This window comes from Salmo trutta, chromosome 13 (genome assembly GCF_901001165.1).
Source record: "Salmo trutta chromosome 13, fSalTru1.1, whole genome shotgun sequence".
NCBI classification, from domain to species: domain Eukaryota; kingdom Metazoa; phylum Chordata; class Actinopteri; order Salmoniformes; family Salmonidae; genus Salmo; species Salmo trutta.
Window position 1 is genome coordinate 65,709,684 of NC_042969.1, and position 142,825 is coordinate 65,852,508.

General features: G+C 43.7%; 8 protein-coding genes and 1 pseudogene across 12 annotated transcripts in view; 4 read left to right on the forward strand and 5 right to left on the reverse strand.

The window, feature by feature from the left end:
* Positions 1–5,931, forward strand: part of pitpnm3 (PITPNM family member 3) — a gene marked incomplete in the record, with an annotated part of 144,179 nt that extends 138,248 nt beyond the window's left edge. Inside the window, 1 exon segment of the mRNA XM_029773191.1 lies at positions 2,609–5,931.
* Positions 1–12,747, forward strand: part of LOC115206823 (transmembrane and immunoglobulin domain-containing protein 1-like) — a 13,803-nt gene extending 1,056 nt beyond the window's left edge. The window contains exons 2-4 of the mRNA XM_029774008.1: positions 11,057–11,064; positions 11,261–11,402; positions 12,595–12,747. Of these exons, the coding sequence (XP_029629868.1) occupies positions 11,057–11,064; positions 11,261–11,402; positions 12,595–12,710 (266 nt within the window). The 3' untranslated portion in view covers positions 12,711–12,747. The remainder of the gene's footprint in view (positions 1–11,056; positions 11,065–11,260; positions 11,403–12,594) is intronic.
* Positions 12,748–23,740: 10,993 nt separating this feature from the next.
* slc47a4 (solute carrier family 47 member 4) lies at positions 23,741–33,661 on the forward strand. The gene is made up of 17 exons (XM_029773195.1): positions 23,741–24,019; positions 24,624–24,725; positions 25,006–25,074; positions 25,316–25,464; positions 28,814–28,856; positions 29,044–29,088; positions 29,636–29,733; positions 29,899–29,996; positions 30,099–30,212; positions 30,345–30,412; positions 30,654–30,762; positions 30,922–30,997; positions 31,098–31,167; positions 31,406–31,538; positions 31,810–31,904; positions 32,175–32,258; positions 32,344–33,661. Exons 1-17 carry the CDS (start codon positions 23,852–23,854, stop codon positions 32,632–32,634), a joined length of 1,812 nt encoding a protein of 603 aa, XP_029629055.1. The 5' UTR covers positions 23,741–23,851; the 3' UTR covers positions 32,635–33,661.
* A 305-nt stretch (positions 33,662–33,966) lies between these two features.
* On the reverse strand, positions 33,967–34,608 carry LOC115206824 (multidrug and toxin extrusion protein 1-like). The gene is made up of 3 exons (XM_029774009.1): positions 34,486–34,608; positions 34,355–34,397; positions 33,967–34,214 (listed from the first exon to the last, which is right to left on the reverse strand). The coding sequence occupies exons 1-3, from the start codon at positions 34,597–34,599 to the stop codon at positions 33,967–33,969; spliced, it is 405 nt and encodes a 134-aa protein (XP_029629869.1). The 5' UTR covers positions 34,600–34,608.
* Positions 34,609–39,250: 4,642 nt separating this feature from the next.
* Positions 39,251–42,481, reverse strand: LOC115206825 (multidrug and toxin extrusion protein 1-like; annotated as a pseudogene).
* Positions 42,482–53,628: 11,147 nt separating this feature from the next.
* Positions 53,629–64,374, reverse strand: slc13a5b (solute carrier family 13 member 5b). Its single transcript, XM_029773199.1, has 12 exons — positions 64,208–64,374; positions 62,534–62,662; positions 61,379–61,515; positions 60,619–60,836; positions 60,245–60,419; positions 60,002–60,124; positions 59,658–59,870; positions 58,126–58,232; positions 57,859–57,980; positions 56,517–56,678; positions 54,179–54,316; positions 53,629–53,924 (listed from the first exon to the last, which is right to left on the reverse strand). Exons 1-12 carry the CDS (start codon positions 64,307–64,309, stop codon positions 53,799–53,801), a joined length of 1,752 nt encoding a protein of 583 aa, XP_029629059.1. The 5' UTR covers positions 64,310–64,374; the 3' UTR covers positions 53,629–53,798.
* A 1,328-nt stretch (positions 64,375–65,702) lies between these two features.
* On the reverse strand, positions 65,703–70,533 carry serpinf2b (serpin peptidase inhibitor, clade F (alpha-2 antiplasmin, pigment epithelium derived factor), member 2b). Of its 4 annotated transcripts, none has more exons than XM_029773203.1 (9): positions 70,427–70,533; positions 69,497–69,570; positions 69,331–69,408; positions 68,932–69,238; positions 68,373–68,516; positions 67,433–67,621; positions 67,167–67,309; positions 66,721–66,925; positions 65,703–66,471 (listed from the first exon to the last, which is right to left on the reverse strand). In XM_029773203.1, exons 2-9 carry the CDS (start codon positions 69,557–69,559, stop codon positions 66,089–66,091), a joined length of 1,512 nt encoding a protein of 503 aa, XP_029629063.1. In that variant the 5' UTR covers positions 69,560–69,570; positions 70,427–70,533; the 3' UTR covers positions 65,703–66,088. The 4 variants fall into 4 exon arrangements, with proteins under 4 accessions (XP_029629063.1, XP_029629061.1, XP_029629060.1 ...); XM_029773201.1 differs by having other exon boundaries at positions 69,331–69,405; positions 69,497–69,593; positions 70,427–70,518; XM_029773200.1 differs by having other exon boundaries at positions 69,497–69,593; positions 70,427–70,518.
* Positions 70,534–71,121: 588 nt separating this feature from the next.
* Positions 71,122–87,685, reverse strand: wdr81 (WD repeat domain 81). Of its 2 annotated transcripts, none has more exons than XM_029773196.1 (12): positions 87,578–87,685; positions 85,113–85,632; positions 81,321–84,901; positions 78,565–78,672; positions 78,081–78,283; positions 77,678–77,859; positions 76,371–76,536; positions 76,004–76,169; positions 75,046–75,879; positions 74,699–74,844; positions 74,189–74,371; positions 71,122–73,175 (listed from the first exon to the last, which is right to left on the reverse strand). In XM_029773196.1, exons 2-12 carry the CDS (start codon positions 85,463–85,465, stop codon positions 72,849–72,851), a joined length of 6,249 nt encoding a protein of 2,082 aa, XP_029629056.1. In that variant the 5' UTR covers positions 85,466–85,632; positions 87,578–87,685; the 3' UTR covers positions 71,122–72,848. The 2 variants fall into 2 exon arrangements, with proteins under 2 accessions (XP_029629056.1, XP_029629058.1); XM_029773198.1 differs by lacking the exon at positions 87,578–87,685 and adding an exon at positions 87,487–87,561.
* A 6,743-nt stretch (positions 87,686–94,428) lies between these two features.
* rpa1 (replication protein A1) overlaps positions 94,429–142,825 on the forward strand; it is a 61,102-nt gene continuing 12,705 nt past the window's right edge. Inside the window, exons 1-16 of the mRNA XM_029773205.1 lie at positions 94,429–94,587; positions 94,778–94,828; positions 95,079–95,157; positions 96,614–96,722; positions 96,908–96,996; positions 97,150–97,221; positions 100,311–100,440; positions 100,788–100,890; positions 100,983–101,051; positions 101,372–101,564; positions 111,596–111,732; positions 113,509–113,657; positions 124,267–124,402; positions 136,649–136,825; positions 137,993–138,100; positions 138,334–138,420. Coding sequence (XP_029629065.1) covers positions 94,555–94,587; positions 94,778–94,828; positions 95,079–95,157; positions 96,614–96,722; positions 96,908–96,996; positions 97,150–97,221; positions 100,311–100,440; positions 100,788–100,890; positions 100,983–101,051; positions 101,372–101,564; positions 111,596–111,732; positions 113,509–113,657; positions 124,267–124,402; positions 136,649–136,825; positions 137,993–138,100; positions 138,334–138,420 — 1,722 coding nt within the window. The 5' untranslated portion in view covers positions 94,429–94,554. The remainder of the gene's footprint in view (positions 94,588–94,777; positions 94,829–95,078; positions 95,158–96,613; positions 96,723–96,907; positions 96,997–97,149; positions 97,222–100,310; positions 100,441–100,787; positions 100,891–100,982; positions 101,052–101,371; positions 101,565–111,595; positions 111,733–113,508; positions 113,658–124,266; positions 124,403–136,648; positions 136,826–137,992; positions 138,101–138,333; positions 138,421–142,825) is intronic.

A 142,825-nucleotide genomic window follows, 5' to 3' on the forward strand; every position in this document is an offset into this window, starting at 1 on the left:
TCTTGGCCAGGTCGCAGTTGTAAATGAGAACTTGTTCTCAACTAGCCTACCTGGTTAAATAAAGGTGAAATAAAAAATAAAAAAGTGTAATTTCTGTAGCCTTTACTGCAGCATAGTAGCAATTATGTAATGTGAATAAATGAGTAATTTTGAATAATTTAGACATTCACCTTTGGTTCTTCAGCATTGTGTCCTAAGCCTTTGAGAACATAAGGCTTTGTAAAGCTTTCACTCCAACACAGATTGATTTGCTTTGCTCATATTGTACTCTGGTGCAGTCAATAAATGTTCACCTTGATTTTGTTATGTTTTGTGGTGCGAGGGTCATCACAGCTGAAGTAGGTGCTGCAGGTATTATGATTTATACAGCTAAACAGAATAAGAACAGCTTTACAGTCCGAGAGGAGGAGAGAGAGGGCAGAGAGGGAGAGGAAGAGAAGAAAGATCGAGAGAGAGATTAGACTGACAAATTGAAACATGGAGAGAGAGACTTCAGTCAGAAAGATGGAGAGAGATGAAAGAGAGAGAGGGAACAGGGAGAAATAGAGGGGGAGAGCAGATAGAGAGAGCAGAGATCAGTCTGTATACTCTTTCATAAATATTCATTCAGGAACCTGAGGTAGCTGTGCTATTATTAGGAACAGCTTGTTTATTTTCAAAGCCCACTGCCTCCTATTTTCCCATTTTACAGAGCCGCATAGAGGGCCTGATGAGCTACAACTGGAGTGACCAATCAAGCACGAAATCCACTTATTTCTAGATTTGGGAATAGTGTTTCTGCAATTACGGAGATTGGAGTATGGGTGCTGTATCACTTCAGTGGGCCTGTAGTAACTAATCTAGTTGGCTTTTGCTGGTAATGATAATACACAGGTGTATAGGATAATTCACTGTTCACTTATACAGCTGAAGTCGGAAGTTTTAATACACTTAGGTTGGAGTCAATAAAACTCGTTTTTCAACCACTCCACAAATGTCTTGTTAACAAACTATAGTTTTGGCAAGTCGGTTAGGACATCTACTTTGTGCATGACACAAATCATTTTTCCAACAATTGTTTACAGACAGATTATTTCACTTATAATTCACTGTATCACAATTCCAGTGGGTCAGAAGTTTACATACACTAAGTACACATACTATATTTTCCAAACAGCTTGGAAAATTCCAGAAAAGTATGTCATGTCTTTAGAAGCTTCTGATAGGCTAATTGACATAATTTGAGTCAATTGGAGGTGTACTTGTGGATGTATTTCAAGGTCTACCTTCAAACTCAGTGCCTCTTTGCTTGACATCATGGGAAAATCAAAAGAAATCAGCCATGACTACAGAAATAAAATTGTAGACCTCCACAAGTCTGGTTCATCCTTGGAAGAAATTTCCAAACGCCTGAAGGTACCACGTTCATATGTACAAACAATAGTACGCAAGCATAAACACTATGGGACCACGCAGCCGTCATACCGCTCAGGGAGGAGACGCCTTCTGTCTCCTAGAGATGAACGTACTTTGGTGCGAAAAGTGCAAATCAATCCCAGAACAACAGCAAAGGACCTTCTGAAGATGCTGGAAGAAACAGGTACAAAGTATCTATATCCACAGTAAAACAAGTCCTATATCGACATAACCTGAAAGGCCGCTCAGCATGGAAGAAGCCAATGCTCCAAAACCGCCATAAAAAAGACAGACTACGGTTTGCAACTGCACATGGGGACAAAGATCGTTGAAGAAATGTCCTCTGGTCTGATGAAACAAAAATAGAACTGTTTGGCCATAATGACCATCGTCATGTTTGGAGGAAAAAAGGGGATGCTTGCAAGCCGAAGAACACCATCCCAACTGTGAAGCACGGGGGTGGCAGCATCATGTTGTGGGGGTGCTTTGCTGCAGGAGGGACTGGTGCACTTCACAAAATAGATGGCATCATGAGGTAGGAAAATGATGTGGATATATTGAAGCAACATCTCAAGACATCAGTCAGGAAGTTAAAGCTTGGTCGCAAATAGGTCTTCCAAATGGACAATGACCCCAAGCATACTTCCAAAGTTGTGGCAAAATGGCTTAAGGACAACAAAGTCAAGGTATTTAAGTGGCCATCACAACGCTCTGACCTCAATCCCATAGAAAATTTGTGGGCAGAACTGAAAAAGCGTGTGCGAGCAAGGAGGCCTACAAACCAGACTCAGTTACACCAGCTCTGTCAGGAAGAATGGGACAAAATTCACCCAACTTATTGTGGGAAGCTTGTGGAAGGCTACCTGAAACGTTTGACCCAAGGTAAACAATTTCAAGGAAATGCTACCAAATACTAATTGAGTGTATGTAAACTTCTGACCCATTGGGAATGTGATGAAAGAAATATAAGCTGAAATAAATCATTCTCTCTACTATTATTCTGACATTTCACATTCTTAAAATAAAGTGGTGATCCTAACTGACCTAAGACAGGGAATTTTTACTTGGATTTAATGTCATGAATTGTGAAAAACTAAGTTTAAATGTATTTGGTTAAGGTGTATGTAAACTTCCGACTTCAACTGTATATGGCTTTGGGCTTTAATTGGAATAGGAACCCCTAAACTAAAGGAATCTTTCTTTCTTTTCACAGTGTTGTCACCTATATTGGATCTTCTGCTGGTAGCAGTTGTGTTAACCTACTGCTTGGCCCTCTACACATCTTCAACAGCTTCTCCACTCCCCGGACTCAATAGATCATGTCTAATATTCCTCAAGCTTTCACCTAATGCTTGAAACAGCCATGCATTCATCCTAATGCGGCCTCTCAAGCTCAAACTACGTCCACGTTTTTTCAGTGGCAGTGCTATTGAAACAGTATGTTATATTTTGTCAAGCAAAGAAAGAGACACTTTGGTCATTTGTATCATGGTGCAGAAACACTTGCTGCAGAACAGGAGATCAACACACAGACGCCACCACAGTCAAATGCTAGAAGACTCCCTCTCGTCCCCCACTGGGAATAGTAACAGAGGAGATCCTGTTGAAACCTATGGAGCAATGTTCTAGCCCAAGCAATATACCATCAGGAGATGTTCCAGACGGTGTGTTCATTGACCTGTTGTGTTGACAGGTGGCAGAGCTGCACTGACAGACTCCTGCAATTATCCTTTATATAAATAGGACAGACATCTTGTCCCTCTCTATGGTCTGTGTCCCCAGGAGCGCTGTGGGCCTCTGGCTGCTTCACACTGGGGACATTAACCTTATGTTCCTCAGCCCGGCTGACCTGACCTAACCCCACTCCTGCCTCAGCCCTATAGCCATCCATCCATCCATCTCTCCCTCTCTCATTCAGTCAGTCAGTGAGGCAGAACACGGCTTCAGACAGCAGCCTGGTAGGGGGTCCATGGCCACTGACCCGACGACAGAGTGGACAGCCAAAAGTTGCTCTGTCTTGCACTATCCAAGTACTACAGTATACCGCGGTGCTTGGTGTTCTGTAGTTCTGAATCCTAAAGGATGTGTTGTATCTCAGCACATTAGCTGCAGACTGTGACAATGCCTGTGGAATGCTGTTACTCCTGGTGGCTCAGATACAATAGCAGGATTTGCTTGCTGTTGTGCTCTTATATCTGACCGCAGATGTTGAACTTCATGTTTTACTCCTTCTCTGTCAGGATCCCGGGCCTGTATGGATGGACTGAGTATGATGTGCTTTGTAAAGCTGTTTGAGGGAATGGTTGTACTGAATTGACCGAAATTCTTTACAGGGTTGTGATGAGATAGACTCAGACGTCAGAGTAGTCATGACGACCTCACATGAGGAATGATGAAACAATTGATTGAATATTGTTATTGTCAGAAGTGTAAAACATGGAACTGACACTTAGAAGAGAATATGTTCTATTAACGTTATATCTTGCAATAGATCCTAACTTTCTTGTCAGGTGAAATAACATCATTCGGAATGTTCTAGCTACCATTCATTTTAGGAAAGCTACATCTTGAAGTGTAAGGGTCGTGGTTGGGACTAATGAAGGGGTGTGTCTATTGATATGAGATACCATGTCATCATATCTACTGTACTATGGTGGGTTAGGAAAAGGTCTGACCACTCTGTGCAACTCACATATTTTTCTATCATGAAATACTGTGTACAGAAATATTTTAAAAGTGTGTTTTTTTTTAACATGGTTGTTTAACGTGACTGATAGTTACTTTTGCCTTAAATTGTATTTTGTTGTTGTGTAGAATTATGAAAATTACATTATTATCCTAATTGCTTGACCAAAGTAGGAGTTTGACATTAATGAGAAAGTGCGTTGTATCTACTTGATATTTTGTCTTGTATACATTTGAAGTATATTCTGAAAGGGAGTCATGCGTCATGCATGCACTATGAGTGTGTGTTATTGTGTGTGTGTGTACGTTTCTGTATATTCAAGTATTAAGTATTTATGGTGTAAATACCTGTAGCTCCAATATGCTCCTGAGCACGACAAGTAAAGACCATGTATTCTGGAGGGAGAAGTCAAAGGTTGTTCAGTGTTGCCTGTTTTTAAAGGCAGGAGGAGTAGTGTGCTCTAAAAGGCAGGAGTAGTAGTGTGTTTTTAAAGGAAGGAGTAGTAGTGTGCTCTTAAAGGCAGGAGTAGTAGTGTGCTCTTAAAGGCAGGAGTAGTAGTGTGCTCTTAAAGGCAGGAGTAGTAGTGTGCTCTTAAAGGCAGGAGTAGTAGTGTGTTTTTAAAGGCAGGAGTAGTAGTGTGCTCTTAAAGACAGGAGTAGTAGTGTGTTTTTAAAGACAGGAGTAGTAGTGTGTTTTTAAAGACAGGAGTAGTAGTGTGTTTTTAAAGACAGGAGTAGTAGTGTGTTTTTAAAGGCAGGAGTAGTAGTGTGTTTTTAAAGACAGGAGTAGTAGTGTGTTTTTAAAGGCAGGAGTAGTTGTGTGTTTTTAAAGGCAGGAGTAGTAGTGTGCTCTTAAAGACAGGAGTAGTAGTGTGCTCTAAAAGGCAGGAGTAGTAGTGTGCTCTTAAAGGCAGGAGTAGTTGTGTGTTTTTAAAAGCAGGAGTAGTAGTGTGCTCTTAAAGGCAGGAGCAGTAGTGTGCTCTCATATGGGTCAGATTTAACACGAGTGTCTCACCAAGAATTGCACTGGCAAGGTTTTTATAACTTTTGAGAAAGAGCAAGAGCTTTAGAGTTGTCTCAGGGTTAAGCTTCAAACCCCATTGACTGGAGAAGAATCCTCTCTGTTGGCAGGAGATCAGAAGCATAGAGAGAGTGAGAGAGAGAGTTAGTTATTTGCTTTCCTCTTTTATTGAACCAAATAGAGTAACACACCTTCAGGCCGGTACCTAAGCTCACTAAACTAATGATAGAACAGTAGCTATATTTAAAACATGTGAATGTAAAAAAGTCTCTGTATCCCCATCCCTATAATAATGTCAATAAAATACCAGCAACAATGTCCTGGTCTGGGTGAATACTGTTGAAAGGATGATATACAGTTGGATTTGTGATTTGTATCTTGATCATGACAATGTCATCTGATCGTGGCGATGTCTTAACTTATCATTCCCATCAATATAATGTGTTGTACACTGTATGGTACTCACTGTATTTTCAACGACACTACCATTGGGTGTTGTACAGTACGTCATTTACAGTAATTCTGATTTCAGCTGGCCTGTTTCCTAAAAAATGTGGTGGGAAGGGCAAAAAAATTGCCATTCAATATTTTACATAATTTATGTGAATTAAGTGATATTTGTTTATTTATTGTCATGCTATTCTATCTTGAGGAAAACTGTATGGTCAGAGTAACACTGCTGCAGAAATCAAATTGAACATTTTGTACAGTTGTAATGTAGTGGAAACATTTGTTTATATGATATGGTTTCTTGTAATTGTGTTATTGGACTTCAAACATCTCTCACTTTCTTGTCGGTAATAAAGAAAAGAGCACAGACAAACACTCAATTTGGTCCAATGCTCCTTGATAAACTGTCTCCTCCAGCTCTAAGAATCAGTCCTGAGAACTTCCTCCCATCGTTGGAATGACTCCATCAAGCCCATAATCACACCTCTTCTTAATATTTATGCTAATCCACAGCTAGTTGGAAAGCTTTACCAGATAGCCCACACTGTCAAACTTAACCCTGAAATTGAACCCCTCGCAGTCTTATTTTGACTTCCTGTGTCCTTATCCTTGTTGTTATGAATCTCATTTGTCTTTGATATATTCATGGATATATTAATGGGGAGAAAAGTTAGTTCACAGGAAGTCTGTAGAAAGTATTGCCTACTTTTTGACGCCATTTATCATACTGCCAAGCTTATCTGGCCCGATCAATATCTGGAATGAAGGCAGTTTCCCTTTAACATTTATTTTATTGTCACTGGTAATTTCAAAGTCAAACAAACATTTACCTCTCCATCAAATACACTCTGAGGCAAAACAAAAGCTTTCTAGACTTGATAGTATAGGGATTATGATCACTGCAACTCTATTTATCTTCCTTCACAGTTACCAGGCCTACAGTATGTAACTATTGTTCTTCTGAATCGTTTATTAGAGTTCCACCATTACCTCTCTTCTAGCCACATAAAGAATTCCCTTAATTGTAAAGGCTTTTTGAAACCTGGCAGGGTTGTTCCTTTGGGCTATGATAGGAGTCGTGACTTCCATCTCATTCAGTTTGATTAATTGCACTTGATTTCTTTGGCTGCAAAGCTATTCCCTTAAATGGTCGACAGCACAGCAGAGGGCCATCCTGCCATGCAATCACTTTGAAATATGGCTCACACAGCGGGAGAGAGGGGACTGGAAAGACAACAACATACTCGACACACACACTCGTCTCAGCACATACAGTACCAGTAGTACCACGTACTCATTCCAGGGTTTTTCTTTATTTTTATTATTTTCTACATTGTAGAATAATAGTGAAGATATCAAGAATATGAAATAACACTTTTGGAATCATGTAGTAACCAAGAAAGTGTTAAACCAATCAAAATATATTTGAGATTTGAGATTCTTCAAACTAGCCTCCACCCAAAAATAGAAATACCTTATTTACATTGGTATTCAGACTCGAAATTGAGCTCAGGTGCAACATGTTCCATTGATCATCCTTGAGATGTTTCTACAACTTGATTGGAGTCCACCTGCGGTAAATTCAATTGATTGGACATGATTTGGAAAGGCATACACCTATCTATATAAGGTCCCACAGTTGACAGTGCATGTCAGAGCAAAAACCAAGCCATGAGGTCGAAGGAATGGTCTGTAGAGCTCCGAGACAGGAGTGTGTTGAGGCACAGATCTGCAGAAGGGTACCAAAACATTTCTGCAGCATTGAAGGTTCCCAAGAACCCAGTGGCCTCCATCATTCTTAAATGGAAGAAGTTTGGAACCACCAAGACTCTTCCTAGAGCTGGCCGCCCGGCCAAACTGAGCAATCGGGGTAGAAGGGCCTTGGTCCGGGAGGTGACCAAGAACACGATGGTCACTCTGACAGAGCTCTAGAGTTCCTCTGTGGAGATGGGAGAACCTTCCAGAAGGACAACCATCTCTGCAGAACTCCACCAATCAGGCCTTTATGGTAGAGTGGCCAGACAGAAGCCACTCCTCAGTAAAAGGCACATGACAGCGCACTTGGAGTTTGCCAAAAATAACTTAAAGGACTCTCATACCATGAGAAACAAGATGCTCTAGTCTGATGAAACCAAGATTAAACTCTTTGGCCTGAATATCAAGCATCACTTCAGGAGGAAACCTGGCACCATCCCTACGGTGAAGCATGGTGGTGGCAGCATCATGCTGTGGGGATGTTTTTCAGCGGCAGGGACTGGGAGACTAGTCAGGATTGAGGGAAAGATAAACGGAGCAAAGTACAGAGAGATCCATGATGAAAACCTGCTCCAGAGCGCTCAGGACCACAGACTGGGTCAAAGGTTCACCTTCTAACAGGACAACGACCCTAAACACACAGCCAAGACAATCTCCGAATGTCCTTGAGTGGCACAGTCAGAGCCTGAACTTGAACCTGATCTAACATCTCTGGAGAGACCTGAAAATAGCTGTGAAGCGACGCTCCCCATCCAACCTGACACAGCTTAAGAGGATCTGCAGAGAAGAATGGGAGAAACTCTCCGAATACAGGTGTGCCAAGCTTGTAGCGTCATACCCCAGAAGATTCAAGGCTGTAATTGCTGCCAAAGGTGCTTCAACAAAGTACTGAGTAGTAAAGGGTCTGAATACATATGTAAATGTGATATTTCAGAAGTTTTTTAATTATAAATTTGTTTAAAATAATTCAAACCTGTTGTTGCTTTGTCATTATGGGGAAATGTGTGTAGATTGATGAGGGAAAAACTATTGAATCAATTTCAGAATAATGCTGTAACCTAACAAAATTTGGAAAAAGTCAAGGCATCTAAATACTTTCTGAAGGCACTGTATAGGTGACCTTTGTAACATGTTAGGTAATCCATGTACTTGATAGAAAGTGGTCTCAAGACCACTATGGAGTCCCACTGAAAGTGGTTGTTATGATTTGTAGAATGTGACCTGAAATAGCCCCTAGCAGCGCAGCACTTCAGTGCTCATAAAGACTGAGGAAATATGCGTCTGCACGTCTTGGTTGTGAAACAGAAGTATAAAGTCACCAAGCAGGGGAGTAGAGAACTGCGAAGGCGTACAGCAGCAGATCATGTTTTGTTCGTTGTGAGTCACACAAATATAATTGACTAGTACATCAAAATTCTTATTCACAGGACACTTACTGTACGTCTACTTGCACAGCATTAACGTTCCAGCTTATACTTTTCCAGAATGATCTAGCGCCAAAATAACTCTCTACTAAACCTCTCTATGGCAGGTAGTTACAGATCGTGCAACCACGTGCCAGTGCTGAATCACTGGGATTGTTATTCCTGGACACAAATCCAAAGCTTCATTTGTCCTGTGATCTTGCTGGTGACTTCTGGATGCCACAGCAGGGAGGAAATGCTTTAAACTCTGCCTAGATAAACAGCCCAGTGCATCCCAGAGAGAGAGAGAGAGAGTTAGTGAGAGAGAGAGAGAGTTAGTGAGAGAGAGATTCCTCTGAGGGCCAGCCAGACTCTCTCTCACACACACTCCGCTGAAGCACATTCCCCCAATGATGAAGGTCAACCCAGCAAGGCCATGCAGATAAAGTTTCCCCTGACAATCCAGCGTGGGACACACATACTGCTGTGCTTTCTTTACAGAGGGTACTATTAGTTTCCAAAAATGTAGAAGGGAATTACTTTGGAAATAAATTATTTAGATGACTTCATGTATTCATGAAGTCCATCACAATACTTAAAAAATATATGTTCTATTTTGAAAATATGATTAATTCTGTCTCTGTTTTCTATTTAAACTCAAATGACAAAAAATAAATTGCCTTAAAATGGATTTAAATAAATGCCCTTTAGAAAAAAGGTCATGCACCCGAGCTACAAAATGCACCCGAGCCACGAAAGGTCACGAACCCGAGCCACAAAATGCACCCGAGCCACAAAAGGTCAAGCACCCGAACTACAAAATGCACCCGAGCCACAAAAGGTCATGCACCCGAACCACAAAATGCACCCAAGCCACAAAAAGTCATGCACCCGAACCACAAAATGCACCCAAGCCACAAAAGGTCATGCACCCGAACCACAAAATGCACCCGAGCCACAAAAGGTCATGCACCTGAACCACAAAATGCACCCAAGCCACAAAAGGTCACGCACCTGAGCCTATCATTTATCAGACGATTCCCACACTGGCTACGTCTTTGGATTTGACTGCCAGCTTGCATGGTCTCATCTGATCTGATTTCGTGAATATTTAACTGGCTTTAATGGTTTTATTCCCCTGGATCTCAAAAGAAGAGCTGCAGGACAAGCCCTTGTTTCTGCACTTCGCATGCTGGCCATCAATATGTAACTTTATGGAATCACATTCATGAGAATGTAGCTGAATCATTATCTTCGTCTGCCAGGATCCAGGCATGGTAAGACCTGGCAAGGTGACAAGCTTTCAATAAGCAAAGAATATAATAGTTCCTTCAGTCACTTACTCATTTTATAATTGACTAGAAATAAAATAATTGTTATACTTTGGTTCTTTATTACTTAGGTCAAATATATGATGTTTCTTATCGGCAGGATGTTAAACAAAAGAAAACAATTAGATTAGTTGCAACTTTTCTGTAACTGTGTAGGTACCGTTGAAGAACATATCTCTTACTTCCAGCACTGTGAAAGACATAAACTTATATTTTTTTACCTGTTAAGTTGACTGAGAACACGTTCTCATTTACAGCAACAACCTGGAGAATAATTACAGGGGGGATGAATGAGCCAATTGGAAGCTGGTGATGATTAGGTGGCCAAATTGGAAATTTAGCCAGGACACCGGGGTTAACACCTTTACTCTTATGATAAGTGCCATGGGATCTTTAGTGACCACAGAGAGTCAAAACACCTGTTTAATGTCCCATCCAAAAGGCAGCACCCTACACAGGGCAATGTTCCTAATCACTGCTCAGGGGCGTTGGGAAAAATGTTTTAGACCAGATGCAAAGCAGGGTTGATCCCTGGATGGGAGACCAGATGCTGCTGGAAGTGCTGTAGAAGGGCCAATAGGAGGCACAATTTGTCGACAAACTAGAATACATATGGAGAACTGGTTCAGAATATAGGTATCAATTAAAGAAAGCCATGTAAATATATGCATATTCCTCTCAGCACCAATTGGTAGATTTAAAAACTCTCTGATCCTGTAGATTATTTAGGTACATTTCTGGGTTGGGAAAGTATGTATGAATCATAAAAAAAACTGTCACAAAATATATTGCTGAATCAAAAACAGTGGTTTCATTCATCCTGAAAGTTGTCATATTCAAGTTCAATCCATTAAATATTGGAAGGTGGAAAAAAGTGTACAATAAGGGTTAAACAATAGTCCTATAAATCTACCCTAATCCTAGTAATCCACTAGTAATGGAACTAAATGACAACGGTCCAGTTGTTATAAACCATGTGCCAGGCTCCAGGTTTAACGTTCTATGTGTGGTCTAAGAGCTGCAGGTTAGTCTCAGTAAAGGAAGGGAACATGCTCAACTCTAAATCTTCTTCTGTAAACAAGTAGTAAGGGTGCTTGGAACAAGAAATCTAACACAAGAAAAAAAAGAAGCAATTTCAACTTTGTGTTTATTTTCTTTAACTCATAGTAGCGATGTGTTATTAAACCATATGCATACGTTTGGGCTTGTGCCTTCTTCAGGTTAACCTAGGCGAGGGGAACAGGGTGAATGTCAGCAGTCTGTGTGTACAGGACGTGTCCCAGGCCGACCACCAGGTCACCTTCACCTGCCAGCTAAAGAGAGACCCCAGCCTCAAAGCCTCTGTGATGCTGATTGTCCACTGTGAGTACTGATGGACAGACATCTATCATACTCTGAGTCCTCATTCTCAGTCCTTATTCTCAGGAAGCATGGATCAGAATATGAGGGAATTAAGCATGAGTGCTTTCTCAATTGTACTCACTCGTATGTTCTAAAACACCAGTCTCAACGTCAACGGTGAAGATGTGACTCCAGGATGCTGGCTTTCTAGGCGGAGTTGCAAAGAAAAAGCCATATCTCAGACTGGTCAATAATAAGAAAATATTAAGATGGGCAAAAGAACACAGGCACTGGACAGAGGAACTCTGCCTAGAAGGTCAGCATCCCAGAGTCGCCTCTTCACTGTTGACGTTGAGACTTGTGTTTTGCGAGTACTATTTAATGAAGCTGCCAGTTGAGCACTTGTGTGGCGTCTGTTTCTCAAACTAGACACTCTAATGTACTTGTCCTCTTGCTCAGTTGTGCACCGTGGCCTCCCACTCCTCTTTCTATTCTGGTTAGTTTGCATTGTCCTGTGAAGGGAGTAGTACACAGCGTTGTACGAGATCTTCAGTTTCTTGGCAATTTCTCACATGGAATAGCCTTAATTTCTCAGAACAAGAATAGACTGACGAGTTTCAGAAGTTTCTGGCCATTTTGAGCCTGTAATCGAACCCACACATGCTAATGCTCCAGATACTCAACTAGTCTAAAGAAGGCCAGTTTTATAGCTTCTTTAATCAGAACAACAGTTTTCAGCTGTGCTAACATAATAGCAAAAGGGTTTTCTGGTGATCAACTAGCCTTTTAAAATGATCAACTTGGATTAGTTAACACAACGTGCCATTGGAACACAGGAGTGATGGTTGCTGATAATGGGCCTCTGTACGCCTATGTAGATATTCCATTAAAAATCTAATTTCCAGCTACAATAGCCACTTACAACATTAACAATGTCTACACTGTATTTCTGATCAATTTGATGTTATTTTAAAGGACAAAAATGTGCTTTTATTTAAAAAACAAGGACATTTCTAAGTGACCCCAAACTTTTGAATGGTAGTGTACATTTACAATAGAATTCATAGCATGATAAATCTGTTTATGCCTTAGCACACACTCAATTAAGTTGGAGAGCCCTATTGATCCCTATCATAATAGAATATTCCTTTCCTCCTCCTGATCCCTCTGTTCCTCTCCTCTTCCTGTTCCTCTCCTTCTGCTGTCCTCACAGATCTTTCAGGCACAGACAATGTGACAGTGGAGGAGTTCAGTGACATGGTGCTGTCCTGTCCCATCTACGCCAACCCCCCTGTGACGGTGTCGTGGCTGCTGGACGGGAGGCCCTAGAGCTGGTCGGCGGTGGTTACACCTTGTACCAGGATGGCAGAGGCCAAGGTCACCATCACCAAGGCCCTAAGGGACCTCCACCCAGGACTCTTCAACTGCATGGCAACAACCAAAGAGTATGGAGACACCACCAAGTTCTTCCAGCTCATTATGGAAGGTTATAGCTGTTATGGAGAGATCAGAGAGAACTGAATGGTGCTATTATACTGGGGCAAACATACAGTTCAAGTCTGGGTTAAACTCAGATTATTGTCATTTCTATCACCTGAACAATAGGTCATTTTCTGAGAGAGCTAGCTTGTGAAATTATAGTCTGTCTGGTTGTTGTAGATTCAAGAAATGACAGTCTATAAGTTTTACAGTTCGAAAGAAGATCATGTTAATACATTCATAAACATAGTTCAAGTCTGGGATACTATGGCATTAGTACCATAATTTCTATCAGAACAAACAGACAGGACAACATGTGCTTTTCTGAGAGAGCTAGTTTGTGAAATGACTATGTCTGCTTGTTTTATTGTAAGGCGTCAACTGATGGAATCAGAGCCATATATAAGTAAGGAATTAACGCCAACGTTCTACACATTGTCTTGGAAATAATGGACGACGCAGCGGGAAGCGCCGGACTCAAAGTTAAAAGTTAATCTAGTGTTTTCATGTGCAGAACACATTCAAATACCATACCTATTCAGCCTGCAGCATACCGCCCTGTATCCCACTGCTGGCTAACTCTCTCTCCTCTGCTCTCATCCTTCTAGACCTATCTGCTGCCTTTGATACCGTGAACCATCAGATCCTCCTCTCCACCCTCTCCGAGCTGGGCATCTCCGGCGCGGCCCACGCTTGGATTGCGTCCTACCTGACAGGTCGCTCCTACCAGGTGGCGTGGCGAGAATCTGTCTCCGCACCACGTGCTCTCACCACTGGTGTCCCCCAGGGCTCTGTTCTAGGCCCTCTCCTATTCTCACTATACACCAAGTCACTTGGCTCGGTCATATCCTCACATGGTCTCTCCTATCATTGCTACGCAGACGACACACAATTAATCTTCTCCTTTCCCCCTTCTGATAACCAGGTGGCGAATCGCATCTCTGCATGTCTGGCAGACATATCAGTGTGGATGACGGCTCACCACCTCAAGCTGAACCTCGGCAAGACGGAGCTGCTCCTCCTCCCAGTGAAGGACTGCCCGTTCCATGATCTCGCCATCACGGTTGACAACTCCCTTGTGTCCTCCTCCCAGAGTGCTAAGAACCTTGGCGTGACCCTGGACAACACCCTGTCGTTCTCCACTAACATCAAGGCGGTGACCCGATCCTGTAGGTTCATGCTCTACAACATTCGCAGAGTACGACCCTGCCTCACACAGGAAGCGGCGCAGGTCCTAGTCCAGGCACTTGTCATCTCCCGTCTGGATTACTGCAACTCGCTGTTGGCTGGGCTCCCTGCCTGTGCCATTAAACCCCTACAACTCATCCAGAACGCCGCAGCCCGTCTGGTGTTCAACCTTCCCAAGTTCTCTCACGTCACCCCGCTCCTCCGCTCTCTCCACTGGCTTCCAGTTGAAGCTCGCATCCGCTACAAGTCCATGGTGCTTGCCTACGGAGCTGTGAGGGGAACGGCACCTCCGTACCTTCAGGCTCTGATCAGGCCCTACACCCAAACAAGGGCACTGCGTTCATCCACCTCTGGCCTGCTCGCCTCCCTACCTCTGAGGAAGCACAGCTCCCGCTCAGCCCAGTCAAAACTGTTCGCTGCTCTGGCACCCCAATGGTGGAACAAGCTCCCTCACGACGCCAGGACAGCGGAGTCAATCACCACCTTCCGGAGACACCTGAAACCCCACCTCTTTAAGGAATACCTGGGATAGGATAAAGTAATCCTTCTACCCCCCCAAAAGATTTAGATGCACTATTGTAAAGTGGTTGTTCCACTGGATATCTTAAGGTGAATGCACCAATTTGTAAGTCGCTCTGGATAAGAGCGTCTGCTAAATGACTTAAATGTTTGTTTCTGATGCAAAGCATTTTACTCTGGTCTAAAACTCTGGTCTAAAACTGTACACTTAGAGATGTCCTTGTTTTTGAAAGAAAATAATATTTTTGTCCAATAAAATAACATCAAATTGATCAGAAATACAGTGTAGATATTGTTAATGTTGTAAGTGGCTATTGTAGCTGGAAATTAGATTTTTTGAAATAGATTTTTTATGGAATATCTCCTTAGGCGTACAGAGGCCCATTATCAGCAACCTTCACTCCTGTGTTCCGTTGACACGTTGTGTTAACTAATCCAAGTTGATCATTTTAAAAGGCTACTTGATCATTAGAAAACCCTTTTGCTATTATGTTAGCACAGCTGAAAACTGTTGTTCTGATTAAAGAAGCAATAAAACTGGCCTTCTTTAGACTAGTTGAGTATCTGGAGCATTAGCATGTGTGGGTTCGATTACAGGCTCAAAATGGCCAGAAACAAAGAACTTTCTTCTGAAACTCGTCAGTCTATTCTTGTTCTGAGAAATTAAGGCTATTCCATGTGAGAAATTGCCAAGAAACTGAAGATCTCGTACAACGCTGTGTACTACTCCCTTCACAGAACAATGCAAACTGTCTCTAACCAGAATAGAAAGAGGAGTGGGAGGCCACGGTTGTCACGTCCTGACCAGTATAAGGGTTATTTGTTATTGTAATTTGGTCAGGACGTGGCAGAGGGTATTTGTTTTATGTGGTTCAGGGTGGTGGTTTATTTAGTAGGGCGTTTGATTTATTATTTCCGGGTTTTTGGGTAATGTTCTATGTTTGTATTTCTATGTGGTCTCTGGTCGTTTGTATGTCTATGTTTAGGTTGATGGGGGGTTGGACTCTCAATTGGAGGCAGGTGCTTTCTTGTTGCCTCTGATTGAGAGTCCTATATATGGGTAATTGTTTGGTTTGGTGTTGTGGGAGATTGTTTCTTGCTTTGCCTGTGTGAGCGTGACAAGACTGTTTTGTTGTTCGTGAGTTCTTCGGTTGTTATTTTGGTGTTCACTTTGTATTTAAAATAAATAACAAGATGAGCATCCACATTCCTGCTGCGTTTTGGTCCTCCATTCCCGACGACAACCGTTACAGAATCTCCCACCACAAGTGGACCAAGCAGCGGAGTAAGGAGCAAGGGGAATTCAATATGGACTGGCGAGAGAAATGGACGTGGGAGCAGATTCTGGCCGGAGAGGGCCCATGGAGGAAGTCTAGTGAGGACCGGGAACGCTACCGGGGAACATGACTGCCGTTTAAGCCTGAGAGGCAGCCCCAATAATTTTTTTTGGGGGGGCACATGGGTAGTTTGGCTGGGCGAGGAGTGAGCCCCAGGCCAAATCCCCGTACCTTTTCTGGGCAACCAGTGAATGGACAGGTCCCGTGCTTCGGGGTAATGGGTACTGTGGTGAGGCCAAGTATTTTTAGGCCGGTATGCGCAATACCAGTGCCCCGCATTTGCCAGGGGGAAGTGGGCATCCAGCCTGTAAGAGCGATGCCAGTTCTTCGCTCGAGACCGCCAGTACGCCTCTACGGTCCAGTGCGTCAACCCAGTCCAACTCGGCCTGTTCCCGCTCCCCGCACTAGCCCTGAGGTGTGTGTTCCCAGGCTGATACCTCCAGTACCAGCACCACGCATCAGGCTTCCAGTGCGTCAACCCAGTCTGACTCGGCCTGTTCCCGCTCCCCGCACTAGCCCTGAGGTGCGTGTCCCCAGACTGGCACATCCAGTACCAGTACCACGCATCAGGCTTCCAGTGCGTCAGCCCAGCCTCGAGAGTTCGGCAATAGTGTGCAGTCCAGAGTGTTCTGCAATAGTGTGCAGTCCAGAGTGTTCGGCAACAGTGTGCAGTCCAGAGTATCCGGCAACGGTGTGCAGTCCAGAGTATCCGGCAACGGTGTGCAGTCCAGAGTATCCGGCAACGGTGTGCAGTCCAGAGTATCCGGCAACGGTGTGCAGTCCAGAGTATCTGGCAACGGTGTGCAGTCCAGAGTATCCAGCAACGGTGTGCAGTCCAGAGTATCCGGCAACGGGTGTGCAGTCCAGAGTATCCGGCAACGGGTGTGCAGTCCAGAGTATCCGGCAATGGGTGTGCAGTCCAGAGTATCCGGCAACGGGTGTGCAGTCCAGAGTATCCGGCAACGGGTGTGCAGTCCAGAATATCCGGCAACGGGTGTGCAGTCCAGAGTATCCGGCAACGGGTGTGCAGTCCAGAGTATCCGGCAACGGTGTGCAGTCCAGAGTATCCGGCAACGGTGTGCAGTCCAGAGTATCTGGCAACGGTGTGCAGTCCAGAGTATCCGGCAACGGTGTGCAGTCCAGAGTATCCGGCAACGGTGTCTAGTCCGGAACCGAGGGAGTCTGCCTGCGACCCGGAACCGAGGGGGTCTGTCTGCCTGCGACCCGGAACCGAAGGGGTCGGTCTGCCTGCCTGCGACCCGGAACCGAAGGGGTCGGTCTGCCTGCCTGCGACCCGGAACCGAAGGGGTCGGTCTGCCTGCGACCCGGAACCGAAGGGGTTGGTGTGCCTGCCTATGACCCGGAACCGGGTGAGTCCGCCTGCCTATGACCCGGAACCGGGGGAGTCCGCCTGCCTATGACCCGGAACCGGGGGAGTCCACCTGCCTATGACCCGGAACTAAGTAAGTCAGTTGACAATCCGGAACAAAAAATGATTAACTATGTATTTAATGAGTCTGCCTACAGTGTGGAAAGAAAGAGGTCTGCCTACGATCCGGAACAGGGGGAGTCTGCCTGCAGCCCGAAACTAATCAAGTCTGTCTGCATTCTGGAGGACAGTAGGCCGGAGCCAGAACCACCTCCTGTATAGGTGGGTTGGGGAGGGGGGGTGTAGCACAAGTGCCGTCGGTGACGGCAGCCACCCTCCCTTCCCTCCCTTTAGTTTAGGGGGATTTATTGTTCTTTTGTTTTTGTTTTTTATTTTTATTTTTATTTTTTTATTTCACCTTTATTTAACCAGGTAGGCAAGTTGAGAACAAGTTCTCATTTACAATTGCGACCTGGCCAAGATAAAGCAAAGCAGTTCGACAACATACAACAACACAGAGTTACACATGGAGTAAACAACATACAGTCAATAATACAGTAGAAAAAAATAAGACTATATACAATGTGACCAAATGATGTGAGATAACGGAGGTAAAGGCAAAAAAATGCCATGGTGGCAAAGTAAATAAAGTATAGCAAGAAAAACACTGGAATGGTAGATTTGTAGTTTGAAGAAAGTTCAAAGTTCAAATCTAAATAATATGGTGCAAAGGAGCAAAATATAGAAAATAAATAAATACAGTAGGGGAAGAGGTAGTAGTTTGGGCTAAATTATAGATGGGCTATGTACAGGTGCAGTGATCTGTGAGCTGCTCTGACAGCTGGTGCTTAAAGCTAGTGAGGGAGATAAGTGTTTCCAGTTTCAGAGATTTTTGTAGTTCGTTCCAGTCATTGGCAGCAGAGAACTGGAAGGAGAGACGACCAAAGGAGGAGTTGGCTTTAGGGGTGACCAGAGAGATATACCTGCTGGAGCGCGTGCTACAGGTGGGTGCTGCTATGGTGACCAGTGAGCGGAGATAAGGGGGGACTTTACCTAGCAGGGTCTTGTAGATGACCTGGAGCCAATGTGTTTGGCGACGATTATGAAGTGAAGGCCAGCCAACGAGAGCATACAGGTCGCAGTGGTGGGTTGTATATGGGGCTTTGGTGACAAAACGGATGGCACTGTGATAGACTGCATCCAGCTTGTTGAGTAGGGTATTGGAGGCTATTTTGTAAATGACATCGCCGAAGTCGAGGATTGGTAGGATGGTCAGTTTTACGAGGGTATGTTTGGCAGCATGAGTGAAGGATGCTTTGTTGCGAAATAGGAAGCCAATTCTAGATTTCACTTTGGATTGGAGATGATTGATGTGAGTCTGGAAGGAGAGTTTACAGTCTAACCAGACACCTAGGTATTTGTAGTTGTCCACAAATTCTAAGTTAGAACCGTCCAGAGAAGTTATGCTGGATGGGCGGGCAGGTGCAGGCAGCGATCGGTTGAAGAGCATGCATTTAGTTTTACTTGTGTTTAGGAGCAGTTGGAGACCACGGAAGGAGAGTTGAATGGCATTGAAGCTCGTCTGGAGGGTTGTTAACACAGTGTCCAAAGAAGGGCCAGAAGTATACAGAATGGTGTCGTCTGCGTAGAGGTGGATCAGAGATTCACCAGCAGCAAGAGCGACATCATTTATGTATACAGAGAAAAGAGTTGGCCCAAGAATTGAACCCTGTGGTACCCCCATAGAGACTGCCAGAGGTCCAGACAGTAGGCCCTTCGATTTGACACACTGAACTCTGTCAGAGAAGTAGTTGGTGAACCAGGCGACGCAATCGTTTGAGAAACCAAGGCTACTAAGTCTGCCGATGAGGATGTGGTGATTAACAGAGTCAAAAGCTTTGGCCAGGTCAATGAATACGGCAGCACAGTATTGTTTCTTATCGATGGCGGTTACGATGTCGTTTAGGACCTTGAGCGTGGCTGAGGTGCACCCATGACCAGCTCTGAAACCAGATTGCATAGCGGAGAGGGTGCGGTGGGATTCGAAATAGTCGGTAATCTGTTTGTTGACTTGGCTTTCGAAGACCTTAGAAAGGCAGGGTAGGATGGATATAGGTCTGTAGCAATTTGGGTCAAGAGTGTCACCTCCTTTGAAGAGGGGGATGACAGCAGCTGCTTTCCAATCTATGGGAATCTCAGACGACACGAAAGAGAGGTTGAACAGGCTAGTAATAGGGGTTGCAATAATTTTGGCAGATAATTTTAGAAAGAAAGGGTCCAGATTGTCAAGCCCAGCTGATTTGTAGGGGTCCAGATTTTGCAGCTCTTTCAGAACATCAGCTGAATGGATTTGGGAGAAGGAGAAATGGGGGAGGCTTGGGCGAGTAGCTGTGGGGGGTGCAGTGCTGTTGAATGCAGTAGGGGTAGTTAGGTGGAAAGCATGGCCAGCCGTAGAAAAATGCTTATTGAAATTCTCAATTATAGTGGGCTTATCGGTGGTGACAGAGTTTCCTATCCTCAGTGCAGTGGGCAGTTGGGAGGAGGTGTTCTTATTCTCCATGGACTTTACAATGTCCCAGAACTTTTTAGAGTTGGAGTTGCACGAAGCAAATTTCTGTTTGAAAAAGCTAGCCTTGGCGTTTCTAACTGCCTGTGTGTATTGGTTTCTAAATTCCCTAAAAAGTTGCATATCACGGGGGCAGTTCGATGCTAATGCAGAACGCCACAGGATATTTTTGTGTTGGTTAAGGGCAGTCAGGTCTGGGGAGAACCAAGGGCTATATCTGTTCCTAGTTCTAAATTTCTTGAAAGGGGCATGCTTATTTAAGATGGAGAGGAAGGCATTTTAAAAAAATAACCAGGCATCCTCTACTGACGGGATGAGGTCAAAATCCTTCCAGGATACCAGGGCCAGGTCGATTAGAAAGGCTTGCTCGTTGAAATGTTTCAGGGAGCGTTTGACAGTGATGAGTGGAGGTCGTTTGACTGCTGACCCATTACGGGTGCAGGCAATGAGGCAGTGAGGTGCATCCGGGGTCTGCACCTTTAGGGGGGGGGGGGGGGGTACTGTCACGTCCTGACCAGTATAAGGGTTATTTGTTATTGTAGTTTGGTCAGGAAGTGGCAGAGGGTATTTGTTTTGTGGTTCAGGGTGGTGGTTTATTTAGTAGGGCGTTTGATTTATTATTTCCGGGTTTTTGGGTAATATTCTATGTGGTCTCTGGTCGTTTGTATGTCTATGTTTAGGTTGATGGGGGGTTGGACTCTCAATTGGAGGCAGGTGCTTTCTCGTTGCCTCTGATTGAGAGTCCTATATATGGGTAATTGTTTGGTTTGGTGTTGTGGGAGATTGTTTCTTGTTTTGCCTGTGTGAGCCTGACAAGACTGTTTTGTTGTTCGTGAGTTCTTCGTTTGTTATTTTGGTGTTCGCTTTGTATTTAAAATAAATAATAAGATGAGCATCCACATTCCTGCTGCGTTTTGGTCCTCCATTCCCGACGACAACCGTTACAACGGTGCACAACTGAGCAAGAGGACAAGTACATTAGAGTGTCTAGTTAATGGATTGAACTTGAATATGACAACTTTCAGGATGAATGAAAACACTGTTTTTGATTCAGCAATATATTTTGTGACAGTTTTTTTTATGATTCATACATACTTTCCCAACCCAGAAATGTACCTAAATAATCTACAGGATCAGAGTTTTTAAATCTACCAATTGGTGCTGAAACTGAGAGGAATATGCATATATTTACATGGCTTTCTTTAATTGATACCTATATTCTGAACCAGTTCTCCATATGTATTCTAGTTTGTCAACAAATTTCAAATTATAGGTACACCATATTTAAAGGGATGGCTAAGATAAATGAACTGAAAACCCAAATGAATGACTCCACAAGAAAATCTGTTGCATAACAAGTGATAGGATTTTCAGCGGTTGAATTAAATGTATTCAGCGTGTGCAAGGGAACCACGCCTGCAAAGGCCATTTCCATAGCCATGGGAAAATCTAAATTAAACACATATATTAATAAAAATAATATTTGAAAATATTTTTTTTCTCACAAAAGTAGTGCACAGGGCCTTTACTAGTCCTATATTAGTGGACCGATGTAGCATGTGCAAACAATAATAATTCTGCACCACCCTGTGAGAAGATATCGCAGCACCCCCACCCCAAAAAATCTTCCTGTGGCTATGCCTGTTATTTATCTGTATAAGTTAAGTCTGAATACCAACTACATTTCCTAAGTCAGAATCGGCCATTACAGTACATCCAAGACAAGAGAACAATATCATTTGTTATGGTACCATTATAAAAACACCAGACATGATTACAGTACATGGGTGTTTTTAATGTACTGTACTTACAGTAGCTTTTTATTTCTGTTTGTAATTTATATCATCTGAATATGACATGCTGTGTGAAAGACAATATCATTTATGGAAAATACTATAATTTGGTTGGGTGACTCGTGTTGGCTTTCCTCCAAGGCTTTTATTCTTCTGATCTATTTCCATTTATTAATTTTACACCAAGCACTGGTACTCACTGTGCTGGAAAAACATTGTCTTAGTGCTGAAAGGGGATCGTTTCCTTGGTGGAGAGGGAGATATCAGTAGTGTATTTTGGAATGAAGGAGGGTTGTTTTTTATTGACCTGCTGCTAGTTGATACAAACAGCCCAGGAAGAGAAGCGGGGGAAGGGCTCTTATCAGGGGGTTTATTTTCATCCTGAAGGCTGAGACCTAGAGGAGGAAGCCAGGGGACAATAATATGTCATAGCTGACAGAAATAGCTTCCCTCTGCAGTGCCTGTGGTCAAGTGGTAACACTGCCAGCTCTGTGCACATCAGCTGTATAATGACCACGGAGACCTGAGGGTTTGATTCCCACGCTGCATCCAATCTTCCCACTGTGTCTCCTCTTCACAAATCCCTGTTCCTGTGTTTCTAAGCTGTCCAAACAAGAGAGAGAGAGAGAGAGAGAGGCGAGGAGAGCAGGGATATGAAGTGCCATCATCAGTCCAGCAGATTGTGAACAACACGATAACAGATGGGCATCAGAGGGGAAACAATAAGATGACAAGTGACACAGCACATTTTGTCTGATGTGGCCTGATTGATTTAGTCAGGCTTGATCCTGGGATGGTCCAGAGACTGATGCAGTACACTCTCCCTATAGGAGAACCCTTTGAAGAACCCCTTTTGGTTGCAGGTAGAACCATTTTGGCTTCCACGTAGAAGGGTTTTACATGGTACCCAAAATGGTTTTACCTGGAACCAAAAAGGGTTATCCTATTGGGGACAGCTGAAGAACCCTTTTGGAACCTTTTGATAACTTGAGATTTTAGACAGCTTTCATCCCTCCATGTATTTACAGCCCTGTTGCCCCCTCCAGTGCTGAGATAGTGGGAGTGCAGTTAGATACTACATCTCCCTGTCACTGTCATCAGTTCTCTCTACCTGAAAGGTGTCTTCATAGTTTGTGGGTGTGTCTACTGGTTTTGGTTTGTAATTCTCCTCCATAAACGAACTTCAGACAACAGTCACATTTCCATATAGTGTTTATGAGAATATAAGGATATATTCCATCCATAAGATATATTTTTCCCATTTGCATTACAGTCTGCTGTCGCAGTGTTACAGATGGCCAGGTAAATTGCTTTATGCCAGTGTACTGACTGGGTGATCTTTGCTGCTCTGACAAGGGAGATTGTCAGACACTTTAACATTTGATGCTACATCCTTCACAATGATAAACACACATCTAGTTGAATAGTTTGAACTTGACTTTGCAGTTGAGGTGGATTGCTTGGTCAGAAGCTAAGATTCTTGTCATAAAAATATTATCAACAACCACTGTATGCTCTTAATCACCTATCTCATTTCTTTTCACATTGAGGAAAGAGGATGACGATAAGGTTAATTGCATGTATGTAAATCATTATGTTTCTCTCCGTTGGCACTCTGTTGGCACTCCCCATCCATTCGATACAAACAAAGCATAAATACCCAACAAGTATTAGTCATTCAGTTAAAAGACCTACAATAGAAATACTGGTATTTATTGGTCTGTATCTCTTCCAGCTTGGTCCTTGTTGAATGCCAAGAGTGTGCGAAGCTGTCATCAAGGCAAAGGGTGGCTACTTGAAAGAATCTAAAATATAGTAACAACTTTTTTGGTTACTACATGATTCCATATTTGTTATTTCATAGTTGTTATGTCTTCACTATTATTCTACAATGTAGAAAATAGTAAAAATAAAGAAAAACCCTTGAATGAGTCGATGTGTCCAAACTTTTGACTGGTACTGTATTTTGGGTTGAATTTGTTGTTCTGTTTATCTGAGTCCTTCTATTATGCAATGACAAGGCACTTGAGATGCTTCACACTTGTATTTAATATGTAAGCCTTTTGGGATGTTGAAACTTTGCATTGGTGACCTGCTGACCAGAGCAGTGCTTACACAGCTGCAGAGGAGCTGTCTGTCTGACAGTGACAGTGGAGTTACAGCACACTCCCAGCAGTAACACTATTGAGGACTGAGAGGGGACAGACACAGAGGCTGGGATGGAAGACTCTGGGCCTACACTGGCATCTGGGCCCACTTCTAATTCTAATCCACCTATAATGGAGGAGTCTAGTGCCAAACTGTTCTTCTGCCGCTGGGTAAGACACAGAATCCCCCTGGCACACAGAGAGGAGTTCTACCACATTCTCCGGATGACTGGACCCTTGGTAAGGACTGGCACTGCCCACCTAGCCTGTTGTGTGTTTCCGAAATGGCACCATATACTCCCTATATAGAACACTACTTTTGACCAGGTAGTGCATTATAAAGGGAATATAGGGTGCTATTTGGGACACAACTATTGTGTGGCCCTGTTTGGAGTGGATAGCTCTGTTGTCAGGGTTATAGGTAGATTACTCTGTGAGAGTGAAATACTAGGCTATAGGATGTACTGTGCAGTGCATACTAATGGCACTATGATTTATTCAAAGTACACTCCGAGGGCCACTAAAGCCCATCAGAACTAGTGTTTCAAGTATATTTCTCTTGATTGACTTAGAAGTAATGTCTGTCCCACTGGGCACAGACGTCAGTTCAGCGTCTAGTTTTGATTTTGGTTGAGTTGTCAACTATTGTGAATTCAACATGAAATCAACAAAACATTTCACCATGTCATTGGATTTAGGTTCAAAGTGAGGTGAAATGTCTTTACGTTGATGACTTTAGTAAATCCAATGAGTTTTCCACATTGATTCAACATCATCACATAGATTTGGGTTTTTTTGTCCAGTGGGGTGTTTGTTATTGTTTATGAGTGTTTTCTTCCCCTAGCTGCTATCTCGAATCCTAAACTACCTGCTTCCATTTGTCATCACTATGTTCTGTGGTCGCCTGGGGAATGAGGTGTTAGCTGGCTATGGCCTGGCCTGCGCAGTGAGTCAATCCTCTGGCTATGTTGTGTACTCTGCTGGCATCTATCAGCTTAGATAAGAAAATGTCTCCTCTGTATGTGGTTGGAGAGGAAAGGAGGGAGAATGGAAAGAAATATTACAACATCACCTCAGGTCCCTACAGATTCTGGTATTCCTTTGAAAAACCACAAGAAAGGGCATAGTAATAATCAATAATCATAAAAAACCATCAACATACTGTAAGAATGTAAATCTTTATGTAATCGTGTGCTGTAAATGTGTTTGATGGTCATCTTCTTCAGACTATTAATGTTACGACTGCAGCAACAGGAGGTGGACTTGCCTTAGCATGTGACACTTTGGTATCTCAGGTATGTACATGTATATGAAACTTGCAGTAGTTGAAGTATACGTTCCTGTTGAAATATATGCAACTGTCAGAGTCTGTGACCCTAACGATAATGTCTTATGTAATTCACGCTGTGTGTGTGTGTGTGTGTATGTGTGTGTGTGTGTGTGTGTGTGTGTGTGTGTGTGTGTGTGTGTGTGTGTGTGTGTGTGTGTGTGTGTGTGTGTGTGTGTGTGTGTGTGTGTGTGTGTGTGAGAGAGCAGACATTTGGTGGTAAGAACCTGCAGCGTGTGGGGGTGATTCTCCAGAGGAGTGTGTTGATCCTACTGCTCTTCTGTCTGCCCTGCTGGGCCATGCTCCTCAACACCCAGTCTATCCTGCTGGCTCTGGGCCAGGAGCCTGAAGTGGCCAGGTAACACCTACAGTGTCAAAATCAAATCAAGTCAATGCTATTTTTCATTTCACCTTTATTTAACAAGGTAGGCCAGTTGAGAACAAGTTTTCATTTCCAACTGCGACCTGGCCAAGATAAATCAAAGCAGTGCGACACAAACAACAACACAGAGTTACACATGGGATAAACAAACGTACAGTCATTGACACAGTAAAAAAATCTATATACAGTGTGCAAATGTAGTAAGATTAGGGAGGTAGGGCAATAAATAGGCCATAGTGGCTAAATAATTACAATTTAGCAATTAAACACTGGCGTGATAGATGTACAGAAGATGAATGTGCAAGTAGAGATACTGGGGTGCAAAGGAGAAATAAATAACAATATGGGAATGAGGTAGTTGGGTGGGCTATTTACAGATGGGCTATGTACAGGTGCAATGATCTGTAAGCTGCTCTGACAGCTGATGCTTAAAGTTAGTGAGAGATATATAATACTGCAGCTTCAGTGATTTTTGCAATTCGTTCCAGTCATTGGCAGCAGAGAACTGGAAGGAAAGGAGGCCAAACGAGGAGTTTGCTTTGGGGATGACCAGTGAAATATACCTGCTGGAGCGCGTGCTACGGGTGTGTGTTGTGAGCTGAGATAAGGCGGGGCTTTACCTAGCAAAGACTTATAGATGACCTGGAGCCAGTGGGTCTGGCGACGAATATGTAGCGAGGGCCAGCCAACGAGAGCATACAGGTCGCAGTGGTGGGTAGTATATGGGGCTTGGTGACAAAACGGATGGCACTGTGATAGACTACATCCAATTTGCTGAGTAAAGTGTTGGAGGCTATTTTGTAAATTACATCGCCGAAGTCAAGGATCGGTAGGATAGTCAGTTTTACGAGGGTATGTTTGGCAGCATGAGTGACGGATGCTTTGTCGCGAAATAGGAAGCCGATTCTAGATTTAACTTTGTATTGGAGATGTTTGATGTGAGTCTGGAAGGAGAGCTTACAGTCTAAGCAGACACCTAGGTATTTGTAGTTGTCCACATATTCTAAGTCAGAACCGTCCAGAGTAGTGATGCTGGACGGGCGGGCAGGTGCGGGCAGCGATCGGTTGAAGAGCATGCATTTAGTTTTACTTGCATAAGAGCAGTTGAAGGCAACGGAAGGAGAGTTGTATGGCATTGAAGCTCGTCTGGAGGTTTGTTAACACAGTGTCCAAAGAAGGGCCACAGGTATACAGAATGGTGTCGTCTGCGTAGAGATGGATCAGAGAATCACCAGCAGCAAGAGCGACATCATTGATGTATACAGAGAAAAGAGTCCGCCCGAGAATTGATCGCGTACATATTGGTCGCGTACACATATTTTGCAGATGTTATTGCAGGTGCAGCGTAATGCTTATGGATCTAGCTCCAACAGTGCAGTAATACCTAACAATATAAAGCAATACACACAAATTCCACAAAATTAAAAGAAAGGAATTAAGAAATATCAGAACAAGCAATGTCCAGAATATAAATATCTATGTATATGATGGTGTGTATAGATAGTATTGATAGTATATGAATAGAAAAGGTGTGCACAGCAGTATTTATATAGGATGAGCATTGACTAGAATACACTATATACATATGAAGTGGGTAAAGCAGTAATGTACAGTACCAGTCAAAAGTTTATACATTTGAAGGTCAGTAATGGTCAGTCATGAAGGTCAGTCAATGTGGAACATTTCAAGAACTTTGAAAGTTTCTTCAATTGCAGTCGCAAAACCATCAAACGCTATGATGAAACTGTCTCTCATGAGGACCGCCACAGGAAAGGAAGACCCAGAATTACCTCTGCTGCAGAGAATAAGTTCATTAGAGTTACCAGCCTCAGAAATTGCAGCCCAAATAAATGTTTCACAGAATTCAAGTAACAGACACATCTCATCATCGACTGTTCAGAGCAGACTGCATGAATCAGGCCTTCATGGTCGATTTACTGCAAAGAAACCATTTCTAAGGGACACCAATAATAAGAAGAGACTTGCTTGGGCCAAAAAACACGAGCAATGGAGATTAGACCAGTGGAAATCTGAGTCCAAATTTGAGATTTTTGGTTCCAATCGCTGTATCTTTGGGAGACGCAGAGTAGGTGAATGGATGATCTCTGTATGCGTTGTTCCCACCGTGAAGCATGGAGGAGGTGTGATGGTGTGGGGGTGCATTGCTCGTGACACTGTCAGTGATTTATTTAGAATTCAAGGCACACTTAACCAGCATGGCTACCACAGCATTCTGCAGCGATATACCATCCCATCTTGTTTGTGCTTATTGGGACTAACATTTGTTTTTCAATAGTAAAATGTCCCAAAACACACCTCTAGGCTATGTAAGGGCTATTTGACCAAGAAGGAGAGTGATGGAGTACTGCATCAGATGACCTGGCCTCCACAATCACCTGACCTCAACCCAATTGAGATGGTTTGGGATGAATTGGACCGCAGAGTGAAGGAAAAGCAGTGCTCAGCATATGTGGGAACTCATTCAAGACTGTTGGAAAAGCATTCCTCATGAAGCTGGTTGAGAGAATGCAAAGCTGTCTTTTTTTAACCTTTATTTAACTAGGCAAGTCAGTTAAGAACAAATTGTTATTTACAATGACGGCTTACCCCGGCCAAACCCTAACGACACTGGGCCAATTGTGCGCCACCCTATGGGACTCCCAATCACTGCCATTTGTGATACACCCTGGAATTGAACCAGGATCTGTAGTGACACCTCTAGCACTGAGATGCAGTGCCTTAGACCGCTGCGCCACTCAGGAGCCCCAGTCATCAAGGCAAAGGGTGGCGACTTTGAAGAATCTCAAATATAAAATATATTTTGATATGTTTGACACTTGTTGTTCCTGATCAGGTCACATGGTCAGGAAAAATATGAGGCCCTACTCACACTGTATGACCAGAGCAAAGCACAAATACAGCCGATGCACAGTGCCGTGCCTCTGATGCTGGGTAAAGATATGTGCTTGTTTGTATGCTAGTTGGGGAGAACATAACTCTTCATTCTCTTAGCTGCAATAACACCATTTCTGGCTGCTCTCAGCATCAAATGTGGCAACCTGCAATTCCACAAACACTCCATTCAGTGGAAACGCCAGCAATGTTTTCACAGCCAATTGACTTACTCAATGAGATATAGAGATTGCTGTTCGTTTGTAGACGCAATAAACATTTTGACACTGCTGCCTGAATAGGGGATTTTTATGGACAACATAATGGTAAATGGATAGACCGTAGCAGTATGTGGTGTGTATAGGGTCAATACATGGAAACACGTGTAGTAATTTAGTGTGATTTAACAGTGAACATATGCTCTGTATTTTAGGATAGCACAGCTGTATGTCATCGCCTACCTACCTGCAGTGCCAGTGAGTCATCTGTTTTATCAAACACCCACTTGTTTAGAGTGGCTTCAATTAAGTCTGTTTTCAACTCGTTGGCTCCGTTAACCTATTCTTATTAGATGAAGAGTACATTTAGTGTTTTCTCATTAAATTGCATTAAACATCCTCTTCTCCCTGTCTTTATAATTTACTCTCTATCTCTTTATTTTAGGCTATTTTCCTGCATCAACTTCAGGCGTCTTATCTCCAAAACCAGGTACACTGACCGTGCTGCTGGGCTACAAATGACTTGTTTTGTTTCTCACACCTCATCGCATCCATAGAAATAAGAATGAATAGAATGGCCTTGGAAGCTCTTACCCTGGCAATTGACTGGTAAACTCATAGTACAATCGCAATGGCTGCCCGGTACTGTAATGCAATAATTGTCATGTTATTTTGGAATGTTCTATCAAGTGATGCTGAATTACCATGGTCATGTAGCATGTTCATTCAAATGATGCTAACTGATGTGGCTCATTTTTTTTTGTAAAGTTAGTTTAGTTGACTCAACAAATCACAGCACAGATTGAAGGGTACACTTCCTGATTTTCCTTCCTGGCATGGGTACACTCAAAATGGCTGCCAGTCCACCCATTATGCCGTCAATGACTTATATGGAGATGCCCTTTCTATTTATTCTTATTTCTATGACGGCATCCTCATTCCAGTCTCTTGTATATCATCTGTGTTAAGGAGTAAGACAATCATAGGTGTGAATCTGATGTTTATAATCATATCAACGAGTGTGTTTCTGTGCTCAGGGGATAATACTGCCTCAGATGTACACAGCAGCAGCGGCCAACATCACCAACGTGGTGACAAACTATATCCTGCTCTACTGGATGGACCTGGGAGTTATGTAGGTGTGCTCACACAAGAAACATTGATAACAGTGCCATATTCTTAACAGTCAGTAACATAGTCAGAGTATCAAGTATGTACCAGCCAGTGTAAGTATGCAATGCTCATTATCATTTCATGGAGTGTGTTTTTGTTTGTTTGTTTGTGTGTGTTTGTTTTCTAGAGGGTCGGCAGCAGCTAATACGCTTTCCCAACTCTACATATGTTCTTTCTTGTTTGCTTACATTTTTTGGAAGAAGCTATATGTGAAAACATGGGGAGGTAATAGAACATTCACATCTCTGTGATTGTGCCTGATGAATGTGACCCACTGAAATCGACTGGTTTGTGTTGGGATGAACAGGCCAGTGTCTCTCCCTACAGGCTGGACTACAGAAGCGCTGCAGGAGTGGGGCTCTTATATGAAACTAGCCATCCCCAGTACACTGATGCTGTGTTTCGAATGGTGGATCTATGAGCTTGGGGGGTTCCTTGCAGGTACATTTCAGCTCTTAAGGTTAACACCAATGAACCAATGAACAGTCACATTCAAAAGGCCAAAACAACCATATTTATGTAACATCCACCTCTGCATTCTTCCCCCTCTCTCTTTCCTTCTCTCTTTCTCAGGCATGCTGAGTGAAGTGGACCTGGCTGCTCAACACGTGGTCATAATGCTGGCTTTCATCAACTACATGGTACTGTGTACTGAACTCCTTACACACCCACCCTAACAGTCCTATCATGGAAACCAAACAAAACCCAATGCCCTGGCTATCCAGTCCAAATAAGTTGAAGAATAACCCAAAATTGTAGGCTACAGGTCAAAGTAAAATTTGAGGCGAAAACACACATTAACTTTGTTTGAGGCATGGTTAGACTAAGACAGCAAGCTGTTTATGAGGCATCCAGTTAATGTGTTGTGTTGTGTGGGTAAAGTTCCCCCTGGGGATCCAAGCTGCAGCATGTGTTCGTGTGGGGAACGCCCTGGGGGCCGGAGACACAGCCGGGGCCATCCTCACCAGCAAGGTGTCCCTCGCCCTCTCAGGTCAGTCACACACTTCCCCCAGCTCATATGGCCTTTATTTAAACCATCTATGATGATCTATGGTGATCCGTGGTTAACTAAACTGACAATAATTACTTTGACAAACTAGTAGTTATTTTGCAGTAGAGCTTGGTCTTTTTCCTCTGTCCCATGCTCTAGGTTCAATGGCAGTAATTCAGGGAATCATGCTGATCTCTACTAAAACAGTAATCGGCTTCATGTTTACTTCTGATGAGTAAGTAGAGTGTACATATATTCAACATAATGATTCAAGTCAAGACAGTCCCAAATTGGAACCTGACCATCTTAATAACCATGCTCTCTTTCCTTTTCAGGCAGATCATAGATCTGGTCTCTCAACTTCTCAGTGTGTACTGTGTTCTTCAGTTCTTTGATGGGCTAGTGGTAAGTGCACTCAAGTGGTTTGTAACCATTGAAAAATGAATAACATTTTATACAATAAGACTGCTACAATAAGAACTCAATATACAGTGGAATAAGAGAGATGGTCTGTGTAATTTTCCAGGACCCAGGAACATTGGTTGAATGAGTGATAAGACGTGAAACCTGGTGACAGCCAGCCAACAGTGTTTGTCTCTCTCTGTTAACACCCACTAATCTGAGATTTGTCTGTCCGTCCCAGTGTGTGTGTATGGGAATCATCCTGGGCACGGGCCAACAGAAGATAGCAGCGATGGCTAATCTCATCACCTACTACTGCGTGGGCCTTCCACTGGGCATCTCTTTGATGTTTGCAGCTGGCCTCAGGGTTGTAGGTATATACTCAGTTCTGAATTTTATGAAAACCAAACACAATTTTAGACATCTTTTTCATGACCAGAGGTCTTTTCTCATTCTTACTGCCTTGCCATATACTTGCAACAGAAGTATGGTTATGATCAAATTCAGAAATGTGGTACAAAAACATTCAGAAAAACGATTTGCTCTCACTAGCAATTAAGAATCATGAATAGCAGGGCTATTCTGTATTGAAGATGACAATGTTCTCTGTCCTTGGTCAAAGATGGTCTCCTCTCCTCTCCACAGGGTTCTGGTTAGGCCTGTTAATCTGTGTAATTATACAGTCCAGCTTCTTCATCACTGTCATATTCAGGCTCGACTGGAAGAAAATGACAGAGAAGGTATGTCACCAGTGGCTTTTCACTTCCCTATCTGGAACATACAGGGACTCAGGTGATTGAGAGGCTGACAGCCCATACCTCTATCTTTATGGTTTCTGTGAAGCATAATAGTGGCCTGGGGCAGCCTCTATAGTTCTGGTTTCTGTGAAGCATAGTAGTGGCCTGGGGCAGCCTCTATAGTTCTGGTTTCTGTGAAGCATAGTAGTGGCCTGGGGTGGGTGAAGGAAAATATTTGCTGTCAGCATCATGGAGTTCAACTGTTTGGGACAGGCTGTGAAACGAGCTGGAAAGGCTGGACATATGGTGTCAATGAGGAGTATAGTTGCACCTGACCACACAGAGAACAATGGGAGGGTGAGTATGAGTAGAACATTTTGCTCAGTCCTATTTTTTATGTTATTTATACTATACTCTCACAAATAACATTGTTCTAACCCAGATTGTGAATGGATACATGTCAGTGAGTGCTGAGGGCCAGGGGGACCTCAGGGGAAGCAATTGGACCCCAGAGGTGCAGAAGGAGGATGGGAGCCCCAGAGCCCTGCTCTCCACCACCCAGCTGGTCCTGAGGAGAGGTCTGACCGTACTGACTGCCATTGTAATCCTAGCTGTGGGGACCAGTGTCCATCTTCTACTGCCTCTACCAATCAGCACATGGAGCAATCTGAGTGTAGACTGGAGCAACGCGACCTACCCCCCTGAACTCACCCCGTCAACAGTTCTCATCTAGGAGTAATACCTGGGCGACCCAGAACAGACCCTGTAGCAAGACAATTAAGTCATAGTGTGCTGTGTCACTGAATCTGTTATTACACCAATTATTAAATGTGAATCAGCTTTTTCCTGCAATCTAGAGCTATAATCATTGTATATTTTTCTGAATAGGTTATCTACGCATACCTCTTTACTTGTTCAATTGTCATTTTAATTAATGATGCAAATTGATTCTTTAAGAAATGTTATGCCTTCAGTACATTTAGTAATTGCTTGTTTTTCTAAAGTGTAGCAACCTTGGCAGCAAGCAAGCCCAGCTAAGATAAGACAAGCTACTCTAACTTGATTGATAGCCTGACATGGTGTTAGCTACACTCTTCGGCTGTCCCCATAGGAGAACCCTTTTGGTTCCAGATGGAACCCAAGAGGGTTCTACATGTAATCAAAAGGAGTTCTGCCCCACAAAAAGTGTTATCCTATGGGGACAACCTCAGAACCCTTTTGTAATCCTTTTTTCTAAACGTGTAGGTATGAAGTTGGGAACCTATCTAGCTGGTTAGCTAAAGCCCATTTCAAAAACTTGCTAGGTGGCTAGTATTACAGAGAAACAAAGCATTTTAATTTGATATATTCATCAAGAAGGAATCAATAGGCTACACAGCTTGATCAAATTAATTTACATATATACCCTTCTGCACATCACCGGCAGCTAAAATAAAATGCTGTGTGTCACTCTACTCTCCCTCTCTTCCACTGCATGCAGTAGAGTTTCTAGCTTCCTGCCTAGGCATCTCTTTGCACCTTGGAGGGAACCACTTACTAGGAAGAATAAAGGGGGGTGTACTCTTTGCCTGGTCCAGTCAGTGTGCTCCTCCATAAAATACCACTGCCAGATCTTATAAATGATGGTAAAATGTGGGCTTAAAAATGAAGTTCAGAAGTAAAAATCAGACAAATCTGAGGGGGCACGTGCCCCCTATGGACATGACGCCACTGGTTTTGGAATGAATTAATAGAATGCAATACAAAAATTTGGGATGGTACAGTGTGAGTCTGTCTTTATTTTTTGGTTTACAATATATCATATTACCATGAGAAAACATTAGGTTTGATTGGTTTGTGTAATCAGCTCAGACAGTGCGATACAGTTTCATTCAGATGGTTAATGAAAAGCCCCAGAATAAGTAATCCCTTGGCTCCTCACAGACCAACAGTACTGGAATTTTGGCACCATACTGTAGTTTCCTCTCCACTCTTATCTTCTCTGCTTAGGTGGTCCTCTGACCACTCTCGCTGAGTGGAGCTATCTCTGGAACCCATTCATTTTTAAACCTATTTTCTCTGGAACTCACTCTGTGTTCATCAAGTGAGGTTGGTGAGCAGTAGGTTGATGATTCCCAGAGCCGGGATGAAGAGCATGACACAGAGCCAGGCCCCTCCGCATTATCAGGGCCCTGTGGGCCAGCAGTGCCTCCACCTTGATGAGGGCCACCCTGTCCCCAGCCTCACCATCAGCCCCATCTTCAGCCAGGGCACGTCTGTCTTTGTGGCCCTCACATGGAGCTGAATCATTTGAATGGGCCTCTGGGGCCAAGTCTGTCACACAGAAACACACCTATTAGACTGAGCATTATTTTTTACATAACCAAGAATAAAAGGATACCTTTGTAAAGCCATGGAGAGAGCTATGATGAACAGTAAAGTGAAGGGTCAATGATTAATGGAGACTTTCTTACCCATGTCTGTAGAGTTCACCTGTACCCCAGCTCTGATCTGGGCCTGCAAACAACCCAACACATCATTAAGATCCTCTTCAAGGCATTTACATTAAATTAAATAAAGACTTGAGGGTTTTGCCTGTGTTCACCTCTACAGTGGCTTTCTTCCAGTTCATTCTGGATAGATAGACAATGAGGAAGGAGGACTGTAGGAACACAGGTAAACAGACTGGTCCACAGGCCTGGGGGAGGAGAGGAAACATAAGTCAAAGAGAAGACATCTGAAAGAGGCAGTAGGGAGATTGGCGCCAGTTTGTCTTCGCTTTAGCCAACTTGTCACCTTGCTACACAAACCAACAATGTGATGTTAAATTACAAAACAGTCAGGCGCCCAGGTGCAATATTGGAGCAATCAAAACACTGAAAAAGAAACAAGTGTATTACCCCATAAATTCATAAGACAAAATTCAGAAAACATTTATAGGTGTTCTTACCCATGATTCTTAGCATTGGCAGCAAACATCAGGGACACTCCAATAGAAAAGCCAACCCCATAGTAACCCAGGATGTTGCATATCGCCCCAACCTTCTGCTTCCCTGCCCCCCTTATAATCCTACCTGAGGCAGCCTGGGGAAACAGGAGAACCAGACACGGTTACTGTTGCACTACAAACATGTGTGCAGTGCCTTCAGAAAGTATTCACAGCCCTTTACTTTTCCAAATGTTTGTTGTGTTACAGGCTGAATTTAAAATGTATTAAATTGAGTTGTTTTGTCACTGGCCTGCACACAAGACGCCATAATGTCAAAGTGGAATTATGTTTTATTTTTTTATTAATAAATAAAAAATGAAAAGCTGAAATGTCTTGAGTCGAGAAGTATTCAACCTCTTTGTTATGGCAAGTCTAAATAAGTTCAGGAGTAAAAATGTGCTTAACAACTCGCATAAGTTTCATGGACTCTGTGTGCAATAATGTTTAACATGATTTTTGAATGACTACCTCATCTCTGTACGCTACACATAATTATCTGTAAGGTCCCTCAGTCGATCAGTAAATTGCAAACAGATTCAACCACAAAGACAAGGGAGGTTTTCCAATGACTCGCAAAGGGCACTGATTGATAGATGTGTAAAAATAAAAAAAGAATGGTGAAGTTATTACACTTTGGATGGTGTATCAATACACCCAGTCGTTACAAGAATACAGGCGTCATTCCTAAGATTGGAAAAGAAATGCTCAGGGATTTCACCATGAGGCCAATGGTGACTAAAAGTAAGAGTTTAATGGCTATGATAGGAGAAAACTGAGGTATGATCAACATTGTGGTTACTCCACAACACTAACCTAATTGACAGAGTGAAAAACTGGAAGCCTGTACAGAATACAAATACTCATGCATCCTGTTTGCAACAAGGCACTAAAGTAATACTACAAAAGAGTGTGGCAAAGCAATTCACTTTTTGTCCTGAATACAAACTGTTATGTGCTGTATTGGATTTGCCCTAAACATTACTGAGTAACACTGTTCATATTTTCAAGGATAGTGGTGGCTGCATCATGCTATGGGTATGCTTGGAATTGTTAAGGACTGGGAGTTTTCAGGATTTAAAAAAAAAACCGAGTTTAGCACAGGCAAATTCCCAGAGAAAAACCTGGTTCAGTCTGCCTTCCACCAGACACTGGGAGATGAATTCACCATTTCATCAGGACAATAACTTAAAACACAAGGCCACATCTACACTGGAGCTGCTTACCAAGAAGACAGTGAATGTTCCTGTGGTAAGGACCAATGCTGGATATGAGAAGCAGGTACGGAGAGTTGACATTTAATTTAGCACAGACATGGAACAGCATCAGAACCAGGTAAGACAAAGACATACGACAATTAATGCTGATGCGGGGGACAACCTCGGGAACAGACAGATATAAGGGAGGAAATAAACAGGTGAGTGAGTCCAGGTGAGTGTAATGAATCGCTGATGCGAGTGACGAGGGGAGCAGGTGTGCGTAATGATGGCAGGAGTGCGTAATGCAGGGAGCAGGCGTGACAGTGTCGGCTTAAATTTATTTGAAAATCTAAGACCTGAAAATGTTTGTCCAGCAATGATCAACAACCTGTCACGTCCTGACCAGTAAAAGAGGTTGTTTGTTATTGTAGTTTGGTCAGGGCGTGGCAGGGGCTGTTTGTTTAGAGTGTTTCGGGGTTTGTTGGGCTATTTTCGTTGTTAGTCTATTTCTATGTTAGTTCTAGTATGTCTATTTCTATGTGGTATTTATTGGGTTGACCTTCAATTGGAAGCAGCTGCTCCTCGTTGCTTCTAGTTGAAGGTCTTATTTAAGAGGGGTGTTTTTTCTATGGGATTTGTGGGTAGTTGTTTCCTGTTTTGTGTTCGTGCACCTGACGGGACTGTTAAGTGTCGTTTGTTGTTTTTTGTATACGTGTTTCTTTTGTTTCCTTTTTTAATAAAATAAGAAGATGAGTTTACACGTTCCCGCTGCGTTTTGGTCCACCCGTGACAGAACTACCCACCATCAACGGACCAAGCAGCGGAGGAAGGAGAAGCAGCAGAGTTATAAGGAGTTTTGGACTTGGGAGCAGATACTAGTGGGAGAAGGACCATGGAGGAAGGCTGGAGAGGACAGAGAACGCTATGCTGGGACACGGCTGGCAAGGAAGCCTGAGAGGCACCCCCAATACATTTTTGGGGGGGGTGCACACGGGTAGTTTGGCTGGGCCAAGGGTGAGCCCTAAGCCAACTCCCCGTGTTTATTATGGGGAGCGTGTGGAGTGGAGAGCGCCAGTGTATGCGGAAGTGCGCACAATCTCGCCCATGCCCACGCACAGTCCGGTGCGAGCGATCCCAGCCCCTCGCAAGTGCCGTGCTAGAGTGGGCATCCAGCCTGGAAGGAGGATGCCTGCGCAGCACATCTGGCCACCGGTGCGCTTCCTAGGCCCAGGCTACCCTATGCCTGCTCTACGCACGGCAGCCATCAGGCCTCTGCACAGCCCAGTTCGCCCTGTGCCAGCACTCCGCTCATGCAGGGCTACTATTACCATCCAGCCAGGACGGGTTGTGCAGGAGGTGCGCTCCAGGCCTCCAGTGCCTACTCATGGCCCGGTGTATCCAGCTCCTGCTCCTCGCACTAGCCCTGAGGTGCATGTCTCTAGTCTGGCGCCTCCAAAGCCAGAACCACGCACCAGGCCTCCAGTGCGTCAGCCCAGTGTAGTACGTCCTGTTCCCGCTCCTCGCACTTGCCTTGGGGTGCGTGTCTCCAGTCTGGTACCTCCAGTACCAGCCCCACGCACCAGGCCTCCAGTGCGTCAGCCCAGTCCAGCTCCTCGCACTAGCCCTGTGGTGCGTGTCCCTAGTCTGGCGCCTCCTAAGCCAGCCCCACGCATCAGGCCTTCAGTGCGCAGTCCCCGTCCAGAGTGTCCGGCAACAGTGCCCCGTCCAGAGTGTCCGGCAACAATGCCCCGTCTGGAGGAGGCCCACAGTCCGGAGCCAGCAGAGACGGCCCAGAGTCGCCCTCCAGTCTGGCGCTCCCAGAGTCGCCCTCCAGTCCGGCGCTCCCAGAGTCGGAGGGCGACTCCAGTCCGGCGCTCCCGGAGTCGGAGGGCGACTCCAGTCCGGAGCTCCCAGAGTCGGAGGGCGACTCCAGTCCGGAGCTCCCAGAGTCGGAGGGCGACTCCAGTCCGGAGCTCCCAGAGTCGGAGGGCGACTCCAGTCCGGCGCTCCCAGAGTCGGAGGGCGACTCCAGTCCGGCGCTCCCAGAGTCAAAGGGCGACTCCAGTCCGGCGCTCCCAGAGTCGGAGGGCGACTCCAGTCCGGCGCTCCCAGAGTCGCCCTCCAGTCCGGCGCTCCCAGAGTTGCCCTCCAGTCCGGAGCTCCCAGAGTCGGAGGGCGACTCCAGTCCGGAGCTCCAAGAGTCGGAGGGCGACTCCAGTCCGGAGCTCCAAGAGTCGGAGGGCGACTCCAGTCCGGCGCTCCCAGAGTCGCCCTCCAGTCCGGAGCTCCCAGAGTCGGAGGGCGACTCCAGTCCGGCGCTCCCAGAGTCGCCCTCCAGTCCGGCGAGGGCGACTCCAGTCCGGAGCTCCCAGAGTCGCCCTCCAGTCCGGAGCTCCCAGAGTCGCCCTCCAGTCCGGAGCTTTCTGAAGGCACTGTATATACAGATAACGTCCAAAATAAAGGAAACACTTGAGTAAATGAAGGATGCAAAGTATATTGGGAGTTTAAGGTAAAGGTTAAAAAAAAATATTGAAAGCAGGTGCTTCCACACAGCCCATTATTTTGGCTACCATGGCTAGAAGAGATCTGTGACTCCCTCCACTTGTAGAAATTATGCCAAGGTGCATTGAAACTGTTCTGGCTCGTTGTGGCCCAACACCCTATTAAGACACTTTATGTTGGTGTTTCCTTTATTTTGGCAGTTACAATACTACCTTTGATATTATAGAAAGTGGATCCATATTGTGATGAATAAAGGAGCTATAAGTTGTGATACAGTAGAAGCATTGACTCCTTACCAATATTGCATATAACAGAAGAAAAGGGGCATAGAAAGCCATAACTTGAGCAACCCTCTCCCTGATCTGCCTGTTGGTAGAAATTCAGGGGGAAGAAATACATTCAGTTATGTAGAATCAATGACAGAGACACCTCACCCTAGTTAAAGTGTAAAGGAATATGTAAGCAAAGTTAATGACAGTGTACTACAGTGAGTGACTTAGTTATGTCATAGAGAAACGTTATTAATGTTCTCTCATACACAGATCTGGTGATAACGATACAATAAAACACACCAGTAATGTAGTTAAACACAACAAACTGCTTAGCCATGGTGAGGATCAACAAATCCCAAAGCCACAGGAACAAATCTGCAGTGGTAAATTACCATAGACTACATTACTCACTCACTTATCATATGTAAAGACGTAGGAGATTTTGTCCTTCAGTGTCCCAACAAGAACCGACAAGCACACAGAAACTGACCCTGGACAGAGATAACAGGTCATGCACAGACAGAACACACATCTCCAGTAAAACTTTTAATCATTTAATTATAGTATGAATGCTTTATTTGCTGTTGTCAAGCTTTTAAATATAATTTGAGGTGTTTGGCAGGCACATGTACCAGCACAGAACATGGCCAGCTTGGCAGACAGCTTGGCAGACAGCTTGGCCTGCTCTGTATCTCCAGCCCCCAGAGCACTGCCCACTCTCACACTGCCTGCCACACTGAACCCTAGAGGGAACTGACAACACACCATGATCAATCTCTGGGACTGCAACCAGATGATTCACTTTCTATGTGACTGGTGTGAATACATAGTATGATGGATGAACATTTGCCGAAAAGTTCAAGTAAATAGATATTTACCATGTAGCAAATGCTTGCCAGTTCGAAGACGACTGATTGTGCTCCAAGCTCCACCTCACTTATCAGACCTGCCATTGAGAGGTAGTGAGATAGGATATCAAACCAAAGCAGAAACACTGTAGCATCTAAACAGTTTGTAATGTGTAGAAGTATCCACAAGAAAAGTAAAATAGAGCAACATTTCACCCAAAAACATAGATCAATTGCATTCACAGACATCAAAACAACCCAAATATCTATCTGTTGTCCTACCTGCTAGAAAGCCTCCAAGCTCATAGGTCCACCACTTCACACAGCATGATCATGCTAGGAATAGCCAGGTGGATGTAGGTGCCCCAGTCTTCCTTGCACTCCTAAGACCAGCCTACAGGGGAACACAAGGCTCAGAGACTGGGATCGTCCCTGAAAGGTTCATGCTAATGTTCTCACAGAAGGTGTTTGGGTCTAAACCAAAACCATGCTGTGTTAATACATTAGGAAGCCAAAAACAGAGCACTTGGTTTGACATGGCGCTGCTGTTCCCCTCAATACATGCATACTAATAAATGTGTATTATGCATCCCTTTGTATGTGATCCATTCAAGTCAGACTGGGAGTTCAGAGAGTTCAAAGAGTTTGTGGATTTGGCGGTATAAGCTCTACTTTAGTGTAATCATGTCTCACCTGCCCAGGTGGCCTTGTGTAGTTCCTTCCACAGGATGTAGGCATAAAGTATAGCAGCCAGAGAGAGCTGGTGTTGGCCCACGCAGACCCACTGTCAACCAAAAACAATCCCCAAAATACATTACATCCTATAGCCCTCAGTGCTAACAGTTACCATCCCATAGCCCTCAATGGTAATGGTGGTGACAGAGGATTCCCTCTCTGGGGATGACACTCACGCTATGCCCAGGTCCAGAACATAGAGGAAGATGTTGATGAGGGCATTGAGTACGTTGGCCACCACATCTGTGATGACCTGCAGCCATATGATTCCCTGAAGGACAATAGTCTTATTCAGATCAAATGGTCAGGTTATAATTCTCTTTGCAGGGCGACTGACTGAGGTCTAGCTTAGCTCTAACCTGATTCTGTAGATATCTGGCCTCCAGCTGAAAAATAAATGTGGCCTGTTAAATAAAGGATAAACATATTTTAGTAAGTTATTGACATGGGAAATGTATTATTTTTTTAACTGACTGTGTGCACGTGTGTCTGGGTAGATAGATGCATTCACTGGGAGTGCTGGCATAAAATCACATACACCTGAGACAGCCTAAAGTGAAATACGAGAGCTCTGTCAGAATGAGCCAAAAACAATAATCACATTCTACAAACCAATCTCTACATGTCACTTTGTGAATGACAGAAAACAACCAAAATCAGAGATATAGGATTCCATTTGGGATGCAGACTATTCCCTACGGGCCCTGGTCAAAAGTAGTGCACTATATTGGGAATAGGGTGCAATTATAGACATCTATTAGATCTGGGGTAACTGTTTGCAGTGACTGGAGGGGTCTGAGCTACCTGGCAACCTCTGGGCTCTGTTTGACAGCCAGGAGGATTGGTTCTGTGTTGATGAGAACAGCACAGCATGGGAAACAGGCCAGATGTTGAATGAGGATGGCTCTCTGTACAATGACCCCAACTTTCAGGAGGTTATGGCTCCCAAAAGTCTGCAAGGAACAATAATCAAGTTCATCTTTGAGTGGCACGGCAGGATCATGTAGCTCTGGTCCAGGGCGTTAAATGCTCCTTGCTGAAGCTGAGCGCCAGTAAGCCGCGTGTGACCCCCTGGACCAGAGGTATGGTGAAGGCACTCTTGATAACATTTTGGGGACAGTGCTCTTTGTTAGGAGGAATCAGACCAGGTTTCATTCCTACTTGAGATGTGTGTGTCACACACTGATGATAAACCATACCCAATGGAGACACCTGTAACATTAATCACCTGGAAGACCAGAATAGAGATTGAGAATTTGTTGAAAATGTCTGTCACGGTTGTCGTATGAACGAGACCAAGGCGCGGCATGTGTATCATTCCACATATTATGAAACTATGCAAGACATACAATAAACAAAGCAATAACAAACCGTGACGAAGCGGCACAACATACACTAACTCAAAATAATCTCCCACAAACACTAGTGGGGGAAGAAAAAAACAACTTAAATATGATCCCCAATTAGAGACAACGATGACCAGCTGCCTCTAATTGGGAATCATACGAAAACCCCAACCTAGAAAAAAGAACCTAGAACACAACATAGAAAATGTAAACTAGACAAAAAAAAACATAGAAAAAAGAAACTAGAACCAAACATAGTAATAAATAAACTAGACAAAACCCCCAGTCACGCCCTGACCTACAAGCTTGTAGGTCAGGACGTGACAATATCATAGTATACTGTAATTTCAATATTACCACAGCCAGACAGAACTGGCAGGGGTGACTCTCGCCATAGCTGTAAGTATTGATTGATTTATGAGTTTATATCACTTTTTTATTACAACAATTCTGGATAATATTATCAGAGTACTTGTCTGTTTGTGCCATCATGTTTGGCATGACAAGGAGTGGCAAAAGTCACGATGGCACAAACAGACAAGTACTCTGATAATATTATCCAGAATTTTTGTAATAAAAAAGTGATATAAACTCATAAATCAATCAATACTTACAGCTATGGCGAGAGTCACCCCTGCCAGTTCTGTCTTCCCCAAATGGCCGCAGAAAATTGTACTGACGAAACTCACTAAAAAGACCATGAGCTGAGCCATAACCTGGTAAGAATAGAATACATCCACAACATTTGATAAATCAGTTGATGTAGTTGTACATACTATCAGGCATATGTGGAGGGAATAGGCCTAACACTCTGAAGTGTTAAACAATCTACGGTTTGAGGTCATTCCAAGTGATTCAGGTTAAACAGACCAGGTGATAGATGAATCGATGATTCAGGTTAAACAGACCAGGTGATAGATGATTTGATGATTCACAGACCAGGTGATAGATGAATCGATGATTCAGGTTAAACAGACCAGGTGACAGATGAAGCAATGATTCAGGTTAAACAGACCAGGTGATAGATGAATCAATGATTCCGGTTAAACAGACCAGGTGATAGATGATTCGATGTTTCACAGACCAGGTGATAGATGAATCGATGATTCAGGTTAAACAGACCAGGTGATAGATGAATCGATGATTCAGGTTAAACAGACCAGGCGGTAGATGAATCGATGATTCAGGTTAAACAGACCAGGTGATAGATGAATCGATGATTCAGGTTAAACAGACCAGGTGATAGATGAATCGATGATTCAGGTTAAACAGACCAGGTGATAGATGAATCGATGATTCAGGTTAAACAGACCAGGTGATAGATGAATCGAGCATTCAGGTTAAACAGACCTATATAGAATGCCAGATACCAGTAACCTATAATTATCCAGTGGCCTTTAAGTGAATTCAATAATATGCAAGCATCACTGCCAAATAGCAATAATAATGTAATATAAAAATGCAAGGTTTTATATAACTTTGACCTAATTGTGGACAAAATGTAATAAAGATGTTTTTTACCACAGGCCCAGCCATTGTTCATAATTCAATAATTTCTTTTTTGAATTCAAACAGGAATCAACCTGCGAATACATCTCAAACAGCTCCCACATATTGTCAATTCATTCCCATTCGTCCTGCTTTCCAGAATTCCATTCGAATCCATTTCTAAAGACTGTCGCTCAGAAAAGTCTGCATGGTCAAGTGAGAACAAGGTAGTATTCTAGCTGCCAGCTGCCAGAGTGAGACTTTCTATCTGATGACATCCTTTGTCACTCCCTAGCTCTGACTTAGCTGTACACTGGCAATCTCAACTAGCATTGTTAAACATGATTTCCAATCGACTGCTGGACAAAGTTCACAGTCTTTTGTCACTTCTGCAACTGCACCAGATGATGGAGCTCTTTCCTTCCTCTGCAAACATCAACATGGTTTGAAAATAAAGTATTTTTTCTCTAAAGTCGTGTTCTAGATCAGTGGTTCCCAAACTTTTTATAGTCCCGTACCCCTTCAAACATTCAACCTCCAGCTGCGTACCCCCTCTAGCGCCAGGGTCAGCGCACTCTCAAATGTTGTTTTTTGCCATCATTGTAAGCCTGCCACACACACTATATGATATATTTATTAAACATAAGAATGAGTGTGAGTTTTTGTCACAACCCGTCTCGTGGGAAGTGACAAAGAGCTCTTATAGGACCAGGGCAAAATAATAATATAATAATAACAATCAATAATTTAGCTATATTTAGCCATCTATCATATAAAACCTTATTTGTTCAGACAAGTGAAAATTATGGTCAGTAAAGAAAACTTTAAGCTCGTCTCTCAATTTAAAAAAAAGTGTCAATTCTTTGCCTCTTGATAAAAGCGTTACATGGTCGCTGCCCATATCATTGCATAGTGCAGAAAATACACGAGAGTTCAGGGACCTTGCTTTAGCAAAGTTAACCATTTTCACTGTAGTGTACAAAACGTATTTCAAGCTGTCAGGCATTCCCTTGGAAGCAAGAGCCTCTCGGTGGATGATGCCGTGTACCCAAGTTGCGTCGGGAGCAAATGCTTGCACGCATGTTACCACTCCTCTATGTCTCCCTGTCATGGCTTTTGCGCCATCAGTACAAATACCAACACATCTTGACCACCAAAGTCCATTTGATGTCACAAAGCTGTCCAGACCTTTCAAAATATCCTCTCCTGTTGTCCTGGTTTCCAGTGGTTTGCAGAAGAGGATGTATTCCTTAATTGACCCCCCATAAACATAACGGACATATACCAGGAGCTGTGCCAGGCCAGCCATGTCTGTTGACTCATCCAGCTGTAACGCATAGAATTCACTGGCTTGTATGCGAAGCAGTAATCTCCTGCCATGTCACTGATGCGTCGTGAAACAGTGTTGTTTGATGAAGACATTGTCTGTATAGTTTTCTTGGTCTTTTCCCCCAGCATTGTCCCAGCCATCTCCACGGCAGCAGGAAGAACTAAGTCCTCCACAATAGTCTGGGGCTTGCCTGTCCTAGCCACTAGGTAGCTCACCATATAAAATGCTTCTAGCCCCTTCTTATTAATGGTATCTGTTGCTTTTATACATGTATTACTATTTGAAAGTTGTCGTAATTCTTGCTCAAAAAACTGTGGCTTATTTTTCAAATTGGCATGTTTCGTTTTTAAATGTCTGCTCAAGAGTGAAGGTTTCATTGAGTTGTGAGAGTATTTTTGCACCTATAACACACTGTGGCTGAGGAAAGGCACTACTCCCAATATAAGTGAACCCCAAATCAATGTAGTTCTCATCATATTTGCTCCTCTTCGATGGTACAACGTCCCTGTCTGTTGTTCGGTGCTTTCCCGGGTAAGGGGGCAGTAGCTCTTCGGCTGCGTCAGATTCACAACTGTCAGTGTCCATGCTAGCTGGGCTAACAACAAATGTAGAATTACTGATGCTAGCATTGGATGTGCTCGTGGAAGCAGAACAACTTGTGTCATCGACAGGTGCATGTGTAGTACTGCTGGTAGTAGCAGTACTTCCTGTAGAGCTGGTATGTGTCTTACTTTTTGAACCATTCATCAATTTTGGAGCAAACGGAATGAGCAGCAGCTACGTTTGGCTACATACGGACCGTTAAGGGGATTCCCGCGAGAGAGTAACGGTTAATGTGATTGGATGTTAATTATTTGACTGGACTACCTGTATTTGACATTGTGTTGTTTTTTCGCTGAAAACTAGATGGTTTCATTTTATTTTTGGCAGTGACACAAGGCTACTCAGGTGAGAAAAAAAACTCACCCAAATGTATAGCCCCGTTGGAAAATATAAATGGACTGTGAAAATGTGAATCACATTTTTATTTGGCGTACCCCAGTTTGGGAATACATGTTCTGGAGCATAAATTTTGCTCAGTAGCTGATCACCGACTGAGCAGACAAATAATGAGTAGTCATTTGAGATGATTTGGAAATCAGTCAGTCTTTTGTGGGCGACTGCAATATAGTCGATTTCAAACACGACCAGGCAATTTTAACAATGACATTTACAAAGGTCTAAAGCTGCAAAAGCCTCTGAAAGAAAGTCGATGGTAGGTGTCAGTCCCATCAGTTGAAAGATCAAACATATGAGGCACTAGACACCTGAGGGGTGACACTTCCTGTGGTTACCTTACTGTAGACTCAGAGTATGGCCCAGTGAACACAGTAGTGTAGATAATAGTGTCTGTCTAAAAGTAACAGAGACCTTGCATCCTAATGGGCCTTTAAGACAATTTCAAGTATGTTTAAAACACACTTAAACCATGAGCCATAGGTATCATACAATCTTGTGCTATCTAGAACCAAAAAGGGTTCCATGGCTGTCCTTTGGTTCCAGGTAGAATCCTTTTGGTTCCAGGTAGAACCTTTTGAGTTCCACGTAGAGGGTTCTACATGGAACCACAAAGAGTTCTGCCCCACAAATAGGATCTACCTGGAACCAAAAAGGGTTCTCCTATGGGGACAGCCTCAGAACCCTTTTGGAAATATCTTTCTAAGAGTGTGTACTGTGTAAGCCTACATTTTACACTGTTTGACACTGTACGAACAGTGTTTTGCTTTGTTTTGTTTCATATTCATGCTTACAATAGCTCTTATAATGGGATGGATACTTAAATTCATGGAGACATTACATTTGGTTATTCCAATTTAGTTGTGTTGAAAACCAATTGATTGTCAGAGAATTGATTGTCAGGGTACTTCTCTCGGGTCAGCATCAACTCAATTTGGGTACCAAGGACACAAAGAAATACTTTTTGTCCCACTGTCTTGGCTCTGTCCTTTTTAGCTTGGATGAGAGAAAATGAAGAATGTCTGGTTCATTTAATTAGAGAGTGATTTGGCCTGTGGGAAAGCATCAAACACTATCTTCTGAGTGTGAGGAGAGGTTGCTTCTATCAGACAGGCCACATATTGTCTGCTTTAGTAACTGATACAGTGGCTAAGTAGGGGGGCAAGAGAAGCTTAGGCATCCTGTAAGGCTGATCTATGAAACTCTCTCCATGTCTGAATCAGCATGACTCAGTGGATACAACTTAGGTGTATCAGGTACACAGATACCACACAAAGCTCCCATTTTCCCTGTCCTCACAGACCTTAGTGGTGTCACTGACTTTTGCTGTGTCTGAGCTGAGGTAATAGATATTACTTTGGAGGTCCCAAGTGACCCTAACATGCACCATTGAACAACTATGTATGAAATAGTGTTCAATAGCACACACATGGTTAACAACACAAGTTCTGCTGTGCCCGTAAATTTACCAAAGGGCTTTACTTGTCTATAGAATATTTTTTTATGCAACCTCAGCAAAGGATATAGCTACCATTCTCCCTTTCTTTCTGAACACTTAAATGTATATATAGGTAATAATAGAGGCTATGATACATGAGGACTTGTTTCAATTGGATAATGAGTGGGTGTTGCAGAGGCAGCAAAGAGAGAGAAAGGCACTGTAATTACATAAGCTTCTACCCCCTTAGGACGTGAGATCATAGTTAGATCACAGTGATCGGCGCTGTACTATACAGCCAGCTACTCCTTAAGCGTCTAACATTTTAAATTCCCAAGACTGTGGTCAAGGTCAGGGCTTAGCTAAGACATTATATTTTCTTTCTTTCTTTCTTCCTTCCTTCCTTCCCTTTCTCAGTCTCCTCTCTGCCCCTTGAGGTTTCAATCCTCCTCCATAGCCCACAATAAAGTGCAGTTTTGGGATGTTTTTAGCTGTCAATGGCCATATCGTCTTGTAGGATTCAACCATTAAAAACCTGTAGGGTGTCTGTGAAATGTCTGCTGTCTTGTCTAGACTGTGAAACATGCCCTCTCTATACAATTCTTTCATGTTAGTGAGATGTTTCACCAGGTCTCCACTGTGTATTGTATTGAAGTGGAGCTATAGCCCTGGATACTATCAATAGGAGGTTGTGAAATTGACTATTTTGTCTGCACAACAATACGGGGTTTCTAGTGAATCTCCTGACCTTGCCAGGTTCATGCAATCTCTCAGTGGTGGGACAATGACACATTATTTTCTCTCTCCCCAGGTAGAGCCATTCAGCCAAAGCCTGTGTTGGTGTACTGTGCACTAAGTTTATTGGATCATGTGGGCCTATGCACCAAACCACAAATCACTGAGAAAAGGAGCAGACGAAAACAATAGTATGGTCAGAGTCAGCTGTGAAACTCTGCATGTTTTAGTCATGAAGTTGAGAAATAGCTAAGGAGTAACCGAGGAGGACTGCTACTGAAACTTTGTCATCTCCTGCTTGCTGTTCAAACACGTTCTCTAGAGCCACGTTTATACCTGGTTCTAACATGCGTCCTTTATCTTGATGTTGTCCACATTCTGATTGTATCCACATTTTTAGACAGGTGTAGACGATTCATTGTGATCTGACTATAATCAGATCTTCCTGACCACCTCCGCAGGTAGTCAGGGACTCATTGTATTTGGATCAATCATGTGTAAACAGATATTTTTTTATTTAACCGTTATTTAACCAGGTAGGGTAGTTGAGAACAAGTTCTCATTTGCAACTGCGACCTGGCCAAGATAAAGCATAGCAATTCGACACATACAAAAACACAGAGTTACACATGGAATAAACAAAACATGCAGTCAATAATACAGTAGAAAAAAAGAAAACAAAAAGTCTATATACAGTGAGTGCAAATGAGGTAAGATATGGATGGTCAAACCATTTAAATCATCATTATACCAGTCTCTAAAATCATTGACAGGTAGCACCATTGACTTATGGCATCAATAATTGTCTTAAAATAAAAACATGCATGTTATTTTGAAATGTAAATAGCTGTAAAATAATCTGCATTCAGGGAGGCACCAGGAAATCAGGAAACCTGGAATCTCCCCCACATTTAGTCAGGAATATGAATAACTGTACAGTATTTCTTACAAAGGGCTTACTTTGATCATAACTTACAACATTTATTCCTATGATAGTTGTTTATAGGTCTCAAATAAACTCAGCAAAAAAAGAAACGTCCTCTCACTGTCAACTGCATTTATTTTCAGCAAACTAAACATCTGTAAATATTTGTATGAACAGAACAAGATTCAACAACTGAGACATAAACTGATCAAGTTCCACAGACGTGTGACTAACAGAAACATTTCTGGGGGGAATGGCCCTAGCCCTCACCCTCCGATCCAACAGATCCCAGACGTGCTCAATGGGATTGAGATCCGGGCTCCTCGCTAGCCATGGCAGAACACTGACATTCCTGTCTTGCAGGAAATCACTCACAGAACGAGCAGTATAGCTGGTGGCATTGTCATGCAGGAGGGTCATGTCAGGATGAGCCTGCAGGAAGGGTACCACATGAGGGAGGAGGATGTCTTCTCTGTAACGTACGTTGAGGATCACCATCGCAGACTGTGGAGAGCTTAAGTAGCCTTGGAAAGGCCAAATGTCACCTTATTCCCTATGTAGTGCACACCTTTGGACCAGAACCTAAATAGTGCACTATAGAGGGAACTGGTATGGAGTAGGTGTGATGGTTTCTAAACCCCTGCTACTGTGATTTCAATGTGAAATGATCTACTTGCACACCTTTGGACCAAAGGTGTGCAAGATTGCCTGCAATAACAACATGCTCAGTTCGATGATGCTGTGACACACCGCCCCACACCATGACGGACCCTCCACCTCCAAATCAATCCGGCTCCAGAGTACAGGCCTCAGTGTAACGCTCATTCCTTTGACAATAAACGTGAATACGACCAGACAAAACCACAACTCGTGAGTGAAGAACACTTTTTGCCAGTCCTGTCTGGTCCAGCGACGGTGGGTTTGTTGCCGGTGATGCCAGCGACGGCGATGTTGTTGCCGGTGATGTCTGGTGAAGGCCTGCCTTACAACAGGTCTACAAGCCCTCAGTCCAGCCTCTCTCAGCCTATTGCGGACAATCTGAGCACTGATGGAGGGATTGTGTGTTCCTGGTGTAACTCGGGCAGTTGTTGTTGCCATCCTGTACCTGTCCCCCAGGTGGGATGTTCGGATGTACCAATCCTGTGCAGGTGTTGTTACACGTGGTCGGCCACTGTGAGGATGATCAACTGTCCGTCCTGTCTCCCTGTAGCGCTGTCTTAGGCGTCACACAGTACGGACATTGTAATTTATTGCCCTGGCCACATCTGCACACGCAGGGACCCTGGGCATCTGTCTTTTAGTGTTTTTCAGAGTCAGTAGAAAGGCCTCTTTAGTGTCCTAAGTTTTCATAACTGTGACCTTAATTGCCTACCGTCTCTAAGCTGTTAGTGTCTTAATGACCGTTCCACAGGTGCATGTTCATTAATTGTTTATGGTTCATTGAACAAGCATGGGAAACAGTGTTTAAACCCTTTACAACGAAGATCTGTGAAGTTATTTGGATTTTTACGAATTATCTTTGAAAGACAGGGTCCTGAAAAAGGGACGTTTCTTTTTTTGCTGAGTTTATAACTCATTATTCTATAGGGGTCATAATGAATGTAAGGTTACAATGGGTTTCTTTACATTCCAGGATGTGCTGGGAAGAACATAACTCAAGCATACAAAATAATACATTCAAAAAACTCTTGACATTCCTGCTGGCACAGCTCCCCTCCGTCTATGTATTTAAAACTGCACTCTAAGTCACGCTCTGTAGAGCTAAGCAATGTCTTTAATCTATTTGAGAATAGGTCATTTCTTTATATATAAAGAAAGGTACACAGTGATCTTGGCTGTATTTAACAATGCTTCTGCCCAGACTGAAAGGTGGACATGGTACAGTGTTTTCACAATGTTCCTAGGAGGACAGCATTTCATGTTCGATTCTCCTTGAAAGAATTTGTCCTGGGTTAGTGGTCCATTTTTCAAGACAACCAACAATTTCCCATTTCATTATGTAACTAATGGCACATGGCTGAATTAAGTTATTAGGAGCAACTTAGGTTAGGTAACATTATGCTTCCCAGGCAACACTAACAAAATGTACTGTTTTTTTGTGTGAAAGGGATTGTTTAATATACACATAACAATTATGGGAAAAAAATACATATTTGGTCCGTTAAGATGAATACATATTTTATTTTCCTATAAGACACTGTACAGAGATGTATTTTGTCATTTGTATTACACTGGGCTGAACTACACTCCAGTGTATTTTGTAACAAGATACTTTCAAGAGCTGTACAGTAATTAGTATTTTCATTTTGTATAGCGGTTCACCATTTTGTGGCTCCCTTTCACCTTGCATTGGTATCAGAAGTCTAACAGTACTATAGTGTGGTTTGCTAAATGAACTAAATATAAATGTGTATGTAAAAATGGACAATTTGCAAAGCAAGCAGAGTATTATTCTAATGAGCTTCGCCCCGAAACAAGGTTTTGTGTAAAAGGGACACAGCTTTGTCAAAATGGACTTCTCATAGCAGGTTTAGGAGGACTTACGCAGTAGGTTAGGAGAATTAACGTAGCAGGTTTAGGAGGACTTACGCAGTAGGTTAGGAGAATTATCGTAGCAGGTTTAGGAGGACTTACGCAGTAGGTTAGGAGAGTTAACGTAGCAGGTTTAGGAGGACTTACGCAGTAGGTTAGGAGAATTAACGTAGCAGGTTTAGGAGGACTTACGCAGTAGGTTAGGAGAATTATCGTAGCAGGTTTAGGAGGACTTACGCAGTAGGTTAGGAGAATTAACGTAGCAGGTTTAGGAGGACTTACGCAGTAAGTTAGGAGAATTAACGTAGCAGGTTTAGGAGGACTTACGCAGTAGGTTAGGAGAATTAACGTATCAGGTTTAAGAGGACTTACGCAGTAGGTTAGGATAATTATCGTAGCAGGTTTAGGAGGACTTACGCAGTAGGTTAGGAGAATTAACGTAGCAGGTTTAGGAGGACTTACGCAGTAGGTTAGGACAATTAACGTAGCAGGTTTAGGAGGACTTACGCAGTAGGTTAGGATAATTATCGTAGCAGGTTTAGGAGGACTTACGCAGTAGGTTAGGAGAATTAACGTAGCAGGTTTAGGAGGACTTGCGCAGTAGGTTAGGAGAATTAACGTAGCAGGTTTAGGAGGACTTACGCAGTAGGTTAGGAGAATTAACGTAGCAGGTTTAGGAGGACTTACGCAGTAGGTTAGGAGAATTAACGTAGCAGGTTTAGGAGGACTTACGCAGTAGGTTAGGAGAATTAACGTAGCAGGTTTAGGAGGACTTACGCAGTAGGTTAGGAGAATTAACGTAGCAGGTTTAGGAGGACTTACGCAGTAGGTTAGGAGAATTAACGTAGCAGGTTTAGGAGGACTTACGCAGTAGGTTAGGAGAATTAACGTAGCAGGTTTAGGAGGACTTACGCAGTAGGTTAGGAGAATTATCGTAGCAGGTTTAGGAGGACTTACGCAGTAGGTTAGGAGAATTAACGTAGCAGGTTTAGGAGGACTTACGCAGTAGGTTAGGAGAATTAACGTAGCAGGTTTAGGAGGACTTACGCAGTAGGTTAGGAGAATTAACGTAGCAGGTTTAGGAGGACTTACGCAGTAGGTTAGGAGAATTATCGTAGCAGGTTTAGGAGGACTTACGCAGTAGGTTAGGAGAATTAACGTAGCAGGTCAGAAAATGAGGTTAAGCTGTATCCCATCTAGACATGACCCCGAAACAAGGCCAATAATAATACACAGTGTACTTTGCAGTTCAGTTTGGTATGTTCATTTTCACATATGCAGTCAGTGCATTCACCTAAGGTAGATAAACAACAACATATCACAGTCATAGCAAGTAAAACGTTTCTGTAACCGTTACTGAGAATGTTGTTGCAGTTCGGGCCATCAACTTGCAAATCTATTTCTGTATTTTAAAATACAAAATACATGAAATTTAATTAAATACATTTCAAAATACAAGTATTTTGTAGTTTATTTTGATACATTGATCTTTATGTTATTTTGTAATTGTATTCTGTAATTGTATTCTGTAATTGTATTTTGTAATTGTATCTTGTAATTTTTGCCCATCTCTGACTGTACATGCAAGCAGCCCAGACATTACCTTTGACATTTTGTCAATTTCAGAGGGTGCAATAGCAAGCACCATATACAATACACTATAAACTATATTACATCTCATAAATATACAACTTTTGATCAAGATAATATTACAATAATTCAATAAAAAGGACTAAATTACATATTATATTACTGTTATAACAAAGGAGAAACATCAAAGTGTCAGCACACAGTAACCATTGTACAGTATATTCACATATCTGAGTTTTCAATATGTTTGCATTTTCCAGCCCCAATGATTCAAGTTTAGAAAAGTGTGTACAGAGGGATCTCAAGTTATACAGTCATACAGTATTCAAAGTTCAAATGGGGTCGGAAGTACAATGCATGTTTCACCATTGACTACGAGCAAAATGAAAACAAGTTAATATAAGACTATAGATTAGCAAAAAGAAAAGATGGCATACATTATTTGGTCATGGAAACATAGTTCAGAAGCTATTTTGTGCTAATTAACAGTTTATCAAAAATCTTAAACCCCAAATGGATTTCAACTATGGGTCTTGAGATATAAACAGACCAACAAATATGAGTCAGAACCTTCTTCTGAGAGTGAGAAGTTGAGAACATGATAATTTGATGGAGATAATACTTGGGCATTTTAATGGAACTGGACATACTCTGTATAACACATTACAGCATTAAAAGTACAGTGGTGCTACTTTTAACCTCATTCTTCTCTCCAGTTAAACTCATCCTCCAATCCACCCACCCACCCACCCACCCATCCACCCACTCATCCACCCACTCATCCACCCACTCATCCATCCATCTATCCATCCATCCATCCATCCTCTCTTTCCACATGGTGATTCAAGTGTTCTTTGTAATGGAAGCTATGTGGCTTTTCTCCCAACAACCTAACACAACCAGTCACGTTGGTGCCTTTCTCGCCAGAGGTCCATGGCACATTAAGGGCCCTCTATGTGCATTCCTCATGGCGTGGACCGGGGCCCCTCGGGGCCCTCACACCCCAGTAGTGTTGGCCCAAGTAGGGAAGGTGTCTAGGTGGAACATGGCCCTGCCCCAGCTGTTGATGGCCAGAGTGATGCACAGGATGCCGATGATGTTCATCACTATACCTGTCCTAGCCTGGGAGAGAGCGGGGAAGTAAAATGAGGTGCAATGAATTTAAAGTTCTGTTAGAAATCATTCAAACTGGAGAAGGCAATCAAGTGATCTGTGGCCCAGGACAATTGTCCTGAAATTATTTGTAAATGGCATGTTAAGAAGTTGCCTAAATTGATTTAGGATTTGTTTGCTATTATTTATTTTTGTTAATGAATAATAAGATAGACAATTCACTAGATGATATTATCTTTATAAAATGATGTACTGTAACTCACCATGTCAGAAACCTTGAGGTAGCCGTATGAGAAGACGATAGCATTGGGCGGTGTGGCCACAGGTAGCATGAAGGCAAAGGAAGCGCTGAGAGTACAAGGCACCATGACGTACAGAGGATTCATTCCAATGGACTGGGACTGAAATAAACACACAGACAGACACACATCTTTAGCTGTCTGAGCCTGGGCTGAGGAGGACACTCTTACTATGAGTTCCAAATGGCACACGTTTTCCCTACATAGTGAACTACTTTTGACCAGAGGCCATGCACCCTAGTCAAAAGTAGGCAACTATATAGGGAATAGGGTGCCATTTGGGACGCATCCCCAATGACAACACTCAAGTCTGCTTTGCTGCTTTTCTGCACCGTAATCACTGGCTCATAACACTATCTCTGATTTTAGTGTTTGTAATTCTAGGGTTCAAAATCGTCCATTAGGCGTGTGTAATTAAGATGTAATTCTTATGCATGCTATGTTGTTTGGGGTCTGAGTCATGGCAGGCAAAATGGAAACGCACCACAGAAACGCGTCCAGAACGGTGTAAAACCACATTGCAAAACATAGATTAGAATGTAAGCCTCAGTAGAGTTGAATATTATCCCCCAAAAATTCACACGACAGTAATTCGTTTGAAAATCAATACTGGCTGAGATTATTTTTCATGTCATAATTCTCATCCCTCTGTCAGGACCTTCCTCAACAGATATAATGGATGTTATATCATTTAGTTGGATTCATTTTTGTAGCAGTCTGGAAAGACAATACAGACATGAAACAAGCGGCTAGACACAAAAGCACACGTCCTAGCAGCCTCTCTTTCCCAGACTTCACTGTAACTAGTAGTTGGTTCACTAACCCCATTTTTCTTCCTCACCTTCCCCTCTTTCACTCACCCTTTTCTATACTTATGTCATCTCCATGCACTCCTGTTGGCTTTGACCTCAATAAATCCTTCTCTCTATACCCAAGCTTGGCACATTCCAGCATGGCCCAGCTTGGGTCCTCTCTGAGTGCTTGGGCACTGGGCACAGTGATACCATTCATCAGTGTAGATGGGGGTGGGCACCAGGACAAGCCACAGAGCTCAATTGGTGTGTTTGGCAGGGTGGCTATAGAAGGAGGGGCCCAGGGAAGGGGACCAAATATATTCATCCCAAATGACTAACAACTACAGGCCAGGGCAACCAAACAAGGACATGTAGGCCGGCTTCCACTGGGAGTAGTTTCAATGCTGCACTCCTATAGGGGAGATTTCTGAATGGGCTTACACTGGTAAGCACTGTACTTCACATCAAGGAGCTACAGTGTTCAGGCCATTGAAAGTACTGCTGCTGCATGTACTGTATGTGTCCGCGTGTCAGAGCAGTTTACCAGACTGGATAGCTATTGTATTCCTGCTTCCAGTTGTGTAATACTGTTATATTGTGTAGTAGTGTAGCATTGTGTAGTATTGTAGTATTGTGCAGTATTATGGAGTATTGTAATATTGTGTAGTATTGCATAGGATTGTGTTGTAGTGTAGTATTGTGTACGATTGTATAGTAGTATAGAATTTTGTAGTATTGTAATGTAGTATTGTGTAGGATTGTAGTAGGGTGTAGTATTGTGCAGTAGTGTAGTATTGTGAAGTATTGTGTAGTATTGTGTAGTGGTGTAGTATTGTGTAGTAGGGCTGTAACATCTGCTTCTGCCACGCCCTCTACTGCTCATCCTGTGTCTCCTTGACCTGCCGCCACTCCCCCAGTGCTCTCTCCCTCTCTCTCTCTGTGTGAGATTGTGTGGGCGGAGACAGGTGTGCTGGAGTCAGAGCCGATCGCCACCAGCTGCAACCTGTTCCATAATCAAGACTTCTACGAATACTCAGTCCTGCCACTTCCACGCTGCCAAATCATAATCTCTGCTCAGTCAGTCTACGCTTCCAGCTGTTTGTTACTATTTAGATCCTGTTATCTTGTTGTGCCTGTTTTCCTTGCCTGACGCTGTTTTCCTCTCCGCTACAATTCAGCCCGCTCTGACCCTGGTCTCTGTCTCCAGTCCCACGTCTCGTCATCCTGCTACTCTGTCCTGGATTCCCCACTCTACTACTCCCTTGGATTCCCCTCTGGACCTGCTTACCCTGTCCCAACCCCTCTCGCTCCAGCCTCAGCTGGTTTCCTGCAACCCGGCCGAGCTTCCCCTGACATGCACTCCATCTTCCCCCTGTGTTTCAATTAATAACTTGGTTACTTCATCCCAGTCTCCTCGTCTGAGTCTGCTCTTGGGTTCCCCTGTTCCACTCCACGTAACAAGGGCCTAGTATTGTGTTATTAATACAGAGCTGTGTGTTGAGTCTTACCATTGAGGCGAGGACAGGTAGGAAGAGAGTGGCAGTGGCCACATTACTGGTGCACTCTGTGAAAATGGCGATCAGCAGACACAGGATGATAGCGATGGCCCAGGGTGGGATGGTGTGGAGGGGAGTCATCTGGTCCCCCATCCACATAGAGAGACCTGACTCCTGCAGGGGCATATACAAAACCATGCAATCAGTCTCAAACAACCATGGTACTCTTCTTATGGTGTTGGATACATAACCAAACTCACATACAGCTACACATGTACAGGTACTGTAACTACCAAAATAAAGGAAACACTTGAGTAAATGATGCAGGTGCTTCAACACAGTTTTGGTTCCTGAATTAAATAAGCAATTAACATCCCATCATGCTTAGGATCATGTTTAAAAATGCCCAGTTGTCCATTATTTTGGCTACCATGCCTAGAAGAAGAGATCTCAGTAACTTTGAAAGAGAGGTTTCAAAGGGACATAGGGGGTTTAAAGTGTGTGTGTGTGTGTGTGTGTGTGTGTGTGTGTGTGTGTGTGTGTGTGTGTGTGTGTGTGTGTGTGTGTGTGTGTGTGTGTGTATTTGTGTTGTATGTGTCTCAGTCACCAGAACTTAACCCAATTGAACACTTATGGGAGATTCTGGAGTGGCGCCAGAGACAGTGTTTTCCACCACCATCAACAAAACACCAAATTATGAAATTTCTTGTGGAAGAATGGTGTCGCATCCCTCCAATAGAGTTCCAGACAATAGTAGAAACTATGCCAAGGCGCATTGTGCTCGTGGTGGCCTAACGCCCTATTAAGACACTTTATGATGGTGTTTCGTTTCCTTTATTTTGGCAGTTACCTGTACATACTGTGTACAGTATGCAAAGACAGAAATGTTGATTTTAGTGTACTTTAGTGGCTAAGTTAGCAGCTAATATGTCACCTGTGTCATCCCACATTATATGCCCTATGTTTCATCGTACTTGGGAAGCGAACAGGGTGGAGCTGTGTTGACTAATCAAAAATGTCCCTTTGTCACAATGATCCTGATGAAATATGGGATGATTCAGTTCTCAGTGAGGATCTGACTTTTTTGGTTAAAAAGTTTCTGTGGAAAGCGAACAAGGATTATACCATAGAAATATAGAATTTTAATGTGAGCCAGTTTGCTACAGCAGGAAAATAATCCTGCAGCAACAGGAAATTAATTGTTATGCGGATTATAATTAATGTACATTTTTGTAGGGCTTAATACATTTTTCGTATAAACTTCAGAAGCCTTTTTAAACCTCAAATACACTACAAGTTTTACATTGCCAGGTTGTCAGGAAAGTTCCCCTGCAACAGTTCCCCTGTCTCTCACCTCGCTGCCCTTGGCCAGGGCGAACCCTCCCCCCAAGAGGAGAACAATGCTCCAGGGTAACTTCTTCTGGGCCACCTTCCAGGTCAGCAGAGCTGGTGTGGGGTCAGCTGGGTGTTGGTGCTCTGTAGAGGGGTTAACAAATCACTGTTACAGACATGCTATTGTAATGGTCTTCAAGTCTTCATATCCTTAGATACTAAAGTAGCATACTCAAGATCAGGTACCGTGCTTGTTACATTTTATGTGTTGTTTAAAAACATGGTTTACCAGCGTCAAAGCTTTGGGACCTCCTGCAACAGAAGCGTGGGGGCTTGGAAGGCAGGACAAAGAGAAGGACAGCAATGAACACTGCCACTGTGGCATCAGTTACATACCTGGAGGGAAGAATGGATAAAGATAGGGTGGTTATCTGTCAGCATTCAGACACACAATTCATGTTTTCTTGCTTATTTTTTCTTGTGAAGTATTGAAGTATATGGGAAGTGAGATACACCACATGACCAAAAGTATGTGGACACCTGCTTGTCAAACATCTCATTCCACAATCATGGGCATTAATATGAAGTTGGTCCCCCTTTGCTGCTATAACAGCCTCCACTCTTCTGGGAAGGATTTCCACTAGATGTTGAAACATTGCTGCAGGGACTTGCTTCCATCCAGCCACAAGAGCATTAGTGAGGTTGGGCAATGATGTTGTGCGATTACGCCTGGCTCACAGTCGGCATTCCAATTCATCCCAAAGGTGTTCGATAGAGTTGAGGTCAGGGCTCTGTGCAGGCCAGTCAAGTTCTTCCACACCAATCTCGACAAACCATTTCTGTATGGACCTCGCTTTGTGCACGGTGACATTGTTATGCTGAAACAGGAAAGGGCCTTCCCCAAACTGTTGCCACCAAGTTGGAAGAATGTCATTATATGCTGTTGTGTTTAGATTTCCCTTCACTGGAACTAAGGGGCCTAGCCCGAACCATGAAAAACAGCTCCAGACCATTATTCCTCCTCCACCAAACTTTACAGTTGGCACTATGCATTGGGGCAGGTAGCGTTCTCCTGGCATCTGCTAAACATAGATTCGTCCACCGGACTGCCAGGTGTGGAAGCGTGATTCATCACTCCAGAGAACGCATTTCCACTGCTCCAGAGTCCAAAGGCAATGAGCTTTGCACCACTCCAGTCGACGCTTGGCATTGCACACGGCGATCTTAGGCTTGTGTGCGTTTGCGCGGCCATGGAAACCAATTTCATGAACCTCCCGATGGACAGTTCTTGTGCTGGCGTTGCTTCCAGAGGCAGTTTGAAACTCGGTTGTGAAGTGACCTGTTCTGTGAGCTTGTGTGGCCTACCACTTTGCAGCTGAGCCGTTGTTGCTCCTTGACATTTCCACTTCACAATAACAGCACTTACAAATAGCAACACTTACAGTTGACCAAGGCAGCTCAAGCAAGGCAGAAATTTGACGAACTGACTTGCTGGAAAGGTGGCATATGACAGTGTCACGTTGATAGTCACTGAGCTCTTCAGTAAGGCCATTCTACTGCCAATGTTTGTCTATGGAGATTGCATGGATGTGTGTTCAATTTTATACACCTGTCGGCAATGGGTCTGGCTGAAATAGCCGAATCCACTAATTTGAACGGGTGTCCACATAGTTTTGTATATATAGTGTATAATTGGTCAATGTAACTGGTCAAAAGTAGTGAACTATAATAGTAATAGAATGCCATTTGAAAAGCATATTAGGCCTGTGAAATATGCTTGGTATGTACAGTGTAGTATGTATGAACAGTAAAGGGCCGTACTCTGCGTCAGCATTGAAGATGTATGTGGCCCAGCCTGCCACGAAGCCAGGATCTCTGGTGAACCACAGAACCACCAGACAACTGAACAGACCCAGCACACTCAGCTCTCCAAAAGACATGGAGCCCAGCTGACGATGCTGCTCCTTGATCACATTGTACACAGCTATCTCTTTCTCTGTCTTCACTGCCCCACAGCCCCACGTCTTCTTAAAACTGGGAATGGAGGGAGAGAAAGGGGTTAAGACTTAAAGGGTGACTTCAGTAGTACATTTAATTCAGTAGAGTGATTCAAATGAGGATGATCTCTGACTGAAAGATAAAATATATTTTGATCTGAAACTCACTTGAATCCCATAAAGACAAACTGCAGCCAGAGCCAAGCCAGGGTCAGCATCAGGATCATGTTGGGGAAAGCAAAGCCGAACCAGGACGCAAAATTTATTACATCGCCATTGTTAGGAAACAGCCTGAGGGAAACATAAAATATTATTAACATTAACACATAAAGAAAAAGATGATTTGAAAGATACATGATTTGAAAGTACTGAAATACACTGAGGACACATTCCATAGCTGAAGGTACCCACTGGTTCATCTGTCCCTTGAGCACCAGGTTGGGGCCAGTCCCTGTGAGGGTGGCAGTGCCCCCGATGCTGGCAGCGTAGCATACACACAGCGTCATGCCCTTACACATCTTCTTCTTGTCTGCAGCCTCCTTACGCCGGATAGCCTCCACAAACGGGTCTAAACAGGTCACCACAACTGGACAAACATAGTCCAAATAGGAACGTTAACATAGCATAAATAGTCTCAAAGCAAACATTTGCAATGCACACTCCTCATATATATGCTCCATTATAAGCTTACATGGTCCCCGAGCTCATTCAACGGATAATAAACTCTTTCATTAAACTCACAAATGAACTGTTCATTAATTTGTCCTTCTCTGCTCAGTGCTCACCATGTCCCTCTGCCTGTTTCTCCATCTGTTTGCTGTCAGTGGGTTCCTGAGGCTGGGTGTCCTCCTCAGTACTGAGGATCACAGGCATCTCAGTCTCTGTGTAGTTGTTGAGTTGCTCCAGAACAGCCTGGACGATGGGCACCATCATGGCTGTGGTGGCTGTGTTACTGATCCACATGGACAGGAAGGCTGTCACCCCCATGAAGCCCAGCATCAGACTGGAGAGACAGGAAACCATAGAATGTGGAATAAGAATATTCTGTAACACTTTATTAAGGCATAGCATACAGGTTAAATGCTTTATAACTTGTTATAAGCATGTATGAACTTTTAGAAGGTCTTAAGACAAGGCTTGTAAAATGTTATATTCATCTATGCATAACATTGTCAAAGTGTCTGAACAGGTTTTACAAAATACACTCTGACACAGAGAGAGTGAAATGTTAGGTAATATGTCCTCATCATGTATAATGACAAGGTCAATACAATATTATATACCTGTAGATAGTCATACAGATGAACTGATTTCCCTTCTCTAGAGATAGATATAGTCCCAAGAATAGCAAGGGATTCGTACTGATGGGTTAGTTAGTTAGCTAGTTCAGTCAGTCAGTCAGTCAGTCAGTCAGTCAGTCAGTCAGTCAGTCAGTCAGTCAGTCAGTCAGTCAGTCAGTCAGTCAGTCAGTCAGTCAGTCAGTCAGTCAGTCAGTCAGTCAGTCAGTCAGTCAGTTAGTTAGTTAGTTAGTTGAGGGTCACTCACAGAGCAGGGCGCACACCTACAAAGAGCAGCACTCGGAGGGCAATGCGCTTGTGCAGGTTCCAGTGCTCTACTGCCACCGCCACCATCAGTCCTCCCACAAACAACATGTTGGTGTCCTTCAGGTACTGCATACACACCTGGAAGACACACAAAGACAAGTGACTCATGGGTCCACAGTGTATTTGTGTAAGCATATGCAAACATCTACCAATACTGTAAACAATGTGCAGACACCATTGTGAAGTATACTGAACACAAATATAAACACAACAATTTCAACCATTTACTGAGCTACAGTTCATATAAGGAAATCAGTCAATTGAAATAAATTCATTAGGTCCTAATTTATGGATTTCACATGACTGGGCAGGGGCGCAGCTATGGGTGGGCCTGGGAGGGCATAAGCCCACCCACTTGGGAGCCAGGTCCACCCACTGGGGAGCCAGGCCCAGCCAATCAGAATGAGTTTTTCCCCACAAAAGGGCTTTATTACAGACAGAAATACTCCTCAGTTTCATCAGCTATCCAGGTGGCTGGTCTCAGACAATCCCGCAGGGGAAGAAGCCGGATGTGGAGGTCCTGGGCTGGCATGGTTACACGTGGTCTGCGGTTCTGAGGGAGGTTGGACTTATTGCCAAATTCTCTAAAACAATGTTGGAGGTGGCTTATGGTAGAGAAATTAACAAAAAAATGGCATGCTGACATTCCTGCAGTCAGCATGCCAATTGCGCGCTCCTTCAAAACTTGAGACATCTGTGAGATTGTGTTGTATGACAAAACTGCACATTTTAGAGTGGCCTTTTATTGTCCCCGGCACAAGGTGCACCTATGTAATTAATGCGGTTTATTCAGATTCTTGATATGCCACACCTGTCAGGTGTATGGATTATCTTGGAAAAGGAGAAAAGCTCACTAACAGGGAGGTAAACAAATTTGTGCCCAAAATGTGAGAAAAATACGGTTTTGTGCATATGGAACATTTCTGGGACCTTTTATTTCAGCTCGTGAAACATGAGACCAATACTTTACATGTTGCGTTTATATTGTTGTTCAGTATATATTTAATATTAGTAGGCTACAGTTTCATTAGACAGTTTAATAGTAGTTTCATTCATCATGTTATTGAAAGATGGCTTGAAATAGAGGCTGTCTTACATCTTTGGACTGCATGATGCCAAACATGGGGAAGAGGACAGCAGGGAGAAGGGCAGTGACAGCCAGCGGTAAGGCCTCTGTACACCAGTAGACTGCCATCAGGATGATCACATAGGCACATGCTGCCTCCTGCACAACAAATACATAGGATTCAACAGGTCACCAACAGGTCAGAACATCCAACACACCACAACACCAGGGAATGAATACTGCTGGCTCATACAGATGCAATATCTTAATTTGACCCTGCTTCTCACAGCAGGAAAATAATCCTGCAAACACAGGAAATGTTAATTATTATCTGAATTATAATTCATAATTCATATAATATTTTTACCATTTTTTGTTAGGGCAAGTCTGAAATTTTAAAGTGGAAATTACAAACTTTAGAAGTCTTTTCAAGTCTTGAATGTACTACAATTCGCATTTCCTTCTGCGCAGGAATATTCTCTGCGACAACATTGTGATCAAATTTAGATAGCAGATCTGTAGTGCTGTTAGTGACAGGAAAATTATATGACACAAAAGTCACATTATATAAATTGGAGAGATTATAGTTGATTGGTACTGAGGTATGTTGATTGGGGTTAAAGATCACTCTTTGTTGTAGTCCATGGCAGCACATGTTAGTCTCTACTGTACACTGATCAGTCCACACGTATTACTCAGCAGTCCTCTATGATGCATGTGTGTGTGTGTGTGTGTGTGTGTGTGTGTGTGTGTGTGTGTGTGTGTGTGTGTGTGTGCATGACAGATTAGGTATGATGATGTAGTTAGTATTGATTCTGATACACTGAAACTACACACCAAGAATAAGACAAAGATAACATGCTTATAGCCCCATGCGTGAGAACACATGATGCAGTGGTGGCAACACTAGGACCGAGTCTCCGCTTCAGTGGCATGTAAAGTCTATGTTCCAAATGGCACCCTATTCCCTATGTAGTGCACTACTTTAGACTAGGGGCTATGGTCAAAGTAGTGCACTATAGTGAATAGGGTGGCATTTGAAGAACCTATGACAGGAGGATTCAGTGTAACCAGTGTTCCCACGCTGGAGATGACCTGCCACATAGGGTTAAAACAACTGTCTTTGACACAGTCTCAGGGCACAGGGATGATGGGCGGCAAGTAACCTAGAGTTTAGGAGCGTTGGACCAGTAACCGAAAGGTCACTTCTTCAAATCCCTGACTAGGTGAATAACATTTTCCCTGACTAGGTGACAAATCGGTCTGTGCCCTTGAGTACTGCACTTAACCCTAATTGCTCCTGTAAGTCGCTCTGGATAAGAGTGTCTGCTAAACAAATATAAAAATGTTTCTACATAGCTTCTGCCATGCTGCAACTCACTGTTAATGCTGCATCAACAGGTGCAAGGCTGAACAAAACTTATGCAATGACTAAATGTCTCTCAACCACAGAATGCAGTTAGACTTGCTTCAGTACATTTTCCAAAAAGTGTCTAATTGAAGGTTTAGGATCAATTTAATTATACAAACATCTTTGTAATAAAGTAAAGTATTCATAAATTACCAACCACTTTTGCATTTTACAAATCAAACAATATAATTAAACAACAATATAAAACCGCTTTCAAGATACATAAAATATATTTGAAACATAAAAACGTGTGTGTATGAATCTGTGCATAACAAATGTGACAATTTACATACCTTTGTTCCAATGACTAAAGGCAGCGGGAGAAGAAGTAACGGGGTAGAAAATAGAACGATCTCATTCTTCAGATTCCGAAGGGATTTCAGAAATGCTGCCATCCTTTGACTTTAGGAGATACAGAGGCAAAGAAAGTTGGAGCGCTTGGGACGGTGGTTTTACTTCGAGCAGGTCGGGGGAGGGGAGGAAGTGAAAGGGGGAGTCCCGCAGCTGATAATAGGAGAGGGAAGAGAGCTCACGAACATATAATGATGGGAGACAGACGGAGAGAGAAAGCTAAACCTAGATTTAACGGTGGTGGGATCCTGAACACCTTCACCACAACGTTTTCAATAAACATCAATTAAAATGTTCTTTCAGAGAGATTAAACAATCAACAACAATTATGTAAACTATGACCAGTAATCTCAATATTTATTATCTAATTTTATTGTACCTTCGATTATAGCTTTTTCAAATGGAACTGATAACTCAAATTCTGACAGAGAAGTGAAACCCTATAAAAGCAGTACACCTAAAATATACATATATAAAAGTAGGAGTGACCTTTCCCTGTATAGTCCTCTGGGTCTGCACAGACAGTAGTAATGATAATGTTCCCTTTGGTCGCCAAAGCTCTGTGGGTTATGACCCAGTATATGGGCTTTCCACTATCATGCCCAGTCATATTTCCGCTTCTTTTGAAGCCAAGTCTTACATGTTATTACAGAAAATGCCATAACTATTTGGACAAGATTCCATTTTTTTTGTGCTTAGTCATTGCCCTTATAACATTAAAACATATTGAGTGTACCATAGGTGTCATTCTCAAGATTAAACTTTATCTTAGTAGTAGCTCATTGAGATTGCGAAAGAGGCACAACAGAGCATGCAGAAAATAGCCTACTGTTTTAGAGCGAACTAGCTCTATAGACAAACTATATGACATATATGGGGTAATTGTATCTGTCCGGTGCAATACTTTATTCCAATCAGTGTTTTATTTTTTCCCACCACATAAGACCCATAGGATCCAGGATCACTGACTAACCCTGAGCTGACTGATCTCTAAGGATCTTGTATTGCCACCTTGTGGGTTTTCTGATTAGCTGCAGTTCAGTGATCCTTAGGTCATTTGTTTGCGTACCTGGATTTGTGTGGCATGATTTGAATTCTGAAAATACCAGACTTTAACAGTAAATATAATGGAATAAGCACTTTGTAATGTTTGTGAGGAGTATTGTGTATGTTTAAGTGCGGTAAGTATCAGTAATGATATCTTTGTATCTCTAGTCTACAACCACTGGCTGAGTGCTTGACCTAAGTAACAGAAGCCCATTAGGACAGAAGAAGCTTGACATGAAATGATCATTTGTTCAGATCCATTTGTTGGTTTCTTCTAATTTAGACGTACAAAATCACTACAGAGTTGACCTAAATCATTGATAGGACATGTTTATCATTCATAAATTATGAAAAATGTATGAATCAGGGCAAAAATGTCCAAAACTCACATAGGATTTTGACATGTTTAATGTCTTATCATGTAGCCTAATACACAACATTGCATTTTCATGATACATTTAATCCAAAACATCAGATAGAAATACTAGTATTTTTAATCAGCAGTAAACTTCATTAGAGAATGTGGGGCACCTCAGTGTGTTGTGTATTTGAAATAAAAATAAAGAAAAAATAAAAAAGTATTTGTTTTATAAAAAAAAAGTTTCACATTTAGAAAAATGGTTACATCTGAATCCAGCTGACCATTTGAATACCTTGGGCTGTTGTCATGCATCTGAGTTGCTCATCTGGATTTGCTTCCTCTCTGACAGACAGCAGTACAGTTCAAGGTCAATAGATAATGGTCTTAATCTCCCCTCATTGAATGAGGTTTCGGCTTACTTGGGTGGCCCACCAAAAGAGTGACTATAACGCTTGTCATTCTTGTCATTCTTGTCATTCTTGTCATCAATGGGGTAGTGTACTTTATCTAGGTTGGCAGACCCTCCACTATTCTGCATAGCAGGAGCTCCAGGGTTAGGGTTGGTGATGACGCCCAGGAAGACTGGTGCTTGTGTCTTATCGTCCATGAGGGCAAAGAAGAATGGCTGGTTGAGAGTGAAAGAGGGGTTGGACCGTGAGATGACAAGGCTGGTAGCTGCAGCAGCCTCTGCTCCCTCCTCAGAGATCTCCATACTGGACTTGTGCTGTACACTAGATACCAGCAGAGGGCCCTCAGCTATGGCAGCCAGGTTGGGACTAGCAAACAATTCCCCCATACCTGAGAATAGAACAGATCACACACTTAAGTATATGAGAAAGAGTGGCAGTTCTAAAGTTTTCAACAGACTTACAGCTTCTGCCAGTAATTAAAATTTTTGTTGAAGAAAAAGATGGACAATTGTTTTTTTAAATCTTTATCTCACATTTCCTTGTGCTTCAAGCCTTATTATCTACAGTATGAATGTTTTCACTAGTATACCTACCTCACATATTCATCTCGTCTGCTTATGGATCCTCTACTACTTACCAATGTTGGTCAGAGCCTCCTGCAGGTCCTGGCTGTAGTCCAGTTTAAATTTGGGCAGCTTGACCTGCATGGATCTCTCTCTGGGCAGGCGGTTGTACAGGTCAGAGATGTTGAGCTTTGCTGTGAGGGCTGACACGTTCACCTGGCCATTCATGGGCATCACTATCAGCAGGCTCATCTGATTCTTGAAGGGGAAACGAGCCACCTGCACAGGAAGACATATAATACAGTGTGCAACAATTTTGTGACTTATGAAAATAGGAGGGTGAATAGAGAAATTCCAGGATAGAAAGGACAAAAGGAAGACAATATGTCATAAAAAAGGAGGCAAATACCATTTGGGAGTCATATCTTAAAGATAATATAGCATACAGGTATGTACTACATGTAGAGAGTGATGGATGGTGAAAGTGGGAGTGAGAGTCAAGAGGGAGTGAGAGTCTTACCTGAGCCTCCAGATCATTATCAATGAGCAGACTCAAGGGGTATTTGGGCCCCATCATCATGTCAACATTGACCATGTGCTTGTCGTCAACATAGAAGACATCTTTGGAGGTAAATCGTGGGTCGAAGCGAGCCTTCCATTCTCCTGTTTAGGACAAATGGGTGATTACGGAGATAATATTAGAAAAAAGCATTTAAGGACAGATAGACTGATAATGCCAGACATGAAATATAATTGTGAATTGAGTATATAGATACTATCACAAACCTTTGAAGTGAACAGCATTGATGAGCATGAGAAGCAGATTGGGTGGCAGACTGGTCAGGAAGTCGGTCACTTTTCCATTAGTGGCCTTCTCTACCCACTCGTTGACCTCAGCCAGTCCTTCCAAGGTCACTGGCTCTGAGTCATATGCATCCTGAGACTGAAGAACAAACTCTGGTTTGGGCTCAAACCCTGAAACAGACATCAAAAGACTCTTTCAGTAATGTTATCGTGAAGTCATAAAGTCAGTAACACATCAGTACTTTCTTATATCTGGCCATTTGAAGTATTGTTTCATTCAATGTCACTTGTTTGAACTTCTGTACACTCAAGCCTAATATTGTCTTTATCTTCCTTCCATTTCCAGGTCCATTTCCTTTATGTTCCATTAACTTCCTAACCCTCTTACTCAAGTAAGCAGTGAAGTGTTGGGGTCAATTCCATTTCAACCCCTTACCTGCAGTCAAATGACCAAATCTCCCTCTGGTGGCCTCATGGGTGGATTGTTACTCATATTTTTTATAATTTCATAATCAATGCCCATTATTTTGTCGAAAACGTTGAAAATCCGGTGTTTCCATGTGAAATGATTTTGTTATACTTCACTCTTCTATAATGTATATGAAGTATAATATTGGGACGCAAACTCAAAATGACATTTCAACTCCATATCTGACGTGGTAGAGGTGTCATCTTCTTTAAGTCCATAACCATGTGTGTGAGGTGGATACTTTTGTTTCAAAGTAGATTTGTTTAAGAATACCAAGAAACACTCTATGTGATCCTGATACAGCCCACTGCAGTAATTAAGAAATAAACAAAATTCTAATTCCAAATGTTCCTCTATGAAAAGCATTGAAAAGAATTGCAATTTCAGTGTACTTGCTGAATTGACTGGAATTGAAATGGAATTGACCCCAACCCTGAAGCAGTGAACACTGACCTGGTTGCAGGTAGAGGCGTGTAGCCACTTGCAGGTCGCTCTTGCGGAGGCGTTCCAGGAAGTTGTGTAGAGACATGTGGTAGCAGGGCAGAGTGTCACCATGAAGATGGTGCATCAACAGCTCCTCTGTCTCATTCATGGCTCCTGAGATGCATACAGAGAGACATGATGATGATGCAACATGCTGCAGCTTATTGATTGTGTTATTGATTATTTTACTGCAACGTTCAGTGAGCTAGCATACAAGCATTTAGCTGCACCTTTTACTCCTGCTCTAAACTGTACACGTGACAAATCCAATTTGATTTGAGCTCTCAACATTTACAGCAAGCAAGTACGTAACAGGTTATGTTGAGTCTAAATGTCCTCTGGTCTGAAGTAGTATACTATATAGGGAATAGAGTACCATTTGGGACAGAGCAAAAGAGGTTGTGATGCTGGTACTATAAACCATGCCAAGTACAGTTGATACTGAAAGAGCATAGATGCACAACACCTACATTTCTAAAACGTTTTAATCACTCCTAAAAAAAACACCAAAAAACAGAACATGATATACCCAGAGCCAGCTGGGAGAGTGCCAGGGATATGCTGAGGGGGGATATGATGACATTGGGCTGCTCAGGTCCTGTCTTCATCTGGCCCAAGAGCTTCATGCCCAGCCTCTGGATGGCACCAGCTAAGGCCTGCCTGGATTTTGGCCTGCGGGCCTGGGCCCTACAACCGCCATCCTGTCCCTGATTATCCTCCTCAGACGAGCTCCCGCCCGGGGCACTGGTCGTCACGAGGGGAGGAGGGGTGCACGTATATGAGGTGGGACTTGTGTTTGGAGGCTCCTGTGTACTAGGGGTTGAAGTCCCTGATTCCTGAAAGAGTGGATTGTGTTGGGTTAAGAGAATGTAGAGTAAAAAGGCACGTGGAGGGTATGAGAGCTGTGTATTCTGCTTTGGCAACAGACCTCTTTAGGGTGGCTGGGCATCAATGGGATGAGAGGAACCAGAGGGATTGGAGCATCATTTGACACCTCTCCATTCTGCTTGAAGGGAAAAACAGTGATATGAGAATGCACATCATTCAGAAAAAGCAGTCATGATTGATGTGGATGATTCATTTCAGTGCTTTACAGTTAGTCCTGGTCTGCAGACACAGAACAACAGGAGTGATAGTAGATGAAGGTCCATGTCCATGAACAGCCAGCCTGAAACAACAGAGGGTAACAAGCTATTACCCAATAAGGCTGGCCTATTCAATTCCTGTCAATGGAATGAATCACAGTTGAAGGACGGCAGCAAACTGACATTTAGGCTAGATAATCCAGTCTTTCGCAATGACAAACAAAAAACTGGTGTATCAACTTCTTTAGTATGGTACAGCAGTGAATCTCCTTTTAAAATAGAAAACATTACAAAACAGACTATTCCCTTGAAGAAAACATGTATTTACTGAGGCGTATCATACAAAACATTCACACCTGTAGTTTAAAATAAATTTAAAAAAAGTTTACTTAATTTGTGATGCACATTTCATTTAGAAGTACATAATCCCATCTCTCCCTCTCTATATGGCACCTGGATTATTCATTTAAAGAGACCACCTGAAAGATGGTGACTCAGTACAAACAGTAACATTTTGGGCTCTCTTGCTCTGGTAAAGCTGGTTAGTTGAGAACACCAGCTAGCTATACTTTGTGTATCTACATAATGGCAAGCCTTGCCACAAGTTCACATTGAGGGGAATTAATTTAATACTTTATGACCAAGTACATGAACTACATGCTATTTCTTCATAACAGACCAAAAACAGGAAAACAACATTTTAACAACTGTTGGCAATTGAATGGAAAATTAGGTGATATTTGGTTTAAATGAACACAAAATCAAGGGGCAACCTCAAGTGTTACACTATTACTATAATTATAACTATCGCTTACTATTAGGCCTACTACTGTTACACTGAGGCAAAGGTTTAGCTGAAACATTATGACTTGAATAAATGAAAGTGTAAGTCAGTTAAATCATAAGCCATAACATAAATTCCCAAATGTTCGATCTTACCTTGACAAAATGAAGATGGGAGACCTGCTATCCTGTCTAAAAAGAGAGAGCGACATACACACTAAACGTGCAATGGCAGAATTCTCATTTGCAAAATACTGGCAGTTGCTCAGCAGGCTGTTAAATTTCAACTTTCATTGATCTGTGCTTCATATATGTCACTACTTGTTTGTAAATGTAAATATTGAGACCGATTCAGGGGTCAAACAGTGAGCCTGACAGAGCAGGTCACTTTATTGAGAATCAAAGCATACTGGCAAATCTGCAGAGTGAAACACCAGGACTATGTGTGAAGCAACACGCCATGGCTTTATTACATTAGTGAGTTGTAACAGTGTTTGTGTGGGACAATAAATAAAAGCAGATAAAAAGTAATGTGGATTTACAATTGTACATACAAGAAGTAGCCATCTGGGTATGGAGCAACTCCAAACCTGACAAAATCTGAATGTCGCTACACTGCATAAGACAAATCTTTTTACCACTCAACATAAACAGGTGTTATCAGATCACATGACTGCAGCTGAGCTGACAGGCATTTTTCTACAAAAATCAAGAGGGGACTTTGTCCAATAAAAACCACGAATATTGTTCACTCGGAGTCACTTGCAACAGAGAGGAGAATGAGAGAATAAGATTGTGAAGACTGACATTGGACAGACATTTTTGATTTATGTAAAAACCTGAAACAAGCACATTGTGTAGGTAATATTTTATTAAACCTGTTAAATAAAATAAGCACTTTATTGGTGTACTTCTCATCAAAATGTTGTAATGGATATCAGTTTGACCTTTTTCTGAATATCAAGGTGTTACTTGCTTCCTTTTGAAAACAAAGTACATTTTTTATTATTAGAATACAAAAGTCACAGGAAACATAAAAAAAAAAAATCTGAGTGAGTAAGCCTCGTGGGAACACGGTGACACTTGTGGCCTGTTAAACAAATGGATGAGCCAAGGTTGACGTTCCTCTCCTAAAATCAAATATAGGATTGTGTTAAGGTCAAGGATGGTAATGCACGTCATAAACGTGAAGAAGAGCACAGACACCCTTGTGAGCAGAGTAGGCTGTCTTGAAGGTTGACCAAGAACAAGAGTGAAAACATTGGCAACAGGATAACAAGGTACATACAAAATTGGGTCAGATAACAAATGCCTCCACCTAAGTACTTAAAATACATTAGGAGTTAGTTTCAATCACAAATTAATATATATTTTTTTTTAAATGGCTTTTTCTTGACATTCTTTCTTACACTGCCAATTTGTGATTACATACAAGGCATACTTATTACATTATAAAAGTAAATTGTGTCTTGGCTATGCTGACTAGTCTATGTTATGGACAAGAGTCCAAACACATTGCTTGCTTAATGTCTGAGTTGGTTTCATTATGATACATTACATCAAATCAACATTTTCTTTAATTAGGCCTATATCACACACTGATTATTCCTATCAACATTTTCATCTTTCGGCAACCATGGTTTAGGGTTTTTCAAAAGAAATAACACTAATATTAAACCACTGATTCATTGTAAAATAATGATCTTAAAATGTGATCTATGAGAATAGCTTGATAATGGAGCTCCTTATTGTGCAGTAGGGTTTGACCATGTGACCTTGGCATACAGCAATAACAGGTTGAAGAATCACATTGTGACCGCCGTCCCTCTCGTCAAGCCTTAAACTGGAGAAGATGCACGAACACTGTCAAATGAAAAGGTCTTGTGTAGGTTTACATTTTTTTCTCTAAATGAAATAAAGGTGAGAGAAAGCATTACTTCTTTAGAAAGACATGGCAAACAGACTTACATTTTTATTTATTTTATCTACGAATACTGCATAGTTATTCAGTGCATCTGGTGCAATCTAATGTCAGGGAGAGAATGATGGCATGTTTAGGTGTGTGAAATGTCAGTCTTTTTGGTTGGTAGGTATGCATCTATTTGGAAAGGGCAAACACTACATCAGAGCCATTTTAGGCTCCACCTTCCTGAGCAGTTCCTCAGATCCATTCTTTTGAACAGAATATTGACCTAGTCACAGATAAGAATCTTCTTTATAATATAAGATCTATAGATAGTCATAATCAAGTGTTTTGTTGCCCCATACGGTAGATCTATCCTCGACAGTGACAACACTTAATCTTTATTTTGGTCGTTGACTACAGCAGAGAAGACAAGCAAAGTGCTCTCAGTTAGAGGCTCATAACTACTGTCTTGGTGCTCCTCTCTCCCTCACCATTGTAAAAGGACGTTTTGAGGACCCCACCACTTGCCTCAGTGGGTCTAGTCTCGATCCCACACAGGGAGGAGCTGAGAGGCTCAGGATACAGGCAAAAGGCTTTAGGACTAGGACACCTTCAGCAAAAGTCAACAGCAGAATCAATAGCTAGCTGAGCCAGTGCGTTATGCGTTAGCCCCTAAGCTAGCAGCCTGATGGCCCCGTTCTCTGAACCCAGCAGCAGGAGCCTCTTGGTGGGCAGCACAGCCAGGCTGGTGAGGGTCCCACGGAAGTTCTCTGAGCTAAGCTTGGTGCTGCTGGCCGGGCTGGCAGAGATGTTCATCATGGAGTACACCCCTATCTTGTTGGCCAAGGTGCCCGCCACGATCTCTGCCCCGTACAGGTCGAAGGCATGGACCGGGTCGGAGGGACACTTGTACTGGTGGAGGGGCTTGTGCTCCAGGTCCTTCCACACGGTCAGAGTGTGGTCAGTGGACGAACTGATGATAAGATTTCCCCCAGCAGCCTGCAAAATACACAGGAGCACAATCAGATACCACAGCAACAGGGCATCTTGTGTGTTTACAGAAACACCCACACCAAGCCACACTCACACCCACATAACTGGATGACAAATAGAACTTGTGTCCTAATATTCTTTGCCAAGACATTTCTATCATCAGTGGTATTGAGGTGTGTTAGATTGAGGAGTTTTCCGCCAAAGGCGCACCTCAAATATGAGAGTACTGAGAGTAATACTTAAATATTACAGCAATGAGGAGTCTGGGTCATTTCTGGATGGACCAGTGAGACTCAGTATAGCATTTCTAATGAGTAACTCCTGTCCATATTTACCTGAACTTGAGCCTCTAAAGCCAGAGACAATCCTTGACCCCACCAATCAGGGCTAAATCAAGTTTGCTCAGCTCTAGTGCTTTGTTGACTGCTTCTGAACAAACCCTCTGGGTACAACTGTCACTTGACTCACGTTAAAATTTCACCACCCCCACCAATATGGAACAGCAGAATAAAACAGTAAGCTGCAACTCTGCCTCTTGTTTGTATCAGCTGACTGACCGCTGAACATTTCATAGCCCTACATACTCCCTGAGGAGCATGTGAAGGACTGACTGGCCAGAGATAGTGGCAGCGTCTGAAATGGCATCCTATTCCCTGTATAGTGCACTACTGTTGACCAGGGCCCAAAGGGAGAGAAAAGTGCCATTTGGGACATAGCCAGCATGTCTAGCAGCAGAAACATGTTGATGGGAAAAGACCCATTATTCACCAAAGCTCCGCAGGCCAAATAACTGACTGTGTGAGAGAGTGGGAGCAGTCAGTGCTAGGAGACAAGGTCCACTTCATATCTCTCAATATCCTGTGTTTATGCTGCTGGTGAAATCCAATAGCTAACCACAGTAAAAAATAATCACTATCCAATGGGAACATGAATGTGTATTTATTTGGAACCATTTCTCTAGCAATAGTCACTGTGAAATTACCAATATACACAGACTGAACACATACACCTACACCCACCTTAATCTGCAGGATGTCTCCCTCGTGAGCAGGCCAACCTCTCAGCACCAGACCTGTGCGTGCGTCAAGCAGCACAATGAAGCCAGAGGAGAAGCCTGCAGCCACGGTGCGCCCTCCGGGGCTCACGGCCAGGTAGCGGATCAGACCGGCACTCACGTTGTTGTACGCCAGCCGGAATTCATGCTGTCCAGAGGGAGGACACAGGGAAAGCCATAGACAATATAAGCATAAGTGTATAAATAAGAGTGTTCTATATTTATGGGAAGAGCATCGTCTCTGGCAGGCCAAGAATAGGCAGAGAAGCAGCAATAGGGAAAAGCTATTATTTTCCATTACACTGATCAATAACATGGGATAGAAAGAAAATCATGGTTCCATCCCAAATGGCACTCTATCCCCTACATAGTGCACTACTTTTGACCAGACCACAAGATTAACATAAAAAGGATAGAGACTAAACAGGGAAAAAGTGAGCAGGGTAGTTCTTCTCCAGCTGGGTTTGGTAGGTACCTGCAGGCCCGGTTTGCGTGGGTCGATGAAGCGGAGGACAGAGTCTGCACTGCCAAACACCACACTACAGTGAGGAGCAGGCATGGTGGTCACTGCTGTGATGGGGTTCTTTCCATCCAGGGCCTCATAGGAGCGGATCTGTTTACCTGGACACACAGAGAGAAGAGCTTTATTTCCCAATACTGTATGTTCAGAAGCTTTCACATTTTATTTATCTAATTTCTTATTAATTCTAATTAAATATGTAGTGGTAGTAAAATAAATATCACTCGGTTAAATGGAAAACATTGTGTACTCCAACAGAACAGAATCAGAGATTCAACTGAACAGGTCTCCTCCCCACTGACCTGTGAACTGGTCCCAGAGGTGCACGGTGCCGTCACAGCTGACCACCTCCTGGAGCGCCTCCAGTTGGCCAACATAGAACACAGACTTCTTATGATCCGTGTAGGTCAGCCGTGGCTCCACCTCCCGCGTCCCGTCACCGTGGTTATAGAGGGGCCACAGCTTCACCGTCTTGTCCTTGCTGCCAGACAGAAAGTAGTCCTCTCCAGCCAGTGGTGCCAAACACTTAGCCGCGCCCGAATGGCCCAGGAAGCTCTGCAGGCGGATCTGGTGGAAGTGGAAGTGGGGATCCTGCTGATTGAGACCGATCTCATACTGCCAGTAGGCCAGCCAGTTGCCCTGCAGGGAGCGGCCACTGCGAGGGAGCTCCTGCTTCAGAGCGCTGTCCTCAGGGGTAGGACCCACCATCCAGGAGTAAGAGGAGAAGGAGGGGCCCAGGGATGGAGTGGTGAAAGTGGAGGCAGATGTGATGACAGGCTGAGTATGACTTGGCCGGGGGTGACCCCAGTTGTCTAACGAGCCCAGGTTGGGGCTCCCACACCCTGGCTCAGAGTCCCGGGCCACCTGGATGCGGTTGCCCACCAGATGGCTGCCGAAGGTGCCTGACTCTGGGAGGGTGTCTGAGCCCAGGGGTGTGGAGGAGCTGTAGGGGGCAGGAAATGGGCTGCGGCCCACATGGCGTCCCAGACCTGGGGAGTGGGGCATCTCTACCCTGTCCTTGGACCCTGCTGGGGGGTTGGCATTAGGACTGCCAGGGCTCACCCTGGAGTGGTAGGACTGGGCTAAACTCCAGACCAGCTCGTGGTTGGAAACCAGCTTACGGATCGCTACATCACCTTGAAGGGCCAAAGGACACAATGCTTTGAGTACCATTAAGGACATATAAGGAACATGACGAATTCAGATTTTAAGATGGATTGTATGTATTTATAAACTGGTTTGTGTGTGTGTGTGTGTCACCTATGAGGCAGTAGAAGGGGATGTAGGAGGCGTATGCCATCTCAGGGTTAAACACGGCCTGCAGTTCCTCCAGAACCCCCAGCTCACACGTCACCTCTGACCCGTCCGGCGTACGCACGTCCAACAAGATGTATTCTCCCACCTCCCTGCGGGGGGCGCTCTCCATCTACACCACAGAGGAGAGGACAGAACAAGGGAATGAAATAAAAGTCTCACCATTTAACATATGCTAAAAGACTGAGCTCACATATCAAAACTAATACATTTGAATTTCCTGGCTTTTGACCAGCCTAACTTCACTTAAACATTTTTGTTTTTAATATATACAGTGTCAGACTGCCTGTTCTCCAGCAAGGCCAGTGTTTACCTGTCCCTGTAGGCACTGCAGCAGGGAGAAGACAGTGAAGAAGCGTTTCAGGGTTTCTACCATGTGTTGCTGCACCATCTCCCTGCCGATGCGCAGACAGATGAGTGCCATCAGGCTGAGGGTCTTCAGACACACAGCCGAACGTGTCTGCACTCCACTGGGGAACCTAAGGACAGAACAGAGTGGCAGATTCAATAGAACTGTTTCACATTGTCGATTTCAACTCAATGTAACACCATGTGAATTTATGTGGGAAAAAACATTTCCGTCTACAAGGTCCAATGTAACACTGACCAAAAATATAAAACACAACATGTAAAGTGTTGGTCCCATGTTTCATGAGCTGAAATAAAAGATACCAGAATTTTCCATACTCACAATAAGCTTATTTCCCTAAAATGTTTTTTTTTGATTACATCCCTGTTAGTGAGAATTTCTCTTTTGTCAAGATAATCCATCTACCTGGTGTGGCATATCAAGAAGTTGAGACATCTGTGGCATTGTTGTGACAAGTTGAGGGAGCGTGCAATAGGCATGCTGATTGTAGGAATGTCCACTAGAGCTTTTGCCAGATAGAGAAATTAACATTTAATTACCATAAGCCACCTCCAACGGCCTCTAAAATGTCCGAGTTATACCATGGCTTGCATACTCAGACATGTTACCCATTGAGCATGTTTGGGATGCTCTGGATTGACGTGTACGACAGTGTGTTCCAGTTCCCGCCAATATCCAGCAACGTCGCACAGCCATTGAAGAAGAGTGGGAAAACATTCCACAGGCCACAATCAGCAGCCTGATCAAATCTATGTGAAGGTGATGTGTCGCGCTGCATGAGGCAAATGGTGGTTACACCAGATACTGACTTTTTTTGATCCACAGCCCTACCTTTCTTTTAAGGCATCTGTGACCAACAGATGCGCATCTGTATTCCCAGTCATGTGAAATCCATAGATTAGGGCCTAATGAATTTATATCGATTGAATGATTTCATTATATGAACTGTAACTCAGTAAAATCAGACATTTTTGCATTTATATTTTCGTTAAGTGTACATTAAACTTCTGGTATATAAATGGAAACTACAGTAAAAAGTGCCTTTAGAGTGTTGTGAGGTGCATTAAGGTGCATGAGGTTAAGCCTTCCCCAAACCAGTCATAACCACTCAGAATGAATACCTAAACTTAACCCTGTGACCACATGGAATTAATGCATAAAAAATAGAGATGTTCATTCAGAATATGTTGAATTCCCAAGGGAAACTATGAGATCTTGTTGAGTTGTTAGTGTGCGTGCGGTTTACCCACCCCATCCTGGGTGAGGTGAGCAGGTCCAGCAGGGGCAGCAGAACGTCCTGGTTGATCTTCATCAGCATGTCCATGAGGGTGGAGTCCGACAGAAACACAATGATCTTCTGGGTCAGAACCACGGCGCCCAGCAGACCTGCCTCCTTACGGGTGTTCAGACGACACGACACAGGGGGAGACACCTGGGGGGAAAACATGCCATACAGGGTTACAACTCTCAGAGCCAAAATAGAGGCATGACCTCCAGTAGTGAGACTGTGTAGAGCTCTCAGGAAATACTAATATATATATAGCGTCTCAAATGGCCCCAGCCACTGGTCAAAAATAGTCAACTAAATAGGAAATAGGGAGCCATTTAGGATGCACCCATAGCAAGGGCAATGAAATAAAAAGACAGTATTACCAGGTATCCAATGTAGGGCAGGTACTGGTAGGTGAGTACAGGCTCTCCATAGAGGTGTGCGATGTAGATGAGGCAGTCCAGAACTGGTCCTGCTGTCTGGTCTCCTACCAGAGGCTTCTTCTCATACACACTGCCCATCCCAACACTCTCCAGGCTGCTCTCCTCCGACGCCACTGGAGCCACAAACTGGTGCTTCTCCGGGCCTGATTGGTTACAGGGAGACGAGAGAGAGTACGTACACTTGAGGGAAAAAAGACTGCCATTTCCATCAGTAGGTACTATAGAATGACAATCTCTGATTTAATAGGATCTCTGTAGTATGCACAACCATGAAGTGGCTGATTGTGTCATAACTCAACCAGGACAAAAGATAGTACTGTGACTTGGTGTTTTCTGTAATATAGTATGTACGACCCGTTACAGCAAACTCCTCAGTATTTTAAAATCCTGTCGTTTCAGTGACGAGTATTGATCAGTTACTCACCAATGTAGCAGGTGGTGAGCAGCCGGAGCAGATTCCTGGCCACATATCGAGACGTCACTGTTGGTCCAAGCTTTGCAGACAGCCATCTAACTGTCTTGCAGACCGTGTCTGTAGAGAGAAATCAGTTATATACCGTCAACACAACATTGACAATTGATATTCTCAGCACCCAAAACCAAATCTCTTGCTAATCGATTTGGGTTCTGGAGGAAAAAGCTTTCCAATCTCTCCTTACAAAATCCCCATCGCCTCTGCCAAAGCCCATTCCCAGTGGGGGGTGAGATATCAAAACACACTGAGCAACTAAAACTTAATCTGCTACCATGCCTGTTCATGTGGGGGTAAAGTTCAGTACTCATTTTTCCTAGCCTAGGTTTAAGTGTTTGTGAAAATATTCCACTCCAAACATTGTTTGGCTTAAAAGAATAGAAGGAGCATAATGTTACCAAAACAATAGGTCTGGATTTCAGGCTACATTTGTCCAGGGCAAAGTCCAGCACTGTAGCATTCAACATGGTCTTTTCTGAATGTGTATAAAGCATTTCACGCAGTAAACTACTGTAGAGATTTCATGACAAGGCATTGTTTAAGAATGAAGGGTGCTGCTGGTGTTGCTGGTCTGTGTCTGGGGCATGGGCTCAGGGGGATAGTGGAGGGAGGGTCAAAGGGAGCAAAAGTACCAGCCTGACATCTGGACGGAGCTGAGAAACATGGTGGTGGAACAGACAGTGGAGCTAAGAAACATGGAGGCCAAATTGAGGGACAGTGAGAAACAGGTGGAGGAGCTGAAGAGAGAACACAGGTAATCTGTCACCATAGGATTTACACTGAAGGGAGCACTACTGCAAACCAACTCAAACCAAAGGTGCTTATCATCCGCAGTGCGCATGTGTATGATACATCTACTGTAGTCAAGGAGTGACGTGAGAGAACATATGACTTTTAAAACAGTTGAAGATGTTAAGATAATCTATAGTAGGATGGCCAGAATTAGTGACTAAATCAATAGCGGTCAAATTTATTTATTTTTGCGTCGCATCAGCTAGGTTGGATTCTGTGCAATAACTTCAGCTAGTGGCTACCTGACAGGCTCACTTTCCCGTTGAACTCATCTTTCTTCTCCAATCAGTAGGGCATAAAAAAAAACAATAGAAGTAAGATGGATATTTATTTTTAGACATAGCATGTAGTATTTTCAGATTTTAGTTTATGCTTTTCATGTTCATTTGAAATTCCTGTTCTTTTTAGAAGATTTCTCACAAAAACAAGCGTATCACTGAAATGCCAACAGAGTGTATAACAAGCGTATCTCTGAAATGTCAACAGAGTGTATAACAAGCGTATCTCTGAAATGTCAACAGAGTGTATAACAAGCGTATCTCTGAAATGTCAACCGTGTATAACAAGCGTATCTCTGAAATGTCAACAGTGTATAACAAGCGTTATATTTTCAAAGCCTTTTATATTTTATTCAGATTGTGTCATGATAACTTATCTTTATGCGACCTGCGGAAACAACTTTGAAGATGACCACAAAATGCAAAATCCTCAGCTATCTCTCAACTGATATAATGTTAATGTGTTAGAGCAACACCGCACTGAACGATCCCGAACATGAAGAATCCTATTTTTCTAGGCAACATGTATTTTATAAACATAAGGAAGTGAAACTTCATGACCAAAGCGCAGTTTCACCCACAGATTGGGTTGATATCATATGACTGTTTACTGTCAGTCCGAAAACCTTTTTTCCACACAAAACAGCAAAGATTATTTTACTGGAACTCTCGTTAGAAGTTGAAAATGTGAACAATGGAACATTAGGTCTATTTAACTTCATTTAATATCACCCCATCATTTGGGGTGATATTATAGTAAGACTACTTTAGGGGTGATATTATAGTAAGACTACTTTAGGGGTGATGGTAGAATAAAAAGATCTGTAGTAACAGTCTAGGCATTCATACATCAGATATTTGCTACAAACATTCAAGGGTAGGGTATATTTCAGACTGCGACAGTGGGATGTCTTTCAAGTGCTCTTTGGAGCAAATAGGCCTAATTGTTTCTCAATGTTGAATGTCTTTTTTCTTTGTCATTTTAGCCTTGGATGCCAGAATGACGACCAGTGAGAGCCAGGTATGGGATCTGAAGACAGAATGCAGGTAAAACAGATGTGAATTTAATACCAATTTTACGCAAACAATTGTAACTATTGTTCAATAAATCCCATTCAACATGATTTATTGAACAAACAGGATGAATTGAACAATAGTTAGAATTGTTCATGTTGTGTTCTCTCCTGCGTCCGCTGCGCAGGCAGACCCAAGGTGGCATTCTACACCTCTTTGTCTAACTCGGGAGCAATGCATGTCGGACCCTTCAACAGTGAAACCACATTGGTCTACAAAACCGTCATCACAAACATTGGCAAGGGCTACAACCAAACCACAGGTAGTGTCTTCAGTGCCTACACACAACCTACATGTCCACAGCAGTGGTGGCTGCTGAGGGGAGGTCAGCTCATAATAATGTCTGGAAAGGAGCAAATGGAATCAAATACATGGAAACCATGTGTTTGATACCATTCCACTCAAGCCATTACCACAATTCCATCCTCCCCAATTAAAAGGTGCCACCAACCTCCTGTGGTCCACAGTGGCCAGCTGGACACTGAGTCCAACATCCCTGGCAGGCTGCTCCAGTGTCTAACAGACACCACACAGTGTGGTTATGGTATGTCAGTAGAATCTCACCTAGAAGGATCTTGTGCTCTTTCTCTTCCGAGTCCTCTGAAGAGTCATGCTCATCCTCCTCCACCACCATGTCTTTCTGTGCGTCCTCCAGCTCCATGCCATTGACAAACTCTTCCTCCAGGGTGGCCACTGTGTCCTCTGTGCAGCCAGATAGAGTCAGTTCTAGGCTGGGACCACTGCCCTCCCCTGTCCCTCTCTCCTTCCCCTCCTCAGTCTCAGTCTCCTCCTCCAGCTCCCCTCCCTCCTCTCCCTCACTGGCCTGCTTCAGGTCCTGGCTGCTGTCAGCTGACTTCAGACTGGCTCGGTCCCGAGTGGAGTCGGCGTCTCCGATAGAGACCTCGCTGGTGCTGCTCTTGTCGCTCAGTCTCCCCACGCTCAAAGACTCCTGGTCCTGCTCGTTGCCTCCTGCTGCTGAGTTCTGGCTCTGCAGTTTCCCCCCAGCGGCTCCCCCTGCTCCATTGTTGACGTAGAAGCCATTCTGGAAGTCCTCCCCCTCTGAGAGGAACACCTGGTCGTTGAGGCTGATACCTGAGGAGTAGTCTACCAGCCCTGGGTCTCCCCCCACTCCTACACCCCCAGCCCCTCCACTGCCCCCTCCCACCTTCCCACTCACAGAGCCTGAGGACAGCCTGCCTTCCTGGTAGTCCTCCTCCTCCTCTCCTAGGTCACATGCCCCTCCCCTCAGGCCTTTGCTGGCCTCCCATTGGGGCTCAGAGCCCGAGCTGCAGCTCTCGAAGCCAGATATGATCTGGAGCACGTGTGGCAGGAGGCTGGACAGGAAGGCCTGCAGACCCAGTCTGACGATCAACTGCAGAACAAAGCAGTCTGTGTAGAGGTAGAAGCGACCTCTGAGGCACCGCGGGTTCTCATACACACTGACCAAGGGCTTCAGGAGATACTTGGCTGCGTTTCGAGGCCCGAGTACCCTAGAGATGGGCTCAAACAGGTACCAGGCAGCATACACAGCAGTGGACTCCTCTAGCATGAGCGCCAGCACAAAGGGCAGGAGGATCTCCAGCCCCTCAGCTGTGATGACTCCCTGTAACAGTGTCTCCAGCTGCTGCCATAGGTGGAAGACCACATCACGACCTTGAAGGCTGCAGGTGGTCTCCATCTTGGAATGGTAGGAGTAGATGAAATGGTGGAGGGCAGGGAAATATGTGGGGAAAGGCAACGGGGAGAGGATGGGGCTCAGTAACTGACAGGGGTTTGGGGGCGGGAGACCCTCATAAATGGGGTCGTATTTAAAAAGAAGAGGTGGAGGACCACATGGTTTCTCTACGTTGGCTTTGGAGGAGTGCTGGCGTAGATGTAGCAGTGTCTCCAGAGCGTGATGCAGAGGCAGGGGCACATCACGCAGGCTGGCCGAACATAGCTTTATCACAGCCTGGAAGCGCTCACTCAGGGGAGTGCCTGGTTTCACACCCCGCAGTTTAGACGAGTAGAAGATCTCTGCTATGAGGACACCCAGAGCCTGCATGTCCCTCTGGTAGAGTTCTGCTAGCGAGGGGAGACATTGTGGAGCTCCTGTCCTCTCCTTCCTGGAGTCAGACTGGTGCCAGACTTGTGCATGCAGGCTCTTCACCAGGAAGTTATTGAGTTTCTCCAGCTCTTCCAGAGGTTGAAGGGGGCTGAAGCCCTCAGGCAGGGTGATCTTCAAGTCCTCTGTGTTGGTGGCACCACTCAAACTCCCCTCTCCGTGCTTCTTGTTTATGATGCCCCCTCTCTGTAGCATGGCACTGCGTATGCCAGAGCCCAGGGCACTGGTGGCATTACCTGCTGTCCCCTCCCCAGGGAAAGAGCTGGGAGACTGGGACACCACCATGGCTGGGTGCTCTCCTCCAGTTTTCCCCCCAGACCTTGCGGTGCTGATGAGAGGTAGAGGGACAGAGGAGGTAGTGGAGGTGCCAGTGGAGGTCCCTCCACTGAGTGAGTCCAGAGCCTCCATACCTTGTTCTAGCTCTTCATCTCGGTCCACCATGGTCCAGCCACTGGACTCACACCCCATGGCCTCTGGGACCATTCCGTCCACCATGGCATCTAGCGGTGGGATCTGTAGAGGCGGCACATTGAGAGTGGCGGGGCCCAGGAGAGGGGGTTCAGGTGGCGAGTACTGGTAAGGGGCAAGGCGGGGTGGGTGGGGCTGGTCAAACAGCTGGACCACCCCGTAGCTGGTCAGATGGGTGTGGTTGTCCACCAGGTGCAGGCACACATTCTTGGCCTTGACGGCTTCTTTACCGGACAGCTTGTAGCCGAACGTCAGGTCTATCCAGTAATGCAGCTGCTGAGACACCTCTCGGCTCTCCAGGAGGCATCTGTGAACCTCAATGAACTCCTCACAGGAGTTACACCACGGGGGAACTTCCAGATCCGGCATGTCAGGGTGGATGGAGCGGAATATAGAGGGATCTGTGTAGAACTCTGGGATACACTCATCCGGGGTCCAGCTCTGGATGCGTTCCATACTGGCTGGGTATTCGTTCGGTTCCCACTGAGACCTGACGTGGCTGCACAGCACTGACTTGGGTGTCTGCCGGGCCCTGTAGACATAGTAGGTGATGTCTGACAACACATCTGAGATGTGATGGGGCACGTGTAGGTGTTCAGATAGCCCTGAACCACCAGCACCTACAGATCCACCCAGACCCAGGTCTCCTATAATACTGACTGCCCCACCTCCATTAGCCACCGCTGCTGCAAGGGCTTCTTTGGTCATCTCATAGGTAAAGTCCAGCTGTTTGTCTCCTTTATTCAGCCTGAACTTGGACCGCCTGAGGTCGCGGAACCTCCCATATGGCACAGTGAAGTCCACCACCCAGGGCAGGACCGGGTGGTAGTTAGGGTCTCCCTCCCTCCGTCCAGCTAACCGGTTCAGCTCCATCAGGTAGCGGAAGTTGCTGACTCTACCATGGACCCAGTCCAGGACCAAGGACTTGAGCTCATCAAAACAATCTCTGCACAGCCTCTTATCACGGTCACTGTACACACCTTGGCCCTGGTCCCTCGCCTTGATGCTTCTTGGCACTTGTCCCTCAGTAACATAGCAGTCAGCCTCTCTGTCGTCCCCCAGCACTTCATAATGGGCCAGGGTGACCTTGAGGCGGCTGCAGAGCTGTTCGTCCACCGCTATGTCCTGCAGGGAGAGCTCTCCACAGGACAGCCCCGACGCCTGACAGGCCCGCAACGCGATCAGTAACTGGTAGAGGATGAACAGCACTTTGGCATGGCTGTTGGCCAGCTTGGCTGGGCTGTAGGTGACGATGTCATGGAGTGAGTACTGGGTGTATGGGAGAACCACGTAGAGCATCTCTGCTGACTCTAGTAGGCACTCAGCAGGGAGGACGTTAGGACACAGTTGGTCTGAGGGGTGCTTAGAGGAGGAGCTGCTTGGGGAGAATGGGTTGTCTTTGTCCTTATCTCTGGCAGGGGAAAGGGATGGCGACATGGGGATGGAGACAAATGTAGAGCAGAAGAGCTTCTGCAGCGCTTGGCGCAGCGCATCTATGGCTGCTACATGCATCTGCTCCGTAGCCCCTGAATAGGGCTGCACGTGGCTGTGATGAGCATCGCACCACAGATTTCTGTGAAAGGACCAAAACACATGAGTACGGTAGCAACTCTCAACCATGTTTTATTAGACATATCCATAAATGTATTACATTTTGAGGGACACATTTTACAAATAATTTATTAGGAGTTTAACATTTGAACTTATATTGAAATTCTTAAAATACTGTATAACGTTGTTATTTCACAATTAAAGTATTTATGCAATTAAAACTGGAAAAATACCTGAAATTACGTTGTGATACACCCTGCATGGTCTTCATGAAAGAATCCTGGGAGACTAGATGGCAGCCTGGGTCCCTTGCCAGCCTGTAGCTCAGCTTGATCTTCCTTAGGCCCTGGATGCACACTCGGGTCCAGCCAGGAGGCAGCTTCACAAGGGAGCACTGGAGATAAGTGCGAATCTCTGCTTCACTGGCGCTCTCTGAACGGGCACAACGGATGACCCTCCTCTCCCTTAGGCCCATCACCCAGCGGGTGGGGACCAGGGCCACCAGCTCTTGAGGCCGGGGCCCTGGACCTAGCTGCCGACGATCCACCCCAAGGTCCTTCTCTACAGCCGACACTAACCACTCCATGGTGACCTACGCTTCAGGCCTGATAGACAGGAGTGACAGACAGCAGGACAGTGTGACTCCTGTCGTCCCACTCCCTCCTCACTATCAGCACAGAGGATGACTCTCTCTCACCCTTCCATGGAAGGAGTAAGTGCTGACATGTAGGAGCGGGGTTGTGTGTTTGTTTCCTGTGAAGACATTTGAAACAGAATATAAATGATCAAGTTGCATTACAATTTTAAACAGAATTTCAGTAAGACGGACCTGGTTTTAATGCTTTAAATAAGATATAAATCTGCATAGAAAAAAGACTTCATTATACACTAAAACTAACGAGTGAGCTTGTCCAGGGGTGGTGCTGCTGACATGAATGATAGCTAAGCTGCTACTGCTTATTATCTATCCTGTTGCCTAGTCACTTTACCCCTACCCATATGTACTGTACATATCTACCTCAATGACCTCGTACCCCTACACATTGACTCAGTACTGGTACTGTATAAAGTAATCGTTACTCATTGTGTATTTATTCCTTGTGTTATCTTTCTCTCTGCATTTTTGGAAAGCATTTCAATGTTAGTCTACACCGGTTGTTTACAAAGCATGTGACAAATAACATTTGATTTGAGCTGTGAGGTTGTCAACTTTACTCGTTAGGCTAAGCTCTACTCAAGTGACTCTCCTACTGCCTATCTAGTGGCTTTTCAAATAAATAAATTGATCCTGCCAGCTAATCAACCCAAGTGCAACAAGTGAAAGCTCCGTCGAAAATGAAGGAATATGAAGTGACAGCTGCTAGTTATTATTACACTTCATCTTCCACTGAAACATTGCATAGGCAGTAAGAGAGTCATGTGAGCAGAGCTTAGCCTAATGAGACGAGAACTGTCTACATGCCACGCATCACTTACTACTGCCATTGAGACTGCCAGCTAGCTAGGACAGGGTCTCCCATTGAGACTGCCAGCTAGCTAGGACAGGGTCTCCCATTGAGACTGCCAGCTAGCTAGGACAGGGTCTCCCATTGAGACTGCCAGCTAGCTAGGACAGGGTCTCCCATTGAGACTGCCAGCTAGCTAGGACAGGGTCTCCCATTGAGACTGCCAGCTAGCTAGGACAGGGTCTCCCATTGAGACTGCCAGCTAGCTAGGACAGGGTCTCCCAAACTAGGTCCTGGAGCCCCTCCCTGGGTGCACCTTTTGGGTTTTGCCCAAGCACGACACAGATTTAAATAACTGACTCATCATCAAGCTTGGATTGTTTCAATCAGCTGTCTAGTGCAGGGCAAAACCCAAAACGTGCACCCAGAGGGGCCCCCGAAACGACTTTAGAGAACCCCTGAGCTAGGACACTGCCAGTGTCGTTTGCCCCGCCTGCCGAGTACTGCTTTCCAGCAGGTCTTTTAAAGTTAAAATCCTTCTTTGGTGGGGGTTTTCGGCGGTTGACATTCAACGTTGGTGCATTACGTTACCGCCACCTAATGTGCTGGAGTGTGGGCCAGAGACAGCGTTAGCAGCCTCAATGGCAGTTGGCGCGGCATGTACTAGTAACCAGTCTTGCATAGACATTATTAAACGAGACTGGTACCAGTGACAGAAGAGGAAGCGAGACACCACTCGCTGTTTTTTTCTGGTTCAATGAAAGTCAATAAAATAGCTAAGTAGACATGACTCAGGTGCCATTGCTTTAGTGTCTATGGAATACATACCGTTTTTTTCCATGGTAAACGGCCTTAATGAACTACCTTCTTGTATCCACCATCTTTGGTATAGTACTAGCAATGTCAGTGTTGTAACTAGCTAGTGAGCTAACTAACTAAAAGTATTCAATTTCAGTCTCCGAGTCCTACGAAACTTCATAATAATGCATACACAGAAACTGAAATGCATTCAGCGAGACACTTGCTAGCTAACTTAAAATACACGACTAAAAGATTGCGAGCAATTTCATTAGCTAACGTTAGCTAGCTGCAAGCAGCCTACCTAACTTAGCTCCCTATTTATCTTGCTAGCTACCTTAGCTTGTATGAGCTCCTCACGTACCTGTGACAGTAACTTATACAACGTCTGGTTCCATACTGAGTCCGAAATAAATTCGGATGTTCTATTTGAATGGATGCACAAGTGTACTCACTCTTTCAGAAGCAACTTCGGTTAATTGGGTAACAGGAAAGAAGTAGCCAACCGAGGATGTTTTGAATCCGATAACTCACGTGACCCCCTTCCCTATTCCGTGCGCGCTCATGTGATTCCTTCTTCTTCTTCGATACGGTTTAACGGCAGTTGGCATCCAATAAAACGTTGCATTACCACCACCTACTAGACTGGAGTATAACTCTCCTATACTTTACTTTAAAATAAATAAATACCCTACCATCTAACACTACACTCACAAAAAAATAAACTTACTCCACTATTTACATCTATTTAGTCCTACTTCAGGCCAACAGCCTGAAAGGATGGGACACCACCACTTAACACACCCTGTAGCTCTTCTGACGTCAAGTCAACACCCAAATAACTCTGCAGCTGCTACCACAACCTACATTTTCTGCGACTTACTGTTCCATCCCTACAGTACAGTTAATAGCCATTGCTATGAATGCAAAAAATCCAATATTACTGAAACATATATCACTTGTTGGTTTATCCCTCTGTACTGGTACAGATCTACTACTCTCATCACCTCTTTTCAGGATCCCTCCCATCTTGCTCTACTTTCTTCACTATATGACAACTTCTACACTACTCTAACCCTGGAAACCTCAACCTGCCTCTTTCGCACTGGACATTTCTGATCCCCAGCCCCATCGGCACCCCGAAAAATTAACACATACCACTAATTTCCACAATGCTACCTATTTCTTTGTCTCATGCCCTTCCATACACTTTTCACACCTAGGAACATCCCTCCTACACACTGCTGCCACATGCCCATAAGCTTGACACCTGTAACATCATAATGTATTTGGCACAAAAGCTTGAACAGGATAACTTTTATTAGAGGTCGACCGATTTATCAGCATGGCCGATTAATTAGGGCTGATTTCAAGTTTTCATAACAATCGGTAATCGGCATTTTTGGACGCCGATTATGGCCGATTACATTGCATTCCACGAGGAAACTGCATGGCAGGCTGAGCACCTGTTACGCGAGTTCAGCAAGGAGCCAAGGTAGTTGCTGTCACACCCTGGCCATAGAGAGGTTTTTGTTCTCTATTTTGTTTAGGCCAGGGTGTGACTAGGGTGGGCATTCTATGTTCCGTTTTCTATCTTTTGTGTATTTCTTTGTTTTGGCCGGGTATGGCTCTCAATCAGGGACAGCTGTCTATCGTTGTCTCTGATTGGGAGCCATACTTAGGTAGCCTTTTCCCACAGGGTTTTTGTGGGTAGTTGTTTTCTGTCTTGTGTTTTTCACCTGACAGCGCTGTTGCGCTTTGTTCCACTTTGTTTTTGATTCAGTGTTCAGAACTAATAGACATGATGAACATGTACCACACTGCACCTTGGTCCTCTCCTTGCAACAACCGTTACAGAACTACCCACCACAAACAGACCAAGCAGCGTGGTGAGAAGGACTCCTGGACATGGGAGGATATCCTGGCTGGAAGGGATTGCATCCCATGGGAACAGGTGGAGGCAGCCAGGAGAGCGGAGGCAGCAGGAGAGTGGAGCGAACGCTATGCTGGCACACGGCTGGCAAGGAAGCCCGAGAGGCAGCCCCCCCCAAAAAAATTGGGGGGAGCACACGGGGAGTTTGGCTGGGCCAGAGGTGAGCCCTGAGCCAACTCCCCGTGCTTACCGTGGGGAGCGGGTGACGTGGAGAGCACCGTGCTATGCGGAAGTGCGCCCGGTGTCGCCCATACGCGCTCATAGCCCGGTGCGCTATAGGCCAGCTCCCCGCAAGTGCCATGCGAGTGTGGGCATCGAGCCAGGGCGGATTGTGCCAGCTCAGCGCGTCTGGTCTCCAGTGCGCCATTTCGGCCCAGGGTATCCTGCGCCGGCTCTGCGTACTGTGTCTCTGGGGCGCTGGGAGGACTCAGTTCGTCCTTTGCCTGCACTCTGCCCATGCCGGGCTACAGTGACAACTCAGCCAGGAGGGGTTGTGCAGGCCTTGCGCTCCAGACCTCCAGTGTGTCTCCAGGACCCGGTCTATCTGGTGCCTGCTCCCAGAGCCAGGCCTCCTGCATGTCTCCCCAGCCTGGTGAGTCCTGTGGCTGCACCCAGAGCCAGGCCTCCTGCAAGTCTCCCCAGCCTGGTGAGTCCTGTGCCTGCGCCCAGAGCCAGGCCTCCTGCAAGTCTCCTTAGCCTGGTGAGTCCTGTTCCTGCTCCCAGAGCCAGGCCTCCTGCAAGTCTCCTCAGCCTGGTGAGTCCTGTGCCTGACGCCTGTCTGGAGCTGCCAGAGTCGCCCACCTGTCCGGAGCCGCCAGAGTCGCCCGCCTGTCCGGAGCCGCCAGAGTCGCCCCCCTGTCCGGAGCCGCCAGAGTCGCCCGCCAGTCTGGGGCCCGCTGCGAGGGTCCCCAGTCCGGGGTCGGCGGCGAGGGTCCCCACTCCAGAGGCGCCACCTAAGTGGGCCAAGCAGAAGGTGGAGCGGGGTCCACATCCCGCACCAGAGCCGCCGCCGTAAGGAAGGCCTACCCGGACCCTCCTCTTTAGAGTCAGGTTTTGCGGCCGGAGTCCGCACCTTTGGGGGGGGTACTGTCACGCCCTGGCCATAGAGCGGTTTTTGTTCTCTATTTTGGTTAGGCCAGGGTGTGACTAGGGTGGGCATTCTATGTTCCGTTTTCTATCTTTTGTGTATTTCTTTGTTTTGGCCGGGTATGGCTCTCAATCAAGGACAGCTGTCTATCGTTGTCTCTGATTGGGAGCCATACTTAGGTAGCCTTTTCCCACAGGGTTTTTGTGGGTAGTTCTTTTCTGTCTTGTGTTTTTCACCTGACAGAGCTGTTGCGCTTTGTTCCACTTTGTTTTTGATTCAGTGTTCAGAACTAATAAACATGATGAACACGTACCACGCTGCACCTTGGTCCTCTCCTTGCAACAACCGTTACAGTTGCTAGCTAGCATTAAACTTATCTTATAAAAAACAATCAATCTTCACATAATCACTAGTTAATTACACATGGTTGATGATATTACTAGGTTAACTAGCTTGTCCTGCGTTGTATAAAATCAATGCGGTGCCTGTTAATTTATCATCGAGTCACAGCCTACTTCGCCAAACGGGTGATGATTTAACTAAAGCACAATAGTTGCATGAATGTACCTAACCATAAACATCAATGCCTTTCTTAAAATCAATACACAGAAGTATATTTTTTAAACCTGCATATTTAGCTAAAAGAAATTCATGTTAGCAGGCAATATAAACTAGGGAAATTGTGTCACTTCTCTTGCATTCATTGCACGCAGAGTCAGGGTATATGCAACAGTTTGGGCCGCCTGGCTGGTTGTGAACTAATTTGCCTGAATTTTACATAATTATGACATAACATTGAAGGATGTGCAATGTAACAGAAATATTTAGACTTAGGGTTGCAACCTGTTCGATAAAATACGGAACGGTTCCATACTTCACTGTAAGAATAACGTTTTGTTTTTCAAAATGATAGTTTCCGGATTTGACCATATTAATGACCAAAGGCTCGTATTTCTGTGTTTATTATATTATAATTAAGTCTATGATTTGATATTTGATAGAGCAGTCTGATTGAGCGGTGGTAGGCAGCAGCAAGCTCGTAAGCATTCATTCAAACTTTGCTGCGTTTGCCAGCAGCTCTTTGCAATGCTTGAAGCACAGCGCTGTTTATGACTTCAAGCCTATCAACTCCTGAGATTAGGCTGGCAATACTAAAGTGCCTATTAGAACATCCAATAATCAAAGGTATATGAAATTCAAATGGTATAGAGAGAAATAGTTGACGCGTCATAATTCCTATAATAACTACAACCAAAAACTTCTTAACTTGGAATATTGAAGAACTGGGAATATTGAACCACCAGCTTTCATATGTTCTGAGCAAGGAACTTAAACGTTAGCTTTTTTACATGGCACATATTGCACTTTTACTTTCTTCTCCAACACTGTTTTTGCATTATTTAAACCAAATTGAGCATGTTTCATTATTTATTTGAGACTAAATAGATGTTATTTATTTATTATATTATGTTAAAATAAAAGTGGTCATTCAGAATTGTTGTAATTGTCACTTGTATAATGACAATATATACATGTATATAAAATCGGCCGATTAATCGGTATTGGCTTTTTTTGGACCTCCAATAATCAGTATCGGTATCAGCGTTGAAAAATCAGAATTGGTCAACCTCTAATTTATATATCCTAACATCTATGTTGGGCAAAGACTCAACATCAAAACTCAAAAGAACAGACAACGACTCTTCTGTTTCACCATTCACGCCACCCTGTCTGCTTTGCACCAAACGACGAGCATCACAAACACTGGGAATCTTCCCCTTCAGTTGGTCAGCTTTCACATTTGCATCTACCCCAGTAATCACTCCTTTCAATGGCACCCTTTTCTTGAAGCAAAATAATTCACATATCTTGCCCCCATTCATTTAACGCAGAGCACCTGCTCCTTCTGATCGGAAGAAACACAACCATCAGATACTTCGCCCTCATTCACTTGCATTTCTCCTCCTGTCTTCAGCTCATTCTGCTTACACTTTGTACCATTCTTCTTTAACAAATCATCTCCCTTTTTCCCCATTATTTTTAACAGACTCAAGCTCACCCTTTTCCTCCCTTTCTCTCTTAGACCTCCTCTGCCTCTCCTTTTCCCTCCATATTCCAGGTGTACGTCTCCTTATGATAATATTGCACTTCTCCTGACATAGATCTTGTTATTTCCTTCTCAAGGGACTCCATTTAACCGGCTGTCACAATCTACGTACAATCAGCTCGAACCCCTCGGGATGTAGCGCTCAACAGTCCCTTTGGTGTGAGATCTCTATATATTTCTATCGTATATGACACTATTTGTTGGATGGGGAGAAAAGTAGGATACCTTTACATTTTAGTAGACACTCTTATCCAGAGCAACTTACAGTAGTGAATGCATACATTTCATACATTTCTTTGTACTGGCCCCCCGTGGGAATCGAACCCACAACCCTGGTGTTGCACACACCATGCTGGCTTTGCAAACACCATGCTCTACCAACTGAGCCACAGGGAAGGAGACTCAACAACAAGTTCAGAGCAAACTCCTGCTTTGCGTTGCATTGACGCCAATCAACGTAAAGAAAATATGGTCTCCATGTTTTAAGGAGTGCAAGCATACTGTAGCAGCAGCTTGTGAACGGTGGCGGAGTTACCATTAGGCAACTAAGGCAATTGCCTGGGGCCTCACACCATCAGGGGGCCTCGTGAACTTGGTATAATTTTGTTTAATAATACATTATTTCTGTTATCTTGTCTTCCTCCTCCACTTGAGGCCCTCCTCCTCTCGTGAGTAATCTCTGATGTGGAAATTGGATCAGTTTCTGTTTTCTTCCATCAAATTTGGCTCTAGCTTTTGAACTGTTGGGGCTATTATGACCTCATGCCTGAAAGCTAATACTCTTAGGGACACATACATGTCTTCTATTTTCCTACAACACATGAGCAATGCAGGACACTTTAGAATGGACTGTGACAAAACCACAGTGGTGTAAAGTAACTAACTAAAAATACATGTGCAGGGGCCTCCAAATCACTAAAAGACAATTTATGCATGATCTGAAATTTGTGGTCAGAGACTCTGTATGGAGGGTGTGACGCAAATACGGAGCCTCCAGAGGCATGCAGAGGCCAAATTGAGCACCATACCACATGATGCGCACCTCCCACATGTGACAGTGTGGAGGGCTTCGTATAGCTCTGCATTGACATGATTGGTTGAAGGTAGGTGGGGGCGGGAGGTCCTGTATAAACACAAACTCACTTCCTTGACAACTTCCTTCACAAGAGCTCTGCTCAACAGCTCTGTGCACGTCTTTCTTTTTCCCAACTCAGTTAAGCCAAAACCACGCCCCGTTATTCAGAGAGGCGTTCTACTACGTTTCCATTGGCTAGTGTTTGTTGGCTCACGGCAGCTTTTGTCTCACAGCTTGTTGAGAGACATGGACGAACACACAACACCACATTTGCCCATGTATTTATTTTCAGTTTCAATGACTTGTAAAAATGTCTCAGAGAACTCTGCTGAATTCCCTCAATTGAAGGTCAGCTAAATTAATCTAGGCTAGTTAATGTTACCAGCTCGGTATGTAAAGTTATATTATCATTAGTAGTCTATTATCAGGTAAAAGCACATGCTTATTATTTATAATTTGTCAAATATTTATTAGCTAATCATTTCTATAAAATTGTTAAAGTTGCTGGTGATACGTGATATTCACTTCCGGACTTGGAGAGCGCTCAAAGCGTTGTAGACCGCCCCTCTGAATAACGGGGCGTGGTTTTGGCTTAACTGCGTTGGGAAAAAGAAAAGACGAGCTCTGCGTTGACCGCAATGCGTAAGAAGTAGGAATGCCCAGACTTATGCAGATCCGTATCACCGTAAATACTGCATAGCCAATGCAGAGGTCAGACTGACTATGAAGCGCCTTTAAATCCGCCCGTTTTTCTTCAACAAAGATGTTGTTCATAAATGTAAAAAAAAAAAAAAGATAATAAATGTTGCAGGATTTGCAGAACATCTAATAAAGGGAGCAGCTATTCATACAACAGTTATTTTGTGTCTTCTTATAAAGCAATTTTAGACATTGTAACGCCGACTATATAAACACTTTTTTTATTTACACGTTTAACCAAAGGCAAGTTCCATAGAGGCTCGGCAACCTGGTCTAAGGTCAGTTTCACGTTTTACCCCCTGTTGCTAAAGGTGGGTTTGGCGAGTGTATACTGATCCTAGATCTATATGAGAAACCGGAAGGCTTAGCAAGAAATTACGCTATGACGTTATGAACAGTTCGCGCGTTCAGGGATACATTTGGCGCCACAGACACAACACAGAGAAAGCACTATAGAAGTGAGATAGTCCTCTCCGAGTTCGCTGTAAAACGTACATTTTCACTCTACATAGCTATAAATTCAGCTTCAACATGACTAACATGCTGACATTGGGAGCGATAGAGGTAGGTGGGGCATTTTATGACATCCCAGAAAGCATGTAAACAAAGTTTACCTAGCATCGAGGAAGATGGTTTTCGGACAGGGACTGCTGCTGCTGAATGCTTTGTTGAGTTAGCTAGCCAGCCAGCCACAATGCTAGCTAACTAGATATATTTGCCATCTGTCTCACGCTGTTTTCTGCTTTTCCAACAGGCTCTAACCAAAGGCTCTAATGATTTACCAAACCCCATTCTTCAATTAGTGGTGAGTATATGTTATTGTGGAAGTAGCGAATGAGTTGGCCAAGTTACTGTAGGCCAACTGTAGAAGAATGGCTACTGGCCTGGTCAACAATTAACTAGCTAACTTGGACAGTATCGACCCATGTTTTAGAGACCAACATTTTAAGACAAGGATATTCACCAAGATGGTAATACGGATTTGGACCACTGCTAGATTTGTCGAAATTGACCAATATGATGTCTACCGCACTCCTGTATTCATATTATTTCAGAACATCCGTAAAATTGATGGAGGCAGTGGACCAGCCCGCTTTCGCCTGATGATGAGTGATGGACAGCACTCAATGTCCTGTGAGTAGAACTATTAAAAATCTACTCCACCACTTGTTCAAAGTACACACAGAAATGGTTGTGTGGCATGAGGCAGGTGACCATGACAGGTAGAAAATGCATAGCATTGCTTTGTAGTAGTGGCATGAAAAGAAAACAACAAAACTGTAATATTTGGGTAATATATGGCAGTATTTTAAGTTCATGGAAGGTTACAAGTAAATATCAAATTGAGGTAATATAGGTAGGGGTAAAGTGACTATGCATAGTTAATAAGCAGCAGTGTTTTTCTTTTCTTTTTTAAGAAGAGAAAAAAAAGAAGGGGTGTGAATGCAAATAGTCCGGGTAATCAATTGATTAACTGTTTAGCAGTCTTATGGCTTAGGGGTAAAAGCTGTTTAGAAGCCTCTTGGACCTAGACTTGGCGCTCCGCTACCGCTTGCCATGTGGTAGTCGAGAGAACAGGGTGTCTGGAGTCTTTGACACTTTTTAGGGCCTTCCTCTGACACTGCCTGGTATAGATGTCCTGGATGGCTGGAAGCTTGGCCCCAGTGATGTACTGGGCCGTACGCACTACCCTCTGTAGCGCCTTGCGGTCAGTTGCTGAGCAGTTTCCATACCAAGCGGTGATGCAACCAGTCAGGATGCTCAAGGTATCAGTGTAAATTAAAAGTCAAGGATATTCATAATGGAGATGTTAGACCTGCCAAATTAAGCTTTTGAGAAACTGCACCCCATTGTTTTAAATACATATTGCGTGCAATAGTCGTAATCCGAATTACACCAGGAGGTAGACTTTAAAGACAACAGGGAAAATTAAAAGTTGTTTTAGTCCTTCTCCATAGTCTCCCAGAAAATATCAACATAAATAGCTGACCTAAGCAACGGGGCACTTTGGAGTGTTTTTTGCTGTGGATGTGGTTTTTGCTGTGGATGTGGTTTTTGCTGTGGATGTGGTTTTTGCTGTGGATGTGGTTTTTGCTGTGGATGTGTTTTATGCTGTGGATGTGTTTTATGCTGTGGATTGCCTGGGGCTGACCAGCAGGAGGTAGTCAGGATTCAGTAAAATGACTAGAAAGCTGCAAATAGAATCAATTTCTTCCTTTTAATTTGATTAAGAATTGTTGTGATGAAAAAATACAATATTTTAAGACATTTAGAAACATATTTTTGGGATCTAAATTGATCCTCATCCCAGACTAAACTGGGCTGCAATTGGCTCTGTTCCATGTTTACTAACAAGGATGGCATGTTGTCTGGAACTGTGTGTGTGTGTGTGTGTGTGTGTGGGTGGGGGGGGGGGGGGGGGGGGGGGGGGTTAGTTGGGAGATGCATATCATCATCTCTCATAGACAAGACAGACTAGCAAAAGCAATGGCCATGTGCAGTGGATGTGCAGCACTTGGCTGTCCTCTACTGCACTGCCAATGTGGTTGTTGGTCTTGTCCCTAACATCGTCTCCCAATCCCTCCTGTAGCGTTCATGCTCTCCACCCAACTCAACCCGATGGCTGAGGACAACCGACTGTCCCCAAACTGTATCTGTCAGCTGAAGAGGAACGTGACCAATGTCCTAAAGGATGGACGGTATGGTGCTTCTATCTTTTTATGTTTTCCTACAGAATGACAAACTTTAAGAGCTGTCAGTATGGACACACAATGGATATGCACATACACACTTTTTGTTGTTTGAGTATCAACCATGTGTTTAGTCTTTGGAATATAATTTACAATGCAATTGTTAATCTGTTTATTGCTGTTCTTCTGTTCAGGCGTGTGGTGGTCATATTAGACATGGAGGTGGTGAAGTCTGCAGATGAGGTGGCTGGAAAGATCGGAGAGCCCACGCCATACGTGGAAGGCGAGTCTTCATCCCATACTCCATCACCATATCATAAGGCTTAGGGGGAGTGAAGATGAACAAATGTTTGAATCCAGACATGCATATAACCTACGATGTTGAATGTGCAGCTTACTTGAGTTTTTACCTTTCACTCCCTTACCTCCCTTGCAGGTCAGAGTAAAGCCCCACAGTCAGCCCCCAATCCCTCAGTCCACCCCCTGCAGCCCCAGAATGGAAATTATGGTAAACAATTCCAGATCACCCACTGTGCTTTTAAATCTAATGCCTTCACACATCCTGTAGCAGGATTTGAATTGAGAGATTGGGTCATTAATGGACTGTATTCTCAAGATAAATTCCTAATGTTTTGCAGCATATTTATTCCTAGTGGGTTTGACGGTTGCAAAACACTTCAATATAGGTTATTGGATAGGTAATTTCATTTGTTTCCAGTAGATGGCAACATTTATGCAAAATGGACAAATCTTGGTTAAAATCCTCAGATCTACTGACCATATGACACTGCTATTGTTTTTGTCAGAATGCTTAGCTAAAAAACATTTGCCTCTTGGATATATTGTCATGTGTAACGTTCTACTGATCTTACTAAGATGGTAGTTGACCAATGTGATTCTGTTAAACACAAAATACTAGGTCTTTATTCTGTCTCCTCTTTGTTGCAAATAAGGTGTTAAAATCAGTCTTAGAGAGAATGTATAAAACAGACATGCTGCTGGTGAATCATCTGTATGTCACACTGGTTATTTCCAGTAGTCCAGATGTGCTCATCAGTCAGACTATAAATCTGGTTTTGAATTGGATATGATCTGAATATACAGTACTATTGACTTATGGGTTTCAGCTCCTTACACTTGTCATTTTGCAGACACTCTTATTCAGAGCAACTTACAGTAGGGAGTGCATACATTTTCATACTTTTTTCAAAGGGGTCCCCCATGGGAATCGAACCCACAACCCTGGTGCATGCGCCATGCTCTATCAACTGAGCTACACGGGATTAACTTAATCTTAACTTCGACAGTTCACTTTTCATCAAGTAATTAGCTGAACTCTTAGTTATAATTAGCACTGGATTAAAATGGTAATCATGCCATGAGAGATAATATGCTACTGACGTTGATTCCAAAATATACATTCAGTACCAGTCAAAAGTTTGGACACCAACTCATTCAAGGGTTTTTCTTTATTTTTTACTATTTTCTACCTTGTAAATAACACACATGAAATCATGAAGTAACCAAAAAAGTGTTAAACAAATCAAAATATATTTTAGGTTCTTCAACGTAGCCACCCTTTGCCTTGTTGACAACTTTGCACACTCTTGGCATTCTCTCAACCAGCATCACTTGGAATACTTTTCCAACAGTCTTGAAGAAGTTCCGACATATGCTGAGCACTTGTTGGCTGCTTGTCCTTCACTCTGCGGTCCAACTCATCCCAAACCATCTTAATTGGGTTGAGGTCAGGTGATTTGTGGAGGTCAGGTCATCTGATGCAGCACTCCATCGCTCTCCTTCTTGGTCAAATAGCCCTTACACAGCCTGGAGGTGTGTTTTTTTTGGTCATTGTCCTGTTGAAAAACAAATGATAGTCCCACTAAGCACAAACCAGATGGGATCGCATACCACTGCAGAATGCTGTGGTAGCCGTGCTGGTTAAGTTTGCCTTGAATTCGAAATATATCACTGACAGTGTCACCAGCATAGCACCCCCACACCACCTCCTCCATTCTTCACGGTGGGAACCACACATGCAGAGATCATCTGTAAACCTACTCTGTCTCACAAAGATCAAAATCTCATCAGACCAAAGGACAGATTTTCAGCGGTCCAATGTCTCTTCTTATTGGTGTCCTTTTAGTAGTGGTTTCTTTGCAGCAATTCGACCACGTAGGCCTAATTTTCACGCAGTCTCCTCTGAGCAGTTTATGTTGATGTCTGTTACTTGAACTTTATGAAGCATTTATTTGGGCTGCAATTTCTGAGGCTGGTAACTCTAATGAACTTATCCTCTGCAGCAGAGGTAACTCTGGGCCTTCCTTTCCTGTGGCGGTCCTCATTAGAGCCAGTGTCATCAGAGTGCTTGATGGTTTTTGCGACTGCACTTGAAGAAACTTTAAAAGTTCTTGAAATGTTCCGGATTGACTGACCTTCATGTCTTAAAGTAATGATGGAGTGTCATTTCTCTTTGCTTATTTGAGCTGTTCTTGCCATAATAAGAAAAACAAAAGTATATTTTATATTTGTGAAACTTTTTTGGTGGTTAATGCATGATTTCATGTGTTATTTTAATAGTTTTGATGTCTTCACTATTATTCTACAATGTAGAAAATAGTGTAAATAAAGAACCCCTTGAATGAGTAGGTGTGTCCAAACATCTGACTGGTACTGTATATTTACTTATTCTACTTGAATTTTGCTTTAAATATATATCTTTTTTATACATATTCTCACTAAATAGCTAAAAGAAGGGTGCAGGTAACTAAATAAATGTTAATCATCTCTCGTGACATATAAACATTTCTAATCATTACACAGTACAAGTGTTTTAAGCAGGGATTTCATGAAAATATGCATGGCTAAAGGAAGGTTTTTTTTTAGTGCTAACCTACATTATCGTAGGGCATTTTGTGAACCATGACAGATGAACTCTTAGCCCAATCTGACTTCAGGAGCTTATCTTACGGTCTGGGTCGTAGGTATTCATCCCACTAATCTGGTGTTAGGGAATTGAAGTCGTGATGGTGAGCTTCATCCTCCTCATCAGCACTGTTGTTATTGTTCAGTTGTGTGGCTGTGCTGTGCTGCTGGATCTGGGGGCTTAATTACTGGAAATGCAGTTGTTGGCAAAGTTGACACTTTGAACGGTAATCCACAGTGTGAGACGCACACAAATCAAATGTGCAGTTAGCGCTTGTCCGAACAGAGAACCCTCACTCAGGCAGTATGCACCAATCTCCTGTAGGAAGAGCAGCTTTGGTTTATTTCACACTTCTGTCTGCTTTGAGTCTGTGATACATGAATCATCTCTCACTAAAACACCATCTCAGACTCACAACTTAGTTGGTCTTGGGGGGTTGTCTCCTCTCTCCTACTATCCCAAATCTACCGCAATAAATCGGCTACTCTTCCTGATTTAAGTTTTTCTGTTATGTGAGACTATTCTCATGAAGTGAGAATTACAGTGATCAGGGAGTTTGTTTAATTCAGCCCTGATAAGTTATGGATGTCTATTTTGTTGAGTTTGCCACTTTCACTGCTCTCTATATGCACCAATAGCTCCTGTTCTCTCATTTCCCTATCTATCATAAGGCACCATGAACAAAGGTCCCAGCAGAGAGTTTGGGGGGAAGAAGGCCATGCCGCCGTCTGCAATGCCCAGCACTCCTGGGGGATCCTCCAAAGTCGTGCCCATCGCCAGCCTCAACCCCTACCAGTCAAAGTGAGTAGTCTTCTTATACCCGTCTATGGTTGCATCCCAAATAGCACCGTATTCCCAATATAGTGTACTACTTTAAAGTAGTGCACTATATAGGGAATGGGTGCCTTTTGGGATGCAGCCTATCACTTTGGCAAACATCTCAAACAACATGATCTCTTACCCAAATGTTTATTCTTAAGTCATGATAATCCTGTTGTACCATACTCTTTAGTCATAGAATGGAATAAAGACCATTTGATTTGTATTTGGGGATGGGTTTGATTTATTCCATAGATAGTTGGTCAAGGTATTTTCAAGGAATAGAGGTCCATCCAACAGCAACATAAACATTGGTTATTTTCTGTCAGGTGGACCATCCGAGCACGTGTCACCAACAAGAGCGGCATCCGCACCTGGAGCAACTCTCGTGGGGACGGCAAGCTGTTCTCTATGGAGATTGTGGATGAGAGTGTGAGTAACCCTTTCTGTTTGCATTTTCTCATGTTGCCCTATTGGATCGTGTGGAGCTAGTCCGTTGCTGACTGTGTTATGTGTTGATGCAGGGAGAGATCAGAGTGACTGCCTTTACCCAGGAGGTGGACAAGTTCTACAGCATCATTGAGACTGGCAAGGTGAGAGGAACTGCCTCCTATTAAGGATGCTTATCCACCATATGCTTGTCACTTTCACAGATTTGGGTCAACTGAGTAATTAATCTCAATGTGCTATTGCCAATACTTTTTGATTTGTACAATGTGCTGAATTGGATATGATTTGGTGTAATGAGATGATGAATGCTTCTCTCCAAATTGAGTCAAAGGACAGTAGCAAAATGATCCTCTGCTACAGATCCTCTGCCAGGCTTGATTTAGCTCCTACATCAATATTCAGCTGAAATGAATCCTGTGCCCAAATCTACTTTAGATTTAAACCTACTTTTATTCATGTCCAGGTGTTCTACATCTCCAAGGGATCACTGAAGATCGCCAACAAGCAGTATTCGTCCCTGAAGAATGACTATGAGATGACCCTAAATGGAGAGTCCACCATCATCCCCTGTGAGGACACCCAGGACGTACCCATGGTGCAGTGCAACTTCGTCTCCATCGCTGACCTGGAGGCCCGAGAAAAGGACGCCGTTTTGGGTAAGGTGCAGGTGTAGCAAGGGAGGAGCAAAGGGGAAGGATGGTCCAGGCAGTGCTGGGGGGTGTGATAACCGTCATTAACAACAAACTTAACTTATTATTATCCTATCATAGGGATGGATGCTACGGCAACAGCGGGTTGTGCTGGGGTGGTTTAGGTAATTATAAGAGCAGGGATAAAAGTCATTAATAATGCTGATGACATTAGTGGCCTGTGGCGCAGATTGACTTTGGGCCCTATGGCGGAGCCCGGTGAGAAGAGGAGAGGAGGGAGAATAAGAAACTATAGCCAGCATTCCAAATGGCAGTGCACTACCTGTGACCTATATGGCTCCGGTCAAAAGTAGTGCACTATGTAGAGAATAGGATGCCATTTGGACTCATCCCTAGTTGTAATGATGGTAATAGCAGGCGTCAGCCCAGCCAGCCCTGTGATGTTGAAGATATCTTCTTAATCATGCTTAAATTAGTTGTAACCTAACAAAGACTGAATGAATTAAGATGGCAGAGAGAATAGGTAGCTCCCAAATGACACCCTATTCCCTGTATAGTGCACTACTATAAAGGGTGCAGGGGCACAGGTTAGTTGGGGTAATATGTACATGTAGGTAGAGGTAAAGTGATAATAAACAGAGTAGCAGCAGCAGCGTACAAATGGGGTGGGGGTGTCAATGCAAATAGTCCGGGTAGTCATTTGGTTTGCTGTTCAGGAGTATTATGGCTTAGGGGAACCCTCTTGGACCTAGACTTGGCACTCCGGTACCGCTGCCGTGCAGTAGCAGAGAGAACAGTCTGTGACTGGAGTCTTTGGCAATTTTTAGGGCCTTCCTTTGACACCACCTGGTATGGAGGTTGTCGATGGCAGGAAGCTTGGCCCCAGTGATGTACTGGGCCGTACGCATTACCCTCGGAGTCTGAGCCGTTGCCATACCAGGCGGTGATGCAACCAGTCAGGATGCTCTCGATGGTGCAGCTGTAGAATTTTTTTGAGGAACTGAGGACCCATGCCAAATCTTTTCAGTCTCCTGAGGGGGAATAGTCGTTGTCGTGCCCTCTTCACAACTATCTTGTTGTGTTTGGAGCATGACAGTTCGTTGGTGATGTGGACACCAAGGAACTTGAAGCTCTCAACCAGCTACACTTCAGCCCCGTCGATGAGAATGGGGGCGTGTTCAGCCCTCCTTTTCCTGTAGTTGACGATCATCCCCCCTTGATCACGTTGAGGGAGAGGTTGTTATCCTGGTCCCACACTGCCAGTTCTCTGACCTCCTCCCTATAGGCTGTCCCATCGTTGTCGGTGATCAAAACTACCACTGTTGTGTCGTCAGCAAACTTAATGATGGTGTTGGAGTCGTGCTTTGCCATGCAGTCATGTGTGAACAGGGAGTACAGGAGGGGACTGAGCACGCACCCCTGAGGGGCCTCCGTGTTGATGGTCAGCGTGGCAGATGTGTTGTTACTTACCCTTAGCACCTGGGGGCGGCCCGTCCAGGATCCAGTTGCAGAGGGAGGTGTATAATCCCAGGGTCCTTAGTTTAGTGATGAGCTTTGAGGGCACTATGGTGTTGAATGCTGAGCTGTAGTCAATGAGCATCCTTCTCACATAGGTGTTCCTTTTGTCCAGGTGGGAAAGGGCAGTCTGGAGGGCAATAGCGGTTGGGGCGGTATGCAAATTGTAGTGGGTCTAGGGTTTCTGCTATAATGGTGTTGATGTGAGCCATAACCAGCCTTTCAAAGCATTTCTTGACTACAGACGTGTGGGTACCGGTAGTCATTTAGGCAGGTTGCCTTGGTGTTCTTGGGCACAGGGACTATGGTGGTCTGCTTGAAACATGTTGGTATTACAGACTCGGTCAGGGAGAGGTTGAAAATGTCATGGAAGACACTTGCTAGTTGGTTAGCGCATGCTCGGAGTACACGTCCTGGTAATCCTCTGGCCTTGTGAATGTTGACCTGTTTTTGAAGGTCTTACTCACATTGGCTACGGAGAGCGTGATCACACAGTCGTTTGGAACAGCTTGTGATCTCACGCATGCTTCAGTGTTGCTTGCCTCAGTCTGCATAGAAGTCATTTAGCTCGACTGGTAGGCTCGCGTCACTGTGCAGCTCGCGGCTGTGCTTCCCTTTTGTAGTCCATAATAGTTTGCAGGCCCTGCCACATCCGACGAGCATCGGAGCCAGTGTAGTAGGATTCAATCTTAGTCCTGTATGGAGATGAAACGGTATGAACATTTCATATCACGATTAAAGTGACATTATCACGGTTATCAGTATTATCGCTTTATTGTTAAAATGTACTGGAGATGTTGAAAAAGTACTGATACCCACACTGAAATCATGTCAACAAGTTTTATATTGAAAACCAACAAATACAATTAGCAGCACTATGCACTTTTTGTGTGCCTAATCATTAAAATAATAACATTAACATTAAAGATGGCACCATGTGGCCATGAGAGGTAAAAGTTTCCCTCGTGCAGGTTAAGATGAACACAACCTTAAGTAAGAAACTCAAACAACATATACAATTAGCAGCACTCACTTTGTAGTGAGGCACGGCAACCATCAGCCTCAGAAAGCCAGGCCTCAACAATTTGAAATGACATCATGTCCTTTGCAATGATATATGAAAGGGCTGCAGTGAGGTCTTGACATGGGTGCATAAGTAGCCTGCCTTTTTTAAATGCTTGCTCGGTGTCTGTCACAACTGTAGACGAGGAGGAATCGGTAGCATCACTGGGTTTGCCTACTGCATGCCCATAGCAAATGGTTTTTATTATTATTATTCACAGTCTATCTTCTGTGTTGCATTTGAGTATATGCAATGACCCCATGCACAATTTACATGAATGCAAATTAGTCTTAAGAAGACTGTAATAGTAATTGCAATGAGCACAACAATTTGACTTGTGTAGGAGTCTATAGTGTTTCTCTTGTTGGAGCACTTACAACCAAGTCGACGTCTGTCGGATTTTAAATGAACAAAATATGTTGGTTGGGTGACAACTACATAACGTGTTATCGTGTGCAATGTGCGAATAGTCTGCATACAGCAGCAGAACAACGTGTAGTGTTTTTACAAGAGTAGGTAACACTGAAAGCTTCAGTTTACGTTATTGACAAAATATTAGCAAGTTAGACAAACCATGACATTTCCCCCCGTTCCGAAGTCCCCACATCATGCATTGAGCTAAAAATGAACTTGCCTTGCATTCGCTATAAAATAGTGGGAAGTGTTGCTCCCTTTCGCAGCGATTATACTTTTTTTTTTTTTGCTGTGTTCTGCAGACAGGGTGACCATCTTTGATTAAGTTTCACTCCGCACTCTTGTAAAACCCAAAATACGACCACACTTCTAATTTGGTCCTCTTAGAAGGCTGAAAAATCTCCCGAGCGCTCTCACTGCCTTCCGCCATGTTTTCCCACAACAAAACCTAAGTTCCATGCTGCGCCTGCGTCAGACTGTTGCTAATTTTGGTTGATGCTGGACAGTATTTACCATGAGTTTTTCAAACCGTGGTAATCAAACACGGTTTTAATGATAATTCAAATTTGAAACAGTAGTACTAATCGTAGGGAATTCTATCGTGAAACCGGTAACTGTTTCATCCCTAGTCCTGTATTGACGCTTTACCTGTTTGATGGTTGGTCTGGAGGGCATAGCGGGATTTCTTATAAGCGTCCGAGTTAAGAGTCCCGCTCCTTGAAAGCGGCAGCTCTACGCTTTAGCTCAGTGCGGATGTTGCCTGTAAACGTGCACTTATTGATGAAACCAATGACTGATGTGGTGTACTCAATGCCATTGGAAGAATCCAGGAACCATTTGGGACGCAGCCATAAAATTGTAATGTCACTGATAACATCTCATTGGCTTAGGCCCCCTGGCAGGGATACATGGCGATGCATCAGCTCACCTTGATAGAAGCAGGTTAACATGAATCTATACTCAGGATAAATTAGCAGCAACGTCGATTTTGTTTTATTTTTGTTTCCCATTCCTATACACATATCATGATAAACATTAGTAATGCATGTGCCATGTGACCAGGAGATGCTGGATAGGCAGTGACCTCACACTTAATCTGAACAGGATAAATTGCTCCATTTCCCTGAGTGAATGTGTTGTGGAGAACTGTAGGACCTTGAGTGACCCAGGAGAATCACACATGATCAATATTTATATGTGGAAATGTGATTTATTTACAATGGGAATGGGTGTTTGTCTCTGACTTATTCCATAGATAGTTGGTCAAGGTCTTTTCAAGGACTAGTGGTGGGCAATTACATAGTAAGGTCAACCTGAGCATGAAAAAACTTAATAGCTTATTTCCTAATTAAACTACTTTCGTATTTACCTTGAATGTGTGTATTTTGAAGTACAGACTACAGTTGGCCTTTATGTTTTCCAAATGTAGTGTTATTGTTACTATAATGTAGGATACAAAGTCATTTATTTTATTTTTTTGGTCAATCAGATTTCATGGCTTTTGGCAATGGCTGTGTTTCTGATTGAGTCGGAAGGTTAATAAAACAATATCAAACACATTTTAGTCCATTGAGTGCTAAGATAGAATGCTGTTTTGGACAGGAAGTGTCACATCGTAACGTTTTTGAAGAAAAGTTATTGTAGGTGGTTTCGAGTATGATTGTATGTAAGACATCAAAACTATGAAATTACACACGTAGTAACCAAAAAAGGGTTAAACAAATCTAAATATATTTTATATTTGTGTCTTCAAATAGCCACCCTTTTGCCTTGATGACAGCTTTACACTCTCTTAGCATTCTCTCAACCAGCTTCATGAGGTAGTACCCTGGAATGCATTTCAATTAACAGGTGTGCCTTGTTAAAACCTGTTGGGGCTAGGGGGCAGTATTTTCACGTTCGGAAAAAAACATACCCGATTTAAACTGGTTACTACTCTTGCCCAGGAATGAGAATATGCATATAATTAGTAGATTTGGATAGAAAACACTCTAAAGTTTCTAAAACTGTTTGAATGGTGTCTGTGAGTATAACAGAACTCATATGGCAGGCTAAAACCTGAGATGATTCCATGCAGGAAGTGCCCTGTCTGACAATTTGTTGTCCTTCTGTTGCATCGCTATCGACATTACAGCATCTGTGCTGTTACGTGACACTTTCTAAGGCTTCCATTGGCTCTCTAAAGCGTTCAGAAAGCGGATTGACGTGTCTCCTGTCTCTGGGCAAAGTACAGCAGCAGAGTTTGTAAGTGGCCTGCCTGGGGACAGTGAGACTGAGATGCGCATTCACGAGACTTCTCCATTTTTTTTCTTTCAGTCTTTGAATGAATACAACATTGTCCGGTTGGAATATTATCGCTATTTTACGAGAAAAATAGCATAAAAATTGATTTTTAAAGTGTTTGACATGCTTCTAAGTACGGTAATGGAATATTTTGACGTTTTTTGTCACGAAATGCGGTATTTGGATATAACTGGATTATTTGGAACCAAAACAACATTTGTTGTTGAAGTAGAAGTCCTGGGGGTGCATTCTGACGAAGAACAGCAAAGGTAATCCAATTTTTCTAATAGTAATTCTGAGTTTAGGTTGCCCCAAACTTGGTGGGTGTCAAATTAGCTAGCCTGTGATGGCCGAGCTATGTACTCAGAATATTGCAAAATGTGCTTTTGCCGAAAAGCTATTTTAAAATCTGACATAGCGTTTGCATAAAGGAGTTCTGTATCTATAATTCTTTAAATAATTGTTATGTATTTTGTCAACGTTTATCATGAGTAATTTAGTAAATTCACCGGAAGTTTTCGGTGGGTATGCTAGTTCTGAACATCACATGCTAATGTAAAAAGCTGTTTTTTGATATAAATATGAACTTGATTGAACAAAACATGCATGTATTGTATAACATAATGTCCTAGGAGTGTCATCTGATGAAGATCATCAAAGGTTAGTGCTGCATTTAGCTGTGGTTTTGGTTTTTGAAATCGGACAACGTGGTTGGATTAACGAGAGTCTTGTCTTTTTAAAATGGTGTAAAATAGTCATATGTTTGAAAAATTGAAGTTTTCGGATTTTCGACGAGTTTGTATTTCGCGCCACGCCCTATCATTGGATATTGGAGCGGTGTTCCGCTAGCGGAACGTCTAGATGTATAAGAGCGTTGGGCCAGTAACCAAAAGGCCACTGGTTAAATTCCCCGAGCCGACTACGTGAAAAATCTGTCGATGTGCCCTTGAGCAAGACACTTAACCCTAATTGCTCCTGTAAGTAACTCTGGATGGAAGCTCAAATATAAATAATTTATAGATCAGTCAGTGTGATGCTCTCCAACACAGCCTCACATCAGTCTCTCCCAGCCTGACGGATGTAGCCTATTCATTGTTTATATTGTCACTGTCTGAAGAATTATTATTTTTTGTATTATTTTTTTTTTTACATGAACTGAAAGCACTCAACTCTCCTTTATGTACTTTAAACAGAATTCGGTGTATTTTTGTAGAACCCTCATAGGGGAAGTGTAAACACAAAATTACAAAGTGCTAAATAATATCACTTTGAAGTAACGGAACAACAACTTGCGTTACGGATGTGAAGTAAAAGGACAGTCATTTTTGGGAGAACAGACATTGGCAAAAGTCTGAATCTCAAAGTCTTACTGTAAAATATAAACAGACACTTTGAAAGGAAGGCTTGGCTACACACAAAAACAATGATGAAAATATTAACATTATCATATATACAGTACCAGTCAAACGTTTGGACACCTACATCGAGTTTTTATTTTTACTATTTTCTACATTGTAGAATAATAGTGAAGACAACAAAAATATGAAAGAACACATATGGAATCATGTAGGTTTGGGAAAAAAAGTGTCAAATCAAAATATATTTGAGATTCTTCAAAGCAGCCACCCTTTACCTTGACAGCTTTGCACACTCTCGCCATTCCCTAAACCAGAATCACCTGGAATACTTATCCAACAGTCTTGAAGGAGTTCCCACATATGCTGAGCACTTGTTGGCTGCTTTTCCTTCACTCTGCGGTCCAACTCATCCCAAACCATCTCAAGTGGGTTGAGGTCATCTGATGCAGCACTCCATCACTCTCCTTCTTGGTCAAATAGCCCTTACACAGCATGGAGGTGTGTTGGGTCCGGGCAGCCGAGCGGAAATGGAGGAAAACTCGCCTCCCTGCGGACCTGGCATCCTTTCACTCCCTCCTCTCTACATTTTCCTCTTCTGTCTCTGCTGCTAAAGCCACTTTCTACCACTCTAAATTCCAAGCATCTGCCTCTAACCCTAGGAAGCTTTTTGCTACCTTCTCCCTCCTAAATCCTCCTCCCCCTCCCCCCCCTCCTCCCTCACTGCGGATGACTTCGTCAACCATTTTGAAAAGAAGGTTGACGACATCCGATCCTCGTTTGCTAAGTCAAGCGACACTGCTGGTCCTGCTCACACTGCCCTACCCTGTGCTTTGACCTCTTTCTCCCCTCTGTCCAGATGAAATCTCGCGTCTTGTGACGGCCGGCCGGCCGCCCAACAACCTGCCCTCTTGACCCTATCCCCTCCTCTCTTCTCCAGACCATTTCCGGAGACCTTCTCCCCTACCTCACCTCGCTCATCAACTCATCCTTGACCGCTGGCTACGTCCCTTCCGTCTTCAAGAGAGCGAGAGTTGCACCCCTTCTGAAAAAACCTACACTCGATCCCTCCGATGTCAACAACTACAGACCAGTATCCCTTCTTTCTTTTCTCTCCAAAACTCTTGAACGTGCCGTCCTTGGCCAGCTCTCCTGCTATCTCTCTCAGAACGACCTTCTTGATCCTAATCAGTCAGGTTTCAAGACTGGGCATTCAACTGAGACTGCTCTTCTCTGTGTCACGGAGGCTCTCCGCACTGCTAAAGCTAACTCTCTCCTCTGCTCTCATCCTTCTAGACCTATCTGCTGCCTTTGATACTGTGAACCATCAGATCCTCCTCTCCACCCTCTCCGAGCTGGGCATCTCCGGCGCGGCCCACGCTTGGATTGCGTCCTACCTGACAGGTCGCTCCTACCAGGTGGCGTGGCGAGAATCTGTCTCCGCACCACGTGCTCTCACCACTGGTGTCCCCCAGGGCTCTGTTCTAGGCCCTCTCCTATTCTCGCTATACACCAAGTCACTTGGCTCTGTCATATCCTCACACGGTCTCTCCTATCATTGCTATGCAGACGACACACAATTAATCTTCTCCTTTCCCCCTTCTGACAACCAGGTGGCGAATCGCATCTCTGCATGTCTGGCAGACATATCAGTGTGGATGACGGATCACCACCTCAAGCTGAACCTCGGCAAGACGGAGCTGCTCTTCCTCCCGGGGAAGGACTGCCCGTTTCATGATCTCGCCATCACGGTTGACAACTCCCTTGTGTCCTCCTCCCAGAGTGCTAAGAACCTTGGCGTGATCCTGGACAACACCCTGTCGTTCTCCACTAACATCAAGGCGGTGACCCGATCCTGTAGGTTCATGCTCTACAACATTCGCAGAGTACGACCCTGCCTCACACAGGAAGCGGCGCAGGTCCTAATCCAGGCACTTGTCATCTCCCGTCTGGATTACTGCAACTCGCTGTTGGCTGGGCTCCCTGCCTGTGCCATCAAACCCCTACAACTCATCCAGAACGCCGCAGCCCGTCTGGTGTTCAACCTTCCCAAGTTCTCTCACGCCACCCCGCTCCTCCGCTCTCTCCACTGGCTTCCAGTTGAAGCTCGCATCCGCTACAAGACCATGGTGCTTGCCTACGGAGCTGTGAGGGGAACGGCACCTCCGTACCTTCAGGCTCTGATCAGGCCCTACACCCAAACAAGGGCACTGCGTTCATCCACCTCTGGCCTGCTCGCCTCCCTACCTCTGAGGAAGCACAGTTCCCGCTCAGCCCAGTCAAAACTGTTCGCTGCTCTGGCACCCCTGTGGTGGAACAAGTTCCCTCACGACGCCAGGACAGCGGAGTCAATCACCACCTTCCGGAGACACCTGAAACCCCACCTCTTTAAGGAATACCTGGGATAGGATAAAGTAATCCTTCTAACCCCCCCCCCCCCCCCCTTAAAAGATTTAGATGCACTATTGTAAAGTGGTTGTTCTACTGGATATTATAGGTGAATGCACCAATTTGTAAGTCGCTCTGGATAAGAGCGTCTGCTAAATGACTTAAATGTAAATGTCCTGTTGAAAAACAAATGATAGTCCCAATAAGGGAAAACCAGATGGGATGGCGTATCGCTGCAGAGTACTGTAGACGCCATGCTGGTTAAGTGTGCCTTGAATTCTAAATAAATCACTGACAGTGTCACCAGCAAAGCACGCCCACACCTCCGCCTCATTGTTCTCAGATCGTCCACTATCCAAATGCGCTACTGTTTTTCAGCCTGGGGCTGCAAAGTCATCATTCAACGTTCTGGCGCCTTCTGAGAGCCTATGGGAGCCTTAGAAAGTGTCACGTTACAGCAGAGATCCTCTGTTTTGGATAGAGATGACAAAGAAGGCCAAGAAATGGTCAGACAGGGTACTTCCTGTACAGAATCTTCTCAGGTTTTGGCCTGCCATTTGAGTTCTGTTATACTCACAGACACCATTCAAACCGTTTTAGAAACTTTGGAGTGTTTTCTATCCAAAGCTACTAATTATATGCATATTCTAGTTTCTGGGCAGGAATAATAACCAGGTTAAATCGGGTAAGTTTTTTTAATACTGCCCCCTATCCATAACAAGTTAACCACTAGGCTACCTGCTGCCCCATGAGGATAATTATTTAGGACGTATAGTGACTTTTAGATCAGTCAGTGTGTTTGACTTCAATGGAGTGGAATTCGACCTCAAACGCGACCGTAGTCTACTGTACTCATGATGTCACCTGTGTTGAAAATGCATTCAACTATCTATGGACATTCCACATACATGATCAATACTTATAAGTGTCTGTTTTTTCTCCTTGGTCACTCAAGGTTCTCCATAGTAATGCTACTCATAGTCTGCTGTGCTAATGAGCTGACCGTGTGTGTTTTCCAGATGTGATTGGAGTGTGTAAGAGCGTGGCTGACGTGACCCGCCTCACCACCAAGAACAACCGTGAGGTCTCCAAGAGGACGCTCAACCTGATGGACCAGTCTGGTAAACTGGTGGAGGTCACCCTGTGGGGAGAGGAGGTGAGGACTGGGGGAAAGACACAAGCACAGCCAAATAGATGGTCTATATGCGTCTGGACACAAGGGGACAGTCCTGCTGGATAAAGAGAGGGTGAAAGTCACTTTCTCTCATGCTGGGTGACATGCTGTAGCACCTTCATGATTTGTGTCCCTGTGTCCTGTCAGCCAGCGTCCCAGGAAGGGGTACAGTACACCTGTCCTAATTGAAAAGGTGTTGTGAGCCGTATGCCTCCCTGTGTTTGGAAACGTCTGTTAAGCAATTTGAATAGGCAGAGGAGATTTGAGCAGTGGGCTCTCTCTCTGTGGGTTTAATAGAAGCTGATGTGGTTGAAGTCACTGAGTAAATACCATGTCACATTGTGATGAAAGAACCCAGCTCCAACAGCTGATTTTATACGTGGCTGTGGGGTTATGCTTAGTTTGCCACCATTTCTTTCATTCTGACAACTACAACACACTGTTCCCTCTTTGTTTGTTCTGCAGATATCCCCTATCCAGGGGGACTTGCAGAGGTAAACAACATGTATAGTTCATAAAGAACAATACGTTTTAGTAAATACAGAATTGCATTTAATATTTTTCACTTTTTTTCTTCCCTGCTGCTGATACTTTTGGCCATGTAGTGTATGTGGACAGCTGCTCGTCGAACATGTAATTCCAAAATCATGGTCATTAATATGCAGTTGGTTTCCCCCTCTGCTGTTATAACAGCCTCCACTCTTCTGGGAAGGCTTTCCACTAGATGTTGGAAAATTGCTGCAGGGACTCTCTCCAGCTACAAGTGCATTAGTGAGGTCAAGTTCTTCTACACCGGTCTTGACAAACCATTTCTGTATGGACCTCGCTTTGAGCACGGGGGCATTGTCGTGCTGAAACAGAAAAGGGCCTTCTGCAAACTGTTGCCACAAAGTTAGATGCACAGAATCGTCTAGAATGTCATGTTATGCTGTAGCATTAAGATAGTTCCAGTGAAGTGATTAGGGGCCTAGCTCAAACCATGAAAAATAGGCCCAAAACATTATTCCTCCTCCACCAAACTTTACAGTTGACACTATGTATTGGTGCAGGTTGTTCTGGAATCCGCCAAACCTAGATTTGTCAGTTGGACTGCCAGATGGTGAAGCGTGATTCATCACTCCAGAGAACGCGTTTCCACTCCAGAGAACGCAAGCTTTACACCACTCCAGCCAACGCTTGGCATGGTGATCTTAGGCTTGTGTGCGGCTGCTCGGCCATGGAAACACATTTCATGAAGCTCCCGTCAGACCGTTTTTGTGCTGACATTGCTTCGAGGCAGTTTTGAGCTTGCTTGTGAGTGTTGCAACCGAGGACAGGCGCTTTTTTTGTGTGTGTATTTTTTTACCCGCTTCAGCACTCGGCGGTTTGTTTTGTGAGCTTGTGTGGCCTACCACTTTGTCGCTGAGCTGTTGTTGCTCCTAGACATTTCCACTTCACAGTAACAGCACTTACAGTTAACCGGGGTAGCTCTAGCAGGGCCGAAATTTGACGAACTGACTTGTTGGAAAGGTGGCATCCAATGACGGTGCCACATTGAAAGTCACTGAGCTCTTCAGTAAGGCCATTCTACTGACAATGTTTGTCTCTGGAGATTGCTTGGCGGTGTGCACGATTTTATACACCTGTCAGCAACGGGTGTGGCTGAAATAGCCAAATCCACAAATTTGAATGGGTGCCCACATACATTTGGCCATGTAGTTTTGCACATAAAGTGTATCTTGTTGGTATCCTCAGTCAACCTATCTGTTCTATTTGCAGGCAGAGAACTTTGATGGATCTGGGCAGCCCATCTTGGCCATCAAAGGGGCCAAGCTGTCCGACTATGGGGGAAGATCTCTGTCTGCTTCGTTCAGCAGCACCGTCATGGTCAACCCCGACATCCCTGAGGCATACAAGCTGCGGGGCTGGTAAGTGTGTCTCTCTTGTCTGGAGCCACATAGCTTTAGGTGCTAAAGGCCTCTGTAACTGTGTTACCCAGGCTGTTCTTGTATATGTATGGTGCTACTATTAGGTCATATTTTGGGTTCGAAGACCGTTGAGAGAATTCTAAAGGACTTAAAGGAATTTGAATGTTAAATATCAGAGCCCAAACTCTGAGAGGGTGCGTGCTCCAGCTTGGTTCGTCAAGATTAGCCTACCTCCATTAGTGAAGATGTGGGAGGAGGTTACTTCAATTAAGCGTTACATATGAATGCAAATCATTCTTTATCTGCGGAAAATGCCTTTTTTCTCCTTCTAATCTGCCCTTCAAAGAAGCAACAAGTAATGGGTGCAGCTCTCCAGACCAGAGTTTGATTGTGGTGTTGGGAGCATTTGTGTTTTTAGCACGTTGACAGGCAGAACATAAATATTTAATTTCATATTAATGACAATAACAACTACATAGAACAAATATTTGTAAGTAAACCAAAAGCCTATATTTTATTGGAACAAATATAGTGAATTTAGGCCCAGATTTAGTTAGTATGTGAGAGTAGTTATTTGGGTAAAGAGGTAGTTGGTAGCACATCCACATGCAGTGGTTTAAGATGGCATACACAGAGGAACAGGCCCCTGTGTTATCCCTTGAAGAACCCCTATTGGCTGCTCCAGCAAAGCAATGGGAAACAGTTACTATGACTCATGCTTTCATCTTTTCTTTGCGTTGTCTTGCCAATTCCGTTATTCATTACCTAAATAATATTCACTCTACCATATCCCAAAATAAATACTCAGCTTTTCCAATCCCATATCTAGTTTGGAAGCTAGGCAGCAGTTTTGTGTTTAAGTTGATATCAAAGCCATGTCTTGTTAATGGCTGGGTAGAAGCATAAAATTGAATCTTGTAATTCAAAGGGATTGATGGAGGAGGTGGGGTGATCATAGGGACTGAAGGGACAGTCATTGCTCCTATTTAACCTTCACCTCAGCTTTCTGGCACCTTGATTGATCTGTCCCTCCAACTTCTACATCCTCTCCTCTTCCACTCCACTCTGACAACAGACCAGGCATCCCAGTCAGAAATTGAAGGCAAAATGTCTCAAAAGTGGAGATCCAATCGATTCTCACCCAAGGTGCTTTATTTTATTTACCTTTCAACAGCAACACCGGCCCCACACTCCACAGGGAAATAAGATGAAAGGAGGCTGAGGAATGAAAGGGAAAAGGACCCAATAACAATTCCAATTTATATTCTGGCACGTCCTGTGTATCTTGACATGTGCTCAAATTCCACTTTCCTGTGCCTTGAAAAAAAGTTGGGCCACTGTAATTATTTTTGAGTGGATCAGAAGCCTTGGTCTGCATAATGAGAGAAGTGAAATGTGACTACATAGCAGGAGGGAGAGAGGGGTGGCAAGTCAACACAATATCCTCATTTTTGCCACTTCACTGGGTGTCTTGGCTGGGGTGATTTCTTTACAGAATTAGGACCAGTTGGGTATTTTGAATGATATTTGGCCATTACAAAGAGGTTATTCTCCAAACATAATGTGGTAGGAGTGTTACATGCTTCTCGACCATTGTCTGAGTGGTAGCCTGTCTCAAGCATTTTGCATTAAATCGTATAGCTTGTTTACCAATATGGCATTGGATAATGATGTGGATGTAGTAGAGAGACTTTACTTGAATCTTCCACCTGCTCACTTCAACAACACAGGTGTTCCACTCCCACACCCTCTGAGCTGTGGGAGCTTCCTTCACTTTCTCAGATGTGTCTCAATGATGCCTTATTCCCTATATAGTGCACTGCTTTTGACCAGAACCTGGGTCAGGGTCCTGGTCGAAAGTAGTCTACTACATAGGGAATAGGGTGCCATTTGGGATGCAGACACCCAGTCACTTCTCACATGGACAGCCAGAGATAACGAGGTTAAGTGTTGATATGTTTTCCAGTGCAGAGCCTACCTGCCGTGGGATGATGCAGGTCCTCAAGGACCAGTGGGCTCCTGCAGGTTCGCAGGCATCCATCAATTAAGCAAACAGTTCAGAGGTTGCTGATATGAGTCCTGACCTCAGCCGTTAGTCTCTCAGACAGTGGTGTACAAAGTCCTATATAACACTTCTGTTTCGCGTGTGGCAGTGACCCAAACAGCACATTATAGTATTTTGGGATGATATTATACTGAACAAAAATATAAATGCAACATGTAAATTATTAGTCCCATTTTTCATGAGCTGAAATAAAAGACCCGGAAACTTTTCCATACTCACAAAAAGCGTATTTCTTTCAGATTTTGTGCACAATGTTGTTTACATCCCTGTTGGTGAGCATTTCTCCTTTACCAAGATAATCCATTTGGGTTACTAGCCCAAAGCTCTAAACACTAGGCTACCTGCCACCCTGTATTGAATCGCAATACATATCGTATCGGCGCCTAAGTATCGTGATAATATTGTATCGTGAGGTCCCTGGTAATTCCCAGCCCTACTGTACATGACGGTCTACTGTCTAAATATGGAAGACTCTCACGTATTGTAAGAAAGTAAAAAGTTGTACGGAGAACAAATGTATTTTTGCTTTTCAAGTAGTACGGAGCAATATGTTGATTTAAAACTAGGTTATTTGTGAATGATTTAGTGATTTTAGGCCTAGCACATCAGTGCTTGTTGAGTATTTCAGTACCCTGGGAGAGAAGGATGTTGATCATCAGTGAGCCATGCTTTTAGCAGTCTGAGTCTGCATCGCATATTTTACCCTATTCCAAATTTGGTGGTCCATGGGGCTCTGCTCAAAAGTAGTGCACTCTATAGGGAATATGATTCCATTTGGGATGTAACCGATCTGTCCACAAATTAGGTATTTTATGTGATCGTTTCATCTTGCAAGCATAGAAAACCCAGAGCCTATTTACAACTGAAAACGAAGTAGAGCTCTGAGAGCCTTCTGTCAGAGCCAAGCTCTTAAAAAGCATCATTTTGCAAAGTGTAGGTATCTTAATTTGATGATTTTTGCTGCAGACTCTTGGGATTTCCGTAAGTATCTATCCTACCCTGGGTAAGCTGTTGACTGAAAGCCATGCAGTGGATCAGGGGTTCCGCTCAGCCTATCCCTGTGTGTGCTGGACTGAAAAAAACATTGCTATCCCTTTAATGTCAAACTAATTAATCTTATGAAGAGAAAGGGTTTAATTTCCTCAAACAAGAATGCTGCACTACGCAGCAATTATCTTGAGCCCTGATTTGGTTCTGAGCTCCATAATAATATATATATGATTCCCTTCTTGTCTTTGAAATAGACTTCTACAGATTGCCATGAAATCTGTGTTCTTTTTTGGGGAGAATTGGGAATATGAACTACTGTGCATGAAAGAGACATGGATTTGTCTTTATGGAGAGCATCAAATGCCATTTCTGTGGTGCTGCAGTAATTTAGGGCACTGTCTTAGCCCCTTGCATAATTTAAATGCTTAAAGATGAATTTAGCTAGATTAATTAAGGGTTCCTTACTCAACTGGTGTTGCTTTTACCTCTGCTTTCTGCAACTTTGGTACATGCTCATTTGGTGCCCTCATTATTTAGGCATTTAAAAGATGCTTAACCATAATTTATTTACCTTATCATAAAGCACATCTACATAATTATAGCTTAATCTAGTATATTACCCTACTCTTCCCCAGTATGTGAACTCAGCAAAAAAAGAAACGTCCTCTCACTGTCAACTGTGTTTATTTTCAGCAAACTAAACATGTGTAAATATTTGTATGAACATAACAAGATTCAGCAACTGAGACATGAGCTGAACAAGTTCCACAGACATGTGACTAACAGAAATGTAAAAATGTGTCCCTGAACAAAGGGGGGGGGGGTCAAAAGTAACAGTCAGTATCTGGTGTGGCCACCAGCTGCATTAAGTACTGCAGTGCATCTCCTCGTCATGGACTGCACCAGATTTGCCAGTTCTTGTTGTGAGATGTTACCCCGCTCTTCTACCAAGGCACCGGCAAGTTCCCAGACATTTCTGAGCCCCCGCCCTCCGATCCAACAGGTCCCAGACGTGCTCAATGGAATCGAGATCCGGGCTCTTTGCTGGCCATGGCAGAACACTGACATTCCTGTCTTGCAGGAAATCACGCACAGAATGAGCAGTATGGCTGGTGGCATTGTCATGCTGGAGGGTCATGTCAGGATGAACCTGCAGGAAGGGTACCACATGAGGGAGGAGGATGTCTTCCCTGTAACGGACAGCGTTGAGATTGCCTGCAATGACAACAAGCTCAGTCCGATGATGCTGTGACACACCACCCCAGACCATGACGGACCCTCCACCTCCAAATCGATCCCGTTCCAGAGTACGGACCTTGGTGTAACGCTCATTCCTTTGACGATTAACGCGAATCCGACCATCACCCCTGGTGAGACAAAACCGTGACTCGTCAGTGAAGAGGACTTTTTGCCAGTCCTGTCTGGTCCAATGATGGTGGGTTTGTGCCCATAGGCGACGTTGTTGTTGCTGGTGTTGTCTGGTGAGGACCTGCCTTACAACAGGCCTATGAGCCCTCAGTCCAGCCTCTCTCAGCCTATTGCGGACAGTCTGAGCACTGATGGAGGGATTGTGCGTTCCTGGTGTAACTCGGGCAGTTGTTGTTGCCATCCTGTACCTGTCCCGCAGGTGTGATGTTCGGATGTACCGATCCTGTGCAGGTGTTGTTACACGTGGTCGGCCACTGTGAGGACGATCAGCTGTCCCCTGTAGCGCTGTCTTAGGTGTCTCACAGTACAGACATTGCAATTTATTGCCCTGGCCACATCTGCAGTCCTCATGCCTCCTTGCAGCATTCCTAAGGCACGTTCACGCAGATGAGCAGGGACCCTGGGCTTCTTTCTTTTAGTGTTTTTCAGAGTCAGTAGAAAGGCCTCTTTAGTGTCCTAATTTTTCATAGCTGTGACCTTAATTGCCTTCCGTCTATAAGCTGGTAGTGTCTTAACGACCGTTCCCCAGGCGCATGTTCATTAATTGTTTATGGTTCATTGAACAAGCATGAGAAACAGTGTTTAAAACGGTTACAATGAAGATCTGTGAAGTTATTTGGATTATTATGAATTATCTTTGAGACAGGGTCCTGAAAAAGGGATGTTTCTTTTTTTGCTGAGTTTAGTAACCTACCCTGAAAATGCCTGCCTGCTCAGTTGCTATTTGGACGATTTTAGATCAAAACCACATAAAATAAAATCTAATTTGTTTATCTAATTTTGTGCTAATTTGTTTCATAAGCAAATCTGAACGTAAAATGTTTCCCTACTGATCCATCCGGTCCATACAGTAGCAGCCTTTGTCCATTAGATGGCATCATCAGACACATCTGGAGTGGCTCCTGTCCTCCCTCTCTCTCGCTCTCCTAGCTGACTGGACAACTGTGTTTCTCCATCTTCTTGTCATTCTTCCCCTTCCTGACACAACCTCTTGTTCCTTTCCTCTTGTTGTCCTCAGTCCTATTGCCATCTCTCACTAATTGACACTTGGCCACTCTCACTCTTTCTGTTCAGTGTTGTTTTCCTGCAGTCCTCCTCACTGAGTCATCTGATCTCCCTTACACACTACATACGGAATGGGATGTGTCCCAAATGCACCCTATTCCCTTTATAGTACACTACTTTTGACCAGAGTCGTATGGGCCCTTGTCAAAAGTAGTGCACTATATAGGGAATAGGGAGCCATTTGGTAAGTGGACACACTGTTACCCACTAGTGGAGCTCCTCTGCTCACAGCAAAAATATATTTGTCTTTTTCACTTTTTATCTCAATGAATAAAATAGCATAAACCTTTTGCGTGCGGACCCTCTACTAATGAAGGAGCACGCCAGTTAGTGATTTCAAGAACCTTTTGATTGCCCTTCTCCGCTCACATGCTGGAATTGTGCTGCTGCTGTCCAGTAGTTGTGCTGCTGCTGTCCAGTAGTTGTGCAGCTGCTGTCCAGTAGTTGTGCTGCTGCTGTCCAGTAGTTGTGCTGCTGCTGTCCAATAGTTGTGCTGCTGCTCTCCAGTAGTTGTGCTGCTGCTGTCCAGTAGTTGTGCTGCTGCTGTCCAATAGTTGTGCTGCTGCTCTCCAGTAGTTGTGCTGCTGCTCTCCAGTAGTTGTGCTGCTGCTCTCCAGCAGTTGTGCTGCTGCTCTCCAGCAGTTGTGCTGCTGCTCTCCAGCAGTTGTTCCTTGATTGTGTTGCTGTCCACAACTTTATTTCTCTCATTCATTCCAACTGAGTCTGTGTTCCAAAATAACACTTAATAGTTTTTAGTTAAACATGTGGCTATGCTACTTGATCTCTCTCTTATTCCCTCTTGTTGTTGTCAGTAGTTTGTCCCAGGTTAGTTCCCACCTGGCGCATGTCCTTTTGTGAAATCAAAAACTGTTTTGAGATTGACATTTTGGAAATGTTAGGTTGGAATAGAATACATAGTCACGTTTACAACCACGTTCCTATTGAAAATGGCCTCATGTACTGCGTTGTTCAACTCCACAACTACAGGGAGTGGTTTCTTGAGCAGACCTCATGGATGACTAGTCAGATTTGTTGTATGTTGTCTGCCAGTCAGAGACTCACCATGAGAGCCATAGCTGGAGGCAGGGAAGGAACAAAACAGTGCTTACAGAAGGGTTTCTGTCATGCTCAGCTGCCCTTTCTCCTTCACTCTGTCACATGCTCGCTGTCATGTCGCCCTGCTGTCCTGCCTGTCCTGTCCTCTACTTGGCTGTATGGCTCGTTGTGACGGTGCCATGCAATGCTCATGAATCTGTTCTTTTCCCTTCTCTTCTTGTCGTTGTCGTCTCTCTCTTCCAGTCGGTTAGTCTCACTTCATCCACGCTCGGAGCATCTCCCTGCCTGTCTGTCAGACCACTGTTGCACATCTTCTGCCAGCTTCAATTTGTCCTCCTTTTGTCTCCTCCATCAAGCCCACTGACTTACTGTACCCTGCCTGTTGTAGTGGTTTCCTACAGAACAATCTTCTGTTGTCTGCCTTTACACTCTGCGTTACATAGTCTCCTGGGTATCTTGTTTAGCATTTTGTAACTGTCAAAAAGAACGTCTTGAGAAATAAGATATACTGTACATTAATGATAATCAGCTTACCTACCAGGAGTCAGCCCTGTCTGGATCTGAATACACCATAAATGTTTAATTCCTTTCATTCTATTCCAGCCTATTTCTCTTGGCGAAACACCAGCAGCTTCATGAAAGGAGTTATTGTTCTACAGAAACAAATAAGTATTTTCAGGTGGATTTCAGAACTAGGTTGACGTTGTTTTTAATGCATCATCAGCCAGGTGTTTTTGTTGATGCCCCCTATCTGCACGAACACCGGTACAATTATAACAAAGCAGGGATGCTAGTGCAGAGATGAGGGAATAGGTGCCACAGGAAAGAATTACTCACATTTTTCAGTGGAGGGGAAATTGGCAGAGGCCATAGTGGCCGGGCCACATGCTCACAGGCCATTAATGGGGATATTTTCAATTAGTCATGCTTCTAAGAGCAAGACCCGGCTCCCTGTATTTACAGCCCCTGTCCCCTCACCCCCCCCCCCCCACAGCACTACACAATACCTGTTAGCAATAGATTAGTAAACTCTATTGATCTCTTGCACCATTCCAACCTGAGTGTTCTATAGTTTTTCCCTTTTTACCCCTCCCCCTACTCTCCATCCCTCTCTCCTCCCTCCTTCCCACTTGTCTTGTGTGAATCACCTGGAGGTAACGCTGAGTGAAAATTGTTTTCTGATTCCGCCATCACTGCTGTTGATTCATTTCACTGCCACTCAGCCTGCTTTGCTCTCTGCACAGACTATATTTGTATCCCAAATGGCACCATATTCCTTATTTAGTGCACTATATAGGGAATAGAGTGCCATTTTAGGATGCAACCTAGCTCAGCTTTGTCAAACAGGGAAGGCTATGTTGGCCAGGATGGATTTTATTAACCTCCCTTGGGGTTGTGGAACGCTACCGTCCCACCTGGCCAACATCCAGTGAAATTGCAGAGCGCCAAATTCAAAAACAAAAATACTCATTATAAAAATTCATAAAACATACAAGTGTTATACATCGGTTTAAAGATTAACTTCTTGTTAATCCAACCACGGTGTCAGATTTCAAAAAAGCTTTACGGCGAAAGCATACCATGCGATTATCTGAGAACAGCGCCCAGCAGACAAATCATTACAAACCGTTACCAGCCAAGTAGAGGAGTTACACAAGTCAGAAATAGTGATGCAATGAATCACTTACCTTTGATGATCTTCACATGGTTGCACTCACAACACTCCCATTTACTCAAATGTTCGTTTTGCTCGATAAAGTCCCTCATTATATCCAATAACCTCAGTTTTGTTTGCGCGTTTTGTTCAGTAATCCACAGGCTCAAGGGCAGTCACAACAGACAGACGAAAAATCCGAAAAGTATCAGTAAAGTTCGTAGAAACATGTCAAACGATGTTTATAATCAATCCTCAGGTTGTTTTTAGTAATAATGATCAATAACATTTCAACCGGACATAATCTTCGTCAATATAAAAGGAAAACAAAAAAGGCGTGCTCTCGGTCACGCGCATGAAAAAGCTCAGGGACACTTAATGGTCCACTCATTCAAAGTGGTCTTACTCCCTCATTTTTAACTTCTATGGGCTACGTGGGACGCTAGCGGGACACAGCCAGTGAAATATCAGGGCGGCAAATTCACAAACAACAAAATGTCATAATTCAACTTTCTCAAACATACAACTATTTTACACCATTTTAAAGATAGACTTCTCCTTGATGTAACCACATTGTCCGATTTCAAAAAGGCTTTACAGCGAAAGCAAAACATTAGATTATGTCAAGAGAGTACATAGCCAAAAATAGTCACACAGCCATTTTCAAAGCAAGCATATATGTCACAAAAACCCAAACCACAGATAAATGCAGCATTAACCTTTGATGATCTTCATCAGATGACACTCCTAGGACATTATGTTATACAATACACGCATGTTTTGTTCAATCAAGTTCATATTTATATCAAAAACCAGCTTTTTACATTAGCATGTGATGTTCAGAACTAGCATACCCACCGAAAACCTCTGGTGAATTTACTAAATTACTTATGGTAAACGTTGACAAAATACATAACAATTATTTTAAGAATTATAGATACAGAACTCCTTTAGGCAATCGCAATGTCAGATTTTAAAATAGCTTAGAAAAATTGGATTACCTTTGCTGTTCTTCGTCAGAATGCACTCCCAGGACTTCTACTTCAACAACAAATGTTGTTTTGGTTCCAAATAATCCATAGTTTTATCCAAATACCTCCGTTTTGTTCATGCGTTCAGGTCACTATCCGAAGGGTAACGCGCGAGCGTATTCCGTGAAAACAAATGTCAAAATATTCCATTACCGTACTTAGAAGCATGTGAAACGCTGTTTAAAATAAATTTTTATGCTATTTTTCTCCTAAAATAGCGATAATATTCCAACCGGGCAACGTTGTATTCATTCAAAGAGTGAAAGAAAAAAAATGGTGAGGTCTCGTGAACGCGCACTGTCCCCAGGCAGTCCACTTACAAACTCTGCTGCTGTACTTTGCCCAGAGACAGGAGACGCGTCATTCTGCTTTCTAAAGGCTTTAGAGAGCCAATGGAAGCCTTAGAAAGTGTCACGTAACAGCATAGATGTTGTAATTTTGATAGAGATGCAACAGAAGGACTACAAATTGTCAGACAGGCCACTTCCTGCCTGGAATCTATTCAGGTTTTTGCCTGCCATATGAGTTCTGTTATACTCACAGACACCATTCAAACAGTTTTAGAAACTTTAGAGTGTTTTCTATCCAAATCTACTAATTATGCATATTCTAGTTTCTGGGCAAGAGTAGTAACCAGATTAAATCGGGTACGTTTTTTTATCCGGCCGTGAAAATACTGCCCCCTATCCCAAACAGGTTAAGAATACAAGCCTGAAACAATTTATAAAGACTGTTGACATCTAGTGGAACCCATAGGAAGTGCAATTTTAGTCCTAAGTCAATGGATACTGTAATGGCATTCAATAGATAACTACAAAAATAAAAAAAAATCCCACTTCCTGGATGGATTTTTCTCAGGTTTTCGCCTGCCATATCAGTTCTGTTATACTCACAAACATTATTTTAACAGTTTTGGAAACTTTAGTGTTTTCTATCCAAATCTACCAATTATATGCATATCCTAAATTCTGGGCCTGAGTAGCAGGCAGTTTACTTTGGGCACGCGTTTCATCCGGAGGTGAAAATAGTGCCCCCTACGCTAATGAAATTAAACCCCTACTAGACAACAGACAACTCACGAGGCAGTGGTCTGTGGTCTGCAGGGCACGAGGCTACAAGGCAGTGGTCTGCAGGGCACCTCTATGTATTACACTTTGTTTCTTCTATTGTGATTGATGGGGTTGTTTCTGCAGTGACATGTTTGTGGTTTTAGGCTGGGTTTCTGTATAGCACTTTGACATCTGCTGATGTAAAAAAAAGGGCTTTATAAAGAAATTAGATTTGATGTTGACCAAAGGGGGGGTGTGTGTGTCCGTCCAGGTATGACAAGGAGGGCCACTCTATGGATGGCCAGTCTCTGACGGAGGCGAGGACAGGTGGAGGAGGAGGAGGAGGGAACACCAACTGGAAGACCCTGGCTGACATCAAGACGGAGCACCTCGGACACGGAGACAAGGTTTGTTATGCACGCACACATATAGCACGCACACATATAGCACGCACACATATAGCACGCACACATGGCACGCACACACATGGCACGCACACACATGGCACGCACACACATGGCACGCACACACATGGCACGCACACACACGGCACGCACACACACGGCACGCACACACACGGCACGCACACACACGGCACGCACACACATGGCACGCACACACATGGCACGCACACATATGGCACGCACACAAACATACTTTTATGTAGACAAACACATGTACATCCAAACATTCTAAAATATTCTGTCCTACATATTGCCTTTCTTTGTTGACTTGATTCGAAGCAAGAATATTCAAAGACAATATTGAATACAAGCCATCACTTGTTTTAAAAGTGTGAAGTAGACCAACCTGCATTGTGGATCCAACACACAGCAGGCAGCATTCCATACAGCAACTCTAGCTCAGTCACTATGGAGCAGGATTCTCTTGTCTTGGCTGACAGTCATGATGTTAAATCTTTGTAATCAGAGCGACTCATTAAATGACTGCGTTGCTGATTCCCGAGCTTGTTTTTAAAGCAGAATGCTGGCTTGTTTGTGTTTAAAATGCGACCCTGTTCCCTACATAGTGCTCTACTTTAGTCCAGGGCCCAATGGCGCTCTATGCCATATGGGACCTGGTCAAAAGTAGAGTGCCATTTGGGATGCAACCCTACGGTTTTTTGGTGTTCTCCATCATTAATCACCAACATTAGGTGTCCTCTGCATCCCTCTCCCTACCTAGGTATATGCTTAATGTGAAGTCACATTTATCTCCCATATTGATTGTGAAGAGAAGGGCTCCATTCATTCAGCTTGGTAATGAAGTGGTTGCACTCAGATAAGTCAAGTAATAAATGTGCTTGTAATTTCAGCTTCTTATTTACATTTTATGGAAATGGAGGAAGGGTGAAAAGGTGGATAATTAATCTACGGTTATCGAAACTGATTTTTCCTTTGATATTTGGAGTATAAAGCTATATTAATTTATCCTGGGCCTTGGTTTTTAACCTCCGTATTGGAATAAGTAGGAGGGATGAGAGGATTTGAATTAGGTTTATTTGACTAACGTCTGAAGAGAGTCCTTGGGTTAGAACAGCACTGGGAGAGAGGCGTGGATGGAAAGAGGATAGCGCGCAAGCCCAGGACATAGGGAGGATGGGGCTATATAGTACAGCTATATAGTAAAATATACAGTATTTGACTATATAGCAGTATTGATGCACGGACCGGTTTGGGTTTTTACTTTACCTTCTATAACGATATTTGAATGTTTGGTTTGTTAAATGTGATACGCCGTGTGTAATGTCCATTTGTATAGTTGAGTCAGCTACTTGAGTCATCCCTCTCCGCTCTCTCTCCACGCCGCTTTCCACACAGACCTAGTCCCACCCCCTGTCATTCAAGGAGCGCATTTGTTGTTGCTTGACCATGAGACACTTGATTTCAGTCTGCATGGTCAATGCAGCACATGCAACAATGTTGATGACAACAATGTTTCCACTTTGATTTTAATAAAATCCACAAGCGTTCTATAATTACAATATTAGTTTGTGTTTCTTACATCTGCAAACAGCTTGTTTGTATTTTCTTAGCAAGTTAACCTAAATCGTGTTAGCCACTAATGCTAATCGCTGGCTAGCTAACAGTATCTTCTAAATCAAAGAGGAATAGGCGAAGCATGAATATGTTTGCTATATGAGTAAAGATTTAACTTCTTATGGCTCAAATCCCGTTAACGGGATCGATTTGACAACATCCGGTGAAATGGCAGAGCGCCAAATTCAAAAACATAATATAAAAAATATTTAACTTTCATACATTCACAAGTGCAATACACCAAATTAAAGCTGAACTTCTTGTTAATCTAGCCACAGTGTCAGATTTCAAAAAGGCTTTACAGCTAAAGCAAACAATGCTATTATGTGAGGACAGCACCCCATCAAACAACAGACAATCATATTTCATCCCGCCAGGCGCGACACAAAACTCAGAAATAACGATATAATTCATGCCTTACCTTTGACGAGCTTCTTCTGTTGGCACTCCAATATGTCCCATAAACATCACAAGTGATCCTTTTGTTCGATTAATTCTGTCGTTATATATCCAAAATGTCAATTTATTTGGCTCGTTTGATCCAGAAAAACACCAGATCCAACTCGCGCAACATGACAAAAAAATATCTCAAGTTACCTGTAATCTTTGTCCAAACATTTCAAACAACTTTCCTAATACAACTTTAGGTATATTTTTTTACGTAAATAATCGATAAAATTTAAGACGGGATAAACTGCGTTCAATACCGGAGGAAACAAAGTGGAGCGTGCTTTTCAGATCATGCGCCTCTATCAAACAGTACACTTCCCTCGAGCCTCATTCTGAACAGGGCTACTTCTTCATTACACAAAGGAAAAACATCAACCAATTTCTAAAGACTGTTGACATCCAGTGGAAGCGATAGGAACTGCAAGCAACTGCCTTAGAACTATGGATTCTCAATGAAATCTCATTGAAAAGAGTGACCGAAAAAGAGAGAAAATTCCTGGATGGTTTGTCCTCGGGGTTTCGCCTGACAAATAAGTTCTGTTATACTCACAGACATCATTCGAACAGTTTTAGAAACCTTAGTGTTTTCTATCCAAATCTACCAATTATATGCATATCCTAGCTTCTGGGCCTGAGTAGCAGGCAGTATACTTTGGGCACTCTTTTCATCCGGACGTGAAAATAGCGCCCTCAAGCCATGAGAAGTTAATGTAGCCAAAGAATATAGGGTCCCCCTAGGAAACACGGAACATCACTTTGGTTCCTACCCTGTTAAAAAAAATATTTTTTTTATTTCACATTTATTTAACCAGGTAAGCTAGTTGAGAACAAGTTCTCATTTACAACTGCGGCCGGACCTAGATAATGCAAAGCAGTGCGACACAAACAACACAGAGTTACACATGTAATAAACAAGCGTACAGTCAATAACACAATAGAAGGGAAAAAAGTCTATATACAGTGTGTGCAAATGGCGTGAGGAGGTAAGGCAATAAATAGGCCAAAGTAGCAAAGTAATTACACTTTAGCAAATTAACACTGGACTGATAGATGAGGAGATGATGATGTGCAAGTAGAAATACTGGTGTACAAAGGAGCAGAAAAGTAAATAAAAACAATATGGGGATGAGGTAGGTAGATTGGATGGGCTATTTACAGATGGGCTATGTACAACTGCAGCGATCGGTTAGCTGCTCAGATAGCTGATGTTTAAAGTTAGTAAGGGAAATATAATTCTCCAGCTTCAGCGATTTTTGCAATTCGTTCCAGTCATTGGCAGCAGAGAACTGGAAGGAAAGGCGCCCAAAGGAGGTATTGGCTTTGGGGACTACCAGTGAGATATACCTGCTGGAGCGTGTGCTACGGGTGGGTGTTGGTATCGTGACCAAGGCGGAGCTTTACCTAGCATAGACTTATAGATGACCTGGAGCCAGTGACGAATATGTAGCGAGGGTCAGCCGACTAGAGCATACAGGTCGCAGTGGTGGGTGGTATAAGGGGCTTTGGTGACAAAACGGATGGCACTGTGATAGACTGTATCCAGTTTGCTGAGTAGAGTGTTGGAAGCTATTTTACATTTACGTCATTTAGCAGACGTTCTTATCCAAAGCGACTTACAAATTGGTGCATTCACCTTATGATATCCAGTGGAACAACCACTTTACAATAGTACATATTTTTTTGGGGGGGAGGGTTAGAAGGATTACTTAATCTTATCCCAGGTATTCCTTAAAGAGTTGGGGTTTCCGGAAGGTGGTGATTAACTCCGCTGTCCTGGCGTCGTGAGGGAGCTTGTTCCACCATTGGGGTGCCAGAGCAGCGAACAATTTTGACTGGGCTGAGCGGGAACTGTGCTTCCGCAGAGGTAGGGAGTCGAGCAGGCCAGAGGTGGATGAACGCCGTGCCCTTCTTTGGGTGTAGGGACTGATCAGAGCCTGAAGGTACGGAGGTGCCGTTCCCCTCACAGCTCCGTAGGCAAGCACCATGGTCTTTGTAAATTACATCGTCGTGGATTGGTAGGATAGTCATTTTTACGAGGGTATGTTTGGCGGCATGAGTAAAGGATGCTTTGTTGCGAAATAGGAAGCCGATTCTAGATTTAATTTTGGATTGGAGATGTTTAATATGAGTCTGGAAGGAGAGTTTACAGTCTAGCCAGACACCTAGGTATTTGTAGTTGTCCACATATTCTAAGTCAGATCCGTCCAGAATAGTGATGCTAGTCGGGCGGGCAGATGTGGGCAGCGAACGGTTGAAGAGCATGCATTTGGTTTTACTAGCGTTTTAAGAGCAGTTGGGGGCCACAGAAGGAGTGTTGTATGGCATTGAAGCTCGTTTTGAGGTTAGTTAAGTGTCCAAAGAAGGACCAGATGTATACAGAATGGTGTCGTCTGCATAGAGGTGGATCAGGGAATCACCCGCAGCAAGAGCGACATCGTTGATATACAGAGAAAATAGTCGGCCCGAGAATTGAACCCTGTGGTACCCCCATAGAGACTGCCGGAGGTCCGGACAACAGGCTCTCCGATTTGACACACTGAACTGTCTGAGAAGTAGTTGGTGAACCAGGCGAGGCAGTCATTTGAGAAACCAAGGCTGTTGAGTCTGCCGATAAGAATGTGGTGATTGACCGAGTCGAAAGCCTTGGCCAGGTCGATGAAGACGGCTGCACAGTACTGTCTTTTATCGATGGCGGTTATGATATTGTTTAGTACCTTGAGCGTGGCTGAGGTGCACCCGTGACCAGCTCAGAAACCGGATTGCGCAGCGGAGAAGGTACGGTGGGATTCGAAATGGTCAGTGATCTGTTTATTAGCTTGGCTTTCGAAGACTTTAGAAAGGCAGGGCAGGATGGATATAGGTCTAAAGCTGTTTGGGTCTAGAATGTCACCCCCTTTTGAAGAGGGGGATGATCGCGGCAGTTTTACAATCTTTATGGATCTCGGATGATACGAAAGAGGTTGAACAGACTGGTAATAGGGGTTGCAACAATGGCGGCTGATCATTTTACAAAGAGAGGGTCCAGATTGTCTAGCTCGTCCATGGCATTTTCATTCGTTGTCATGTCAAACAACACTGTATTCAATGTGCCCACTATGATTTATATTCTAACTATATAATTATAATAAACATTCTATTTCCATGATTCCAAAAGTTCACTTAAGTGTTTTGATCTAAATCAATAAGCTAAGGACCCTGGGACTGGATCCTGGGCTGCCCCCAGGTGGTAAGGTTAGGCAACAACACATCTGCCACGCTGACCCTCAACACAGGGAAGCCTCGTGGTGCGTGGTTAGTCTCCTCCTGTACTCCCTGTTCACCTACGATTGCGTTGCCAAGCACGACTCCAACACCATCATTAAGTTTGCTGACGACACAACGGTGGTAGGCCTGATCACAGACAACGATGAGACAGCCGATAGGGTGGAAGTCAGAGAACTGGCAGTGTGGTGCCAGGACAACAACCTCTCCCTCAACGTGAGCAAGACAAAGAAGCTGATCATGGACTACAGGAAAAGGAGGTCCGAACACGGCCCCATTCACATCAACAGGGCTGTAGTGCAGCGGGTCAATAATTTCAAGCTCATTGGTGTCCACATCATCAACAAATGATGGTCCAAGCATACCAAGACAGTTGTGAACAGAGCACAACAACACCTTTTCTCCCTCAGGAGACTGAAAAGATTTGGCATGGATCCTCAAAAAGTTATACAGCTGCACCATTGAGAGCATCCTGACCGGTTGCATCACCTCCTGGTATGGCAACTGCTCGGCATCTGACCTTAAGGTGCTACAGAGGGTAGTGCGTACGGCCCAGTACATCACAGGGGCCAAGCTTCCTGCCATCCAGGACCGATATAATAGGCGGTGTCAGAGGAAAGCCCATAAAATTGTCAGACTCCAGTCACCCAAGTCATATAGACTGTTCTCGCTGCACCGCACGGCAAGCAGTACCGGAGCGCCAAGTCTAGGTCCAAAATGCTCCTTAACAACTTCTACCCACAAGCCATAAGACTACTGAACAATGAATCAAATGACCACCCAGACTATTTACATTGACTCCCCCCCCCCCTTTGTTTTTACGCTGCTGATACTCACTGTTTTATCTATGCATATTAATTTTACCCCTACCTACACAAATTACCTCAATTAACCTTTACCCCTGCACATTGACTCGGTGTCCCGGTAGCCCCTGTATATAGCCTCGTTATTGTTATTTTCTGTTACTTTTTATATTCTTTTTTACTTTAGTTTTAGTCAATATTTTCTCAACTCTATTTCTTGAACTGCATTGTTGGTTAAGTAAAATTTGATTTAATATAGGCTAACCAGTTACTTGACACTCCCCTCACATTGTAGAGTGTATGGACACATATATATATACGCTAACCAGTTACTTGACAGTCCCCTCACATTGTAAAGTAGATTCTATAGGTTACATTCACATGCAGTAATGCCATTATTGTGGTTAGTCAGATTAATATAATAGTTTAAAACGTTTACATGCAAGAAGACCGATTTCCCTAATAATCCTGTTTACATGGACCCTTCTGACATCAGGTTTCCTGATGGGACTCTTGATAAATTCAGGAAATCGCCAATGAAATAAATATTCTACCACAGGGACCCTGTTATTTTTGCGACATCTTTTTGATTTGGAGTTGGGACATGTAACGTTTGTATGTGAGAACTATTTCTAAGATGCATGCTTTCAGTTTTTTCTGAACTCACTTCACTCGCACATAAGAGGGAGGCTTGCACTACCGGTGCTGGCACAGGTACAGATCAAATACACCACTGGAACGCCAATTGAGCCGTTTACATGTCTTAATCATTTGCAAGATTGTTCAGAAAACCAAGTGTTTTAATCGCCGTATGCTTACTTCGATTTTGGCCTTCCGTCGATTTTTAAGATAAGCAGAGTAAGGTGTTTACATTACTATTTCAATACACGGCCTACTGCCATGATCGGTTTAATATAGAATTATTAGTGTGCATGTAAACGTACTCAACATCTCATTGTAGAGTAGGCTGTTGGCACTATATGCTAACCAGTATTAGCATTGCTGATTCACTAGTTCCCTTGACCTTCATTAGAGTCCTCCAGACTATCCTGTTGGGTTAAGGAGATTTCTCTTGGCATTAGGCTGTAGTACTAGAGGAAGGGAGAGGTGTGACCCAGGGCTCTAGATCAGCCTGTATTGTCTGAGATGAGGAGCTGACTCAAGCACAGTCTGTCCTCTCCTGGTACTGCTCCTGCTCAGCCCGTGGAGACACGGGGTCACAAGGTCGGCCCTCTGAAGGCCCTCCAAGTCAGCAGCAATTAATTGTCCCTGTCACAAAGTCTCTGTCACAATCTCAAATTTCCACAACACCGGCTTGCCCTCTCGACAGCGAATGGCTAACCCCGTCCACAGCCCGCTCCCTCCCGATGGCTTGATGCTGCCTGCGTATGTAAAGCCTTGTGACAAAGACAGGAGGGATTAAAATCAGGAGGAAAATTTATTTCAGCGGTCTCATCTCTCCCTCTGTGGTGAGTGACTTGTTAATTTCAGAGGTATTAACTTGATTCATTAGTGCTCTTTGGGGAAGCTGCAGTGCAGGGGGGGAAGTATGAGGTGTTTGTTAAAACAACTGTAGCGTAGCACCCCGTATTATCAGCATATTCAACAGCGTTTAAGAAATATTACCTTCAACAGTGTTATCTTGTGATCAAGCCATCAATGTTTTGATTATTGGTGCCGTAACCATGTTAGCTAACAGGTTAGCAGCTAGCATGTTTTACATTTCAATGCAAATACTTCTACTATCAGCTTTTTGATAAGCGGTTTAGCAAAAATAAATACCGTATTATTGGCATACAGTCCCCAGTTATTGGCCACCTTACTATTTTGTTCAATTACACGCTATATCCATTTAATTTTGTTAAAAAAAGAGACACCAACCTCGTATCTGAAGTGTTTACAAGATAGTTGGCTAGCCTTCCAGTAAAAAAAATTATAAAAATGACTTGCCTGTCAACTTTTCATTGCATAGCCCGGTGCGCCCTGCTGTAGACTCTTAAATGGTTCTTCACCAATATCTTCAGTGTTGTAACCAAATAATGTCTCATTTGTTTTACTGATTTATCTTGTGTTTTAAGAAAGTGGATAACAGTTTAATACTAACATATACATGAGTATGAATAATTTAGGTAAAAAGTTGGATGTTAAATGATGTGTGGTCTGTTGCGCAGTCACATTTTACCATATACAGCGTGTCCCACAAAAATGTTATTCATTTAACCTTTATTTAACTAGGTAAGTGAGTTAAGAACAAATTATTATTTACTATGACGGCCTACCAAAAGGCCTCCTGCGGGGACGGGGGCTGGGATAAAAAATATATATATATTTATCGATAGATGGATATAGAGATTATCTATACATCTATCTATTTATCTCTAGATAGATTGATATAGAGATTATCTATCTATCTAGAGATAAATAGATGGATATAGAGATTATCTATACATCTATCTATATACACTGCTCAAAAAAATAAAGGGAACACTAAAATAACACATCCTAGATCTGAATGAATGAAATAATCTTATTAAATACTTTTTTCTTTATATAGTTGAATGTGCTGACAACAAAATCACACAAAAAGAATCAATGGAAATCCAATTTATCAACCCATGGAGGTCTGGATTTGGAGTCACACTCAAAATTAAAGTGGAAAACCACACTACAGGCTGATCCAACTTTGATGTAATGTCCTTAAAACAAGTCAAAATGAGGCTCAGTAGTGTGTGTGGCCTCCACGTGCCTATATGACCTCCCTACAACGCCTGGGCATGCTCCTGATGAGGTGGCGGATGGTCTCCTGAGGGATCTCCTCCCAGACCTGGACTAAAGCATCCGCCAACTCCTGGACAGTCTATGGTGCAACGTGGCATTGGTGGATGGAGCGAGACATGATTTCCCAGATGTGCTCAATTGGATTCAGGTCTGGGGAACGGGCGGGCCAGTCCATAGCATCAATGCCTTCCTCTTGCAGGAACTGCTGACACACTCCAGCCACATGAGGTCTAGCATTGTCTTGCATTAGGAGGAACCCAGGGCCAACCGCACCAGCATATGGTCTCACAAGGGGTCTGAGGATCTCATCTCGGTACCTAATGGCAGTCAGGCTACCTCTGGCGAGCACATGGAGGGCTGTGCGGCCCCCCAAAGAAATGCCACCCCACACCATGACTGACCCACCGCCAAACCGGTCATGCTGGAGGATGTTGCAGGCAGCAGAACGTTCTCCACGGCGTCTCCAGACTCTGTCACGTCTGTCACATGTGCTCAGTGTGAACCTGCTTTCATCTGTGAAGAGCACAGGGCGCCAGTGGCAAATTTGCCAATCTTGGTGTTCTCTGGCAAATGCCAAACGTCCTGCACGGTGTTGGGCTGTAAGCACAACCCCCACCTGTGGACGTCGGGCCCTCATACCACCCTCATGGAGTCTGTTTCTGACCGTTTGAGCAGACACATGCACATTTGTGTCCTGCTGGAGGTCATTTTGCAGGGCTCTGGCAGTGCTCCTCCTGCTCCTCCTTGCACAAAGGCGGAGGTAGCGGTCCTGCTGCTGGGTTGTTGCCCTCCTACGGCCTCCTCCACGTCTCCTGGTAGCGCGTCCATGCTCTGGACACTACGCTGACAGACACAGCAAACCTTCTTGCCACAGCTCGCATTGATGTGCCATCCTGGATGAGCTGCACTACCTGAGCCACTTGTGTGGGTTGTAGACTCCGTCTCATGCTACCACTAGAGTGAAAGCACCAACAGCATTCAAAAGTGACCAAAACATCAGCCAGGAAGCATAGGAACTGAGAAGTGGTCTGTGGTCACCACCTGCAGAACCACTCCGTTATTGGGGGTGTCTTGCTAATTGCCTATAATTTCCACCTGTTGCCTATTCCATTTGCACAACAGCATGTGAAATTTATTGTCAATCAGTGTTGCTTCCTAAGTGGACAGTTTGATTTCACAGAAGTGTGATTGACTTGGAGTTACATTGTGTTGTTTAAGTGTTCCCTTTATTTTTTTTTGAGCAGTGTATTTATTTCTAGATAGATTGATATAGAGATTATCTATCTGACAAAACACACATCGCGACAAGAGAGACATTGCATTAAGAGAGACCTAAGATGACAACATAGCACGGCAGCAACACATGACAACACAGCATGGTAGCAACATGACAACATGGTAGCAGCACAAAACATGGTACAAACATTATTGGGCACAGACAACAGCACAAAGGGCAAGAAGGTAGAGACAACAATACATCACGCAATGCAGCCACAACTGTCAGTAAGAGTGTCCATGATTGAGTCTTTGAAGAGATTGAGATAAAACTGTCCAGTTTGAGTGTTTGTTGCAGCTCGTTCCAGTCGCTACCTGCAGCAAACTGAAAAGACGTGTGTGTGTGTATAGATATATATTTTTGGAAAACTCTGAACCTAACTTACATAAATGAAAATTGGTGGTCAGCTAGCTAGAAGGTTGTCTTTAGTTGCAAAACATACCATCATTTTCCAGGACATTTAAATGTTGAGCTTGAAGGGATTTAATCCTCTAACCACTAGAGTGTCCGAAGTTTGGGTTTGTCTGATGTTGGGGGAAAATGTGCTAGTTTTAAAGAGGTGAGCAGTTAGTCTATAGGGGGGGTAATTACGGCCAAAGTGGCAGAAACGTTCCCTTTTGTTTTTCTATTTAATTCCTTCGAAAACTGGAGTTTAAGATTTTGCCTGAGGCCTCCATCTAGATTGTGAATAGAAGGAAAGAAGAAAAACTCCTGCATGCCGAATTCTCAATGAAGTGCACCATGCAGAAATGTCCTGTTTCCTGTCCCCTGCTTTCCTTTCAGTACGCCAGGCAATGTTCCCCTCCATGAATATGAGTCAGGACGTCCAGGTTATTAAAATTCCCCCCATTGTAATCCTACTGTGGGTCTTTATTTTGTATTTATTATGGATCCCCATTAACTGCTGCCAAAACAGCAGCAACTCTTCCTGGGGTGTAAGGAAGTGTTCAGATTTTTAAAAAAGAGCACACCCTGTTTTTTCCTCTGGATGAATCCTAATGACTGACTGATGAAGGCACTTGGCCTCAGAGGTTCTCGTGAGCGTTTACATAATGAGATATTACCATGTGGTATTGCCTATAGGCCCTGGTCGAAAGTAGTGTACTATATAGGGAATAGTGGGCTATTTGGGACACAGGCGGTGTTAAGGCTTGGAGGTGTCTGCTCCTTTCACTCCCCCTCAACGTGAGCCTGTTACCCTGTTCTCACCCCACTTGCCCCTCTGTGTCCCCATGGCCACATGCAGGGGTTGTGATGAGCAGTAGGTGAGGGACTAACACAGAGACAGGGTGGGAATGCGAGATGTTAGAAAACAATGAGTATTTGAGGCGTGACTGACAAAGACCTGTCCGTGGCAGCAGGCAGCAAGGCGTATGCGTTGGTGGGTGGGGGTATAGAAACAGGAAGGGATCTCTACAACGTGTTGACAGAACGAGAGGTGATGTGACTCATCTCCAACCCTGTTGACACTGAATCACTTCATCATGTTGCTCCCTCCCTCAGCCCTTTGTCTGTCTCCATTTATTTATTTCAGGACTCTCACCAGGTGCTTGTTGTTGATTCCTTTCTGAAAGAAAATTTGATGTACTTTACTTTACTTATACCCCCATAAAAAAGATGAGGCAGCCTGCCTTTGCTGTGTTGCATGTGTGTTTGGAGCTATGCTATGCAGATTGCAGTTGGTTTGTAATTTTTGCATCCCACTGCAGTAATGTTTCTCTTTAATACAGTTTGAATATTCTTGTTGATGTTCTCTCAGATCTGTTCTTTATGCTTCTCAGTTTTTAGTTCTGCGCCGTGTAATGGCATCAACCTTTACATAGAAATCATGGACCAAGCCTGCACATATGGCCATTACAATATTGCCTGCCACAAAATATCTACGTTTCAAAACGATTGACAGAATTCTGTTGTTTTGTGTTTGTGTCCAGGCAGACTACTTCAGCTGCATGTATTGCAATATGGTCTTCCACAAAACATCTGGTGTACACATTTTTAAAACGACTAAGAAGTATGTTCAGGAATGTTGTGTGTTTGTCCCTCCAGGCAGACTACTTCAGCTGCATCGCCACCATAGTGTACATCCGTAAGGAGAACTGTCTGTACCAGGCGTGCCCTAGTCAGGACTGCAATAAGAAGGTGGTGGACCAGCAGAACGGCATGTTCCGCTGTGAGAAGTGTGACAAAGAGTTCCCCAACTTCAAGTACCGACTCATCCTTTCTGTGAGTGGCTTACCTCTGTCTGTCTAAACCCTCTGGCCTCACAATCACATGGAGAACACACACACACGTGCACACGCATGCATGCACACACACGCTGAGTCCCACTCTGCCACCCCATTCACCCTCACTGTGACAGGGTACCTGCCCTCTCCTGTCCCCTAGGCCTCTATTCATTTTCTCCTATCCTCACAGGTCCCTGAGGGTGGGGGCTGTGGCTGCTGTGTTTGTGGGTTTGGCTGTGGCTGAGGGTTTTCTCTGGGGGACTCATCTACTGCTTCTCATTTCCCTCTCTGGCACACACACGTTTGCTTTCTGTCTTTGTCCTTCCTTTCACTCTTGCTCTCTCCTTCACCCCTCCTTTCTTTCTTGCTCTCTTTCTTGTGCTCTTTCCCTTTCACTCTTTCTCTCCTTTCTTTCACTCTTTCTTTCCTTTCTTTCGCTCTTTCTCATAGGCCTCCAGCCAGTCCCCCTTATGGTACTTCTTCTCTCACGGTGCTTAACTAACTCTCTCCATCGGATCTCTTTACAGTCATGTTTGAAGAAGATTATTATGTAATCCATTCTGCTGTCGCTGCTGAAAGCGTCAAATAGTGGCTAGCTATTTAGGATTCATTTTGATTTGTTTTGTTGGGTGTAAATTAGGATTATGTTGTGTTAATTGCTCTATTTTCCCCTCCTTAATGCTGTTGCTCAATGCTGAGGCATTTTGTCTCTGCTTGATTAAAATAGCAGCATTCAAATACTACCTCATTTATCAGCAAACAAGCTCTTGCAGCCAGACATCTAAAATAAGCGGCTTTTCTTTTGTTTTGTACCTCTCGCCAGTCAGCATATTGCTTTTCTCCCCCGAGCTGGAACATAAACAGTGAATATGCTACCATTGCGCGCAGCTTGCATCACACGTACACCTTGGCTCTTCTGGTGTTTGAAGTCCCTGCCTGCCAAATGTATAGAACAGAAGAGTTCTATAATAAGGATTTTCCCAGCAATGTAAACTTGTGCAATTGACAATACATTGATTATTCAGCAGCAATGTGACATCATACACAACAATAAACAGTAGGTGCACTATAAAGGGAATAGGGTGCCACGTGTGTTGCAACCTATGATAAATAATGCTCACTCCTACCATGCGTCTGTCTCTATGCTCCTCCTCTTGTCCTGCAGGCCAACATAGCAGACTACGGGGACAACCAGTGGGTGACCTGCTTCCAGGAGAGTGCTGAAGCCATCCTGGGACAGAACGCTGCTTACCTAGGGCAACTCAAAGACTCGGTGAGCCTTACTCTCCCACCCGTCTGCCTCCCTGTCTGTCTGGTTCAGAGCCTGGTCTGAGGAAAGGGCCTGGGGAGGTGCTGAACCTCTGCTCTGCCTGAACAGGCTGCTGTGTCGTGTAGGCTCTCATAGAGCCTATATTAAAATAAAAACAATGGCTTTTTCATGGAAACAAGCAAGTTTTTGATTGTCATTAAAGTTAAATTGATCCCATTTTGTTGATTTTCATGCAGAATGAAGCTGCCTTCGAGGAGATCTTTCAGCAGGCCAACTTCCACACGTTCGTCTTCCGCAACAGAGTCAAGCTGGAGACCTACAATGTAAGTATCGCTTGACATATATGGGATTTTTGGGTCTGATACAATACTTATATTTGGGAGGCTACACTGGTTACAATTTATTGGCCGACGCATTGTTTTTCAGATATGAGATGTGTAAAAAAATGTATAATAAATATGTATCACAAATTTTGCTCCAAATGAAAACGTCTCTTCAAAGACACTTTAAAATGTAATTTCATACATTTGAAAACCAAACATAATTTAAATAAATTGAAGTGTTCAGATTAGCTTAATTAATTTGATTATTTATCAATAAAGGTGGTGTAAAGACCGCTATGATCAATTGGTAAGAGAAAAAGCTCAATATCACCCCATTTTTAATCTGTCAACCAATAGACATTAGACTTGGGCGGTATCCAGATTGTCATACCATACCAGGATATTCAGTAATACCGACACTGAACACACGGGGTGCTGTTTTCAAACCCCACCAATACTCTGTAATCCAATGCTAATAATTATGTAAAATCCCATAGAGAATGCTAATGAGCACACTGCGATCATTTTGTACGTTTTCTGACCTAAACTATACAAGTAACAAAAAAATGCTACACTGTTTGCTGTATGCACAAAACAAAAATTAGCCAGCAAGGCTGTTGATTCAGGAAGGGTTTCTCTGCTGTTACCAAGCGAATGCTTGATTTTAGAAGAAGCTAACCACTTAGCTAGATAGCTAACCAGATACTAAATTAGCAAACCAAATGCACAACTGTTGTGAATTCCATACTGTAATTAGATCACCTGGCACATGCTGTACACAAACACCATGTGACTGGGGACTACCGTAAGCTTCATAATAATGTGACAGGTGAAATGAAGAATGCCATGTTCTATATCTCCTAACGTATTGCACAAATTGACTGCAGGTATTTACTGCAGGTATTTACTTAAAGTAGCGAAGTATTAAAAAAACGTCAAAGAAAAAGTCTCAACGCTATTGATGGTTTTGAAATACCATCCTGTGGCTTTTTCCGAAGGCCCCGTTGTACGGTATACCTACCAAGCCCAACAGACATTTATAACTTCATATAAGGTAGAGGTAGTCTGGTTCGATTCCAGTCGTCTGGATGGGAGGAAAAAGAACACAGACACACACATCTTGTTCAGAGGTTTTACAGAATGCCAATTTATTGAAATCGGCATGTAAGCCGCTTCTTTATACAGTACCAGTTGAGTTTGGACACACCTACTCATTCAAGAGTTTTTATTTTTATAATTTTCTACATTGTAGAATAATCGTGAAGACATCAAAACTACGAAATAATACATGTAGTAACCAAAAATCGTTTTGAAGTAGGCACCCTTTGCCTTGATGACAGCTTTGCACACTCTTGGCATTCTCTCAACCAGCTTCACCTGGAATGCTTTTCCAACAGTCTTGAAAGAGTTCCCAAATACGCTGAGCACTTATTGGCTGTTTTCCCGTCACTCTGCGGTCCAACTCATCCCAAACCATCTCAATTGGGTTGAGGTTGGGTGATTGTGGAGGCCAGGTCATCTGATGCAGCACTCCGTCACTCTCCTTGGTCAAATAGCCCTTACACAGCCTGGAGTTGTTGGGGTCATTGTCCTGTTGAAAAACAAATGATTAGTCCCACTAAGCACAAGCAAGATGGAATGGCGTATCACTGCAGAATGCTGTGGTAGCCATGCTGGTTAAGTGTGCCTTGAATTCTAAATAAATCACTGACATTGTCACCAGCAAAGCACCATCACACCTCCATTCTTCACGGTGGGAACCACACATGTGGAAAAAGACACGGCAGTTGGAACCAAAAATCTCGGTCTAATGTCCATTGCTCGTGTTTCTTGGCCCAAGCAAGTCTCTTCTTATTGGTGTCCTTTAGTAGTGGTTTCTTTGCAGCAATTTAACGATGAAGGCCTGATTTATGCAGTCTGCTCTGAACAGTTGATGTTGAGATGTGTCTCTTACTTGAATTCCGTGAAGCATTTATTTGGGCTGCAATTTCTGAGGCTGCTAACTGTATTTTTTTATTTAACCTTTTATTTCACTAGGCAAGTCGGTTAAGAACAAATTCTAATTTACAATGACGGCCTAGGAAGAGTGGGTTAACTGCCTTGATCAGGGGCAGAACGACAGATATTTACCTTGTCAGCTTGGGGATTCGATCTAGCAACCTTTCGGTTAATGCCCCAACACTCTAACCACTAGGCTACCTGCCGCCCCAAATAATGAACTTATCCTCTGCATCAAAGGTAACTCTGGATCTTCCTTTCCTGTGGTGGTCCTCGTGAGACAGTTTCATCATAGCGCTTGATGGTTTTTGCGACTGCACTTGAAAAAAAGTGAACATTTCTTGAAATTGGCTCAAGTGCATTAAGAAGGAAAGAAATTCCACAAATGTACTTTTAACAAGGCACACCTGTTAATTGAAATGTGTTCCAGGTGACTACTTTATGGAGCTGGTTGAGAGAGTGTAAAGCTGTCAAGGCAAAGGGTGGCTACTTTGAAGAATCTCAAATATAAAATATATTTTGTTTTGTTTTACACTTTTTTTTTTGTAACTACATGATTCCATATTTGTTATTTCATAGTTTTGATGTCTTCACCATTATTCTACAATGTAGAAAATAATAACAAATAAAGAAAAACCCTGGAATGAGTAGGTGTGTCTAAACTTTTGACTGGTATTGCACAGTATGTTCACCTGTGTTTGACATTGATATTCCAGTTGTCCTGACAAATATTAGCAGTTGGCTGTGACATTTCTCCTTACATTGGTTGTATTACCGCCTCTTCTCCTTTACCTCTTCTCGCCCTCTCCTTCCATCCGTTCGTCTGTAGAAAGAGCCCACAGAACAGACCGTGTGTTTTCTTTAGACAGCTCGTTTTCAGGGGCTATGTGAAAGGTGCACACAGATTACTTGTGGTCACCATCTCCTGGAAACTACACAGATGGAGCCTTATTTTGAGGGCACAGCATAAAATAATTGATTGGGTTGAGACTGAGAGCAGGGAGAGTTGGAGCTTTGCCAGGGAGGCCCATTAACAACAGAAGAGTCGAGACCACAATCTGTCACACCATTGCTGTGCTGGGGATAGAGCGAACGCGACACAGCCAGCTCAGCCTCGGGAGCTTACAGTATTCTGCTGTTTCAAGGATGTCCTGACATAATGTAATGTTTTGCTTTCGTTGTAAAGCCTTTTTGAAATCGGACAATGTGGTTAGATAAAGGAGAGTCTTGTCTTTAAAATGGTGTAAAATAGTCATATGTTTGAAAAATGGAAGTTTTGGGATTTTTGAGGAGTTTGTAATTCGCGCCACGCCCTATCATTGGATATTGGAGCGGTGTTCCGCTAGCGGAACATCTAGATGGTTGCTGCCCCGATCATCGCCAAGCCTATCTCCAACCTTTTTAACCTGTCTCTCCTTTCTGGGGAGGTTCCCATTGCTTGGAAGGCAGCCACGGATCGTCCTTTATTTAAAGGGGGAGATTAAGCTGATCCTAACTGTAATAGGCCTATTTCTATTTTGCCCTGTTGATCAAAAGTGTTGGAAAAGCTTGTCAATAAGCAACTGACTGGCTTTCTTGGTGTCTATAGTATTTTCTATGGTATGCAATCTGGTTTCCGCTCAGGCTATAGATGTGTCACTGCAACCTTAAAGGTCCTCAATGATATCACCATTGCCCGTGATTCTAAGCAATGTTGTGCTGCTATTTTTATTGACATGGCCAAAGCTTTTGATACGGTAGTGTCGTGTCTTTGGCTATGCCGGATTAAGTGATATGACATGCTATTCTATAAAATCCTTTCTCTGTAATTAATATTACCTGATTAAGCTAATCATGTAAATGTAATTAACTAGAAAGTCGGGGCACCACGGAAGAACGTTTATAGAGCCGTTATCTTCCGAATAAACTCTTAAAATACTTAGTAATCTTTTGCATCGATAGCCGTCATCTTAATCATTTTATTTTCAGTCTCATAATGAAAGTTGTAAATTCTTGGTTATCTTCACGAACCCTGGCTAACAAGTTGAATCAGCAATACAAAATTGGGTTTAATTTATTTATTTACTAAATACCTAAACTAATCACACAGAATTACATATACACAGAATACAAATGATGTCATACAGAAAACGTCCCTGGTGGACGGAGTCGACATTTCTTACACAAAGGAAGGGGTTTGGCTTAAATGAAAGAGCGGGAAGACTGAGGAACAAAGGGAGAAGCTATGCTATCGTAAATACAGTATCTTATGCATTCTAAATTACCGCCCATTTGGAAAAGGAAAATGCAATAAATATTTACTCTGAGCTGCACTTCGGTAGATTGGTCGTAGATGCTGGCCGGGTTGGCCAACAGATCTTCCTGTCCTCGGAAGAATGTCAATGGTGGTAAAGTGGATACGTGGTGG

What these genes read in the sequence shown, in the direction of transcription:
- slc13a5b (XM_029773199.1), bottom strand. Translation starts at nt 64,309, where the DNA reads ATGGCAGCATTTCTGAAATCCCTTCGGAATCTGAAGAATGAGATCGTT. An exon ending in CTTTAGTCATTGGAACAAAG is followed by an intron (nt 62,663 to 64,207) that starts GTATGTAAATTG and finishes TTTGTTGTGCAG; the next exon opens with GAGGCAGCATGTGCCTATGT. An exon ending in CCCTGGCCAAGGGCAGCGAG is followed by an intron (nt 56,679 to 57,858) that starts GTGAGAGACAGG and finishes ATGCCCCTGCAG; the next exon opens with GAGTCAGGTCTCTCTATGTG.
- LOC115206824 (XM_029774009.1), bottom strand. Translation starts at nt 34,599, where the DNA reads ATGTTTCCTCTCCTCCCCCAGGCCTGTGGACCAGTCTGTTTACCTGTG. An exon ending in GGAAGAAAGCCACTGTAGAG is followed by an intron (nt 34,398 to 34,485) that starts GTGAACACAGGC and finishes GGTTGTTTGCAG; the next exon opens with GCCCAGATCAGAGCTGGGGT. An exon ending in GGTGAACTCTACAGACATGG is followed by an intron (nt 34,215 to 34,354) that starts GTAAGAAAGTCT and finishes TCTGTGTGACAG; the next exon opens with ACTTGGCCCCAGAGGCCCAT.
- slc47a4 (XM_029773195.1), top strand. Translation starts at nt 23,852, where the DNA reads ATGGAAGACTCTGGGCCTACACTGGCATCTGGGCCCACTTCTAATTCT. An exon ending in CAGGAGCCTGAAGTGGCCAG is followed by an intron (nt 25,465 to 28,813) that starts GTAACACCTACA and finishes TCTGTATTTTAG; the next exon opens with GATAGCACAGCTGTATGTCA. An exon ending in ACACAGAGAACAATGGGAGG is followed by an intron (nt 32,259 to 32,343) that starts GTGAGTATGAGT and finishes GTTCTAACCCAG; the next exon opens with ATTGTGAATGGATACATGTC.
- wdr81 (XM_029773196.1), bottom strand. Translation starts at nt 85,465, where the DNA reads ATGGAGTGGTTAGTGTCGGCTGTAGAGAAGGACCTTGGGGTGGATCGT. An exon ending in AGAGCACAAGATCCTTCTAG is followed by an intron (nt 78,673 to 81,320) that starts GTGAGATTCTAC and finishes TTCTCTCTACAG; the next exon opens with ACACGGTCTGCAAGACAGTT. An exon ending in CCCCTTCTACTGCCTCATAG is followed by an intron (nt 75,880 to 76,003) that starts GTGACACACACA and finishes TGGCCCTTCAAG; the next exon opens with GTGATGTAGCGATCCGTAAG.
- serpinf2b (XM_029773200.1), bottom strand. Translation starts at nt 70,482, where the DNA reads ATGTCGCTCTCTCTTTTTAGACAGGATAGCAGGTCTCCCATCTTCATT. An exon ending in ACTCTCCCAGCTGGCTCTGG is followed by an intron (nt 68,517 to 68,931) that starts GTATATCATGTT and finishes TATGCATCTCAG; the next exon opens with GAGCCATGAATGAGACAGAG. An exon ending in CAATGCTGTTCACTTCAAAG is followed by an intron (nt 67,310 to 67,432) that starts GTTTGTGATAGT and finishes TGTCCTAAACAG; the next exon opens with GAGAATGGAAGGCTCGCTTC.